The 101,978-nt window shown below is 35.0% G+C and overlaps 6 protein-coding genes, 1 long non-coding RNA gene and 3 pseudogenes across 14 annotated transcripts; 3 read left to right on the forward strand and 7 right to left on the reverse strand.

Moving 5' to 3' along the window:
• Positions 1-17,642: 17,642 nt before the first annotated feature.
• LOC120156513 (WRKY transcription factor 72A-like) lies at positions 17,643-20,620 on the reverse strand. Of its 2 annotated transcripts, none has more exons than XM_039167824.1 (5): positions 20,469-20,620; positions 20,020-20,088; positions 19,090-19,632; positions 18,877-18,990; positions 17,643-18,573 (listed from the first exon to the last, which is right to left on the reverse strand). In XM_039167824.1, exons 1-5 carry the CDS (start codon positions 20,568-20,570, stop codon positions 17,716-17,718), a joined length of 1,686 nt encoding a protein of 561 aa, XP_039023755.1. In that variant the 5' UTR covers positions 20,571-20,620; the 3' UTR covers positions 17,643-17,715. The 2 variants fall into 2 exon arrangements, with proteins under 2 accessions (XP_039023755.1, XP_039023756.1); XM_039167825.1 differs by having other exon boundaries at positions 19,090-19,629; positions 20,469-20,619.
• Positions 20,621-39,711: 19,091 nt separating this feature from the next.
• On the forward strand, positions 39,712-70,379 carry LOC120156510. 3 transcript variants are annotated; one of them, XM_039167820.1, is made up of 15 exons: positions 39,712-39,810; positions 39,903-39,964; positions 40,114-40,179; positions 40,244-40,323; positions 40,456-40,522; positions 40,907-41,008; positions 41,468-41,557; positions 41,950-42,024; positions 42,334-42,366; positions 42,652-42,728; positions 42,989-43,051; positions 43,340-43,403; positions 43,920-43,929; positions 65,566-65,573; positions 70,369-70,379. In XM_039167820.1, the coding sequence occupies exons 1-12, from the start codon at positions 39,756-39,758 to the stop codon at positions 43,344-43,346; spliced, it is 777 nt and encodes a 258-aa protein (XP_039023751.1). In that variant the 5' UTR covers positions 39,712-39,755; the 3' UTR covers positions 43,347-43,403; positions 43,920-43,929; positions 65,566-65,573; positions 70,369-70,379. The 3 variants fall into 3 exon arrangements, with proteins under 3 accessions (XP_039023751.1, XP_039023754.1, XP_039023752.1); XM_039167823.1 differs by having other exon boundaries at positions 40,244-40,319; positions 40,452-40,522; XM_039167821.1 differs by lacking the exons at positions 65,566-65,573; positions 70,369-70,379 and having other exon boundaries at positions 43,340-43,437; positions 43,817-44,148.
• LOC120156512 lies at positions 46,575-46,984 on the reverse strand. The gene is made up of 3 exons (XR_005519070.1): positions 46,949-46,984; positions 46,789-46,883; positions 46,575-46,658 (listed from the first exon to the last, which is right to left on the reverse strand). It is a non-coding gene; the product is annotated as an uncharacterized LOC120156512 (long non-coding RNA).
• Positions 48,728-52,000, forward strand: LOC120156520. Its single transcript, XM_039167830.1, has 8 exons — positions 48,728-48,968; positions 49,062-49,117; positions 49,417-49,579; positions 49,807-49,895; positions 50,230-50,362; positions 50,637-50,729; positions 51,047-51,149; positions 51,567-52,000. The coding sequence occupies exons 1-8, from the start codon at positions 48,798-48,800 to the stop codon at positions 51,998-52,000; spliced, it is 1,242 nt and encodes a 413-aa protein (XP_039023761.1). The 5' UTR covers positions 48,728-48,797.
• LOC120156509 (pectate lyase-like) lies at positions 52,206-55,078 on the reverse strand. Its single transcript, XM_039167819.1, has 4 exons — positions 55,030-55,078; positions 53,500-53,683; positions 52,756-53,416; positions 52,206-52,673 (listed from the first exon to the last, which is right to left on the reverse strand). The coding sequence occupies exons 1-4, from the start codon at positions 55,046-55,048 to the stop codon at positions 52,206-52,208; spliced, it is 1,332 nt and encodes a 443-aa protein (XP_039023750.1). The 5' UTR covers positions 55,049-55,078.
• Positions 65,716-67,169, reverse strand: LOC120156511 (annotated as a pseudogene).
• LOC120156507 lies at positions 67,970-72,222 on the reverse strand (annotated as a pseudogene).
• Positions 72,223-73,127: 905 nt separating this feature from the next.
• Positions 73,128-78,904, reverse strand: LOC120156506. Of its 5 annotated transcripts, none has more exons than XM_039167815.1 (12): positions 78,765-78,886; positions 78,254-78,333; positions 77,873-78,179; positions 77,281-77,358; positions 76,595-77,166; positions 75,477-76,088; positions 75,217-75,371; positions 74,638-74,822; positions 74,403-74,536; positions 73,980-74,305; positions 73,801-73,904; positions 73,128-73,488 (listed from the first exon to the last, which is right to left on the reverse strand). In XM_039167815.1, the coding sequence occupies exons 3-12, from the start codon at positions 78,156-78,158 to the stop codon at positions 73,418-73,420; spliced, it is 2,523 nt and encodes an 840-aa protein (XP_039023746.1). In that variant the 5' UTR covers positions 78,159-78,179; positions 78,254-78,333; positions 78,765-78,886; the 3' UTR covers positions 73,128-73,417. The 5 variants fall into 5 exon arrangements, with proteins under 5 accessions (XP_039023746.1, XP_039023748.1, XP_039023747.1 ...); XM_039167817.1 differs by having other exon boundaries at positions 78,266-78,355; positions 78,765-78,824; XM_039167816.1 differs by having other exon boundaries at positions 78,254-78,355; positions 78,765-78,824.
• Positions 78,905-81,761: 2,857 nt separating this feature from the next.
• LOC120156521 (aldehyde oxidase GLOX-like) lies at positions 81,762-83,502 on the forward strand. The gene has a single exon (XM_039167831.1). It carries the CDS (start codon positions 81,769-81,771, stop codon positions 83,500-83,502), a length of 1,734 nt encoding a protein of 577 aa, XP_039023762.1. The 5' UTR covers positions 81,762-81,768.
• A 247-nt stretch (positions 83,503-83,749) lies between these two features.
• On the reverse strand, positions 83,750-85,068 carry LOC120156522 (annotated as a pseudogene).
• Positions 85,069-101,978: the final 16,910 nt, after the last annotated feature.

Consider the following 101,978-nt stretch of genomic DNA (forward strand, 5'->3'; position numbering starts at 1 on the left):
GAACTGGAAAGAACTTGCCTCCAAATATGGTTTGAATCATAAGGTGACATATGCTGAAGTTGAAGAGGATATCAAAAGCGGATCTTACCGAGGGGATGAGCTGAAGGCCCGAGTTCTATTGTACCTTGTCGGGATATTTCTTTGTCCAACGGGTGATACGTCAACGAACAAGGACAATATGAAGCTCATTTGCGATGAAGGCTTGAAGGGTGAATTCAATTGGGCTGAATATGTTCATTCGAGATTGATTGAATCAATAATAACCTTTCAAAAGGGCAGCCAGAGATACCTCAAAGGGTGCATAGCAATCTTAGAGGTAATTGAGTTGAAGAATGTTTTTGTTTTTTTATATAAAATGATGGTATAGTTATTATATAAAATGATTAATTTTATTATAAATTCAGGTTGCACTGTTCGATTATTGGTCGGGCTGTGATAGTTTGCCGGCTTATGAAAGACACGGAGTGGCACGCATCCGTGCATGGGAGAAGGAAGAGGTGGTTAGAGTGATGGCGAAGTTGAAGGTGGATAGATCGAGGAAGCTAGAAATGGTAATAAATGAAATTAAATAATATTAAGAATATAATCAATGTCTTAATACAAATTTAATTTTGAAGGTTATTTTCAAGGACGTAGAGGAGGCAGAGGAAGAGATGGTTGGAGGGGTAGATTACGGTCAGGGGGATTACGGTCAGGGAAAACAGAGTAAATTCGACATTTTGTTGTCTGAATTGGCTTATATTAAAAAAATTGTTTTTGATATTCATAAAAGACAATCAAGAGTCGAAGAGACACATGAGAGGCATAAGATGGAAGTGGAAGGAAAGATAGATATATTGGTGAAAAAAGTTGAGGTGTTGAGTGGTGAAGTTAATCTGTTGACGGGTGTAAAAATTGATAGAGTTGTCAAGGAATTTGTGGAAATAAGGAGTGAATTTTTAGGGTTGAAGGAGGTGGTTCATAAAAACTTTGATGAAGGGCTGAAATTGAAGGGTGAAATAAAAGAGATGAAGAGCTATGTAGAGAAAAAATACGATGAACTGAGAAAATTTGAAGAAGAAAAGATGGAGGAAATGAGGAGAAAGGATGTCACTAACATCTATACACCGGAGAGTGTTATAGATGCAAATTTGGATTCGGAATGTCCTACACCCCAGAAGAATAAGCAGAAGGTAAGTTGAATAAAAGATAACTTAATTTGATTTTTATCATGTTGTTGTGACACAAATTTGTATGCAAAACTCTAGGTTGTAAAAGCGGATATTCCAATCGGAATTGAACCGGTCGAAGCTGCAATTTGTGATTATTTATGGAATAGTGGGTTAGAATCGGGGTAAGTCACTTATATTGCTTTGTGAGTGATATTTAAATATTTCATGAAAAGATATTAATCATGAAAAGATATTAATCCTAATGATTTATACAGATATACTGTAATCTTAATGGGAAATCAATACGCACAAGTATCCGACGTTGCAACGTTGAAGCCTATGGAATGGGTTGGTGGTATGGTATGTAGAAACCAATTAAAAGAAAAAACCTATTGAATATGTTCTGATTGTGTAATTAATTTTTTTAGGTTATTGATTTGCTCGCCTGGACAGTATGCTACGATTCTAAAAAGTCAGGCAGGATGATTGGTTACATTCCATACCACTTAGAGGTGAGTTAAATTAATAAATGTTGAAAAGTAATGTTATAGACGGTAAATTAATAATGATTGTCAAGTAATTGCAGTAACAGGCGTTGGACAACGGTCATGTTGAGGGTATTGCGAACTTTTGGGTTGCCATGTTGCCGAACTATTAGAAATTCACCAACTGTGAGAAGGTAAGACACCATACGAATAGGCATAAATGATGTTTTTGGATATATAATGTTGAATTTTGTCAAATTGTGTGTGAAATTTGTTGCAGATCATGATCACAATAAACTACAATAATTCACATTGGTATCTGTTGGTGTTGGATATGGTAAAACATGTTGGAACTGTATATGATAGTCTATTTAAATCTGAAACAGCTAAACAACGAGTGAATGATGCTAAGAGATTGGCATGTATGAAAGGAAATTATGTAAATTATAATGCATAATTTGTTTGGATCATAACTTCATATTTTTTAATGCAGATGAAAATATTAGATAGTTATAATGAGAAACACATTTGGGTAGAAGCATGTGGCTCTCTAGGAAAAGTCCCCTTGCAAAGATTCAAATTCGTGGAGCATAAGATAACCGAACAATTGAATGGATATGATTGCGGCATCTATGTGATGATGTGGATGGAATTGATCGATTCTAGCGGGGCTACTGGTGATTTTGTAAGTAGAATTAAAAATTAGTTTGTCGTTACATTATTAAAAGTCGTAGATTGAATGTTGTGGTTTACAATAATTAACGTACTGATAATTTGAATATAGGTTGTTGGAGAATGGGATCATATGCGAATATTAAACGATCTCGTATTCCACAATAAAAATCAACTAAGAGAGAAGATGACAAAAGCTGCCATGCTACAAAAGAATAACAAAAGGAAGCGATGATGTAAATGTAGGGTTAATTTTGTATAAGATATTTAATTTTGTATACGATTTATAATTTTGTATGTGAATGTAATTATGTATGAGATGAGAAAAGTTATCAATAGGTTGTTGTACATGTTACTTATACACAGTAGGAGTCTGTATTATTCCAAGTGTCACTAACATAATTGTTATCATGTACGGGACTGAATGGCCATTCCATATTTATGTATGTTCAATAACTACAAAATGAAATAACTTTAAAGTAATAGGTAAATTTACAATGTAGGTGGTAAAAATAGAAAATAAATGGTCAAAAATTAATAAACACAGATTTGATTCCAACATTTTGTCAAAGTATGGTTCCCAAACGTAATAGGTAAAATATATCGGTTTAATGAGAGTATGATAAACATATGTGTCGATACATTTATAAAAAGTATCGATCCCAAAAACATCAAGACCCGTAATTATAATATAATAGGTAAATTATGAATCTAACCGGTCTAAATACACCGGTTTATGAGAAAACAGGTGTACATAAAGTATCGACACTTATTTAATTTGTGTCGATACTTTATGTCCAGAATGATTTCCTTACCAAGTGCATGAAATGTGTCGATACATTTATAAAAAGTATCGATCCCAAAAACATCGAGACCCATAATTATAATGTAATAGGTAAATTATGAATCTAATTGGTCTAAATACACCAGTTTATGAGAAAACAGGTGTAAATAAAGTATCGACACTTATTTAATTGAGAAAATTACCTCAGTGACCAAAAGTGCCTTATAATATACGATTTTAACCAACTTTTTTTGGATTTGCCAAAATGACCAACTAAATCGCAATGCGATCGATAATTCGCAACGCGATCTCCGGTATCGCAAATAAGTTTCCAGATTCGCAACGCGAACATCGACTATCGTAACGCGAACTTCGACTATCGCAATTTTCCAAATTCGTTGCGATAGTCCAAGTTCGCATTGCGTTTTATTCCAAATTCGTGTTGCGATAGTCCAAGTTCGTTGCGATAGTCGAAGTTCGCGTTGCGATTTATTCCAAATTCGCGTTGCGATAGTCTAAGTTCGTTGCGATAGTCGAAGTTCGCGTTGCGATTTATTCCAAATTCGTTGCGATAGTCGAAGTTCGAGTTGCGATTTATTCCAAGTTCGTTGCGATAGTCGAAGTTCGCGTTGCGATTTATTCCAAATTAGTTGCGATAGTCCAAGTTCGCGTTGCGATTTATTCCAAGTTAGCGTTGCGATTTATTCCAAGTTCGTTGCGATAGTCCAAAATCGCAACGACTGGTGGTATTACATTTGTTTCTTAAGAATTTTCTCTAAAAAGATAGTATTCACGCGGACGTGTCGAAGACACGTATTACCACGACCACGACCACGACCACGACCCAACCCGATCCGATCCGAGACGGACGGCGGCGGCGGCGGCGGCGCGCGAGAGTCCCCCTTGTTCTCTATCACTCAACAAGGAAGTGGGAAAGCCAAGCCTTAAATACCATTCCTAATAGTGTTTCCAATACTATGTGAGATTGAGCATTACCAACACTTGTTCCCAATACTATGTGGGATTGAGCCTTAAATAGTGATATTATTTGTGAATTATAGTTAATGACTTTAGTATTTGTAAGAAAAGTATTTGTGATTCGTTTAGTTTTCATGTAATTCTAATTTATTTTCAATTGATTGTAATTGCACGATAACAATTTTTTTTATTCTCGCGAATGATGCAATTTTTTTGAATGTTTTGCTTAAAATTGCAATAATCGCGATTGATTGTAGATTGACTTTTAATTATGACATATTTAATCGTATAATACTAATGCAATTGGTTGCTAATTCAGTTGTTTTAAGGTGCATGATTGTTAATTGTTTCCTGAATAATCACATAGTATTGGAAATAAGTGTTGGTAATGCTCAATCCCACATAGTATTGGAAACACTATTGGGAATGATATTTAAGGCTTGGCTTTCCCACTTCCTTGTTGAGTGATAGAGAACAAGGGAGACTCTCGCGCGCCGCTGCCGCCGCCGTCCGTCTCGTCTCGGGTCAGGTCAGGTCGTGGTCGTGGTAAGACGTGTCTTCGACACGTCTGCTTTTTAGAGAAAATTCTTAAGAAATAAATGCAATACCACCAGTTGTTGCGATTTTGGACTATCGCAACGAATTTGGAATAAATCGCAACGCGAACTTCGACTATCGCAACGAACTTGGAATAAATCGCAACGCGAACTTCGACTATCGCAACGAACTTGGAATAAATCGCAACACAAACTTGGACTATCGCAATGCGAATATGTAAATCGCAATGCGATAGTCGAAGTTCGCGTTGTGAATCTGGAAACTGATTTGCGATACCGGAGATCGCGTTGCGAATTATCGATCGCATTGCGATTTAGTTGGTCATTTTGGCAAATCCAAAAAAAGTTGGTTAAAATCGTATATTATAAGGCATTTTTGGTCACTGAGGTTATTTTCTCTATTTAATTTGTGTCAATACTTTGTGTCCAGAATGATTTCCTTACCAAGTGCATGTAAATGTGTCAATACATTTATAAAAAGTATCGATCCCAAAAATATCAAGACCCATAATTACAATGTAATAGGTAAATTATGAATCTAACCGGTCTAAATACACCGGTTTATGAGAAAACAGGTGTACATAAAGTATCGACACTTATTTAATTTGTGTCGATACTTTGTGTCCAGAATGATTTCCTTACCAAGTGCATGGAAATGTGTCGATACATTTATAAAAAGTATCGATCCCAAAACAATCGAGACCCATAATTATAATGTAATAGGTAAATTATGAATCTAATCGGTCTAAATACACCGGTTTATGAGAAAACGGTGTACATAAAGTATCGACACTTGTTGAATTTGTGTCGATACTTTGTGTCCAGAATGATTTCCTTACCAAGTGCATGGAAATGTGTCGATATATTTAATAAAAGTATCGATCCCAAAAACATCGAGACCCATAATTATAATGTAATAGGTAAATTATGAATCTAACCGGTCTAAATACACCGATTTATGAGAAAACAGGTGTACATAAAGTATCAACACTTATTTAATTTGTGTCGATACTTTGTGTCCAGAATGATTTCCTTACCAAGTGCATGGAAATGTGTCGATACATTTATAACAAGTATTGATCCCAAAAACATCGAGACCCATAATTATAACGTAATAGGTAAATTATGAATCTAACCGGTCTAAATACACCGGTTTATGAGAAAACAGGTGTACATAAAGTATCGACACTCTTTTAATTTGTGTCGATACATTTATAAAAAATATCGATCCCAAAACAATGAAATTCATAATTTGAATGTAATAGGTCATTTTGCAATGTAACCGGTATAAATATACCTATTTAATTTGAAACAAGTCACCATAATGTATCGACACATTTTAAATTTGTGTCGATACATTTTTAAATTACTCGCATTTTTTTCATTCATTATTTATATGATACAAACTCCAAATTGAAAAACCCTAAACCTAAAGGTAGAAGAGAACTCATCGACTCCGACGAATACCAGCGTTCATAACAGTTACGATCAGATATTCAGGTAAATTTGTTGATATTTTGCCAAAAATTAGGGTTTGTTTGATTTGCAGATTGGTCACTTTTGTTTCCTCAATGTGTTTGTATTCCAATGTAACAACATCCACACCGAAAATGGCTCCAAAACGTAAGCGTCAGAATCGGGGCTCTTCTCAACCCATCTCTTCTCAATCCACCTCTTCTCAAACCAGCTCTTCTGAGGAAATCAGGTCATTCGACACTGAGAACTTTAGATCCGATGCGAAGAAAGAAAGATGGCAAAGGAGTTTTAAAGAAAGGAAGATTCGTCCCGAACATGTCATTGACCTGGGTTTCTTGTTCGATGGTAAAAATGATTTTAGTTTTAAATCCACATTTACATCATGGTGTTGGCTTGAATTCCTTGGTGTAGAACCAAAGTATTACCCCAACCTAGTTATAGTCTTCTATAACAATGCTACCTTCCAGTATGAGCCTATATATATCTCCGGAGACTATTGCTTTGGGTATAGATGTCGAGAATAAAGGGGATTCAGATGAAAATGATTTAGATACTACAATACAACTGGTTGATAGAAATAGCCCAATTCACCTAGATGTAGAGGCGAGAGTGTTTCACAAAATGCTGACTTGGTTTATTCAGCCTTATGGGGGTAAACATTCAACGATTCGAGATTGCGATTATTGGTGGATGGCAAAGTATAGATCCAAAACGGCTCCATACATTGCTAAACTGATGTTTAAAACATTTGTATATATGGTCACAAAGGGAGCATCAATTTCAACTTCACTACCATATGGATGTGTCATCACCCATCTGTTGAAAAAGGAAGAAGTTGATTTTTCGCTTGACTCCCCTGTTCGATTAACCCACAAGATTGACATGTTATTTATTAAAAAAACGGGATATGATTTTGTTGAAAAAGTCGTTTGGAAGCGTGTCAAGGATATCGGATTAGATCTAAAGAGGGAGGACAATGAAGACGACTAACCAATGGGAGACGGGGGAGGAGACGCAATGATGGAAGAAGCTGCAGAAGCTCCATAAGCTCAAGTTGGACATGATGTCACAATTATGACAGTGATAGAATACATGGTTAATTTTCGGGAGCATATTGATTCCCTTATGAGCGGAATGCGAGCTGATATTTCATCATTGCGCAATGAAGTCTCCATGTTGCGTGATGAATTACGTCAACGACATCAAATGAGTTAGGTAATTAATTATTTATGTTTCTAAACATTTACACGTTCTGAAATGTATTTTATTTTCTTTTAATAGATGTGGACAACCAAGCGGTCAATGAAGATGACGATAAAGATGAAGAAGAAGATGATGATGATGATGATGATGATGATGATCCAAACAAGTATATCGTGTCTGCAACGCTGCCTGCAAGAAAACTAGTAATTTTTTATGTCAATGGTGTCCTTGCTTACATCTCAAGACATCCAGAAGGTTTCAATTCTGTTAATTTGTATCCATTGTTTTAATATATAAGCGTACAACTTTAATCTCATTTTCTTCATGTTGCAGCTGTTATCCTCAGAAATGGATTATGTGAATTTATGCAATTTTGTACACAGAATTTTGTTGTTGCCATTTGGTCATCCAAGATGAGGTTAGAACTATTGAGCAATTCAAATTACTATAGCCAAAATCATTAATATACAATTAAATGTTAACATTCAAACTTGATTACAATCTCAGGCATAACATGGACCGTGTACTTGATAAACTACGTTTGTTCTCTGGCCACTTTCTATTCGTTTGGATAAGATGATTGTCATTACACTTTTCTAGCTTTAATTTGTCTAAGATTCCTACATATTTATGTTCGACTGTTTGTAAATAGAATCAAAGAAAGTGCAAAACAGCAGATAAGTTTACATACTGTAAAGATATCAATGATGTTTGGAATGAGTTTACTGATTTTCACGTCCTAAATACACTGTTGGTCGATGATTCACCGCGAAAAATGATTCATAATCCGGTAAGTTACAGTTATGCCATATTTTTCCAGTTAAACAGTTGTTAATAGAATGATTGATTAACAATTTATGTTTTTTATTAGATAAACAATTACATATGTCCACATTCTTTCGACGCTGCTTCCCATTCGGACGACGATGCTCTAAGTATGACACAAATTTATTCCTGATTATGCTCATTTAGTTTCTTGTTAGTAAAATTGCACCTGATTAGTTGATTATTGAAATTATTTATATATGTCCTTAGAAATTTGGAAAATTTGTTGAAGGCGCCTAATGTTCCGGACTTCATTAACGATAACCCTTTTCCATCGGATTAATTTTGTTGTAGGTACATTATTTGAACATTGTTATCCAGAAATTTGTTGTGTATGTATGTTATGGTTTGATTATATTGTGTGTATATTTTCATTCCATTCAAAAAAACTAAATCATATAACACAGTAACTGTGTCTTTTAATATGAATATTACATTATAACATGTGACTTATACAGTCTTAGCGAAACATACTTGATGTAGAAGCAAAATCGTGTTAGCGAAACATACTTGATGTAGAAGCAGCTGCAGATTTAAAATCTCAACGGTGATGCATTTGGTTCTCAAACAGTTAAAGCGTCGGAAACGTTTTGGACGTATGATCTGGATGGTATACGGGAAATGCAACAAAGGGAAACAAATAATTGAAGGGTATACGTGTATAAACTATCGATACTAGCTAAATTAACAATGTAAACGGTAAAATTCTGCTGGTGCAATGATAATAGGCGTACATGATAAGGGTCCCAAAAACATCGAGACCCATAATTATAATGTAATAGGTAAAATAACAATGTAACCGGTCTAAATATACCGGTTTATGAGAAAAGAGGTATACATAAAGTATCGACGCTTTATACATTTGTGTCGATACTTTTTGTCCATAATGTATTTTCCAACCAAAACAAGTTCACAAATAAGTATCGATACATTTATATCAAGTGTCGATCCCAAAAACATCGAAACCCATAACTATAATGTAATAGGTCACTTTATAATGTAACCGGTTTAAATTTACCACTTTTATGAGAAAATGGGTCTACAATATGTATCGACACTTTATTCATTAGTGTCTATACATGTTGTCCAGAATGTATTTCCAAACCAAGTGCACGAAAAAAGTGTTGATACATTTATAACAAGTGTCGATCCCAAAAACATCGAAACACATAATTATAATGTAATAGGTAACATAACAATGTAACCGGTCTAAATATACCTGTTATTAAAAAAGAAAGGTATACATAATGTATCGATAGTTTATACATTTGTGTTGACACTTTATGTCCATAATAAATTTTCCAAACAAGTTCACGAAAAAGTGTCGATACATTTATAACAAGTGTCGATCCCAAAAACATCGAAACACATAATTATAATGTAATAGGTAACATAACAATGTAACCGGTATAAATATACCGATTATTAAAAAAAAGGTATACATAATGTATCGATACTTTATGTCCATAATAAATTTTCCAAACAAGTTCACGAAAAAGTGTCGATACATTTATAACAAGTGTCGATCCCAAAAACATTGAAACCCGTAATTATAATGTAATAGGTAACATAACAATGTAACCGGTCTAAATATATCGGTTATTAAAAAAAGTATACATAATGCATCGATACTTTATACATTTGTGTCGACACTTTATGTCCATAATAAATTTTCCAAACAAGTTCACGAAAAAGTGTCGATACATTTAGAAAAAGTGTCGATCCTAAAAACATCGAAACCCGTAATTATAATGTAATAGGTCACTTTACAATGTAACCGGTTTAAATTTACCGGTTTTATGAGAAAATAGGTCTACATAATGTATCGACACTTTTAAAATTAGTGTCGATACTTTTTAAAATTACGCGTGTTTTTTTTCTTATATATACAAAACCCAAATCGAAAAACCCTAAAGGCAGAGAACTCTTCCACTCCGACGATGATGACCTTCAAATGGAGCCTCAGCGTATCAACATTGAAGAAAATCGAAAACGACCAGTAAGTATCAATGTATTCATGTAATTATTCTTGAAATTGTAATTGGATTCAAGTGTTTAAGATCTTTTAATTGATTACAAATTTCAAATCTGTACAGTCTGACTGAATGCAAAATAATAAAGAAAGCTCATAATCATTTTGACTGCATAGCCAATAAAACACCCTTTCAGGGTCCAAATGGTAAGCTATGAATTGGTAAGATAAGCTTTCTTTTAAGGGTTTAGGGACTGAATCCCTACAACGTAAGGAGTACATGATTGAACATTACATATAATAGTTGTATTCAGTTGTTGAAGAATTGTTTTTAATTTTATACGAATATAGTTGTAATGTTCAAACATGATTGAATGTTGTGGTTTATTTGCAATAAAAATAGGTTGTTGTACATGTTTCTTATACACAGTAGGAGTTATGTTGATACTTAGGATATATGGAGATCGTTGTCTGCATTATTCCAAATGTCTCTAACATCATGTGCGGGACTGAATGACCAGTCCATTCTGTCTTCAAAAAAATCAGTTGAAGTAGGCTGTGTGCTTGTATTCAAACCCAGCATGACTTGAGGACATGTTAGTTTGTTATGTCCCTCACCGTTGCAGAACCCACATCGCCTAATTTTCTTATCGACCTTGTTCTTTGTTACTTCTTTTCGCTTGCGTTGTTTTCGTTAAGGGTCGCGAACGTTGTTTAATACACTGTTCCGATTGACTGAATCATTCAAACCAAACGAGTTCTCAAATTCTTCTGTTAATCTTTTCATCTCATCTCTTGCGGTTTTGAAAGACGCGTCTGTCTTTGATGTAGCATAGCATAACATACTTGCTGTTGCACGTAGAGAAGCAAACCTTGCCATTTGCATTATTTCTGGAGGCAGATCAAATCAACAAAACTGGGTGTAGAAGCCTTCGCATCCTTAGTCCACCTACTTTGAATCAAAGACCCGGGCAAATATGTGTAATCCAAGTGCTTCAAAACGTGAAGTTGATGGCGACATGGAAGTCCAACTGTCTCGAATTTTTTGTATGAGTAATTTTGGGTTTCCGTACGAGAATCAAAACTAATTTCAAATGTCTTATTTTTTCTTTGTACTTTTTCAAATAAAAATATTGACATTCATCTGATAAGGACTGAATCTCTTTCTGAATCCGGTAGAATGTCTCCCGTTGAAGTTCTTCTTGGAACGCACGAAAAGATTCGCGCGTATAAATATCAGAAGCATGACTTTCAAATTCAACCAGTTTTGTGATCTAGAAGGGCTTCGTCTGGGAACTTAAGTAATCCGCTTTCAACTCGTTCAGACGCATTCTACTAATTTCATCTTCAATTACACGAACAACATCTAAATATGTCTTCTTGTGTTTTAGTGCAATTGCGAGTGAAGCATTCATAGACTCGCACCTTTGTGTTGAGCGAATATTAGCAAAGAAATGACCGGTTAGATATGCTTGTGCCTATAAGTGCCGAATATTTTCCTTCTCAATCACCCATGGATGTTTTTCGACGTTGAACTCTGAAACAACTTAACGTCATTGAATATCAAATTTGTTGGTTGTCCACCAGGAAACCATGCATTTTGAGAATGCTGCTGTAAATTTTGGGTCACCAATGTTAGCTTGTGCATTGCGAGAAAGATGCCAAGAACATAATATGTTCTTAGCATTAGGGATAACAGATTTGATAGCCCTCTGCATTGCCCTATCCCCATCGGTGACAACTGAAATAGGTGATTTGTTCATCATGGCTTCTAAAAAATTCTGTAGTACCCACTCGAAAGATTGGGATGTCTCGTCAGCGATTATGACAGTAGCAAACACAATTGTGTTATGGTGATGATTGACACCGACAATAGGCATAATTGGTCGACCATACAAATTATCTTTGTACGTTGTGTCGAACGTAATTACATCACCGAAGCATATGTAATTTGATCTCGATGTAGAATCCGACCAAATAAGATTATACAATGCCCATGATTCGTCTACCGAGTATGTCACAAAAAACCTGGGATCATCATGTTTCTTATAATCAAAGTAAGCAATAAGCGCATTCATATCGCCACCGACGATTTTCTTTTGCTTTGCCTCTTTGAAGTGCATTGTAGAGGTCTTTATGTGTAAATCCAACATTATGATAGCCCCTGCCTGCTGCGTTAAATAGTTCATTACTTGTGACGTGCCAACACCGACCTCTTTCAATGCTGTTGCCTCATCAATATCAGCCTTACTTACAACTCTATTAGAACGCATAAATGGTGTCATAGTAGGTATGCACAATGCATGATTATGTTTCTGATAAGACTTACTTATAACCCACTGATCGTTTGTATTTGTTGCTGTAACTACGATTCTAGCCTTGCATCCTGTTCTTGTGATTGGCGTATGAGCACGTTGACGATCAACGGTATTGACTTTTGATACTCGAAACCCTTCTTTGGAACAACAAAATTCTTGTGTCTTCACATTCCCTTCCATGTCAAGCCGTGTTGTTCCCCGACGTGCACTAAACCCATGTTCCCGTACGAATTCCTTGTAAAAGTACCAAGCTTGATCACGTAAAGAGAAGAGCTTACCAACCAATATGTCATATTCATCAACATTATGTACTTTATGGCATTCCTCGGTTGGCTTAACATTGTCTGCATCAGTATGATCCATGGCAAAAATTTTTGTTGTGCAATTTTAGTGGTCCCAACAGGAGTTGATGGAGATGTATGCAAGTAAAGGTTCATTGAACAACATGTTTCAGTGGTGCTTTCAATAGGATGTGGTATTGGTAGTGGTGGTAGTTGAAGTGTGGGTACAACATTAAATTTGAAGGACTTATTCAGGTATGTACAATAACTACAACATTCAATAACTTTAAAGTAATATGTAAAATTACAATGTAGGTGGTTAAAATATACTTTTTAATGACAAAATTAGTAAACACAAAGATTTGTTTCGATACATATGTAAACATATGTGTCGATACATTTTCCAAAAGTATCGACCCCAAAAACATTGAAACAAATAATTATAATGTAATAGGTAAATTAACAATGTAACCAGTATACATATATCGGTTAATTATAAAACAGGTCAACATAACTTATCGACACTATTATAATTTGTGTCGATACTTATTATCTAGAATGAATGGCCAAACGACAGGCACACATAAAGTGTCGATACATTTACAATGTAACCGGTAGAAATATACTAGGTTAATGACGAATAGGTCAACATAAAGTATCGACACTTTTTAAATTTGTGTCGATACACTTGTCCAGACGAGGAGTACGCATAAACTGTCGATACATTTATAAAAAGTATCGATCCCAATACAATGAAACCAATAATTATTAACAGGTTACAATGTAATCGGTAAAAATATACCGGTTAATTAGCAAATATGTCTACATTATGTATCGACACTCTTTAAATATGTGTCGATACGTTTTTTCCAAAATGAAAGCACAAACAGGTGCACGCATAAAGTGTCGATACATTTAAAATTGTATCGATCCCAAACACATCGAAACCGATAATTATAATGTAATAGGTCAATTTACAATGTAACCGGTTGAAATTTACCGGTTTTATGAGAAAATAGGTTAATATAAGCGCTACATATTACATTATATAAGCGCTACCTAATATATTATTGTACTTGATAATATTTCCGGTTAAATGTCTATTTTATTATATAAGCGCTACCTATTACATTATATAAGCGCTACCTAATATGTTATTGTGCTTGATAATATTTTTGATTAAATAATATAGCATAACCGGTCTAAATTTTAACCGTTCACTTCTTTAACTGGTCACGCGCATCAGAAGTACTGGGTCATGTTCGCCTAATAACAATTTATGGAACATTCGCTTATCCAGAACGAAGCTAGCTCTAATCAACCGGCGTGTGAGTCAAGCGATAAGCGCGTGGTTTTTTGGGTATGATTAGATGATATAGCAAGCTACGATTGGTTAAAATTAACTTACCCTATTCCCATAATTGGTTAGCATTTGAAAAATGAAGGTTAGATGGTCAAAAAGGCGGCTGCCGAATTCGGTGGTTGCATGAAATCTTATGCATTATCCTACAAATAATTATAATGTAATAGATCAATTGACAATGTAACCAGTATACATATACCTTTTAATTATAAACAAGTTAACATAAAGTATCGACACTGTTAGATTTTGTTTCGATACATTTATAACAAGTATCGATCCCAAAATCAAAGAGACCGATAATTATAATGTAATAGGTAAATTTCCAATGTAACCGGTAGAAATATACCGGATTCATGAGAGAATAGGTCAACATAAAGTATCGACACTTTTTTAATTTGGGTCGATACTTTTTTCCAAAATAAATGGCAAACGAGGTGTACGCATAAAGTGTCGATACATTTGTAAAAAGTTTCGATCCTCGAAACATCGAAATCGATAATTATTATGTAACAAGTAAATTTATAATGTAACCGGTTAAAATATATCGGTTAATTAGCAAATAGGTCTACATTATGTATCGATACTCTTTAAATATATGTCGATACTTTTTTCCAAAATAAAGCACAAACGAGTTGCACGCATAAAGTGTCGATACATTTAAAATTGTATCGATCCCGAAAACATCGAAACCGATATTTATAATGTAATAGGTCAATTTATAATGTAACCGGTTTAAATTTACCGGTTTTATGAGAAAATAGGTCAATATAAGAGCTACCTATTATATTATATAAGCGCTACCTAATTTGTTATTGTACTTGATAATATTTCCGGTTAAATGCCTATTTTATTATATAAACGCTACCTATTACATTATATAAGCGCTACCTAATATGTTATTGTGCTTGATAATATTTCTGGTTAAATGATATAACATAACCGATCTAAATTTTAACCGGTCACTTGTTTTACCGATCACGCCGTTTTTTAGGCGCCGCATAGCAGAATCCCCCATGATACTCATATTATCTCATCTTCTCTTGGTTTGAATCTCGATATTTACATTATAAATATAACACCTCTTCTTAATAAAAAAATTGGTTGCCTAAAAAAATGCATATTACTTTAGAATTTGGAAACCAATTAAATATGATATATTAAAAACAATTAATATCCATTTTTTTGTCATTTTTTATTGCAAAATACAAAAAAAATTATATATTTTTCCTTCTTTGGTTATTCATCTTTTTCGAATTGTTCATCTTCAATAAAATTATAAAGTGTTTCATCTCAGTTGAAGATAATTTTTTAAAAATATTTTTTTATTCAATAAATATTTATAATTTTATTTTAAATATTAAAATTTATTATGTGGGTTCATGAATTTTAATCTTAAAAAAAAAACACACATATACGCACGTGCACGCGCACAAACACACTCCTCTTATATCACTCCTCTTATGTCACCGGTTGTTGAGATTGAAAACGTTAATATTTCGTTTATAGAACGTGATCCCTAGTTATGTAAATCAATGTAGGAATATCCTGTTAATAAATGAAATTTGACTTGAGTGTAGGTTCTTATCAAATCTATTCCTCTAATTATCTATTTTCTCAAGACAACCATGATAGGCGTTATTAATGTTCTTGGTTTGCTCAAAAAATTTAAATGGTCCTCCAGAAAATATGTTGAGTTCCGCCACTGACTGTCATTGCACAAAATAGTGGACAACCGTATTCTCATGAATTATGTATTGAATTTAAGGTTAATGTTTTCTTGTAGGAACTTAGTGTAAAATAGGGATATGTGTCAATCCGTGACTGTATTTATGTGACAGAAACATGCAACTATCCGTCACCAAAATGAAGAAGATGCTTCTTAGAAAGTCCACTTCAAGTAAGAAATGTTTGAGCTTAAGGAGCTGGTGAAAAAATCATACTAAAAATGATATTTGTTAATTTGATGATATGTATTTTATTTGTTTTTACATCTCCCTTTTATAAATTGTTTTTAGTGTGTATATTTATTCATGAAACTATAAGCATGAATTAATGAATAATAATAAGTTGAGTTAAAAATGAAGAAGTCAATCACGAGGCTTAAATGACAGTTGAAAGAGGGTCGATTGACATGTAAGAAGGCTGAAATACATGTTAAATTTGTCCAAAAGACATCAAATGAGGAAATTCGAAAGCTTACGGAGGATCTAGAAAAAAACACTGAGGGAGAACGAGAAGTTCCACAGGAAAAAACATAAAGCAAGTGTACCATCCTCTAATTTTACTATTGATGCAACTATAAAAATTACCACCCAAATTTCTAGAGTTATTGTTAATGTTGCAAGCCCAAAATTACTAACATAAATGAAACAAGACTAAGAATGGAGTTTCAAAATAGAGGGACAAAAACATTTTAACGATGGTCTATTGTGAGACATGGGGGATATATGTGTTATATACTTAGATTGGAGACATTTTATACTTTGTTTTAAGCATGTCACATGATAGTTCATGAGGTATTTAATGCATTTTTGGATGATCATGATAAATTTAGGGACTAAAAGATTAAATAGTTGAAGATAAGATTGATTGAACATTGCTGTTGAAATTCAATACAACTTCTAGGTAAATATATAATTATCATTTAAGAGATATATCTTGGGAATATTCTAGATTAATATAGAAATAATTGATCTCTAGAAATATCCATAAAATAACTTAGATATCTGTATTATTTAATATTATATATAGAATTATCTATCAGAAAAATCTATATATTTGTAATGTTAAATAACAAAGATATTAACATGTCCAGAAATTTTTAATGCTATTCATGACACGACTTTAATGTGTTATAATCCTTGCATCTACATTGTTTTATCTTCTCTAATCATCGCAAAAGAAAATAACTTATGACATGATTTTAAACCCTTATTCTGCCATCCTCAATCAATTTAAATAAAATATATAATTATAGTTCACTATGGATTGATTAACATCAAATTTTTTTAAAAAATCATGTAATTTTGCACTCGGAAAACCAATACGTTCTATAATTAAGAATCATTCACACCTTAAAAATCTAACAGGGCCAAGAAAATCAAGTAAAAACTGCAAAACGTAAGCATAAATTTACAGAGATGATAACAAAAGAAAATGGTCGGGATATAAAATCTACTCCAAGTCCTAATAAGAAAACATACCAAGAAAGGATTTGAGATGATATACCTGCAGAAAAAGTGCACACCAAATTTGGGATTGGGATTCACTTTTCAGGCAAAGCAGTTTCTTTTCATGTGTTAAATCTGCGAGTCAATATTATTAACAAGTTTTCGGTTTATGCATGGGCAGTTGTTAATGCCATGTGTAGCCATTTAACAACATTGTATGCCACCTGTTGTTTTGAAATAGTCTGATAAGCGAGCATGCATGCCACGTGTTGCATGCATGTATTAAAAAAGGTTTTGCTTAGAATATTGAAAGGAATAAAGGGTACAAAACATCACCAACCTTAAATACAAAAAACCCAAAAGTCTATTACTTTCGTTCTATATAGCAAAGAATCTTTTACTTTACTGCAAAAAACATGGTAATTAATTGGAATCTGAGGGCTGGAAGTGAAAATGTTTTAACATACAATAGCTAGAGCATCACTTGATATGATCATTGCTATTATCTGCAGGAGGATCTGAAGCAGTCTTGGATACCGGGAATAGCAGTAAGCTTCCTTGCTTTTGTTGTTGCTGATGAGGATTATTCAAAGAAAGCGATGACTCAACCCGTTTCCCTTCTTTTCCATTAATATTGTCTCTTGGTAAACCACCTCCATTTCCAACAAAGGAAGTGAGAGCAGCTGCCAAGGCAGAACAAAAGCTTGGATTTGATGTAATCGCCTTGCTTGCAGCTGTTATTGTCTCTGATAAACCCTGGTTGGTCATTTGCATGTAAGGTGATTGCCTTCCAGGATAAGCCAATGTCCCAATGGCACTATTTGCATGGTTAGGGAATGCCCCCCCAAAGGTTAAGTGGCTAGTGTTCCTCCAAGATGCCTGTGGGTTGGAGAGTAGTTCTAAAGAAGAAGAAGAAGAAGAAGGCGAGGAGGAAAAGTTGAGACATGCTGATGAATATCTGGGTGCATTAGAAAATCTACTGAAATATGATGAGCTATTGGGTGGTGCAGTAGTAAGATCAAGGGTGATAGTTGGGTGAGAATTGCAAGTTGAGATCGAAGAGTTCAGGAAATTGTATTGATGATATGGGCTTGAGTTTTGGGAAAAGTTGAAGTTCAAAGCATGGAGGTGGTTAGCTGAAGAAGAAGACATGGAAGCAGAGGGTGCAGAAACTGAGGTCCCCAGGCCAGGTTGGGAGCTCGATGATTGAGACTGTAGCATGGAAGCTGCTGCTGAAGTGGTGGAAGCCATTGCTGTCGCATTTAGAGGTAGTGGATGGTTATGGTTCCCTTCATAGGTTGTGATTAAGATGGACGTGTCCTCGGCACATCTTTGTACCTGGTGTTTCATATTTGAAAATTAAAAACAAAACCCCTAATATATACACACATTGCAAATTAAGCAAAACATAGTTGATTGATTGATGTTAAGATTTCAAGCGCACATGATATTCCACATTTTAATCGTGGTCCTTTATGAAAGTGAAATTGCTTTTTATGTTGTCATGGTTCATGAACTGATGAACAGTGTCATAAATGATTTCTTTTTTCAATGGTAAAAATGATGACATTTGGAAATTATGATTAGTATGATCAATTATTTGGGTGTCAGATTTCAAATAAATCAGGCAATTGCTGTCACCTGTTTTCTCACTGGACAAGTGGGTGAAAGCGTGCAACGGTAGTATGCTCGAGGACATGGATTCCCTTTTGCTATTTTCTGCCCATATTTTCTCCATTGACATCCATCATTCATCTGCATGAATACAAAACCCTAGTTCATCAGCTCAATATATTATAACAATTTCACCATTATAGAAAAAAATGAATTAAAGCTTCGTACTATATACATTACCGTTGGCGTATCACATCTGGTTCTGACAGAAACCCTAGTTTTCTTCAACTGCATTGGCTCTGAAACTTCTTCTTCATCTCCACTTCTCATGGTCTTGAGAATTTTACTCGGTGGCCATACCTCAGTTGGTTCTTCTTCCTCCGGTTTCCCTAAGCTACTTTCAGAGCTTGGGTTATTGTTCTTCTCCGGCTCAGTTGAACTATCTTGCTCGAATTTGCATTCCAGACCAAGCTCTAGTCCATTATTATTATTATGTTTCCCGTCATCTTCTTTGTTGCTACACTTTTTCTCTTCTTTTTTCGGTGGATCACCCCGCCCCAGGCTAAGAGAGATAAGGTGCTGGTGTTCTTCGTTTTCTTCATGGCTGCTTGCAGCTGACATGGTGAAGGACTTGTTTGCTTCTTCTTTTTGAAGAACGTCATGGAAACGCGTTTGGAGGGACTGGTAATCCTTTACGATTTGGCATAGTAACAGTTTTAGCCTTTCGTTCTCTTCTTTAACCTCTCCCATCTTGGCTTTTGTTGATTCAATTTCATGGTTCTGGAAAAACAAAATCGATTCATCAATCTTAATTGGATTGTTCATTAAGTATCATAAATACATAATTTGAAATTATTTTCGTCAGAGACATATATCTGAATTATGTATTATGTTAAGAGAAAAGGAGGAACACCATCCACTACTCAAAGTCTACCACATGGCTTTGGGTTTTAATCATGTGATTAAACATATGTAAGCCAGAAAACCCATGGATGAACCTAGACACTAGCTGACACCATACGTGTGTGTGTATTTATATATATGAATTAATTAATGAATTTCAACGCTGCATGCAAGCTGAGTATATATATAATAGAATTCAGTAAAATAATGAATCCCGATGTAGTTGATTTTGATTAATTAATGAAGTTGTAGGTAGCTTCTTTTTACCTCTTTCATGGCGGTTGAAACATCCTTTTTGTTATCATCTTCTTGCTTCACATGCCTTCGATTTTCTTCCTACTCATGTACAAACAAATCCTATTACACTTCAAGAAAGAAAAAACAGAAAACCCAAAGCAAAATCTGGGTTTCTACTTTCAGTTCATCCTCAATTGAAGATTAGGTTCAAACTAAATATGAAAACCAAGAAACAAGACGAAGTTACCCCATACAAGATTTTCCCCTTGGTTCATTCAAAACATATTTTAGATTTTTTACTGAATAAAAAAAAAACTTATGAACATACACAGAAACTTGGAACTACCGGACATGTTAAATATTGCTTACAATTAAAACAGTATAATCCAGACCAGACATGTATATGGAACCCCAAAGGTTTTTTATTTGATAGGTTAACCGAATTTCAAACACACAGAGATATATAAAGACAAGATTACCTTGTTGATTACTACAAAATCATGATTCTCTTCTCCAGCGCTTCTAGACTTGATTGTCTTCTCTTCATCTCCAAGAACCGACTTTTCTGAATTGTTCTCCATTGTCCAACTGATGCTTTTCTCTAATTTTCAACCTTCAAATGTAAGAACATGGCATCTTATAAGGAGAGACACAGCTTTGCGCTCTAGATTTTGACTTGAAATAATAATAATAATTCAAACAATCTTTCTGTCTTTCAATTTGCTATTCATTGAGAAATGTCAAATATTCAGTTAACTCTATATTTTAATCTAATATCCTCCTAGAATTACGAGAACAGATTATATTTAAAATTGAGTTAAATTCTTTAATAATAATTAATATTAACTTTTACCAACAAAATTTGAAAATTTACTTGAATAACATCGAATTCTTATAAATTCCTAATATCTAATTGTCTCTCTCTTCTATTGTACAATCCAGGGAACTGGTGTTTTCCTTTGTCTGTTTCCATTTCTTTCTTACACAAATTTTCTAGATAAAACAAGGTAAGAAAGATTCGTTCAAGTTTCAACGTTTTTAGTGTAAAACCTTAAAAGCCATTGGTCATGACTGAAGATTCGTAGGATAATGCATCAGATGTCTTGCAACCACCGAATTCGGCAGCCGCCTTTTTGACCATCTAACCTTCATTTTTCAAAGGCTAACCAATTATGGGAATAGGGTAAGTTAATTTTAACCAATCGTAGCTTGCTATGTCATCTAATCATACCCAAAAAACCACGCGCTTATCGCTTGACTCACACGCCGGTTGATTAGCGCTAGCTTCGTTCTGGATAAGCAAATGTTCCATAAATTGTTATTAGGCGAACATGACCCAGGTACTTCTGTTATGTGGCGCCTAAAAAATGGCGTGATCGGTTAAAGAAGTGATCAGTTAAAATTTAGACTGGTTATGTTATATTATTTAATTAAAAATATTATCAAGCACAATAACATATTAGGTAGTGCTTATATAATATAATAGGTAGCGCTTATATAATAAAATAGACATTTAACCGGAAATATTATCAAGTACAATAACATATTAGGTAGCGCTTATATAATGTAATATGTAGCGCTTATATTGACCTATTTTCTCATAAAACCGGTAAATTTCAACCGGTTACATTGTAAATTGACCTATTACATTATAATTATCGGTTTCGATGTTTTTGAGATCGATACAATTTTAAATGTATCGACACTTTATGCGTGCACCTGTTTGTGCTTTCATTTTGGAAAAAACGTATCGACACATATTTAAAGAGTGTCGATACATAATGTAGACATATTTGCTAATTAACCGGTATATTTTTACCGGTTACATTGTAACCTGTTAATAATTATTGGTTTCATTGTATTGGGATCGATACTTTTTATAAATGTATCGACAGTTTATGCGTACTCCTCGTCTGGACAAGTGTATCGACACAAATTTAAAAAGTGTCGATACTTTATGTTGACCTATTCGTCATTAACCTAGTATATTTCTACCGGTTACATTGTAAATGTATCGACACTTTATGCGTGCCTGTCGTTTGGCCATTCATTCTAGATAATAAGTATCTACATAAATTATAATAGTGTTGATACGTTATGTTGACCTGTTTTATAATTAACCGATATATGTATACTGGTTACATTGTTAATTTACCTATTACATTATAATTATTTGTTTCAATGTTTTTGGGGTCGATACTTTTGGAAAATGTATCGACACATATGTTTACATATGTATCGAAACAAATCTTTGTGTTTACTAATTTTGTCATTAAAAAAGTATATTTTAACCACCTACATTGTAATTTTACATATTACTTTAAAGTTATTGAATGTTGTAGTTATTGTACGTACCTGAATATATCCTGCAAATTTAATGTTGTACCCACCCTTCAACTACCACTACCAATACCACATCCTATTGAAAGCACCAATGAAAACATGTTGTTCAATGAACCTTTACTTACATCTCCATCAACTCTTGTTGGGACCACTGAAATTGCACAACAAAATTTTTTCCATAGATCATACTGATGCAGACAATGTTAAGCCAACCGATGAATGCCATGAAGTACATAATGTTTAATGAATCTGACATATTGGTTGGTAAGCTCTTCTCTTCACGTGATCAAGCTTGGTACTTTTACAAGGGATTCGCACGGGAACATGGGTTTAGTGCACGTCGGGGAACAACACAGCTTGACATAGAAGGGAATGTAAAGATACAAGAATTTTGTTGTTCAAAAAAAGGGTTTCGAGAATCAAAAGTCAATACCGTTGATCGTCAACGTGCTCATACGCCAATCACAAGAACATGATGCAAGGCTAGAGTTATAATTACAACAACAAATACAAACGATCAGTGGGTTATAAGTAAGTCTTATCAGAAACATAATCATGCATTGTGCACACCTGCTATGACACCATTTATGCATTTTAATAGAGCTGTAAGTAAGGTTGATATCGATGAGGTAACAATATTAAAAGAGGTCGGTGTTGGCACGTCACAAGTAATGAACTATTTAACGCAGCAGGCAGGGGGCTATCATAATGTTGGATTTACACATAAAGACCTCTACAATGCACTTCAAAGAGGTAAAGCAAAGGAAATCGTCGATGGGGATGTGAATACACTTATTGTTTACTTTGATTATAAGAAACATGATGATCCCGGGTTTTTTGTGACATACTCGGTAGACGAATCAGGAGAGTTGCATAATTTTATTTGGTCGGATTCTACATCGAGATCAGATTACATATGCTTCGGTGATGTAATTGCGTTCGACACAACGTACAAAAATAATTTGTATGGTCGACCAATTATGCCTATTGTCGGTGTCAATCATCACTATAACACAATTGTGTTTGCTACTGCCATAATCACTGACGAGACGTCTCAATCTTTCGAGTGGGTGCTACATAATTTTTTAGAAGCCATGATGAACAAATTGCCTATTTCAGTTGTCACCAATGGGTATAGGGCAATGCAGAGGGCTATCAAATCTGTTATCCCTAATGCTAAGCACAGATTATGTTATTGGCATCTTTCTCGCGATGCACAAGCTAACATTGGTGACCCAAAACTTACAGCATCATTCTCAAAATGCATGGCTTCCAGGTGGACAACCGATGAATTTAATATTCAATGGCGTTCAGTTGTTTCAAAATTCAACGTCGAAAATCATCCATGGGTGATTGAGAAGGGAAATACTCAACACTTATGGGCACAAGCATATCTAACAGGTTATTTCTTTGCTAATATTCGCTCAACACAAAGATGCGAGTCTATAAATTCTTCACTCGCAATTGCACTGAAACACAAGAAGACTTATTTAGATGTTGTTCGTGCAATTGAAGATGGAATTAGTAGAATGCATCTGAACGAGTTGAAAGCGGATTACTTAAGTTCCCAGACAAAGCCCTTCCAGATCACAAAACTGGTTGAATTTGAAAGTCATGCTTATGAGATTTTTACGCGTGAATCTTTTCATGCGTTCCAAGAAGAACTTCAATGGGAGACATTGTACCAGATTCAAGAAGAGATTCAGTCCTTATCAGATGAATGTTAATATTTTTATTTGAAAAAGTACAAAGAAAAAATAGGACATTTGAAATTAGTTTTGATTCTCGTACGGAAACATTAAATTGCTCATGCAGAAAATTCAAGACCGTTGGACTTCCATGTCGCCATCAACTTTACGTTTTGAAGCACTTGGATTACACATATTTGCCCGGGTCTTTAATTCAAAGTAGGTGGACTAAGGATGCGAAGGCTTCTGCATTCAGTTTTGTTGATTTGAATGTGCCTCCAGAAATAATACAAATGGCAAGGTTTGCTTCTCTACGTGCAACGTCAAGTATGTTATGCTACGCTGCATCAAAGACATACGCGTCTTTTAAAACCGCAAGAGATGAGATGAAAAGACTAATAGAAGAATTTGAGAACTCGTTTGGTTTGAATGATCCAGTCAATCGGAGCAGTGTATTAAACAACGTTTGTGACCCTTAACGGAAACAACACAAGTGAAAAGAAGTAACAAAGAACAAAGTCAAGAAGGAAATTAGACGATGTGAGTTCTGCAACGGTGAGGGACATAACAAACTAACATGTCCTCAAGTCAAGCTGGGTTTGAATACAAGCACGCAGTCTAGTTCAACTGATTTTTTTGAAGACGGAATGGAATGGTTATTCAGTCCAACACATGATGTTAGAGACATTTGGAATAATGCAAAGAACGATCTCCATATATCATAAGTATCAACATGACTCCTACTATGTATAAGAAACATGTACAACAACCTATTGTTATTGCTAATTTTTCTCATCTCATACATAATTACATTCACATTCAAATTGTCAGTACGTTAAGTATTGTAAACCACAACATTCAATCTACGACTTTTAACAATTTAACCACAAACTTATTTTTAATTCAACTTACAAAATCACCAGTTTCCCCTCTAGAACCAATCGATTCCATCCGCCATCAACTTCAGATTATCCAGGTTAATCATGTTGACTGCATAGGCAATAAAACCTGGGGGTCCAAATGGTCAGCTAGGAATTGGTAAGGCAAGCTTTCTTTGGGGGTTTAGGGACTGAATCCCTCCAACGTAAGGAGTTCATGTTTGAAGATTACAACTATATTTGTATAAAATTAAAAACAATTCTTTAACAACTGAATACAACTATTTAATATAATGTTCAATCATGTACTCCTTACTTTGTAGGGATTCAGTCCCTAAACCCTCAAAAAAAGCTTGTCTTACCAATTCCTATCTTACCATTTGGACCCTGAAAGGGTGTTTTATTGGCTATGCAGTCAACATGATTATGAGTTTCCTTCATCATTTTGCATTCAGTCAGAATGTAGAGATTTGAAATTTGTAATCAATTAAAAGTTCTTAAAAACTTGAATCCAATTACCATTTCAAGAACAATTACATGAATACATTGATACTTACTGGTCACTTTCAATTTTCTTCAATGTTGATACACTGGGGCTCCCTCCATTTGAAGGTCATCACCGTCGGAGTGGAAGAGTTCTCTGCCTTTAGGGTTTTTCGATTTGAGTTTTGTATAAAAATAATGAAGGGAAAAAACACGCGTAATTTTAAAAAGTATCGACACGAATTTAAAAAGTGTCGACACATTATGTTGACCTATTTTCTATTTACACCAGTAAATTTCAACCGGTTACATTGTAAATTAACCTATTACATTATAATTTTTGGTCTCGATGTATTTGGGGTCGATACTTTTTATAAATGTATCGAAACTTTATGCGTGGACATCGGTTGGCATTAATTATGGACATAATTATCGACACAAATGTAAAAAGTATCGATACATTATGTAGACCTATTTACTCATAAAACTGGTAAATTTAAACCGGTTACATTGTAAAGTGACCTATTACATTATAATTTTCGGTATCTATGTATTTGGGGTCGATACTTTTATTAAATGTATCGACACTTTAAGCGTGTACATAATTTGGGAATTCATTATGGATAAAAAGTATCGACACAAATAAATAAAGTGTTGATACATTATTTAGACCTATTTTATCATAAAACCGGTAAATTTAAACCGGTTACATTGTAAATTTACCTATTACATTATAATTATGGGTTTCGATGTTTTTGGGATCGACACTTGTTATAAATGTATCAGAAACTTTGTTGTGCACTTGGTTTTTAAAATACACTCTGGACAATAAGTATCGACACTTGTTAGATTTGTGTCGATACTTTATGTATATTGTTTTCTCATAAACCGGTATATTTATACCAGTTACATTGTTAATTTACATATTACATTATAATGATGGGTTTCGATGTTTTTGGGATCGACACTTGTTATAAATGTATCGACACTTTGTTGTGCACTTGGTTTTTAAAATACACTCTGGACAAAAAGTATCGACACTTGTTTCATTTGTGTCGATACTTTATATATACATGTTTTCTCATAAATCGGTATATTTAGACCGGTTACATTGTTAATTTACCTATTATATTATAATTATGGGTTTCGATGTTTTTGAATCGACACTTATTATAAATGTATCGACACTTTGTTGTGCACTTGGTTTTTAAAATACAGGCTGGACAAAAAGTATCGACACTTATTGTATTTGTGTCGATACTTTATGTATACTTGTTTTCTCAAAAACCGGTATATTTAGGCCGGTTATATTATTATTTTACCTATTACATTATATCTATGTGTTTCAATGTTTTTAGTATCGACACTTGTTAGTGCACTTGGTTTATAAAATACACGCTGGACAAAAAGTATCGACACTTATTGTATTTGTGTCGATACTTTATGTATACATGTTTTCTCAAAAATCGGTACATTTAGGCCGGTTACATTGTTATTTTACCTATTACATTATATCTATGTATTTCGATGTTTTTAGTATCGACACTTATTATAAATGTATCGACACTTGTTATAAATGTATCGACACTTTTTTCGTGCACTTGGTTTGGAAATACATTATGGACAACATGTATCGACACGAATGAATAAAACAAATTCATTATGCACATTATCACTAGCGTTGATATTTGAAAAAGGTAAGTTGTTACCTTAGAAATAGAATTTGATGTTTTCTCCCGATGCATCCATTGAGTAAGTTGTTTTTTGGATGGATGGAATTTTGGTTTAGGGCTAATATTTATAATGGAGCCGAAATTTACATTTAAATTCAAACTCAAACTCAAATTGAAATTTAAATTCAAACTCTAATTATAAATGAAATAAAAATGAAATGTCATGTTAAATTGAACATGGAAATTGCATAATTGATTCATACTGTTCAATTAACATGTGTTATGAACCATAAAGCCGGTAAAAGACAATATTGATTCAGTACAAAGCTGAGTTATGAGTTGATGGGGTTGTCACACTTGTCACATGGAAGAGATAGATATACCCATCCGAATGGAATATTTACTGTATAAGTCACATGTTATAATGTAATATTCATATTAAAAGACACAGTTACTGTGTTATATGATTTAGTTTTTTTGAATGGAATGAAAATATACACACAATATAATCAAACCAAAATATACATACACAATAAATTTATAGATAACAATGTTCAAATAATGTACCTACAACGAAATTAATCCGATGGAAAATGGTTATTGCTAACGAAGGTCGGAACATTAGGCGCCTTCAACAAATTTTCCAAATACTCGCGTATTTTACCACCTTTTACTGATGACATAAATAAATAATTTCAATTATCAAACTAATCAAGTGTAATTTTACTAACAAGAAACTAAATTTTTTTTGATAAGGAAAAAGAAACTAAATGAGCATAATTAGGAATAAATTTGTGTCATACTTAGAGCATTGTCGTCCGAATGGAAGCAACGTCGAAAGAATGTGGACATATGTAATTGTTTATCTAATAAAAACATAAAATATTAATCAATCAATCTATGAACAACTGTTTAACTATGAAAATATGGCATGAATGTAACTTACCAGATTATGAATCATTTTTCACGGTGAATCATCGACCAACAGTGTATTTAGGGCGTTAAAATCAATAAACTCGTTCCAAACACCATTGAGATCTTTACAGTAGGTAAACTTATCTTCTGTTTTGCACTTACTTTGATCCTATTTACAAACAATCGAACATAAATATGTAGGAATCTTAGACAAATTAAAGTTAGCAAATTGTAATGACAATCATCTTACCCAAACGAATAGAAAGTGCTCAGAGAACAAACGTAGTTTATCAAGTACACGGTCCATGTTATGCCTGAGATTGTAATCAAGTTTAAATGTTAACATTTAATTGTATATTAACGATTTTGGCTATAGTAATTTGAATTGCTCAATAGTTCTAACCTCATCTTGGATGACCAAATGGCAACAACAAAATTCTGTAAACTAAATTGCATAAATTCATATAATCCATTTCTGAGGATAACATCTGCAACATGAAGAAAATGAGATTAAAGTTGTACGCTTATATGTTAAAATAATGATATAAATTAACAGAATTAAAACCTTCTGGATGTCTTGGGATGTAGGCAAGGACACCATTGACATAAAAAATTACTAGTTTTCTTGCAGGCGGCGTTGCAGACACGATATACTTGTTTGGATCATCATCTTCATCTTCATCGTCATCTTCATTGACCGCTTGATTGTCCACATCTGTTAAAAGAAAAGAAAATATATTTTAGAACGTGTAAATGTTTATAAACTTAAATAATTAATTACCTAACTCATTTGATTTCATTACGTAATTTGTCACGCAACATGGAGACTTCATTGCGCAATGATGAAATATCGGCTCGCATTCCGCTCACAAGGGAATCAATATGCTCCCGAAAATTGACCATGTATTCCATCACTGTTGTAATTGTGACATCATGTCCAACTTGAGCTTCTGGAGCTGCTGCAGCTTCTTCCATCATTGCGTCTCCCATTGGTTGGTCGTCTTTATTGTCCTCCCTCTCTAGATCTAATCCGACATCCTTGACATACTTCCAGCCGACTTTTTCAACAAAATTATATCTCGCTTTTTTAACAAATAACATGTCAATCTTGCGGGTTAATCGAACATGGGAGTCAAATGAAAAATCAACTTCTTTCTTATTCAACAGATGGGTGATGACACATCCATATGGTAATGAAGTTGAAATTGATGTTCCCTTTGTGACTATATATACAATTGTATTAAAAATCAGTTTAGCAATGTTTGGAGCCGTTTTGAGTTTGGATTTATACTTTTCTATCCACCAATAATCGTTGTCTCAAATCATTGAATGTTTTCCCCCACTAGGCCGAATAAACCAAGTCAGCATTTTGTGAAACACTCTCGACTCTAGATCTAGGTGAATTGGGCTATTTCTAGCAACTCGTTTAATTGTAGACCAATCTACATCATTTTCATCTGAATCCCCTTTATTCGCTACACATAAACCCTTCGTAATAGTTTCCGGAGATATATATATATATATCCTTCCCCATGACATAGGTATTAATTCCTATTATATTACTCTTATTAGGCTCATACATAAAGAAAGCATTGTTATAGAAAACTCTAACTAGGTTGGGGTAATATTTTGGTTCTACACCAAGGAATTCAAGCCAACCCCAAGATGTAAACGTGGATTTAAAACTAAAATCATATTTATCATCGAACAAGAAACCCAAGTCAATAAGACGTTCGGGACGAATCTTCCTTACTTTAAAACTTCTTTGCCATCTTTTTTTCTCCGCGTCGGATCTAAAGTTGTCAGTTTTGAACGACCTGATTTCCTTAGAAGGGGCGATTGTTTGAGAAGGAGGTTGTGGTTGAGAAGAGCTGGGTTGAGAAGAGCTTTGAGAAAGACCCCGCTTCTGACGCTGACGTTTTGGAGCCATTTTAGGTGTGGATGCTGTTACATTGGAACAAAAACACATTAAGAAAAAAAGACCAATCTGTAAATCAAACAAACCCTAATTTATGGCAAAATATCAACAAATCTACTTGAATATCTGATCGTAACAGTTATGAACGCTGATATTCGTCGGAGTCGATGAGTTCTCTTTTATATTTAGGTTTAGGGTTTTTTGATTTGGAGTTTGTATCATATTTATAATGAATAAAAAAACGAGTAATTTAAAAAGGTATCGACACAAGTTAATAACGTGTCGATACATTATGGTGACCTGTTTTCAAATTAAACCAGTATTTTTATACCTGTTACATTGTTAATTTACCTATTACATTATAATTATGGGTTTCGATGTTTTTGGGATCGACACTTGTTATAAATGTATCGAAACTTTGTTGTGCACTTGGTTTTTAAAATACACTCTGGACAAAAAGTATCGACACTTGTTGGATTTGTGTCGATACTTTATGTATAAATGTTTTCTCATAAACCGATATATTTAGACTGGTTACATTGTTAATTTACCTATTACATTATAATTATGGGTTTCGATGTTTTTGGGATCGACACTTCTTATAAATGTATCGACACTTTTTAGTGCACTTGGTTTTGAAATACATTCTGGACCAAAAGTATCGACACTTGTTTTATTTGTGTCGATACTTTTTGTACACATGTTTTCTAAAAAACCGGTATATTTAGACCAGTTAAATTGTTAATTTACCTATTACTTCATAATTATGGGTTTCGATATTTTTGGGATCGACAATTGTTATAAATGTATCGACACTTTTTCGTGCCCTTGGTTAAGAAATACATTCTGGACCAAAAGTATCGACACTTGTTTTAGTTGTGTCGATACTTTTTGTACACCTGTTTTCTCAAAAATGGTATATTTAGACCGGTTACATTGCTAATTTACCTATTACATTATAATTATAGGTTTCAATATTTTTGGGATCGACACTTCTTATAAATGTATCAACACTTTTTAGTGCACTTGGTTTTGAAATACATTCTGGACCAAAAGTATCGACACTTGTTTTATTTGTGTCGATACTTTTTGTACACCTGTTTTCCTCAAAAATCGGTATATTTAGACCGTTAAATTGTTAATTTACCTATTACATCATAATTATGGGTTTCGATGTTTCTGGGATCGACACTTGTTATAAGTGTATCGACAATTTTCCGTGCATTTGGTTCAGAAATACATTCTGGACCAAAAGTATCGACACTTGTTTTAGTTATGTCGATACTTTTTGTACACTTATTTTCTCAAAAACCGGTATATTTAGACCAGTTATATTGCTAATTTACCTATTACATTATAATTATGGGTTTCGATGTTTTTGGGATCACACTTCCTATAAATGTATCGATACTTTTTAGTGCACTTGGTTTTGAAATACATTCTATACCAAAAGTATCGACACTTGTTTTATTTGTGTTGATACTTTTTGTACACCTGTTTTCTCAAAAACCGATATATTTAGACCGGTTAAATTGTTAATTTACCTATTATATCATAATTATGGGTTTCGATGTTTTTGGAATCGACACTTGTTATAAATATATCGACACTTTTTAGTGCACTTGGTTTTGAAATACATTCTGGACCAAAAGTATCGACACTTGTTTTAGTTGTGTCGATATTTTTTGTACACTTATTTTCTTAAAAATCGGTATATTTAGACCGGTTACATTGTTAATTTACCTATTACATTATAATTATGGGTTTCGATGTTTTTGGGATCGACACTTCTTATAAATGTATCGACACATAAGTTTATCTATTCTCTTATTAAAACAATATATTTTACCTATTAAGTTTGGAACCATACTTGGACAAAATGTTAGAATCAAATCTTTGTGTTTATTAATTTTGTCATTATTATATTCTATTTTTGCCACCTACATTGTAAATTTACCTATAACTTTAAAGTTATTGCATTTTGTAGTTATTGAACATACCTAAATATGGAATGGTCATTCAGTCCTGCACATGATGACAATTATGTTTGTGACATTTGAAATAATGTAGACAACGATCTCCATATATCGTAACTATCAACATGACTCCTACTGTATATAAGAAACATGTACAAAAAAACATTTGGATAACTTTTCCCATCTCATACATAATTACATTCACATACAAAATTATAAATCGTATACAAAATTAAAAATCTTATACAAAATTAACCCTACATTTACATCATCCTTTCCTTTTGTTATTCTTGTGTAGCATGGCAGCTTTTTTCATCTTCGCTCTTAGTTGATTTTGATTGTGGCTTACGAGATCGTTTAATATTCACATATGATCCCATTATCTATCAACCTATATTCAAATTGTCAGTGCGTTAAGTATTGTAGACCACAACATTCAATCTACGACTTTTAACAATTTAACCGCAAACTAATTTTTAATTCTACTTACAAAATCACCAGTAGTCGATTCCATCCACATCATCATATAAATGCCGCAATCATGTCCATTCGATTGCTCGTTCATCTTATGCTCCGCGAATTTGAATCTTTGCAAGGGAAAATTTTCTAGAGATCCACATGCTTCTACCCAAATGCTTTTCTTATTATAGCTATATAATATTTTCATTTGCATTAAAAAATATGAAGTTATGATCCAAACAAATTATGCATTATAATTTACATAATTTCCTTTCATACATACCAATCTCTTAGCATCATTCACTCTCTGTTTAGCTGCTTTAGATGTAAACAGACTATCATATATAGTTGCAACACGGTCTACCATATCCAACACCAACATATACCAATGTGAATTATTGTGGTTTATTATGATCATGTTCTGCAACAAAATTCAACATTATATATCAAAAAACATCATTTATGGCTATTCGTATGTTGTCTTACCTTCTCACAGTTGGTGAATTTCACATAGTTATGCAACATGACACCTCAAAAACTCGCAATACCCTCAACATTACAGATGTTGTCCAATATCTGTTTCTGCAATTACGCGACAATAATTATTAATTTACCATCTATAACATTATTTTTCAACATTTATTAATTTAACTCACCGCTAAGTGGTATGGAATGTAGCCAATCATCCGACCTGGTTTTTTAGAATCGTAGCATACTGTCCAGGCGAGCAAATCAATAACCTAACAAAATTAATTACACAATCAGAATATATTCAATAGGTTTTAACTTTTAATCGATTTCTACTTACCATACCACCAACCCATTCACTAGGCTTCAACGTTACAACGTCGGATACACTAGCGTATTGATTTCCCATTGAGATTACAGAATATCTGTATGAATCATTAGGATTAATATATTGTCATGAAATATTTAAATATCTCTCACAAAGCAATATATTTAACTTACCCCGATTCTAACCCACTATTCCATAAATAATAAAAAATTGCAGCTTCGACCGGTTCAATTCCGCTTGGAATAACCGTTTTTTCAGCCTACAATTTTGCATAGAAATTTTTGTCACAACAACATGATAAAAATCAAATTAAGTTTTCTTTTATTCAACTTACCTTCTGCTTCTTCTTCTGGGGTGCAGGACATTCCGAATCCAAATTTGAATCTCTAACACTCTCCGATGTATAGATGTTAGTGACCTCCTTTCTCCCCATTTCCTCCATCTTTTCTTCTTCCTCCATATTCTATTCTTTAAATTTTTTCAGTTCATCATATTTTTGCTCTACATAGCTCTTTATCTCTTTTATTTCACCCTTCATTTTCCCCCTTCATCCAAGTTTTTCTCAACCACCTCCTTCACTCCCGTAAGTTCACTCCTCAATTCCACAACCTCCTTGACAACTACATCAATTTTTCCACCCGTCAACAGATTAAGTTCCCTCAACACCTCAACTTCATTCACCACTACATCTACTTTCCTTCCATTTCCCCTTATGTCTCTCTAGTGTCTCTTCTACTCTTGATTGTCTTTGATGAATATCAAAAAGGATTTTTTTAATATCAGCCAATTCAGACATCAAAATGTCGAATTTACTATGTTTTCCCTCACCGTAATCCCCCCGACCGTCATCCACCCCTCCAACCATCTTTTCTTCCTTCTCCACTGCCTCCGCTGCCTTCTCTGCCTCCTCTACCTCCTTGCCAATAACCTTCAAAATTAAATTTGTATTAAGACATTGATTATATTCTTAATATTATTTAATTACATTTATTACCATTTCTAGCTTCCTCGGTCTATCCAACTTCAACTTCGCCATAACTCTAACCACCTCTTCCTTCCCCATGCACGGATGCGTGCCACTCCGTTTCTTTCATAAGCCGACAAACTATCATAAGCCGACAAACTATCACAGCCCGACTAAAAATCGAACAGTGCAACCTGTACTTATAATAAAAGTTATCATTTTATATAATAACTATACTATCATTTTATATAAAAAATAAAATAAAAACATTCTTCAACTCAGTTACCTCTAAGATTGCTATGTACCCTTTGAGGTATCTCTGGCTGCCCTTTTGAAAGGTGATTATTGATTCAATCAATCTTGAATGGACATATTCAGCCCAATTGAATTCACCCTTCAAGCCTTCATCGCAAATGAGCTTCATATTGTCCTTGTTCGTTGATGTATCAACCTTTGGACAAAGAAATATCCCAACAATGTACAATAGAACTCGGGCCTTCAGGTCACCCCCCGTAAGATCCAATTTTGATATCCTCTTCAACTTCAACATATGTCATCTTCTGATTCAAACCATATTTGGAGGCAAGTGCTTTCCAGTTCTTACTCCTACAGATTTCTACAACACTTTTGCCTTTGTTTTATACCCCCAAGACGGCTGCAGCAGTCGATACCCCCAGAGGGAATGAATAATCACCATATTTAGCAATACATTATTTGACATCAAATTGCTCCATCAAGATCGATACAATTCCCTCCGAATTGGTCGATCCCCTACTCCTATCAACGATCTAAACCCATTTCCCTCAGCACATTCAACTGATCATTCTCTTTAAGGTGTTCAATTAATGAATTCACCTTTTTTATGTTGCACCTTGTCGACACTTCTTACATTTTTTAACAATATATAATGTTATTGTTCTTATATATCTTGTATCAACGTATTTACAAGTTTAATGAATACCTTCTTTTCATGTGCTTTCATCCGTTCTTTGTATTCTTTACTATCATTCCTTGACTGTGTGATGTAAAGTTCCTTTTCAGCATCACTCATCGAATTCCATTTCGACCTCACATCTTCTGTCACCTAATATTAAGCAACGTTTCTTAATCAATACATTAACACTAAATAATACTCAATGTCAATTTCATTTTACATATCGAACGCTGTGTGTGCCATTTTCTTTCATCCTTTTGCATTCGGCTATACTGTCAACATTTAAAATTTGTAATCAATTTAGAGTTCTTAAATACTTTAATCCAATTACCATTTCAACAATAATAAAAAAAGACATTGATACTTACTAGAAGTACATATATTCACCCTTTGGTTGCTTTCCACCCATTGACTTAATTTGTCCTTCATATATCAGTTTGCGCAAATCAAATCAAATACTACTTACATACACTTTATTCAATATACAAAAATCAATAGCCACTCTTTGTGGTAAAACGGTTGGTCTTCAAAAGAATTTGAATGACCACTACAACAAGTGTCGGCATATTTATACAACCTAAAATATCATTTTCTACCTATAATATCATTTTTTACCTATAATATCATTTTTTACATATAATATTAAATAAAAGTATCGATATCGGTCCCAAATGCTTCTTTACTTCGAAAACCCCAAACAACAACACATAAAAACCATATTTCCAATTATTGTAATAATAAAAAACTAGGGTTTCAACAACATACCTTTCGATTCGACTGCAACAACAAACAAACAAAACTTCACCGTAGAAACGCCTTCTGAAATGCAACAACAATTACGTTTCGATTTCAAAAACTCTATATATTTTCAGAGGAAATTTAGCTATGTCTTTATATTTACACGGATATGTTATTTATATTTAATCGATACAACTACCTAAGTGTCGATACTTTTATGTCAAGTGTGAAACTTTCAATAGGATATTTACTTATTTCTTTGAAAGTATCGATAATTTATTACACATACTTATTAAAGTATCGACACTTTCAACATATCCGGTAGCGTTTTACCAGTTTTGTCATTTTGAGACCAGTTTTTATCATATTTTACCTGTTATATTGTTATAGATCGATACATTTTTTTAAAGTATCGACACTATATAGGCGCTATAACTTCTTCTCTTTTAAATTCCAAAAATGTCGATACTTATATTAAAGTATCGACACTTTCAACATATCCGGTAGTTATTTACTTTTTGTCATTTTGAGACCGATTTTGTCATATTTTTAGCTGTTATATTGTTATGGATCGATACATTTTCATAAAGTGTCGACATTTTTTAGGCGCATAACTTCTTCTCTTTTAAATTCCAAAAGTGTCGATACTTATATTAAATTATCGACACTTTCAACATATCCGATATCTTTTTACCGGTTTTGTCATTTTTAGACCTTTTTTGTCATATTTTTACATGTTATATTGTTATAGATCGATACATTTTTTAAAAGTATTGACACTTTATAGGCGTTATAACTTCTTCTCTTTTAAATTCCAAAAGTGATGATAATTATATTAAAATATCGACACTTTCAACATATCTGATAGTTATTTATCTGTTTTGTCATTTTGAGACCGATTTTGTCATATTTTTAGCTGTTATATTGTTATGGATCGATACATTTTCATAAAGTGTCGACACTTTTTAGGCGCTATAACTTCTTTTCTTTTAAATTCAGAAAGGGTCGATACTTATATAAATTATCGACACTTTCAACATATCCGGTAGCGTTTTACCGTTTTTGTCATTTTGAGACCGGTTTTATCATATTTTTACCTGTTATATTGTTATGGATCGATACATTTTTTAAAGTAGCGTCACTTTATAGGCGCTATAACTTCTTCTCTTTTAAATTCAAAAGTGTCGATAATTATATTAAAGTATCGACACTTTCAACATATCCAGTAGTTATTTACCTGTTTTGTCATTTTGAGAGCGGTTTTGTCATAATTTTAGCTGTTATATTGTTATGGATCGATACATTTTCATAAAGTTTCGACACTTTTTAGGCGCTATAACTTCTTCTCTTTTAAATTCAGAAAGTGTCGATACTTATATTAAATTATCGACACTTTCAACATATCGGTAGCGTTTTACCGGTTTTGTCATTTTGAGACCGGTTTTATCATATTTTTACCTGTTATATTGTTATAGATCGATACATTTTTCATTTGTATCGACACAAACCGACGAGCTAAGTTTGCTGGTTGCCAAATTTTTTAATATTTCTTCATGATTTAGACCTACTACATTATTATTACTCAACATTTCCGATAGCGCTAAACCGAATTTGTTAAATATATTATAATGTATCCGGTAACGCCGTATATTAGTCGTATATTAGTCCGTCTTTCCTAAAACAATCCCTGACCCACTGAGATATATATGATTCAACTTTACTTTTTCTCATACTTTACTCATTGAACTTTAAAAGTTTTTAATTTCTTCACTAAACTTAATACATTGGGCTTTCTTAGTCCTCCGCCATTAGATAGTTAACTACATTAAAAAGAAAAAAAATTACCAAACAACGTCGTTTTACATCTATATAACGCCGTTAGTGAGAAAATGGTTTAGTGACAAAAAAAACCCAGTGTATTAAATTTAGTGAGAAAATTGAAAAGATTTAAAGTACAATGAATGAAATAAGAGAGAGAGTAAAATTTAGTTATGAAATTTGTAATTTACCAAAAAAATCATGATATTGATATTATATAAAATAAAATTTAAAGTCATGTAAGATTTTTTGATACGAAATTAAAATTGTATATGATAAATTTTTAATTTGATAATTTGATTAAGTAATCGAATGAACATTTAAGATTTAATTACTATCATATTCTAGGCGACTCAATTGTTTTTGTATGTCAATAAGGACCATTTCATTTCTGGAGCTTGAGTAATAAATTAATAACGGTTTTGAAAGCGATAATCAATCAAATAATAGGTATTAATATGACTAATTAGATTGATGACGGTCACAGAAAAAAAATTGTAAAACTAAACAAGTATTCTTTCCAACAGGATAAGATAGCCCTTTTTAGTCAATGGATACTTGAGGAGAATTTGTCTTTAATGAAAACTTTGATCTCATTAATTTTTATTTTTTAGCAGCCGTATAAATATTTCTTTTATACATAAAGTCATGGTCGGACCAACATTTGATTTTCTTTAAAAAAATGTCAATATCACGTAATTACTTAACAATATTTTCAAAGGTCTATAAATTTATGAATGAAGAAAATAAAATTTAAATCAAATAAAATATCAAACAACCCAAAAGGCTACGCTTTAGCACTTGGTAGAAATTCTTATTAATTTAAACCATGTTGTTATTATCATAAAAATGAAGTCAATGGATGCTGATTTAAGTGATTGGAAACTGTGAATTTTCTTTCTCTTTCCTACTGTAATTATATAAATGAATTATGGATCTTAAACCAAGTTGATTAACATATTGGAGCATTTCTCGCTGTCATCAATACCTTTATTTTCATATAATACAAGTTTTCAACCAATTCTTGATGCATAAACTTTATATAAATATACATATTTGGAGAACCCAACTAGGGATCCCCCCCCCCCCCGCGTAATATAAATAGAAAGGCTAAACTCGTTGCGTAGTATATGAAGTTCGATCAAAATTAAACTAATGTAATAGCTGTCGACCTAAATGGAAAAGGTAATAAAAGATTTTGATTCGTTAATCCGTCCGGTTTCCCGGTGAATTAATTAGAAAGATGGGCAAGACTTAAACCAGCAACAAATGAAAGCACATTGATTAATTATAGAAAGTTCAATTTCCGTAAAGATGGCATCATTTATTGGATTTGCTAATCTCGCTTACAAATTGAAAGCGAGAAGATGAAGAGTAATTTAAAGGGTGTGTCAGAGTCAAGGTGTTGCAGTCCATTGACTATAAAAGCGCAGCCCAAAAATCCTGGTCTTCTGGATGTTCTTTGACCCATGATATTTTGGGAATGCTTGGTTGGTGAAATAAAATTACAAAATATTTTTATTTTACTCGATTAGATTAAAATATAATTTTATTTTAATTTGTATTAGATGAATCCGGTTTATATTTCATTTAATAAATAAATGATTCGTTCAACTTCAATATAATTTTGGTAATCAAATCAAACCTTGATCCCTATTTGAACTTGGCTGAACTGAAACCACTCCATGAACCTCTCTCATAATACTATATGCACCATATGATATCCAATTTAGGCTCCATTTTTTGTGGTTGGACTGATGACTTGGTCTCGCTTCAATTATATATATAGTGCTAGGAATACGTATAAAAATAACATAGGCTTTGAACCTAAAATTTCGTAGAAGAAGAAGAAGAAGACAAGAAACAGCTTTATTAACTAAATTTTAGTAATGCTATTGTTTCATTCACAAATTTAAAATTATAGTCTTACCTAAAAAAACATCAATTACATTATTATTATTCGATTAGACAAAACTGGATAAATCCAACTCTTATTAGTATTATTAGAGCTCATGGTCGTGTATAGTTTGTTGGATTTGTTTTAGTCTAAGCTTTAAAAGCCCAGATCTTAACAAGGCCCAATACTGCATTATCTAACCCAAACGGCGCTGTTAGTCCTCACCTAATATCGGGAATAGATTGAAAAAAACAGCTCGATTTGGTAATCTTTCGGGAACACTGCCATGGCTATGCAAACCGGAGTAGGCTTTTCGAAGATCTTGATATTAGCCGGCGCAGGTACCGCTCCGACTCGCTTTCTTACTTCGATCATTCTTGTATTCTTACTGTTTTGATTTTCACTTTTTCCGTATCGTTAATTTTCTCTTCAGGTTACACCGGTACGATCCTCCTCAAAAACGGTAAATTGTCGGATATTCTGGGTGAATTGCAGGTTAGTCTTACTCGTTTTTGTTTATTTCGATTTTCCTTTCTCGCTGCCGTCATATTGAAATTTTGTCCTCTGAAATTTCATATGATTGACATCTTTATTCTTTGTCTATAAATTATAGCTTTTAGTTTTTTTTCGTGGTGGTTTCGCAGTCACTGGTGAAGGGACTGGAAAAATCTGGAGAGCAAGCTGATGATTCAGATGCCCTTCTGGCTCAGGTATATGATAAAATATAGTTTAACTCTTTTTGTTGTAATATTGAATTTTTGTATTAATTTATAGGTGCGTCGTTTGTCAACGGAGATCAGGCAATTGGCCTCAGCAAGGCAGATAACTGTTCTGAATGGGGATTCCGGCGGTATTTTCTTAATTATATTTGGTTGCTTAGATGCGTATATGTTTAATCAGTTTGTGGTTGTATTAGCAAGCTTAGACGAAGCATTTTCCAAGTGGATGTGATTTGTTTGTTTGCTTTTTGTTGATTTGGCAGGAAAGTTAACCCCTGTTATTATACCAGCTGCTACATTGGGGGCATTGGGCTATGGTTACATGTGGTGGAAGGTATGTCATGATTTAATTGATTACTGATATGGTCTCTGCTGTACAATGTAGAACTAACCATCTTTTTTGTACAAAATAAATCCCCCTGGTGCCTGCCCTGTTTGTCATGATTTAATTATTTTTGTGATACAGTTTCTTTTTTACTCTTTCGTTGCTATGTAGAATTAGTTGTGTTATACAAAATAAAGTCCCCCAATGTCTGCCTTGTCCCTTTTGATTTGTTTTTTTGCATCCACATCCATAATGTTTTTCAAGGAAAATAAAATAGATGCTTTTGCATTTTGATATTAACTTTTTCTAAGATTAGCTGTATTTATCTTCATTACTGATGCATGCTTTGTAATTTGACTAATTTGCTCGCTTCTTTACCCCCCTAATTACTAGGGCATTTCATTCTCTGATCTTTTCTGGGTCACTCGACGTAATATGGCGATGGCTGTGGAGAACTTAACGAAACATCTGGATTCCGTCTCAGATGCTCTCGCTGTAAGTTTATGCTCTCTCATTGCCTTTTCTTACCACAGTTTTGGATTTAATGCTTCACTGAAGCAGTTTTCTGCTAACCAAAATGTATTACTTGCCTTGAAGTTTATTTATTTCATTAAAAAGGATTTGACTGGAGTAAGTAATTGCAATCCGTGTAAATGGAAAATTGCCTTAACTAATTCCATATTTGGTGAGATCTAGTAGAGACCAAAAAACTTTGGGCATAGTTTCATAGATTTTCTAAAAGTAAAAAAAAATCATTTTTACTTACTCTTCCAGTGGTTCTTCTCTTTTGTGTATGTTCACTGAATTTATTATTTGTTCCAAATTTTCTCAAGGAATATGCAGCTTCCGGTGTGCATTGTCCTAATTAGTTTTGAAATCAGGTTTTGTATTAAAATGGCATGCTATGAAATATGCATAGAGCTTCTGACTGGTTTACAAATCCTATGTGAACAGGCTGCAAAGAAGCATTTGACACAACGTATTCAGAACCTGGATGATAAAATGGAAACACAAAAGGAAATCTCAAAGAGCATTCAAGCAAGTGTAAGTGCACATATTTTTTCATCTTTGAAGTCAGAGTAGCATTGGCTACGCCACCTTATTCAATAAAGCTCACTTTCCCCATCATCTGCCTCCCTTGTCTGTTCTTGGATTCTTATGTTTTTTAGTTCTAAGAAAGTAGTTAAAAGAGTTCAACAGGTTAATAAATTATACGTGATTGTTTCAAATGCTTCCAATTGTGGAGATTAATTTTTTATGATGTCAAAGATAATAAGTGCGTCCCAAAATTTTATTAGGTGTATGATGCTTTTTATCATTTTTTGGTTCTGATCTTTGGATTAATGTACTTGTTTTTCGGGTCATATATATAACACCAATAGATCAAGTGAATTAATGTGTTACATTCCCTAATGCTGCTCATATTTTTGGAACAGGTGGAAGATGCTAGTATGAATCTTTCTAACATTGAATATGACTTGGATGCACTGCAGAGAATGATTTCTGGTTTGGTGAGAACTCTTTTTCTTTTTTGCTTCTAGTAATTGTTGCACTTTTTAAATGGAGCTACAATGGTTTTGTCTCTTTCTCCTTTTCAATTTCAACACCTCTTCTGAAAATGTTGAACTTGTTATTTGTTAAAAAGTCAGGTGGTTCTTGTTGTAAGACAGAAGAGGAGCATTATCCTTTTCGCGTCTTTTATCTCCTCTTCTTGGTTAATCTCATACAGGCAGTGATGAGACTTCAAATTTTATCTATTCATGTACATGTATCTGATTTGTTTTGCTTATTCCCCCCCCCCCAAATTTGCCCTCTTGCAGGATGGCAAAATTGGTTCATTGGAATATAAGCAGGTAAATAGATTTTTACCTTTTTTGTATTTCACTTTTTTATTTCTCATTCAACATTTCTTGCACTTCACGATATGGAAGTCAAATATGTAATTATGGTAGGAACATGCACCTTGTGTAGTCGTAACTTTTATTTATATTTTTGAATATTTGAATTCAGTATTTCTGCTTTTTCCTGAAAAGGGATATGGTATTTAGTTTCTTATACTTTCCTTTTTCTTTTGTCTATGCATGTGTCTTTATTGGTTAATTAAACATGATTTACCTACGCAGTTTTTTGTGTGGTAGGATCTTGCCAATGCTGGTGTGTGGTACCTTTGTAATATGTTGGTGGCAAGAAAGCAAGCATGCCTGAAGCTCTGCAGGTTGGTACTAGTGGAAAGATGAATGTTTTCTTTTTATCTTTGTGTTTAGAATACGATGCCATTCAGTCCATAATTGATCCTATTTAAAAGGGAAAAATATGGGAAGGGGTGAAGCTTGTCATTGTTATTTCCATTTGGCTTTCCTTAACGGATAATTTCTTCTTTCAAAACCCAGTGCCAAATCCCTGTTTGTCTCTAAAAGATTATATGATGTGTTTCTGCACTAAAGTAATCTCTTCTGATTTTACATTTTCTTGTAGGAGCAACTTAAACTTTCTGGTAAATCTCGTGCTTTGCTTACATCAGGAACTCCGACTCCGAAGGTATCTTTCTGTATCTATAGAGTTCAAAAATCGCATTTTCTCTAGGAAAATGAACATGCACATGCACCGATGCATGTACTTAAATCTGTTGTGGTAAAAGGCTAAAGAAATATGTTCCGGTAAAATGAAGTGTGCACTGACGGAGGTATCAATATTTTTTGTATGTGGTAGCCTAAATTTCACGGATCTGTCCACAAATCTTGTGTTTATTGAGCTGTAAACTTTCATTTATTTAGTTTATTAATTGTAATGCCTATATATTAATAAACATTGACATGTTTATTTCAGGGTCTGAAAGATGTTGTAGATATTTTATCTGGAAGTAAGAAGGATTCAGGAAGCGATGCTATTGATAATTTTGACGAAGAGCCGAGAAGCCTGCAGAGGTTTGATTCATAATTTTTTTAAACCCTTACCCTATGTTTGAATAAATAAGGGAAAAGAAAAGTATCTTGCCCTTGTTTGAATATCTATATTTTATTATTATTCAAACAAATGCTCATGCATCATTTCCTTAATTTTTTTTAATAATTGTTTATCCAAACACGGTGTTAAGTTTTGTATAATCAGTTCATCTAAGTTTAACCTATTGAGCCAAATCCAGAACTTGTTTGTAGGGCAATGTTTTTATCTAAATCCGATCATGTCATAATGGCATTTTCAGTTTTAAGCCTTTGTTTTTAGTTGTAAGCTTCAATAAGGAAAATGATGCATGATGTGAAGCAACTATGGGACATTTGATGCATTTTGATTGATAATTTTCAGGAGCATTTCAGCTAGGTGTTGAAGCCGTCATCTTGCAGTGTGGCAATTGAGAGAAATTACATATGCCTATAAATAATGTAATCAAACGTCTTTCTGCAGACACTGAAAGTTGGGTAGAGTCTGGCGTGGGTAAAGACAGTTGATGCCTTGCCGTGTCTGAGAATATAAACCAAACTTTGGATGGGGAAAACTTAGTTTTTCAGTTTGCTTTTGCATTTTGATTGATTCCTATAGTTCACGTTACTTGTATTCATTGATTAAAATGTAGCTTACAGCATATATTTGTAAAAAATCAGGGACGTGCAATATATGGCCCAAACCGTTTACCATGACTTGCAAAGTAAGAAACAGCAAACCTCATACATGGTTGCTCATGGATGTTCCTGTCAAAATTGTTCATCATCATCAGAATGCTAGTCTGCAATGGACATATCCGATATTTACACAGTCCAGATTAACTTTGCACCATTTAAAGGCAGTAAAATTTAGGAAATAAACAGCAAACCTTTTAAAACTACTTGAATCGCTAGCATCAGTTTAAAACACAAGCCGGCTCTGAATATTTTGGAAAAATCATTAGGCAAACTAGAAATGTCATCTATGACAATTTTTTAACTACCTTCTTGGATTGGCATTATTCACACGACTTGTCTTATCCGGTTTGGTTGAATTCGCAAAGGCATTCCATCCTATAAGATACGGCAGAGGAAAACAACATTTTCAATCACCGATCATGTCCAAAGGTTTCATTCCAAACAGTTCTCATTCAAACATGTCGACCCTTATGAATTTATGTATGCTGCTGTGCTAGTCGGCATTTTTTGCCCAAGATAAAAGCGAAAAAAGAGAGAACCTAATCCCCGACATGGCATTTACTCTCGACCATAATTTTCTGATACATCCTAACACCATAGATAAAAAAAAAAGGCTAGAAAGATGAAAAAAAAGAGAGGTTTATCATACGCTGAATGCTGATTTGAGGACAGTGAACTCAGCTCGCGCGATAGGAATATAAATAGTTTTGTCCATGTTTAGACGTTTGTTTTGAACACCTTCAACAAAAGCCATTAGAAATGTTAGGCCTAAATCTGTCACAGATTGATTATAATCACACAAAGCATGACATGAAAAAGAGAAAAAATAGGGTGTTGGGGGTGTATAAATATGTGTCAAATCTTTGGTGATTTTGCTTAAAATTTATCTTGTCAAACCTAAAAACTTATACGACTGGTAATAATTTCGGTTAAAATCAAGAATGTTACATTGTGGTAGATTTTAACCTAAATTATTAAGTCTACTTTGAAACGTACACAATTGATAATAATTTCGGTAATAATCAAGAATATTTTGACGGTAACTTTTTAGGTTGCAACCATATAATTATATAGTTTACATGAGGAGCATGTCATATTTTTAGTTTCAACATAAAATGTTGCCAAATTACTTGAGTTACGCTCTTGATAAGTTTTTCGGTTACAACCGATTTATGCTGTTTTTTAGTCTTATATTAACCGATTGTATTTTAGACTCATACAAATCTTTACCAATAAATGAGTTCTGGTTAGAAGATCATAGTGTGTTTGATCCACCAACAGCATGAACACAAATTCCAGTAGCAGATCATTGGCATCATACTACAATGAGAAGACTCTATAACCAAACCAGACATCCTAGGGCTAGAGTTATAAATGCATCAAACCTAAAACTGAAAAGGATCTACAAGTAATGTATGGATGAATTTTAATTCCTGGAAAGGATTCAAGGGAAGTGAACATTACCAATGTTAAAAAAGTGACCAGACCCATGAGGGAGTGGCTCTACCTTCAAGACCTTCCTAGCCTTCACACAATGTCATTAGAATTCATCTCAATTAAAAGAAATAGTGCCTTTTCTGCTGAATATATTTCACTATAAATATAATCTAAACTAAATTTACTGCTGAGAAGTACAGGAAGTAACTCAATATTTACAGGCGTATCACTAACAGTTACCAATAACTATGGCTGTTGCTTCCTCCAACCAAAAAAGTATTTATTTTCACGATTAATAGAAATAACGAATTAGAAGCATTTCTAGGCTTCAACTTACTTAAGGCATTTGTCCACAGGACCTCAGACAAACATTGTATCCTGCGTGTAGAAACATTCCTCCCCCTATTGAAGAAAAATCTTCACACGGTAAAAAAAAATCTATTGCTTGCCTTATGGAATCATCCATCCTCAATAAACATCTACTTTTCATGTAGCACATGAACGTATGAGAAACCACAAAGCTGAAATGGGCCTGGAGATGCAAAATATTTAAGCAGTTGACAGGAATACTTCAATTACCAACTTTAGCATTCAATAGAGAGAGGGATGTTTGCGGCCTTGCGGGCAGATGGATGGGGGAACGGAGAGGATTTTACCTTTTCCTTTTAAAGGATCATGGAAAAATTCACATGATTCCTTTGTGCCAAGGCTAATCAGAGTTCCAAGTTCTGTAACTGATAATGAGAACACCTGGAGAGAAGCAAACCATCAATGGATGTATGATGTATATCATGTTTCTAGTATGTATTCGTCCTTCACCACAAAGATTCTACATTTGATTTATAGTAAACATCTGAATGATTATGTGGAGACCACACATGCAAATCTTTAAAGAGTTATAAACAAGATTTGGGAACAAAAAATTCCTTTGTTCCATCCTAATATCTAAAATGTTCAAGTTAATTTATCAAAAACATTAAACTGAAAGCTAATTTAGCCAAAGTTCACCTGCTTCCTGCCCCAAGTCTATACCAGCTGCAGGTGCAAACTGTAGCAGCACACATCCTTCCCTGGATATTTTAAAAGCCCGACTGTAAAGAAAAACATACAACGATATAAAACAAAGGAACGCCATCAAAACTTGCAGCATTTCCAACAACAACTACAGTTACAGAAATTTTAAAAATAAACTAAAAAGGAAAAACTTCGAATGAAACATACAGCTAAAGGCATAAAGTCAGGGGCCCTAGGCTCCACAGTAAGAGCAGCCTTCCCTTTGTAAATCGAATGACTCACATAGGACCTACGCGGCGACCCTGCTGTCAAATAAAACACTTTAAACACTAATAAAAAAGCTTAAAACACACTATTTTCTTTAAACATGAGGATGGCGGTGGCGAAGTAGACGAAGAGTTATATCTAAGTATTCAGATTGCCGACATTTGAGAAAAAAACTTGGAGATTTTGGAAGGGTATTGAATTTAAAGGCGTGGTTTTGAGTGGACTCGAGAGAAGAGAAACAAGGGAAAGCTTGGGGTTGGAAATGGCATTGAAGCTTAAAGTTTGCGCTGAGAGCGGAGGAGATGATAAGAATTGAAGTTGCAACATTTTCTTTTTTAATCTCGTCCCAGCTATGTTTTTAACTACTGTTTTTTTTTTAATTACTACAGCACTCATTTTACTCTACCATATTTTTATCTCTATTATAAAAATAAAATAATAATTTATCTTCAGTATTATTTTTACATTATCATCAACTTACTTTATTTATAATATTTAATTATTATAATATTAATTTTTTAAATATAAAATAAAATATATATTACGAAAATACATGTAATTTAGTATGTTTATTTATTTAATTTCAATATATTTTTATTTATCATGTAATTTAATCTAATTTAAAAAAAGTAAAGTAAATTAAATTAGTATGCTTGTTTATCTAATTTCAATGTATTTTTATTTATCTTGCAATTTAATCTACTTGAATTTAAATAAAAAATCAAAAAAATTACAAAGAAAATTAGTATGTTTATTTATCTAATTTCAATGTATTTTTATCTATATTACAATTTAATCTACTTGAATTTAAAAAAATCAAAAAATTACAAAAAAAAAATACTATCTCCACAATGAAGAGATATTCTCCAAAGTGAAGAGATGCCCTGAAGCTTTTAGATATTTCCCCCCAAATATCTCACAAAATATTTGGTGAAAGTACCACATAATTTCTTACTAAATAGGTAATTATATATTTTTTTACAAGAGAGTAACAGTTAGTTTTATTAAAATTAAAAAATATTTAAATTATAAATTAAATATATAATAAGAATATATTTTTTATAATTGTTAACACAAAAAATTAACTGCTAGATCATACAAAGAAAATATTTAAAACTTAACTAAATAAATTTGAATATAAGGTAAATATAAATAAATCTAATTGCATCAATAAACGAACCACAAAAGAGATTAAGCTAATGGAATACTACTGACAAACTATAAATCAGAATCGAATGACGTGAGAAAATTATCTACGAATAAATCGTATATCTAAATCTAATCCGAGGATCTAAAGCAGGAAGATTAACATGAAAAACAAATAAACGTATATTGATCAATTGTGACGATATCAAATTCAATACTGAAAAAAATATAAACGAAAATAATAGTCAAACAACTAAAAATATGTCAAAAAGTTAAAAATATGCCAAAAAGTAAAGAGAAATATGTTATAAAAAAATATGTCATAAAAGTAGATTTATTAAAAATTAAAAAAACAAGAGAGTAATAATATAATAAAAGAAAAAAAAATGAATACTAATAATTAATAACTAATATTAAAATTTATATCGTCGTTTATAAAAAAAAAAACCTGACGAGGACACAAAAATAAAAGAGGAAATTAGGGTCGAAAATCCTATTTTTAACATCGTAGTTTGATCATTGTACTAAAAAACAAATAAAATAATCCTATTGTTATTTTCAGAATTAAATAATTTTAATAAAAAACATTCGGCTTTTAACCTCTCAATTTGTTTTGAATTCATCTTGATCCCAACACAATTTTTTGTTTCATTCAAACGTCGGTCTTAGGCTTATCCAATGCAACAAACCAACTCTTTTTGCCAACCACAAACTCTTCTTCAACATCGCTTCCCTGTCCGAGAAGTCGTTTTAACTTACAGATTTCTTCATCGGCATTCTTACTCCCATTTTTACATATGTAAATGTCTTCACTTTGTCCCTTCTTTCCACCTCTCCTTCCTCAATGGAATTGGAGGCACAAAAGCTCACGCTTTTTGGTTATTCTCAAACCCAACACGAAGCTTTGCTTCAAACCTCGCGTGTTTTCATCTTCCTCCAATCATGATTCATTTCCGCTGCCTAGACAAACCCCAGTATGTTCTGTGTCTCTCTCTTAGCACACTCGTTGGATTTTTCCATTTTTAATGGGGGATTTTTTTTTTTTTTTTTGCTTTTGTGGGTGACAGTTGGGTTATGATCCTTCAGAGGAGCTATTTGGACTCTCGGCTGATCCAAAACCAAGGTTTTAGTGATCATGCTCTCGTGCTTTGAGTTACCTGTTTTGTTTCTTTGATTTGATAGTCATCTGTTGTGACTTTTGATGCTCAGAGAATCTTGATTTTGTATGTTATCAAGTCAATTGTAGCTTTACATGCACATGTGTATTCTGCTCTACGTAGTTCTTGGCATTTATCTGAATTACCATTGTTGTTAATCTTTTTTGTAATCTTTCATATTTATTTCCAACTCACCTGTCTATGTTGGATTCTATCAAGTTTTGCACAACTGACACCTCAAGTAATTTACTGAATTTGCTTTCAGCGATGCCGTTCCAGGAGTACCGAAACCGAGATCATGGTTTGGTCCAAATGGTCAGTACATCAGAGAGCTTCCTTGTCCAAGTTGTAGGGGGAGAGGTTATACTCCATGTACAGAGTGTGGTATTGAAAGATCAAGATCAGATTGTTCCCAATGTAATGGAAAGGTACAGTTTACAGGCTTTTTAATAATAGTATATCGACATAACCAAATAGAATAAAGCCATTGCATTCGCACTTGATATCTGCTCCTTCAATTAACATAGGAACATGACATGCTTTGAATGTTCTTGAGGAGGTGAGTTATTACAAGTAATTGGTGGTGTCCGTTCAGACAAGTAGAAGGAATTGCGTATATAGTCACTCATTACTTGGGGAATACTCGTAATGGCAGGGTATAATGACTTGCCGTCATTGCTTGGGAGATCGTGTGATATGGGAAGAGTCTATTGATGAGCAACCGTGGGAGAAAGCACGTTCAACGTAATCTCTTTATTCTACCTTCTCATTTACTTAAGAATCTGTTCCACATAAGTCATCTGGCTCTACTTCATCCCCATTGCCAAGGCAATTTCATATTGACATATTTTACCATTCCTTCGTCTAATCACTAATTCATATCCTCTTTGGTTTCTTTTTAGGGGTCAAATTCTAGAATAATGTCAAGTTCTTTACTTGATTGCAGTATAGATAACATCTGCTTGAGTTATTTGATAGTGCGCTGTAGGTTTTTGAAATTTTCTTGATCATCATTGTTACATCGGATATCTGAGTTTTTTACTCTGCTCTCTAATTCTCATTTTCCTCTATTGTCCAGGTCTCCACTTAGAGTAAAAGAAGACGATGAGGTAGACAATCTAGATTTGAATCTGGATGTGAAGAAAAAATCGAAGCGCGTTTACCAATCACCATCTCCTGAAGTTGGATTGAAGATAAGCCGATCACTAAAAGTTAGTCGGATGCTTGAATCTTGGCTTCTTTTTATACAAAACATTGTAGGCCTATGTTGTGTACCATTTATTCATTCATCTGTTATTAGATCATTTGATTTAAAATAAAAAAGTCACGTCCGGTGTCATCTGAGATGCTTATATAGACATAAAAAGTTGCATATTGCTTTCTATGGTATAGGTTTTACAAGATTCGTCTTGAATATATTTAAACTTGGAGAAAAATGTACATTTTCATGAATTTAATCTTCTTTGTTTAGTTGGATGATTGCAGAGTCTTAATGCCAAAACAGGACTATTTAGTAAAAGGATGAAGATCATCCACCGTGATCCCATGCTCCAAGCTCAAAGGGTGGCTGCCATTAAGGTTTGAATATAAAGCTTTTAAATTTGTGGCTTCAAGTTTACACATGTGTTTTCCACTTTGGTTAATAACAATGAATAGGGAAGGTATATAAGTTTCATGCGATTGCCAATTATTGCGACATTGAGTGCTTGGGGATTCCATGTTCTGCATTTAGAAGAGGACTTTTAGCGGTTTGAATGGAACTGACAATTAGCAATGAGTGTATAAGTTTCCGGTTGTATAAGCATATACAAAATCGTTGACGTGAATGCAACCTTGTCTATGCGCTTGCAACTTTACATGGAAGCAAAGTGCTTAGTATATTTTACGCAATGCAGAAAGCAAAAGGAACAGCTGCAGCAAGGAAGCGTGTTTCTGAAGCTTTGAAAGAGTTTTTTAGTGATCCAGAGAACCGCCGTAAGAGGAGCATTTCAATGAAAGGTTGCTCACATTTTCTGTTTCATATATTATGTGTTTGACTTGTAAATTATTGATATGGAGGAAAAGAGGGGATCTCCAGAGTCAACTCTTATCTCTGAATTCCACATCTGGAACTGTTTGTTTTTCACATTGTTGCAGATATTTTGTTTTTGGTATTATTGATGATTCCAAACAATGACCTGCAACATAATCAATGAAATAGGATTTTGGCAACCTTGTTTGTGATGGCATAGACATCAGCATTGGCGCTTTAACTCGAGAGCTTAGTACAAATATCTATTGTTGTTGCTGTTGCCTCTTACTTTAGATTGCAATAGGGAGCTTGTCTTATTGGTTAAGCAAACCATTGCAGTATGGACAGTGTTTTTTTAAGATTTTAGTATTAACGATATTATCTTCTTTCTCCTTGTGACGCAGGAGTCAAATTTTACTGCAGAAATTGTGGCCGTGAAGGGCATAGAAAACACTATTGCCCTGAAATTAGAGATAGTTCGATAGATAAGCGGTTCAACTGTAGAGTATGCGGGGAGAAGGGCCATAACAGAAGAACTTGCCCAAGGTCAAGGTTGAACAATCATGGAAACTCAGATAGGAGGAGTCACCGTTGCAAGATTTGTCGCAAAAGCGGTCATAACCGTCGTACATGTCCTCGAGTGATAGGAGTTAGGGATGTTTCGACCACTGCAAGTAGAATATACACTGCAGATTATGCCGAGAAAAGGGGCATAATGCGAGGACCTGTCCTACTAAAGACTCAAAACCTTCTAATTGTAATCTTCAATTATAAGAAGCCAGGGAGTAATTTTGCTGAAAACTCGATAGAAATGAGAAAAGTTTGGCTGGACGTTTGACTTTGAAGCTTATGTGAAGTCAAACACAGTATTATGTATCAGTATTATGTGAAGTCAAACACAATATAAATTAATAAAATGAAATTCCTTCTGCTGTTTACATAGCCACGTTAAAACTAGGGAATGTTCTAATTATCTGTTCATATCTCCTTTCAAAGATGGAGAACAAGAAAGATGGGTTGCATTTTCTATTAACCATTTCCTATTAGCACGGCTTCCCCGCTTTGCATCCAAGTGCTCCAGAATAAACAGTGAGTAAGGGCACCTGATGACCAGGCTGAAAAGGCATCATTTTATCGGCTCCGAATTTCTTGCCGGCATCTGGGTTTCCAGATGGAGTGAAAAAGGCAGCATTCAAAAATTCATCACCCTCTGATATCCAATCCCAACTCTTCCACACTGCCGGTGGGGCAGAAATCCTCGCGGTCACCTCCTTTGTTAACCTGTTAAATGTTGCTTTATATCGGTTGCCCTGGCTGATAATTGTAGGGTGACTGCTGCCGCCTATGGCATACATGAGCCAATGGGTATAGTCATTATTGACCACATGAGTAAAACCAAATCGGCACCTAGGCATCTTCTCTACCAATCCTTTACCGAAAATGTTCAAAGCAACAGTGATCTGCATCTTATGATCTAGGACAGATGTGTCACTTCCTCCAAACAACATCACCTGCATGCACCAAATATCAATTAATTTGTCACTTGACCATGTTCTAATTCTTTTATCTAACCGTAAAAAAAGTTCTACTTACATCACTGTGGTCGGTAAAATTGCAGTTGGAAATAGTAATGGCAGTGGAACCCTGAATAGCATCAATGATACCATCGGAACATCGATACATTGAAAGATGGTCTAGCCAAACGTTGCTTGCTCCGAAAAGAGAGATCCCATCACCATCGCTCTCTGTTCTCAATCCAAAGTGGCTTTCCGAATCCCTGATTATGCCGCCTTTGCCTGGTATAATATCGTGGATATGAAGGTTATGGATGATGATGTTCGTTGTATACTGGATAGTAATACCAGCCCCATAAGCAATATGCACCCTGGCTCCCCTACCATCGATGGTTTTGTCACCAGTTGAAATAATGAGCTCTTCTTTGAGCTTGATCATAATGGGGTGTGCGAAGGTGATCCAAAGAGGCCTCTCTTGGATCACAGCATGGCGTAGAGTTCCAGGTTTAGGATTAATAAGATCATCATCTGAAGGATCTGTGACCACGTAGAACTCTCCATCCTTTCCGCCTGTAGTACCACGGCCAAATCCAAGGGCGCAATCAACCAACCTCTTCCTATTTTCTGCCCACATTTGATTACATCGCCAGCATTGATCGATGGGGTTGGTTGCCATACAGGGCCCCCTCTTCAGCTTTTCCCTCAAATCCCGTCTTGTGCTATTAAACCCTATCAAAGTCCTTCATGCAATACAAGATTTAACACTTAAAAAATAAAGATATAGGATTATTTGAGAAACTAAACATTGGTTTTATATTGTTACCTAGCAGCATGCTCGTTGTAATGGTTGGTGACCTCCTCTGGGCGGGGGTTATAGGCCTTGTCAAGATTTTCTATGGCCTGCAACTCTCGTTCCCTCCAGTAATCATCATATTTTGCTATGTGAGCTAGCGGGCTTGGAATTATTGAGACAAAGGACAAAACAAACCCAAGTACGCTAAAATTATGATGAGAAAATAACCTCAGTGACAAAAAATGCCTTATAATATACGATTTTAACCAATTTTTTTTGGATTTGTCAAAATGACCAACTAAATCGCAATGCGATCGATAATTCGCAACGCGATCTCCGGTATCGCAAATTAGTATCGCATTGCGATTTACATATTCGCATTGCGATAGTCGAAGTTCGCGTTGCGATTTATTCCAAATTCGTTGCGATTTATTCCAAATTCGTTGCGATAGTCCAAGTTCGCGTTGCAATTTATTCCAAGTTCGTTGCGATAGTCGAAGTTCGCGTTGCGATTTATTCCAAATTCGTTGCGATACGATTTATTCCAAATTCGTTGCGATAGTCCAAAATCGCAACGACGGTATTGCATTTGTTTCTTAAGAATTTTCTCTAAAAAGATAGTATTCGCGCGGACGTGTCGAAGACACGTATTACCACGACCACGACCACGGGATGGCGGCGACGGCGCGCGAGAGTCCCCCTTGTTCTCTATCACTCAACAAGGAAGTGGGAAAGCCAAGCCTTAAATACCATTCCCAATAGTATTTCCAATACTATGCGAGATTGAGTATTACCAACACTTGTTCCCAATACTATGTGGGATTGAGCTTTAAATAGTGATATTATTTTTGAATGTTTTGCTTAAAATTGTAATAATCACGATTGATTGTAGATTGACTTTTAATTATGACATATTTAATCGTATAATACTAATGCAATTGGTTGCTGATTCAGTTGTTTTAAGGTGCATGATTGTTAATTGTTTCCTGAATAATCACATTGTATTGGAAACAAGTGTTGGTAATGCTCAATCCCACATAGTATTGGAAACACTATTGGGAATGGTATTTAAGGCTTGGCTTTCCCACTTTCTTGTTGAGTGATAGAGAACAAGGGGGACTCTCGTGCGCCGTCGCCGTCGCAGTCCGTCTCGTCTCGTCTCGGGTCGTGGTCGTGGTCCACGCGAATACTATCTTTTTAGAGAAAATTCTTAAGAAACAAATGCAATACCACCAGTCGTTGCGATTTTGGACTATCGCAACACGAATTTCGACTATCGCAACGAATTTGAAAAATCGCAACGCGAACTTGGACTATCGCAATGCGAACTTGGACTATCGCAATGCGAATATGTAAATCGCAATGCGATAGTCGGAGTTCGCATTGCGAATTTGGAAGTTTGCGTTGCGAATCTGGAAACTGATTTGCGATACCGGAGATCGCGTTGCAAATTATCGATCGCATTGCAATTTAGTTGGTCATTTTGACAAATCCAAAAAAGTTGATTAAAATCGTATATTATAAGGCATTTTTGGTCACTGAGTTTATTTTCTCAATTATTATTGCTACAAACAGCCATCTTCTTGTTGCCCGGTATTGAGAATGGTTTTAAGGTCCTAGTCTGGCAAAAAAAAGAAAAACGAATGTCTTGCTTGCAGACAGGACCCTTCCCAGAGACAAGACGAGCCAACAAGTTGAGCTCAAACTTGGTGTGCTTAGAAGAGCAGATGACGATGATATATAGCAGAGGGGTTGATTAAAAAATAGCAAGAGACGTTTTCTAAAACTTGGTTTCGAGTGTTTGTAGGAGCAACAAATTAGGGGAACCGCTGGGATTTTTGTTTTCCTGGAATTTGTTTTTCAACTTACCTGTTGATGCTAGATTCCATCTCAACCAATTTACTGAATTACCGATGTTGTTCAAGTTTTTTTGTCTTACATTTTTATTTCCAACTTACCTGTCAATGTTGGATTCTAATATCTTAAGAAATTAACTGGATTTGCTTTCAGCAATGCCCTTTCTTGGCCACCGAAGCCGAGATCCAAATGGTCAATACGCTGTCAGCTTCCTTGTCCAAGTCCTGTGCACCTTGTTTATGCCCACCTATACAAGATGAGTTTAAAATCTAATTATAAAATAATAACAATATTGAAAGGAAAAAAAAAACACGCGATATGAATATATACATATTTAATTAATTTGGTCTTACAGATAAAAATAAAAGTTGATAGTTATGGCATAATATCGTCTGGAACTCAAAATTATTTTTTATTTGAATATTCAATTTTTAAGGAACATTTGAAGTCCAAAGTATTCTTGCAATGTGCAACCTGAATATATGTGTATTTGACTGGGAGGAGGACCTGATGCGGGCTTCTACTTTGTTGAAGGGCAAGTTTTTAATCACTTGCAAGTTATAGTTAGACCATCTGCTAGGTGCCTATATTATTTTGTTAGACCATCTAGGTATCTAACGTTACAAACGTGACCACTTTAGGTGCCCGAGACGTAATGACTATTAGTTTTCTCCGTTAAGTGACACGTGTCAAAATATGATAATTTTGAAATTTATTTTTAAAAAATATTATATTTATAAAAAAATTAATTTCTTTTAAATTACAATACAAAGACAGTGAGGGATATTCTTGTTTGGAGTATATTCAGTGACGAAAACACGTGGGTGTGGAAGGGAACATGATCCACCCTAATTTTTATAGTTTAATTGTATTTTAAGCACTAACTTTTTTTAAAAAAAAAATCATTAAAATTAAGTCCGGACTCTCCTAAAGTTTTTTGGTTTAATTACTTTTTAGGACATGACAATTTTGAAATTAGTGAAATTAAGCCCCAATCCTCTTTTTTATGGTTTAATTACCTTTTAGAATCTTATTATTTTCAAAGATAAGCAACTTGGCTCCTCTCAGAATTTCATCCAAGTTTTCATTGAGTAGAACCAATTTTGTTTAAAATTTCCAAAGAGGCCTCTCTTGGATCACAGCATGACGTATAGTTCCGGGTTTAGGATCAATAAGATCATCATCTGAAGGATCTGTGACCACGTAATACCTTCCGTGCTTTCCACCTGTAACACCACCACGAGCAAATCCAAGGACGCAAGCAGCCAACCTCTTCATATGTCTTTCCCAGTTTCGATCACAACGCCAACAATGGTCGATGGGGTTGGTTGCCTGACAAGGCCCCTCTTCAGCTTTGCCCTCAAATCCCGTCTTGTGCAATTATTAAGCCCTATTAAGATCCTTCACGCGATAAAAGATTTAAAACTTTAAAAACAAAGATATATAAGATAATTTGAGATATTAAACATTGGTTTTATATTGTTACCTAGCAGCATGCTCTTTGTAATGGTTGGGGCCTCCTCTGGCGGGGGTAACTCGCAACTCGCGTTCCCTCCAATAATCATCATATTCTGCGATGTGAGCTATCAGGCTTGGAATTATTGCAAAAAAGGACAAAAAAAGCCAATTAAGCTAAAACTTTTATGCTGGAAACAGCCATCTTGTTGTTGGCCGGTCTTGGGAATGAAATTAAGGTCCTAGTCTAGTATAAAAATTATTGGTGCAGACAGGACCCTGTCCAGAGACAAGGCGAGCTAACAAATTTAGCTCAGGCTTGATGTGCTTAGAGGAGCAGATGACGATGATATATATAGTAGGAGGGATTGATGTAAAAAAAATAGCAAGAGACGTTTTCTAATACTTGGTTACGAGTGTTTATAGGGACAACGAAGTAGGGGAACCGCTGGGATTTTTGTTTTCCTGATAAAACAGTTGAGAGTTTCCTGCAATTTCTTTTTCAACTTAACTGTGGATTCAAGATTCCATCTCAAGCAATTTACCGAGTTACCCATGTTGTTAAAGCTTTTAGTCTTTCATTTACTTCCAACTTGCCTGTCAATGTTGGATTTTGATATCTTAAGTAAATAGCAGCTGAAAGCATTGCCCTTCCTGGCCACCGAAACCCAGATCATGATTTTGATCGCAGTGGTCAACAGCTTAGTTGTCAAGTATGAGGGAGGGGTTATATTTCAATTTCCATGTACAGAACGAACAAATATCCCGTGCACCTTTTTTGTGCCCTCCTCTAACGATATGTAAGCAAATCTGATTCTTTAAATCAAATGCCTCAACATACGGTAGAATCAAAATCTTTATGTTATTATAAAAAACTTGTTTTAGTGAGATGAGGTAGTAAATCCATTAAGGTTGGATGTTTGAATATTGACATTTGCGAATGAAACAAATTAAGTTGAGTATATCGTCCCAAAAATGAATTTCTGCAAAATTCGATCTATACTAATCAGTCAATAAATTAAATATAAATGATTAATTCAGAAAAAAATCTTTATGTTATTTATTTTGTTGGACCTGATTATTGTCATGAAATGAGGTCAGATTTAAAATACAAATCGTTTGCTCAGCCTCCAAGTTGGGCGAGGGTCACCCTAAGTTTTCGGTATCATATTTTCTTATCAACAGTTGTACAATTTAAACCTATTAATCCGTTTATTATATAATAATAATAATAATAATAATAATAATAATAATAATAATAATAATAATAATAATAATAATTTGGTATCAATTCTTTTTTTGTCGATTAGATACTCAAATTTTTTTTTATGATATTAGGTATTGAACTTTTTTAAAATTATATGGGTTTGTACTTCAATTTCGAACATATAATTTTTTAATTCGAGTAAAATATTAATCTTTTAATTAAATAACATTAACATTATAAGTATAGATCAATCAAAATTGAACCTATACTAACCAGCGAGGATTAGTTTAAGTGATAAAAAGCTTAATATTGCTTTAGCATATTTCAAGTTTGAGGTTGTATTTAGAAAATTCTCATTGGAAGACTCATCTACTAAAATTATGTGTGCGGTGCATCCTATTAGTACTTTATTTTTTAAATTCAATGAATTTGAATTTTAAAAGGAATTAAATACAGTATGAAAGGTTTAGGGTGATTGGAATTCAAAGAATTCGTTTTTTTCTTTCAAAAATTCAATTAAATTTCAATGGTTTAGGTGAAGCTTACCCAAACATAGACGTCCAGAAAATGATTTGAACTTTAAATTGATCTCATTTTATGATAATATAATATTTAATAAAATAAATATCATAAAAAATTAATTCTCACATATATCAAATCAAAGTACATGGTTTAAAGAGTTAGAATTGCACAGGTACTTTTTTTTTTGATTCTTATAGTACAAAACTCAAATATAATATGATCATGGCGAAGACCATTGTGCTTGGCGTTGGAGTTCCCTTAACTTTTCCAGTGTGTAATCTGCTTGTGATAAGCTAGTTGAGGACGGTTAGAATCCTATAGATCCAGCTTGAAAGATTATTTGGCCTTTGCCGATCCCTCAACGAATATATCTCTCTGGCTCGTATCCCGACAGTGTCTCATAACGAACCAGGAACGTTTTTGCAAGAGCATTTCCCCGTCTCCATCGTGCCCAATATACGTGGAGCTGCGAGTGAATCCCCCCTTCACACTCTACGTGATTGTACAACCATCCGAACCGATTGGCAGTCCATTCTTGATCCTTCTCGCTCTCATTCCTTCTTCCTCCGGGATCTCGACGATTGATTGGTCAGTAATCTCTGTTCTTCTACTGATGTTATTGATTTGAATGTGCCTTGGTCTTTTTTGTTTGGTTCTTTACTTTGGAAGGTCTAAAAAAGAAGAAATGACTTCATCTTTAATGGCTCATGTTCCTCCATGGAAGCGATCTTCAGCATTAGTTTAGCTGCGCTAAGCACTATACTGGTGAGAGCTTACCTTCTCCACGGTCCTCTCGGCAGAAATCGATGGCTATAACATGGTCTCCCCCTCATGGGGTGGTCTTGTATCAACACAGATGTCTCAGTTAATACAGTTTTGGCCTGGGAACAATAGGTGGAGTTCTCCGTTCGTCGGATGGTTCATGGCTGCTCGCCTTCCACAAGTTCGTTGGCTTTGCAACCCCCCTCCAAGCCGAATTATGGGGCATCTACTTCGGGATGCAACTCGCTTGATCCCAAGGCTTTGAATTAATTCAGATTCAATATGATGATGCCCAAGCAATTCATCTATTGAATGATTCAGTTGGCTCCTGTACCTCACCCATTGATCTGATCATCTCTAAGCTCCGTTAGCGAAATTCACATGGATCGGCCGCGAAGGCAACATAACCGTAAATGCAATGGCTAAACTCGCCGAAAATCCAGAGTTTCACCTAGTCACCTACCAAGATCCCCTCATGATGTTCTCGAGCTGCTATATAGGGACATATCCAGCCCTCACTACTAACGCTCTGTAGCTAACTAGTTCTAGGCTTTGCCTCCCTTTATAATTCAAAAAAATAAAAAATCGCATCTATGAAAATATCTTCACGTAAAATAATCTTATTATTTTAATAAATAGGTTTCAAAACTAGTATAAATAATATTTAAAACTAAATATTGCAGTGAAAAAGTCTACACACAACAATCCACTTGAAGATATACTCGGCAAATACAAAATTTTCTAAAATTTATCGTCTCCAATTATTTGTCTCTAAAGATGTCTTAGATTATAAGACTATTCTCTCTGAGAAATTTTGATTATCTCTGAGAAATTTTGAAGCATGATCTTAATGAGGATCATAACACACACAAAGCTTAAGTTGACAATGTAATTTTTAGACTCGGTTCAAATGTTACGATCAAATCTAATCAGTCATAAATCATATTATAGACAAATCTTTCATATTTTAAACAAATTTTAAACCAATAATATTAATTATATATATAACATATTGTATAAAAATTCATCGAGTAAAGTCCATATTAATATACATATAAGTATACTAATGCAGTAACCGTATATAAACATATCGAATACAAAATAAAAGTAATACATATATACAAAGATAGTAGTAAAAATCCATGTCACCAAAATATAATAAAAATGACATATAGAAATATACAATGATACAAAAGTGAGGAATGATCGATCCTCCTTATATCAAATCTGCTAGTCTATTGTATGTTAATATTTGAAAATGGTAGAACTAAGTATGAGCTTAAAAGCTCAGTCAGCTCCTTAGTGTGTATAAAAAACGTACAAATATCAAATATTTCAATAAAATTTATTTAGAAAATGTTTAAAAAATATGACTACCATCCCATCTGAACACTAGAATGTGTACATTCTCCTATACCACACACTCACCTGCATATCTGGTATGGACCTTCTACATATATCATAAGGACTTGCGGTAAGGATTTACCTTGAACACAAAATAGAGGAGTCTACAGAAAGGTCTTACAAGTCATAAACAAAACCTAAAATACTTCCTCCTAGGGGTGTTCGCGGTCGGTTTGGATCGATTTTTGGCTAAAAATTCATCCGATCCGAAAGTATAAATGTTTGCGGTTTGGATCGGTTTGGATGTTTCTAAAAAAAATCCGATCCGATCCAATTAAATGCGGTTTGATTCGGTTGGATTTGTGCGGTTCGATTTCTAAAAATTCTTCCCTGCCAGTTCTTGTTATTACAATACCAATACTGATGCATAAAATTAAATATAAAAGGATTGAGAAGAGAAAAGGAACAGTGTTTTGAAAACTGGACCGGACCGGTCGGTTCAACCGGGAACCGCTGCCTGGTCCGATTCATTCTACACCGGTTAAACCGTTATTAGTGAACCGGAAGGAACCGCTGAACCGGCTGTGAACTGCTCGAACCGGACCGGACCGTGAACCGGTTGAAAACGGGTTCGTTTTTTTTTTCAAAAAAAAAATTAAATCAAACGATATTGTTTGTTAAACGAGCCAAGTCGAACTCGAGTATTGCTGAGCTCGACTCGAACTCGAAAACTTTAAAAGTAAGCTCAACTCAACTCAAAAACTCACGAGCTAAAAATTATCAAGTTCAACTCGAACTCGAAATATAATATTGAAACATGAACTCAAAAAGTCTCGAACTCAAAAAAAAATAGAAGCTCAATTGAAGCATGAAATTCAAGCTTGATTGAAGCGAAATAATAGTTCGCTCTGTGCTCACCAAAAGGCTCCATGATTTTGAATGTCAAATTACCTCTATTATTTATAGAAGTCAGTTGTGATGCTCTTCTATGTTTTTTAGTCATGTGGGATTGTTTTGTTTTCATATTTTTACTCTTTAGACTTTTGTGATGCTTTTCTATGTTTCTTAGTCATGTGGGATTTAAAAAAAATTAAATCAAACGACATCGTTTGTTATGATTTTTTTAGCCCCAAAATTATTTTTTGATTATAGTTATATAATTATATTTATTATTTAATATGTTTTATCTTAAATATTATGTTATAGTTGATTTGAATCATTTTGTTTCACTTGATTTTATGGTTTTTAACTTATATATGTTATAACTTGCTTTGAATATGACTTGTGATATAAAAACTTTTTTTATTAAATGTTTTTTTATATTTTATTTATTTTTTTAAATAATTAATTAATTATGACGTCGTCCGATTCTTCTTACCGGTCTGACCGGTTCAACCGATTGAACCAATGAACCGATAGTACGGCCGGTTCGTTGACCGATCCAGTTCTGAAAACCATGAAAATGAACGTTCATTCCTTTATTTGGGTGATTTTCATGCATCTCGTCTTGCAACTTAAGATTATTTTTGTACAAGATCATTGGAGAGCTTGGATGAAATTGTTGATATATTCTTCTTGAAGATCTCTTTTGGAAAGTGTTTGCTTCAGCTTCGCACGGTTTGCCCTCAACATCTTAGCTGTTTCATACCCTTGTCCATCACCAACTTGATGGCTTCACTCAATGATTCCTTTTGGATTTGCCTTTTTTACCTCTCTCTACTTCAACACCAATCTTGAGTTCATTCACCATCCACCTTGTATTCGGAATTTGATCTAAAATTTCAGGAGTCAACACGATCTGACTGTCACTGAGCAGAAATTCCCACATTGATCCATTCCCACAGTGGTTTACGAAACACCCAATGTTTGTATTATCAAGAAATCAAAAGGAAAAAAATTTAAAAACTAGAGCCCAACCGGATTCAAACAGGTGACCTCTTGAATTGCAGTCAAATGATCTACCACTGAGCTATGAACAAAATTTGTTACAAGCTTGTAAATTAAATATTACATTTTATTGGTTCAGTTCGGTTTGGATCGGTTTTCAAATTTCCAAACCGGAACCGAACCGATCGATTTTAAAAAAAAAATCAAACACACTAAATCGATTTGTTTTTTTTCGGTTATCAGTTTTTTAAATCAATTTTCGATTATTTTTTTGGATCGGATTGGACAACACCCGTACTTCCTCCAACAATAATAATCCCATGACAATAATAATATGCATGTGTTTAAAAGAAAAATAATAATTTAATTTATTAAAATATAAAAATATATTTGATGATCCAAAAGCATGTTCGCAAATCATATAAATAACGACAACTGGAGATCATGCCATTAAAATGCATATTAGAGATTTTAGAATAATTCGTATAAATAAATCAAAACGGTAATGTCAATCAGGATTACACTTGTATCATTTTGAGAGGTTTGACAAAATAGTCTATTGATGGGTCTGTCTATCACGGTCAACAATACTACTAGATTAGGTAACCCTTTGAGTGTGAGAATCGTGCAGATTTGCTGAACGGAAAGCACCGGATCTAGTTGACACACGATCACTCAAAACACGAGCAGCTAATCTAATTCATCACGGTAAACGATGAAGAGGAGTTTTCACCAGGGCCGAAACATTTTTCTTTTCATCCCATCATGCTGATAACGATCACATTAGCACAAACATCAATTGACTAAGAGAAGGACGAGGAACACAATGATCGCCGCGGTGAAACAATTGGAATGAGATGATAAAATTGTTAAAGAGAGGAAATGTAAAAATGGAAAGAGTGAGAAAACTTATGGTCTGGTGAAATTATGAGAGATGAAAGATCTTTAGAAAAATCCTTTCTACTAGATCCAAGTCGATTTAAGCTCTGTTTTGAAAATCGGATCGGATCGGTCGGTTCAATCGGGAATCGTTGTTTAGTCCGATTCAATTTAAACTGGTTGAACCGCTATTAGTGAACCGGTCAGAACCGTTGAACCATTCGAACTGGACTGGCTGAAAACCGGAGAAAACCGGGAAAAACCGGGATTTTTGTTTTTTTTTAATTAAACCAAACAACGTCGTTTGTTAAACGAGCCAAGTCGAACTCGAGTATTGCTGAGCTCGACTCGAACTTGAAAACTTTAAAAGTAAGCTCAACTCAACTCAAACTCACAAGCTAAAAATTATCAAGTTCAACTCAAACTCGAAATATAATATTGAAACTTGAACTCAAAAAGGCTTGAACTCAAAAAAAAATTAGAAGCTCGATTGAAGCCTAAAATTCGAGCTTGATTGAAGTGAAAGAATAGTTTACTCAATGCTCACCAAAAGGCTCCATGATTTTGAATGACAAATTACCTCTATTATTTATAGAAGTTAGTTGTGATGCGCTTCTATGTTTCCTTAGCAATGTGAGATTGTTTTATTCTCATATTTTTACTCTTTAGACTTTTGGGATGCTCTTCTATGTTTCTTAGCCATGTGGAATTATTTTTAAAAAAAAAATTAAACCAAACAATATCATTTTGTTATGATTTTTTTAACCCCAAATTTATTTTTTAATTATAGTTATATAATTATATTTATTATTTAATATGTTTTACCTTAAATATTATGTTGAAGTTAATTTGAATCATTTTGTTTCACTTGATTTTATGGTTTTTAACTTATATATGTCATGACTTGCTTTGAATATGACTTGTGATATAAAAAATTATTTTTTATTAAATATTTTTGAGATTTTTATTTAAATTTTTAAATAATTATGACGTCGTCCGGTTCTTCCGACCAATCAGACCGATTAGATCGATTAAATCAATGAACCGGTAGTATGACCGATTCGTTAACCGGTCTGGTTCTGAAAACCATGGATTTAAGCCTTGAGGACGAATTAAAATAAATTCGGGATATTTTAGAAATTAAAAGTGCCTCTTTTATTTGATTGAAAGGGAAGAGAACAAGGGCAAGACCCAAAAGAGTCATTGCCAAATTACATCAAAATCTCTTAATTGCAGAACCGAGAGGGCCTCCACCGGTGGTTGTGAAAAAGTTTGAAGACCACGAGGAACATTCCACGCAAGTTTAGCTAATTTATCAGCACACCATTACATTCTCGAGGTGTATAACGAAAAGCTTTTGGCAAGACGGATACATGGACGAGGCTCCCCATGATCCCGAATCTCTATCACACAGCAAGAACTGCTTTATTGTCCGTTTCACCGATGATTCGGCGAATATTCATGTCCCAAGCAAGACACCTTCCTTTATAGACTCCCCAAAGCTCCGCATCAAGTACTGAACAAACGCCGATAGCCTTAGTGAAACCGAGAATCCATTCCCCAAATGATCACATCACGAATGACTCCACCACAAGTTAAACCCGACTGTAAACATATAGTAAAGGCTTTCCTTTGCCTGCCATAGATCATGAATTCAAACCCCTTGAACTCCAATTATGCTTTTCCTTCTTTTTGTCATTATTAAATTATCTAAGAAAGAAAAAGACCTTTAAGTCCTTGAATTCTCTCTGTCATGAATTCAGTTCAAAATTTTAATTATTAAATTAGTCCAAAAATTTTAGTTCTTCAATTAGGGTGTGACAGATAGAGCTGGCAATGAAAAAAAAAATTACCTTAAGATGTTCAAATTTTAAATACTTTGATGGAATGATACATGTTTGTTAATATATAAAATGAGAATCGATAGCTTTGGCTCATGAATAGACCGAGAGCTGCTAATAGATTAACGTAATCCTTGTTTTACTAGTCTACTCTCTTAGAAGCATGGTCTTATTAGATTTTGGTTTTGGTGTTTTTCTGTAGTTTTCATTTTGTTTTAGCATCTTGTCCATGCGAGTTTGAGCTTTGCGTGTCTCTAGTTTGACCTGTTTTGATGAGGTGCTCCATCTTTGTCAAGTAGAGCAAACAAAAAATCCATTTTTTTTACATTAAGAAGATAGGAGTGTTGAGAGTGATAGGTAGAACAAGGTTCATATATATATGGAAAAAGGCATTCAACTATTACACCATGTTTATGTACCTTCAATGTTTAATCATGTGAGTTTGATTTTCAACTTCACCTTTGACATGATCAGTTTTTGTTGGTTAACTTTGATGAATAAATATTCAAGAAAGTGAAACAATTTAGCAAGGTTTGCCGGGGGTGCAATCAAGTGATCCAGCAAACTTTGTGAGAAAGGGCGCCTTTTCACCAGGCTGGTAAGGAAGCATTTTGTTGCCTCCGAATTTCTTGCTGGCATTTGGATCTCCAGACGGAATGAAAAAGGCACCATTCACAAATGCGTCACCTTCCGAAACCAGTCCCAGCTCTTCCACACTGACGGTGGTGATTTTTCCCTCTTGGTCACCTCCATCGTTGTCCTTGTTCGCCATACATGGACCAATGTGTGTAGTCATTGTTCACACATGGATAAAACCAAATCGGCACCTAGGCATTCTCTCTACCAATCCTTTACCGAAGTGGTTCAAAGCAACAGTGATCTGCATCTTCTCATCTTCGCCATAGCTGTCACTTGCTCCAAACAAATCACCTGCATGCACCAAAATCTCTATTCATTTGTTCCAAATTTTCAGCCTAACAGTAGTTTTTTAAAAAAAGTTTTAATTACATCATTGTGGTCGGTAAATGGCAGTTGGAAATGGTAATGGCAGTAGAAGCCTGAATAGCATCGATGAGTCCATCGCTACAACTGTACATGGAAAGAGGTCGAGCCAAACGTTGTTGCTCCAAAAATAGAGATGCCATCACCATCGCTCTCTGTTCTTAATCCAAGGTGGTTTTCACTATCCTTGATCATGCCACCATGGGTGCTCACAATATCGTGGATATGAATGTTATGGACAATAATGTTCCTCACATACTGGATCGTTAGACCAGCCCCAAAAGCAATATGCACATTGGCTCCCCTACCATCGATGGTTTTGTTGTTGGTCATAATGAGTTCCTCTTTGAGCTTGACGACCATGGAATGTGAGAAGGTGATCCAAAGAGGCCTGATTTGAATCACGGCATGACGTAGAGTTCCAGGTTTAGGATCAAGAACATCATCTGATTCATCGGTGACCACGTAAAACTCTCCGTCCTTTCCACCGGTAGTACCAAGGGCAAATCCAAGGACGCAATCAGCCAACCTCTTCCTATTTTTCTCCCAGTTTGGATCACAGCGCCAACATTGGTCGATGGGGTTGGTTGCCTCGCAAGGACCATGCTTCTTTTGTCCCCTCAAATCCCGTCTTGTGCTATTAAGCTCCATCAAGATCCTTCATAGGATACAAGATTTAACACGTTAAAAACAAAGATGTAATAAATATTAATTTGAGATTAGTTTTACCTGGCAGCATGCTCGTTGTAATGGTTCGTGACTTCCTCTGGATGGGGATGATATGCCTTGTCCAGATTTTGTTTGGCTTGCATTTCGCGTTCCCTCCAATAATCATCATATTCTGCAATGTGAGCTTCCAGGCTCGAAATTATTACAACAAATGAGAAGAAAAGTAACCTAAAACTACTACTATTGCTGGAAACACCCATCTTCTTGTATCCAAGTCTATCAAACAATTTCTTGATTGTAGACTGGACCTCGGCCAGATACCCAGTTTAGCCCAAGCCTGGTATGCTTCGGATGAGCAAATCATAATATGTATATATACTTCTGGGATTCATCAAAATTAGCAACACACGTTACCATAACTTGGCTACGAGTGTTTCCAGGCAACAAACTAGGTGAATCGCTGGGCTTTCTTTTTTAGTATAAAACAGTTTACAGTTTCCTGAAATTTTGAATGCATATTCATGTTAAGTACGGAAGCTTATTAAGTAAAAACCCTTATATCACGGTAGGAATCACAAATGATTTTATTTATTTTTTATCATCGACCGAGTTTGTATCGTGTGAACTTATGAAATCATTTATACAAATATATATATATATATATATATATATATATATATATATATATATATATATATATATATATTTTAAATTGTTATATTCACCCGCGATGACATCTAATTATTACAGCAAATGTGATTTACCTTTGAAGGTCCTCTTTACAGGGAATAGACCATCTTCACAAAGACCATGGGAATTCCGGGAAACTCTAGCCGAAGGCTGCTGCTCGATAAATGAAGAGTTTTAATTGGCTTGTTAGCTTCTGAGTTGTGTGCTAGATGGCCTTTTGGAGCTCCCTGTTAGTTTAAATTAGAGATTCGAAGAGCCTAGGCAGTTTGTACATGGAATACTTGTTGTAAATATTTCCGTTAAAGCAACAGGCAACAGGCAACTCAACTCTTTCAGCCAAGCAGATGCTACCATGAAACAAGCACTTATTTACATCAGGGAAAGGAGAAAAAGAATATCTTTCAATATTTTCCAAATAGATTAAAGCAACAGACGATTTAACAAGTCATTTTGCTCCGTAAGCCTTACTTGCCCCGACTGTTCTGCTTGGAAGCCAACATCCTAAAACATGATATTACAGCAAACATGTTCCTCTGTTGGTTTTTACATCGTCTAGGAAGAAATGGTTTGACAGAACACAACTATGCCGACGGAAAAAGGAATAAATTGATGAAAAGAGGTTGAGGAAGATAATTTAACTAGTCAACATTATGGTTTACCAATGGGTTTCGGGGATTGATAGGGATGCTGATGGTGATAAGGAGAAGCATGGGGACCATTTGGAATGGAAAGACTCCTGTGCCCATTCCTTGAAAGTGATCCAGCTGGATTTCGGATACCATTTCTAGGAATTGGATTGGATCCGACTCGTTCCGCTTGCATTGTCTGAAAATAATGATGAGCTTGCCATGTCCTTGAGATTTGGTAGAGGCTTCAACGACTCCACCACTTCACTCATCAGGGGTCTAGCTTTTGGATCACGGCTTAGACAGTGAACAGCCAGCTGTGCAGCTTTCTGAGCACCTTTAATCGAAAAGTGACCTTCAAGCCTAGGATCAATCAATCTATAGAATCTTCTTCTCACCTAGATGAGGTCGAGCCCATTCCACAAGATTATGCTCTCCGTTAGGTCGGTTTTTGTCCATGGATCTTCTACCAGTCAACATTTCAAGTAAAACCACACCAAAGCTGTACACGTCACTTCTTGAGGTAAGATGTCCTGAGATAGAATTAATGTTCATTTGAATTACACCCAACGAGGAGAACCAAAATAAAGTGTTCCTTGCATCTCCAAACTAGGAGAGCAGCAGGTAAAAAAAAGATGCATTACGATAAATTTATAAAGGAGAAGAAATTTGAGTTCATCAAGAAAGTAATTGCAAAGCACACAATAAACGGTGAAAAGGTTTCTGACAAGCCAAGTAATCCGGCTATTTTTTATTCTTCTGAAAAGCATCTTAAATAATCAACTGACGTCATAAACTCAAGCTGCCTCCACTCCTGTTAAATGAATACTGATTCAATGGGATGGAAATGTCAACAGGCCGTGATTCCATCTAAAGAGCATGCAAGGGCATTCTACAAGCACTTACCCAGCAAAATAGTTTGGTGTTCATCAGCCAAGGTGCAATACCATAAGAAGTTTCTATGTCTAACAAAGTTTCCAATTTTCTTTAATTGCCTATTTCAAGTAGGTAAGGCTTCGAATAACAATTACACGTGGAACCTCTAAACTTTTTACCATTGCATTTGACTGTGGCCCCTAAACAATTGGGCGAGATATAAAGAATTCAATAACAATTAGAGATTAAAGAACCATGCTGAAGGAGGAAGAGGAGCTAAACTACAGAGTCTGGCATGCGCCGAAGTGTGTCATGTTCTTCATAGAAAAGCACGAAAACATGCTTCAAAGATTGGAACATTCATTCATCATAAGTAAAAGAAATTGTAAAAATTAAAAGATATCTGCCCAAAAGAACAATTAGATCATTGTCCATTCTTTTATAACTTCCATTTTTAGACATATTTGCATATAAAATCCCGCTCATACACAATAAAGAGAAATATTGAATGATGCTTAAAAAATATAAAATCATAAAGCAGACAAATAAAGTTAAAGCTACCTTGCACATCTTTTAACTGTCAAGTATAAAGTTGGAAGAGCATGCAAAACAGGGAAGGGAAGGGTAAAGTGGCAAATTTAAACAAGCATTCCCTTTCTATTAAAGCTTACCGGTCATTACGTATTCAGGGGCTGCATAGCCATATGTTCCCATCACACGGGTTGATACATGGGTTTTGTCTCCCTCCGGACCATCTTTAGCGAGCCCAAAATCAGAAAGCTTTGCATTATAGTCCTGCAATGCATATTATTAGCTGTAAACCATTCCATAATAATAGTTCTTGTTTTATTTGTATCATTAAACAGAAACTTTTTTTGAGGTAAAGTTTTTGGCACATACTGCATCTAGTAGGATATTAGAGGTTTTGAAATCGCGGTATATCACGGGTCTTTCTGCCTCTTCATGGAGAAATGCAAGACCTTTTGCAGCACCTAGTGCAATTTTCATCCTTATGGACCACGGAAGAGGCAAGGATCCTATATAAGCAACTAGCTGAGTTACAATGTTAATTGGAAACATAAAACCTCCCATCACAGCACATAGCTATAAGAAACATGTAGAATATCAAGAGAGAAGTAATACCAGTTCAGTCTAAAAGGTCAGCATTTTCTAAAGTGGACTGTAAATACATTATTTTTGGAATTCAATCTAAAAAGCAGCCATATGTCAGAGATAGATGATAGTTGTTGTAAGTTGTAACTTCTAACTCAGCTTTACATAGTTTTGAATGAACATTTATTATGCCTCAAAAATAAATATTCTTAAGTGAAAAATCATTCATAGACAAAATAGCAGCTACATACTTCTGAAGAGGTGGTTCTCCAAGCTTCCACGAGGCATAAACTCATACGCTAACAGTCTCTGATCATCTTCAATACAATAACCAATAAGTTTAACCAGATTAGGATGGATGAGATCCCCAAGATAATTCACTTCAGCCTGACAAATTGATGATCCAAGAATCAAAAAAAGATTACTTAGAAGAAACAAAAAGAAAAAGTGAGGCACTAATATGAATGAGTAAAAGACAAAAAGCTGAGTAAATGTGCAAACCAGCCATTCTTTATGACCCTGGATGCCATCATGGTTGAGTGTTTTAACAGCAACAGTAAGCCCAGTGCCTGGTTTTACTGGAGCAGTTCCATTTTCTTCGATCCACCCCTTGAAAACACAACCAAAACCACCTTCACCAAGAAGACTCTCAGGTCTGAAGTTTCTTGTTGCCAACTTTAGATCATTAAATGTGAACTTCCGTAACCTAGATGCAACTTTAATCTCATCCTCAAGTTTGGAAGTAGATGAACTACTTTCTGCATTGCTAGTGGTTGTAGATGAGACAACTGGAGCTCCTGGTTGATCTTTACAGGTATCATAGGCTGATTTGCTATCTGTTCATCAATGCACAGATTTAACATGTCACAAGATAAAAATCATATAAGGCTCTAAGAGGAAAAACATAATGTAGGTTAGTTGCCAAAGCGTGGCTTTTAGTATACAAGATTGTAAAGCATCTTTGAGTTTCTCCATGTATCTAAAACTAGATTTTTCTCAGCAATGCCATACTTCATCTATAACCTTCTCAGGAAAAAAAAAAGAGAAAAAAAAAAGACGCAGCTACCACAATAGATTTTTTCTTCATATAAGCATTGATTTGCTACTACATCATGCATGAAGTTCAGCAAACCACCTAATTTACAGTGGAGTTCTTCAGTCAACAAATTAAATCTGTGTGTCCAGATTTCAAGATTGCTCATGAGAACAAGGGTTCAAAATGATCCAGGGCAGCAATTTCCCCAATCTCATAATATTTAAGCACCTCCAGGTTGGGGTTACACTATCATTGGATTAAGTATTCCAAAGTACAAATTTATGATTTTCTAAAGATAGTTAACTAGTTAAAATCTACTAATTGACGCCAATCATAACTAGAGAAAAACCCACTGCTTGAATTGTTAGACCTTAAGATGGATGCAGCATTTTATAAGCTGCACCAAGCTAAATTAGCTTCCCTATTATCATCTCCAAGCTACTTACAAACTGGCATCACAGCATTCAAATCAATAAATGATCATATCATTTCATCCAGAAAAATATGCCAAAAGTAACACTATTCAAAGAGACAAAAGGTAACTCAAAAAAGAAAAGAGCGGGTTGTACAATATAGTAGCAGAGCATAAGAAAAGGGATAACATCCAGCAAGAAGAAGAAGAAATCACCATAGTTGGTACTGGTCCCACTAACAGAAGTATCGACTTTGGATCTTGAAGAAATGCAGCTTCCAATTAATCTGAAACTAGGCCAACACCCTGTTTCTTCTACAGCAGCTTCATCATCAAGATCTTCTTTTTCACTGTGTTTCTTCTTCTTCTTCCTTCCCTTTGATTTGCACGTATCCCAAGACTTCACCTTTCCTTCCTCAAAACCTAATCCCATCTTCCCTCTTCTAACCCTAACAATTTCTCATATCATAAAAAAAAACCCACCAACGCTGATGGAGCAAACAGTTAAAAGCTGAATACCTAAAAACCCCAAATTCAAAAAATAAAAGGCTGGAAAATCTAAAACAAGAAAAACCCAGTGGAGGAGAGAACGAGACAAAAATTTTCAGTAGGAAAAAGAAAGATATATTTATAAAGTATAATGTTTATGGAATTTGGAAATGGTGAAGGGAAACAAGTTTTTACTTTGTTTTTCCATTTTGGATATGGAATTAATAAAACTCACTTGAAAGCAAGAAATGTAATGCACTCTCCTGATTGGATTTAGAATTTTGTGCAAGAACAAGAACTTGCAGTTCCCTAAGCTTACCTATTCTTTCCTCCACTGTTTTTTTTTAATTTTATTTATTATTTTTCCAATCTATTTTAAATCCAATCAAATTATTTATAATTATGATATTATGTGAAACAGCGTATAAATCAATACTTTAAAATTGTTTGACATTTTATGAATGAACGAATAACAAAGAGACTTTGGTCATCCATTCGATTGAAGCAATAAACTTTGTTACTAATTTCGACCTTTAAATATTATAAATAAAACCAGATCTAAACTTGCATATTTTAAAATTGAGAAAGAGGAGGGGTAGAGAAAGAAAAAGTGTGGGACCAACGCCGATAGTGACGTGTCCGCCTACCTTAGGCCTACATTGAAAATTCATTCATGCTTCTCTTTCTCTCTCCTCTCTTTGTTTTGTTTTGATCCGTTTTCACTTGGTATTTTATTAGATAAATTACAATTTCATTACTCAAACTGTCCAATTGACAAAGTGTCAACTATACATCCTTGAGGAGCTTATTTTTAACTATAGTTATTAAAGATATATATACATGTACTATAAAAAAAATAAACGGGAGAAAAATGACGTCTCAAATAAGTTGTAGCAGTCGAATGTATGAGGATTACAAATTCACAATTTTCAAAGTGTAACAACGGGGTTGTCTTTGAATCCTAACAACTTCTCTGTGGCCTATCATCTGCAAAAGCACTCAGGTCAGGTCTCACTCATTTCTTTCCAACAAATACAGTTTTCAAACCTTTAGCTTCATCTACAATACAAAGAACATTTGTTCCCATCAATGGGGGTATTATAACAAACGCCATTCTCAACATTGCAGTTTACAAGAAAACACTGGTGGCTGTATTTTTCAGATGAATCCGCAAACACCTGTGTGTACCAATGATTCTGCAAAATTGGAATGACGCTACGAGATCCTTGTTGGAAGCTATAAATAACAAGATGAAGAGAGAAATACAAGTTGCAACCCATCCTAAATAATCCCTGTGGAGACACTAGAAGTCGCGTTTATCATCAATGAGTGCTCAGGGATGTATGTAAGACCTGTTACACCAAAAATGGGTTCATAAACAAAATCTCGATATTTGGATATGCCTTAGGCCTCACATATCCAGAAGAAAAGTCGCATGCTCCACTGAATAAAGAACTAGACACATAAAAGGCGTGCAATTTTGTCCCTCTCAGCATAGGTTTTCGTTTCATGTCAAACGCAGATACATGACATAATATTAATACATGGCTAGCTATCCAATCATAAATAGATCTCATAAAAAGAAGCATTAACCACACTTCTAACATAATCCAATTTCACGGGCAAGGAAAATAATAGAACGAGAAAATTGAACAAATGTATACCTTTCTCCTTAACATAAATCTGTAAAGTGTCGAGAGTGATTATGCCATCAGTCAATGGAAGTAGCTCAAGCTTAATGGTTGCCGTAGATCGAGCAGGAACACATCTGAAGCACTTGATGTCAGTATTACCATTTGTATATTCAGAATTCAGAACAATATTACAGAAGTTGATGAATTACCCTAGTGGTACTCGACTCTGCAGCCAGAGATGAGTACATCCCAAACCAGAAGTTGGAATGAAATCAGCAATCTGAGTTAACTGCTCATTGGAAGAAGTAAACCTAGCCCTAGCGTTACTAGCGTTACCATTCTCTTTCTGATTATCAGAAGCATCCCTCTGACAACCTACTTTCCCCGCAAGCTCAGAAAAGCCAACAAATGGGCTCCTTGGTGCTGTCGGAGAATTCAAGGATACTACAGATGGAGGTGAGGTAAATGATGTTGGAGCAAAAACTGTCATAGTCAGATCTTCGGGAGACAAATTTGAAGCCTGGAGAGTTAAAACCTGACAATCATACGGGTTAATGAGAACTGTCAAAGTTAGATAAATGGACAAGTGTGCAAGCAAAAAGATAGAGAGTGACGAGCAAATTGTATAAAACCTGAACTGGAAGCTGAGTAACTCCTTCATTAGGTCCAGAATGTTGTCCTGACATTTCAGATGCAACTGAGATCAAAAGATCCCTAGGAATCCGTGGTCTCCAACTTGTTGGCTGCTTGAAAAACAATCTTGATTCTACACATAGAATAAAAAAAAATTGATATCTTAATAGATAGAACATGTAGTGAACACAAAATTTACAAGATCACACTATAAACCAAGAGAAATGTACATACCTGTGTAGTTGCAATGACATGATACCATAACTGCATATTGGTTAACAACTGAATCACTCCCTTTTCTACTTGAAGTCTGGGAAGGGGGTTGCAAACAAGAAAATTTAGATTTTTCTCCGTAAGTCTTGACATCCTTCCAGACGGAAGACAGTGATTTTAAAATAAAAGAGTGCTCTTCACCCCTCCTGCAACAAAACCATCAATAATAAAGTCATGAGAATAGACAACCCTTCCCACTTCCCAGCACCATGAGATGGCAGATAAAAATCACAATCTTTAATTCAAACACAATTTAAGATATAAGATAAATATATGGACACCAAAGGCCGTCCTCATCAGGCAAGGGGGGTTGTTAATTTACTGTTCAATATTCCACAACAAATAGGCTTTCTAGCTCATCAAAAAAGTACTAGCGAAACTGTGCCACGTATTCTAAGCAACCATGTCTGGAACTCTGGACACAGCAGCAAAAGATTAATATTTTTCTTTTTCCGGGGTAGATATCTAACCATCGTGCTAAAATACTAAACATCAAAGAGCCATTAGAAAAAAATTGAAGGGGCCAAGAGTGAAAACAACCTCAGTGCAAGGTTTGGCAAACTATGGTCATCTCCAGCTTCAATACATGAAATTGGTAGGGACACAGGTGGTCCAACTTTAGAAGCCACTTCCAAAACAACTGATACAGCATCTATGTATACGACAATATCTGGTATGTTTTCTGGAGAGACATTCTGAAATATAACTTCAATGGTGAATATTAGAACCATGTGATGAAGTCCGCAAGAGTGAAAATGAAGTGTTTACTTTTATCAAGAATAGTGAACACTAAAGTTTACCTTTATCTGAACACAAAGAAGGTCGTCTGTATTGCAGTTGGTAGCATAAGAATGGATCTCAATAGGTTGAATTATTTGAAGTTTCCTCCTCCATCTTCTTCCTGGGATACGGATCCCTTCTAATCCACAATGAACAGAATATCTTTCTCGCTCTAGTGACACACCTCGAAAAGATAAAAGCTCTTCAGTCCCTGTGTTTTTACCCTTTAAATTCTTCTGAGAAGAGGAATGATCCACCTCATTAAGGTCAAATGATGGTTTAGAACTTTGGGCTTTAACAGGTCCCGAAGGAGGTGTAACATTTTGAGGAAGTGCTGACACGGAGTAACTTCTAAAACTACTAAAAGAAAAGAGCTGAGAGGACCTCTGAGATGTGCTACCGATTCCAGAAGCAGGTCCTAAAGGTGGAAGGGATGATGTATAAGGTGCAGGAAGAGTGTTATCCAGAGGAAGCAACCATTTCAACAGTTCTCCACATGGGTCTTGCTTTGCATACACTAAGTTGTCCCGATTCTCAGAAGAAACGTTTCTGACGCAATATTTCTCAAACTGAAGAATCTCAATCACAGGATCTCTAAGAAAATCAACACCAACATTCACTTTTAAAAGAACCTGCATCCTTCCAAACAGAGAAATAGAATGACAATCAGTACTCTGAATCAATAAGTAACCCAGCAAGGAGATAAATATAAGCAAAGCTAAAATATCAATTAAAACAAATGAATACGAAAAATAAAAAAGGAGGGGGACATATAAGAGCTTCTGCAATCAATTGCAGAATATTTGTCCCTGAAAACTGTTTAAAATCTTTATCAGCTTTTTGAAAAATCCTAGATACATGAATGAGCCAATGGCCAGGTTGCAATGTATAGCCTACTTAAAACACAATCTCATCACATTTAATCTACATGAGAGGTGGCGTCTTTTAGGTTGGTCAACAGGAACCCTCATAAGCAAGCCTCTCTTGGTAGGCATTTACATGAAATCAAGTTACAAAGAAATGGCACCCCAACCTCGTCAGCTAACAAAATTAAGCACAAAAACATCTCCACCATTTTTCCAAAGTCAAAGGAAATAGGAATACAAAATAATTAACAATATAGTTCTGTGATGCTTACCACTATATCTCCATTGGAAAGAGAGCAACACTTAATAGCATCTCTAGCTACTCCACCAGAAACATTGGCATCGAAACTTCCTCTATCAATTACTGCATTTTGTGTAGATATGTTATTGGAAGTGTTTTTGGTTTCATTTGCAATTGATTGTTGGCTATCCATCTCAGACAATTCAGAAGCTGTCCTAGAAGCACCTTTTTTTGACCAGAGAGGCTCACCAGACTCTGCAATCCTGACAAAGAAATGAGAGTTCTTAAACCTTTTCAACCGTGTTTCAGTCTGTCTTATGTGGTCTTCCATCCTAAGAAATGATTCACTAGCAGAGACATCCTTTGCAGGATCAATCTTATCTTTCTCCAAGTTGTCACCATTCTGATCCATTACTGCACCAGTAAGACTCACATCTCCTCCTTCGGGCACTGGATTTGTCTCGCCCTCCATGTTTCCAATTTGTTTACGAGCAGCCTTTCTCTTGCCATTTTTACTCATCACTGCAGCAACTTTAAATGGGGTAATAATTTCTGTTTCCTGATTACATGCTGATAAGCATGCTAGAACATGAACTTGTTCACCTGAAAAAGATAACAGGATTAAGTTTCAATTTACAAACACATATCTAGTATATGATAACAAATCAACATTATGCTGAATCTGAAAGAAGTGAGAAGATTGAAAGAGACAGATACCAGGAAAAACAAAAGAACGATCCAGGGAACGTAATGAACGTATGTCCGGTGCATGGTTCCAATCATCAGGAAGATCCTCTACAAACACAATATCAAAATCAGGCATAAAAGAAAGAAATATCTCATAAACTGTGAATTAATTCATGAAATAGATCAACAAAACCAAAATATGAACTTCAGGAAGATATAATTGGTAAACAAACCATGTCAAGAAATTCTAATCAAGTCGAAATATATCTAACATAATTCCAGCAAAACTGGTCATTTAACTTCTACATTTCAGTAACCAGGACATTTACCTTTCCAGACACTCTAGTTTCCAGAAATATTAAATCAGAGATAAAAACAAGCATCAGGCCATTGCCCTTCTATAGAACCTTAATTATTTGTATTCAAAAGCAAATTGGTCCAACAAATACTATGGGGTAATACACTCAAAACAAGTACTTCTTTACAATTTGAACATTTTCAAAGGAGAAAGGAAAGGGAGAAAAAAAGAAATAAATGAGCAAAAGCAAATCATTGAAGCCATAAGTAGAGACCGATAAACTACGAGAATCACCAAGTAGTGTTTAGATTAATATGCACTTACTATATGGAATAGTGATCCATCCATCTTCTTCAGAAACATCAATGTGATTCTCCGGGACAGAAGATTTCTTATCACTCCCAACTCCAGCATTCTCACCTACATACCTATCGGTTTGTGAATCATGGTTTTCAACTGTAGGGTACTCTGGAAATTGATCTTCAGCTATAAGCCCGTCCAAAGATGTCACGGAATTAGAAACAGAAATAGACTCTGACACCTCTTCTGATACAGGAGGAGGTGGTTCTGGCGTTGCCTGTTGATTGGACCGCGGCAGAAGAAAGTTCATTGTTTCCACCAAAATCAGCTTCTGCAAAATAAAATTCGAAAGATACTTTACAACTAGAATACTGAAAGCACAACTTGAAACAGAGACAACACTACCAAAACATGTACTTTTCAGGCTTGTTTCTCATTCCAAATCAATCATGTTTCAAACTCGGCTCGATTTCTCTCAAACAAAACTCAAGGGTAAATGTAAGAAAGCTTTATGAATAAAACTACTCTGCAAACATTCCCCTTTCCAACAGTAACCTTAACTAGATCATTTTTCTTTCCACTAACCGAACGTTGCCCTTAAGTCTATGAATTACATTGAATTTCAGTTCACAATAAAGTTGAAGTAAAATAAAAGGAAAATAAATAATTCTAACAAAGTAAAATCACTAAATAAATCTTTTATACTGGATTAAGCAGGGAACAATCTAAAATTCCTTATTTACTTATCACGAAAATTTATAAGCAAGCAATTCCAGAGTAGGAAAATTTTCAATTTTAAAAAAAGGAAGAAGAAAATCAAAATACAAAAATATGAATAGAAATTTTGCTTTCGATCAGACATGGAAAAGGAATGAGAAAATTTGATGATTGGAAAAGGAAATCGTAAATGGTTTACCTGATCGGAGATCAAATGCTGTGGAGGGTTTTCTGTTTTATTTTAGTTGTTGTCTCCAGTGCCTGGGATATGGGAGATTCAATTTGCTAACGACACTTATTATTAACTTGATCGGTTCTTCGATCTGGTTCTACGCCGTCTGATTACTTTCATCGGGCGTTTCAATCTGAGTTACTTCGGCCCGAGTTAGATTGGTACGAGGATAGGCCCTCAGCATTTAGCCCAATCCACTTTAGTAGTTTACTTCAGCCCACCCCTACTCAAATAATTGCCTTCATCCCTTTTCTTCAATCTTTGTTAAATAAAATTTAAGGATAATTGATAATGATGATGATGATAATAATGGTTTGTTTTTATTTTCAAGTTATAAAGTAATAATTAAATGATGTATACAAAGAATATTTTTTTGGTAAAAAAATGAAAACTAAAACTAAATCAACTAATTAAACTTTTGATATCATCGTTCCCCTAACATTGTTGCTTTGTAAATATACCAAGGGTAAATCATGCAAATGGTCTCCTAACTATAGATATTATTTTGTTGAGTTCATCGGTTATCGAAAGATATACAATAGTCACATAACTATTCATTATATTACAAAACTATCATTTTCTATTAAAAATTGATGACAGTCAAAACTAAATGTTAATATACTGACTAAAATATAATAAAATTTATCTTATAATCTCAAAAAATTATTATATCTAAGTCACCATATTAACGTCCAACTCATAGAACCATTAATTTTTTAAAGGAAAAGAACGAATTTTGAACATAAAAAATAGTTAGAATATTATTTTTATAATTTTTAATAGTCGAGGAATTTAATAAAATTAAATCATATAATCAGATATCATTTATGTACTCTATCCATATATTAAACTAGGGGTGTTCGCGGTCGGTTTGGATCGGTTTTTGGCTAAAAATTCATCCGATCCGAAAGTATAATTGTTTGCGGTTTGGATCGGTTTGGATGTTTCTAAAAAAATACGATCTGATCCAATCCAATTAAGTACGGTTTGATTCAGTTTGGATTTGTTCGGGTTTTGGATTCTAATTTTTCAAAATAATTCAAAGCAACAACACTGTCTAAGGGGGTCAAACAGTTTCAACATTTCACATCCTAAGCTAACATCGATCGAATAAACACCGTTGATGAACATAAAAGGAACAATATCAGCTCCCAACCATAATATTAGGCAACTCATCAAAATTGCTAAATCCATCAAATTTCAATTCAATTCTCAACTAATCTACATGGATCAGCAAAACAAACAATGGTAGAGTATAAACAAGACCGATGATGGAAATCATATCATCCCAACACAAATGGTTCAGGATTTATCTTAACTGCCTTGCTTTCCAAAATCTCCACATGTTTCAATGACGTGACCAGCGCTAAATTAGATCTTCTGTTCCCAGTATCCACTTCTCCCTCCAATGCACCATCATCAGGCTCCTTCCTATGCAATTAAATTAGATCATTTCTATGGAACATAATTAAATATGCATAAAAGGTTCCCTTCTATGCAATTAGGCATTCCAGTACTGTAAACATTCACCAACACCTGAAAACACATATCATAACATTCAATGTAATGAAACAAAAATCAGACTTTAAAACCCCCGTGGTAAACCATTTGTGTACGGGATTTAGCATTTCCGGAAGGTAGCCACCGATTCAATCAATGAAACGTTTCTTCTAGTTTCATTAAAAAAAATAAGTCTATCAGATTAATTAGTAAATAATTTTGTTATGAAGCAAATTTTCAGTTATTCTTATTCAAGAATAAGATCAATTGCGCTGAAATATGAATCAATTGAATTTCATCTTCACAGATAATCATACTTCTAATTTACTTCAACATCTCGTTAATCCCAAACCCAGAAGGATTTGAAAACAAAGAATTGCATAGCATTTCAGCCATATTAACAAGAAGAAAATTCATATTAAGAAACAAATATAACCGACGTTGCTCCACTTTCAGATAAAACCCACCACTATTTCAGCACAAATAAAAAAAGGGTAATCGAAAGTACCAAAATTAAATCCAAATTCTAACGAATTGCCAAAAAAATCGATTAAAATATGAATAGGTGAAGAAAGAAATAGCATTTAATTGAACAAAGAGAATATGATATACCTGAAAGCCAAGACCCAACAAAGAAGAAAAAGATTCGAGCACCGTTGCTGAAAAGAAGAGAGAGAGAGAGAGAGAAAAGAGGAAGCGAAACAGTAGCGTGTAAGAGAGAAGAAGATATGCGATGGAGCGAAGAGGCGGAGTAAATTGGGAAAAGTGGGCTAGGTTTCAGTTTTTGGCCTAAACATCAAACGATGTCGTTCTGCTAGATAACCAACTATCGGTTCGATTCGGTTTAGATCGGTTCCGGGCGTCCAAACCGAAACCGAATCGATCTGTTTTTTTTTTAAATAAACACACTAAATCGTTTCGGTTTTTTTATCGATTTTTTAGATCGATTTTCGATTTTTTTTTGTTCGGATTGAATCTGAACACCCCTATATTAAACTATTTGGTGGTTCTTTTAAGATCATTAATGATCGTATGTTAAGTTTGCAAAATGATTCGTATATTTGTTGTCTTTTCAGAAGATGTGTTAAATTTCCTTCACCTTCCCTGCATGCATCAAGCGTTCGCAATCCTTAATTAACGTATGTATTGGATGTTCTTGCGTATACTACTTTAACATTTAATGCATAAACCACCCATCTTGGGTCTAATGGATAAAATATTTTCTATAAAATAATATATTTATGAAAATTAAATTTATAAATTATTTAAACATATTTAGCCTAAAAGGCAAGTTCAAAATCATTTTCAAACAATCCACCCTCTCTTTATATTTATATATAATAACATTCAATTTCATCAAATTTAATTCTAATAAATTAAGCACTAATTCTTATAACTAATACATATATGATATCATAAATTACCAAATGTGTAAATCCTCTACCGTCTACACTAATTGCATGCTAATTCCATGTTTAAAAATCATATCCTCTATCCTCTTCTTGCAGCTCATCAAGAAGCACAAATGTCGTCCAAGAAGCAATCTTTTTTCATTATCTTCGTCTCTTTGTTCTTCCTTTTCTCATTCCTGGAGCTAAATAAAGCTAACCCATCAGTTTTCGTCACTCCATCTCCACCTTCGTCCATAGTATCAGGGGGTTACTGGAAGCTCCTACAATCAAGCATAGGTATCTCCGCCATGCACGTCCAACTCCTACCAAACAACAAAGTTATCATCTTTGACCGAACCGACTTCGGCCCTTCCAATCTCTCTTTACCCTACGGCACCTACTGTCCTGGAAGCGACTGCACCGCTCACTCCGTCCTCTACGACGTCGATTCCAATACTCTCCTTCCTCTCCGCCTGGTAACCGACACTTTTTGTTCCTCCGGTTCCCTGGACCACGATGGCACCCTCGTCCAAACAGGTGGGTTCGCCCAAGGTGATCACTTGATCCGCACCTTCACCCCATGCGACTCTTATGATGATTGCAACTGGAACGAACTCAACCAAACTCGTCTCGTCGATCGTCGATGGTATGCTACTAACCAAGTTTTACCGGACGGGAGAATCATCATTCTTGGTGGTAGAAGGGTTTTCACCTACGAGTTTTACCCTAAAGATGACTTCCTTAACAATAACAAAAGCACTTACCTTCAATTCTTGGTGGAAACTCGGGACCCTGATGAGAACAATCTTTACCCTTTCTTGCATTTGTTACCAGATGGAAATCTATTTATTTTCGCCAACAAAAAGTCAATCTTGTTTGATTATAGAAAAAGCATTGTTCTAAAACAGTTCCCTCTAATTCCTGGAGATGATAAGAGAAATTATCCTAGTACCGGCTCTTCCATCTTGCTTCCATTGAGGTTGTCTTCAACGGGCCCACCTGTGGTGGAGGTGCTCGTGTGTGGAGGTGCACCGGCCGGGGCGTTCTTGAAGGCGGATAAGATGAAGGTTTACGTAGAAGCATCGAGGACATGTGGCAGGTTGAGAGTGAACGACCCAGAGCCGCAATGGCTCATGGAGTTCATGCCCATGCCACGTGTAATGCCAGACATGGTACTGTTGCCTACTGGTGATGTAATCATTATCAATGGCGCGGCAAACGGGACTGCAGGTTGGGAAGATGCAGTAAACCCGGTTCTCAACCCGGTTCTTTACTCGGTGAACGAGGAACCTGATCGGAGATTCACTGTTTTGTCCCCGTCAAAGATACCAAGATTGTACCATTCCGTCGCAATGCTTCTCCCAGTAGGCAGTATATTAGTGGGGGGTAGCAATCCGCATACTAGCTACGTATATACAGGATTATACCCAACCGAGCTGAGCTTGGAGGCTTACAACCCCTACTACTTGGATCTGAAATTCAACTCGATAAGGCCATCCATTATATCGGTGGAGTCGTCGGGGAGTTCCGTATTATACGGGCAGAGATTCGGGATTGCCTTTTCGCTGTCGCTTTACAAGCAGGGGGAGGCGTTTGCGGCGTTGATTTCGCCTCCGTTTACGACTCACTCGTTCGGGATGAACCAAAGGATGGTAGCTTTGAAAACGGCGAGCGTGGTTCAATTGACGATGTTCGAGTACAAGCTGCAGGTGTACGGACCCATCAATGCCAACGTGGCACCTCCTGGTTATTATATGTTGTTTGTGGTCCACTCTGGTATTCCTAGTCACGCCGTTTGGGTAAAGGTAACGTGATCTATACTTGGGCTAACTTTGCTTTTGTAAAAAGGTTAATAATACTCTCGGTGAAAACTACAAAGCATCTCAAGCTTGAATTTTTATCCTTAAAAAATTAAATCTCTTATTTTTCATTCAAAAATTATAGTTCAAACGTTAAAATTTTAAATTTTTATTTTCTTTTCTTTTAAAATCAATGCAGTTATCAATTTAAATTTTTTAAATACATTAAACCTCAAACATTTAACAAACACAGATCAAACAAAGAAGAAAGCAAATGGAAAGCTCAACCGTATACAGATACTGTAGCCAAGGATTTTGAGACCCCAGATTTACTGGCTTATTGCCAGTACCCGATAAGCACCGAGTCTGGCTGTTTATACATTTAAAGGAATTCTTTCTGTCCCAAAATGTGACATTTAACTTTGGTCGAAACCGATTTACTTGCTAGCTCCTGCCGATCTGTATTGGTAACGCATGGCCCAGAAAAGGTAATGCAAGAAATTCAATGCGCTAAGCACACACATAAGCCAGTAGAACCTGTCCAGATGATAGCGATTTATTGTATGAGCTGAGAGCCATGGCGAGTGCCCTGAGTTATCTGTCACACTATTTACTATCGATACAATTACAGAGCTTAAATAATACCCCATTGCCAAGGAAGCCCAGGAAAGTGATGTAGCCAATGATCTCATGCTTGAGGGTGCCTCGGTGAAGAAAAACTCTAGTAACCCTGCCAAGGTGAAAAGATCAGCTGACCCTAGGAACAAATACTGCAATGCAATCCAGAAAAATGTAATAGGTAACGGAGCGGGTGAATCAAGTAGCCCTGAGTCAGTTGCCACTCTTTTTCGCTTAATTTCAACAAGTGCTGCCACTGCCATGGATATTATGGAGAGAAATAACCAATCCCGATTCTTCGCAAATGAGTGATGCCCATCTCGGTTTTCGAGACTCTTCGAGCAAATGGGATAATCAAGTGGTCGTAAACTGGGGCTAGGATCATGATGAACACCACAGGAAAAACCGGTAGTGAAGCTGGTGGAATTTTCATTGAACCAAGCTTAGTGTCCATGGTAGAAGCTTGTTCAACTGAAAATGTGGAGAGCTGAGCTAGGCAGCAGTTGAGAACAATGGTGCAAGCAAATATGGGAAGGATTTTTAGCACAATCTTGACTTGTTCTACTTGTGTCACTGAGCATTCGAGTGCGGGGTGAGCTGGCTTATTCACCACTGCTCTATTTAGGAATTTAAGGCTTTGTGTTGGGATTTGCTCTGCCTCCTTACTTTGTTTAGCATTTTCTTCCACTTCCTTGCTTTGGTGCCAAGGGCTTACGGAGAGGTTGACAATGGCATTGCTTGAATTTCTGCTCATGCAACTGTTGAGCATAGCAGCAACCAAAACCTGTTCGAGTAAATAAAACCCATGCTTATCCTTTTAAGAAAGCAATCAAGTTAGACTATTGAAGTGAAATCGTTGCAGAAAACAAAATTTACCTTGCAAATGGTTGTAAGTGGGCTGCCAGAGGGTATTTTGTTCCTATAAAACGTTGAGCCAAAGAGGAAGATTGGGATTTGAAGATACTATTTTTTTTATCCATTTTATTATCATTATTATTAAATATTATTATTATCATTATTAATATTATTATTAGTATTATTATTATTATTTTTATTATTATTATTATTATTATTATTATTATTATTATTATTATTAAATATATTAAATACAAACCAATTACAATTAAACCGGCTCAGTTACAAACCAACTGAAACCGGTCCAAATCCAACCGGAAACCCTAAATATTTGGGTTTCCAGTTAGGGTTTCCTAACCCTAATCATCCTCAGCCGCCTCATCACAGCCGTTGGATCTGGCACGATCCAACGGTCCACATGGCTCCAGAGAGGAACCCTAGGGCCACGCGGCGCCGCTCCAGCTTCCACGCGGCTGCCGACAGCCCTCGCCGCCTCCGCCGCTGCCACGCCTCCATCGAAGCCTCCAGAAGACCCAGATGGCCACCCACGTTGCTACTCTAGCAGTGAGTCACCACTGGTAGTCCGGTGACTCACCGAAGGGTAGTCTATTACCCAGTCCGATGACCGCACCGGTGGTGGCTATAAAAGCCACCACCCACCTGAAAAAGAAAAAAAAAAGAAAAAGAGACAGAGACAGAGACAGAGAGACAGAAACAGAACCGGGAAAAAAAAAAACAGAGAAAAGGAAAAAAAACAAACTATACCAACGATCTCAGCAGCAAAGAACCAGAAGAAAAAAAAAAAAGAAAGAAAAAGGAAGAAGAGACTTACCGAGGAAGCGTTGACCACCGGATCTCGTCAGAACCTTCGAAACATCGAAGGTATTATTTTAGATTTGCTCCGTTTGGGAGCAGTTTAACGGAAAAAAACGTCGGAACCGTCATTAGGACGGTCCGATCTACATTTAGATAAAAGAAAAAATTTTCCGGCCACCGAAGACGGTGGCCGGCGGCGGTGGTTGACGGCGGATGAACGCCGGCTAACGGCTGCCGGCCGACTGAACCTCTCTCAGTCTAGAGAGAAGACAGAGAGTTCTTCTCTCTGTTTGAGAGAAAGAAAGAAAAAAAAAAGAAGAAATGAAATGGCTGGCCCTTCGGGCCAGCCGATTTGGACTTTTATAGTCCTTCCCGAACGACGTCGTTTCGGGAAGGACTATGCGCGTGATTATGGAAAAGTTAAATCCCTTCCGCAGTCCTTCGTACTTGTAAACTTTACATTTTAGTCACTAAATTAAATTTATAATATTTTTAATTCAGTCTTCGAATTTTAATTTCTTTTATTTTAGTCCTTCATATTAAAATAATATATTTAGGATAAATTACAGATTTAATCCCTTAATTTTAATAAATAATTTTTTAGTCCCTAGTTCATACTTTTAATTTATTTTATTATAAAATTTGAATTTTAGATAAGTTTATTTTGGTCATTAAATTATTAAATAAAAAAAAATATATTTAAACCCTATAAATTCAATTAATTAGTAATTAGTAATTAGTAATTAGTTTTATTTTTATAATTTAGTTATTAATTTTATATGTCTTTATTTATTTTATTGTTTTTAAATATATTGTTTAATAGAATTATTATTTTATTATATTGTTAAATATTTGATTTATATTCATAAATATATGTAATAAATATTAACTTTTAAATATTTATTTTTAATATAGAAGAAAAGGACAGTCTTAATACAACTGGATGTCCTATTCTGATGTTTTAAAATTAAACAATATTATTTAAATTAATATTTATCAATATCAAAGAAAAGAGCTGTCTTAAGGCACCTAGAAGTTCTTTTCAGATATTTTTAAATAAATAAATATTTTTTTACAATTTTAAAATTATAAGATTATAAATTAAATATATTTTTGAATTGTTAAATTTTTAATAATAGAGACAATTTATAATTAAAAAAGTACTAATTTTGGGCGTTGTAGGGGTGCTAATCCTTCCCTAAATGTAACCGACCACGAATCCCTTTTTATTATTAAAAAGAATGAATTTTTGGTTATAAAACGCAGATCAGTTCGATTTTTTTAATTGATGTTTTCTTAAAACTCTTTTAAAAAATAATTTTTAGGTATTCGACCTACCTAATCCAAAAAGGCCGATGGCGACTCACAAATTATTTTCAAAATTATTTATTAATATTAATTTCCCCGCCAAATTTTAATATTTCGTGCCCGGACGAAAACCGGTTACGACAGCTTGGCGACTCTGCTGGGGACCCTGGTCAAACTTTTAAAAATCGATTATAATTTGTCTCTATTAATTAAAAATTAAAAATTCATATATTTAATTTTAATTCTTTCTTTTCAAATTTTTTATTTATTTATTTTATAATATTTATATGTTTTATTTTATTTGCAAGTATTTTATTTCAGTATTTATTTTTATGTCAAAAGTTTAACATTTCTCCTCACACATAACACTTGCATTGCATAACATAAAGCTCTATAATTGAGTTGTCCCTTTTAAGTGGAAGTGAAAGCGACGTCTTCATGAGAATTTATTCTCCGTGTCAGACCTAGCAAGTAACTTTCGGGGTTCATATGCTCTATGTCTTCGTGAGAATTTATTCTCCGTGTCAGGCATAGAGAAATGTATCCCCTCGAATTGAACTCAATCCACTTTAGTCTGTAATGGACTAGGATTGAGGGTTAGCAACCCAAGGGGGCACTAACAAGGACAATTCGGGTACCTTTACTCCTAGATCTGAAACCCTGCATATAAAAAAACCTTAGAAACTCTTCCAATCCGAAGTCATGCTGAAATTTTGTCCAAAATAGGTGTACACACAGGAGAAATGAATTCTGTCTTTCCTGTTAATCTATTTATTGTTTAAATTACATGTTTATTTAAATTATTTAAATTTAGAAAAGCATGTTTAAATTAAATAAATGTTATTATTGAATTTTTTATGTAAACTAATTTATTTTCTTTTTTGTGTGTTCTTTATTTTTCTGTTTGCATTGCATCATACAGGATAAAAGACATTGATCCTTGTGTTAATTGTCTCATTGGAAAGCCTTCATCTATGGATAAAAAGTGTTCAAATCAAATAATTCTGAACTCAGAAGTAAGACAGTGGGCTGAGGATTTACAAAGACAAGAAGGAGATAGTCTGCAGGATGATTATGTATCTGACTTGGCCAGTTATGCTTCAGTTTCACTAAAAAGAAATGATATGCAAGATTTGCGAAGCATTTGGGAAAGTTGGGATTCAAACAAAAAATTGCAGTTTTATCAGACTTACGGAGACATCCCATATCTGCTCTATGTAGAAGTTGATGATGAATTACTCCGAGCCCTAGTTCAATTCTGGAATCCCGGGTACAATTGCTTCACTTTCAATAAGGAGGACTTGGTCCCTACTATTGAAGAATATACAACTTTACTACATCTCGAAGGTGCTTTGGAGAATCGAATTTATTCAAAGTCAATTAAAACTCAACCCTTTCGAGTTAAATTAGCAAAGATTGCCGGGGTACGAGAAGAATGGGTAGCATCCCGTACAAAACAAAAAGGCGAAAGCGAAGGCATTGCTTGGACCAACATCAAAGAACTTATTCAGAGTCATCCAGATATTAAAGTACGATTCGATTTATTTGCTCTGGGTATATATGGTATGGTCGTTTTCCCAAAAGCATTGGGATATGTTGAAGCTGCAGTGGTAGATTTGTTTGAACAACTGCCAAAGAAGATTAACCCTGTTTCTGCCATCCTAGCAGAGACCTTCAGATCGTTAAATGCTTGCAGAAGGCTAGGAGGTGGACGATTCTCAGGGTGTACCCAGTTGTTATATGTGTGGATCCGTAGTCATTTCTGGAGGACGGAAAAGGTTTCATACCGACGCTTCAATACGGATTACTCACCATTAAAAGAATTTCTAGAGCAGGAATGGCCGAAAGAAATTAAGAAAGATATGTGGATTAATGCCTTTCGAAATCTGCAAAGCAATGACGTTGTTTGGCGCGCCCCGTGGCAAATACAAAGGGAATTCATTTACAGATGTGGGGATTACAACTGGATAATGCTGCTCGGATTATGGGGAGGAATTGGATATGCACCACTTCTGGTTATAAGACAGTATGAAGGTCGTCAATTTGTACCTGTCACTGCTGGACTACAGTCATCTGAGTTTGCATTCCACAGCAAAAATTATAAAAGAAACATCATGGAAGCCGTTACAGCTTGGAAAACAACTTTTTGTATCCGAGCTAAAGCAGCAAAAGAAATGCTAACTCCTGATTATGAAGAATGGAGATTTGTCAGGAAAAATGAAAATATTCCTCTACCAGATCAAAATGAGGATATTCCTATGGAAGATCACATTAAGGTGGTTCCATCAGAGATTGAAATCCTGAGAGCTGAGTTTGAAGCAGAAAGAGAAGGTTGGTTGAAAGAGTTAGATCAAATGAGACAAGATAAAGCTATGTTGGGGGTTGACATTGATTTTCATTCATCACAATATGCAATGTTGAGAAAAGATAAAGAAAAAGGTGAGGATGAGTACAGAGCCTTACAGAAAGATTACCAAGAGTTATACAAATCCCGAAAAGCATCAGGACCCAGCCAATCGACGGTACAGATGACCAGAGAATTGAACATTGAGAAAAGACGAGTTGAAGATCTGAAAGGAAAGAATAATCGTCTACTCAAAAGCCTGGAAAAAGGAAAGCAAAAAATGGAAGATTTCGAGGTTGACAGAAGAGAGCGAATTATAAAACACAAGGCTGAACACCGTGAGATCATGAATGAAATGCAAAGAGAAAGAGATCGAGCCAAAGATTTAGAAAAGATGAAGAATGACATCTTTGTTAAATTTGAAAGTGAGAAAAGTATCATGTTCAAGGGATTTGAATCTGAAATGAACCAGTTGATTGCTGAGCTTGAAGTCAGAGGCCAAAAGATGGAAGAATCCTATGTTGAAAAGGAAAGATGGGAGCTGGAAAGGAAAAATTTCAACACCAGACTTGAGGTAGAGCAGGAGGTGGCTAGCAATTGGATGCAAAGATGCAGAAACAAAGATGTTCAAATCCAGAAGCTTAATCAAAGAACGCAAGAAGCACGAACAAAACTTGAAGAGGATCTGGATCAGTCTAGAAACAAAAATTCAGAGTTTAATACTTACATTTTACAACTTGAAGAATCATTGTTTCAAGAAAAGGTTCGTCTAGGACCTAATGATCTCAAGGAAAGTAATGAGGAAAATGCTTCACTACGAAGACGCATTAGAGATCTTGAAAAAATTCTGCACAATTGCCAAGTCAGAATCACTGAGTTAGAGCAAACTCTTGAAGGAACAACTGAACGATGGCAAAAGTCAACTGAGTTCTATGTCGAAAGAAGTGAAGAAAGAAGCAATATGGTGTTCGAGGCCATGGTTCAAATGAGCGAGGTTGCCAGATATGTTGGGGAATTAGCTGTTGAAGCCAAAATAATTGAGCATCAAGTTGATCCAGTTTCTAGATGTGGAAAGAAGGTGTCATGGTTAATGAAAGAAATTATAGAGCTTAATAGGAAAGCTACGCCTTATCTGTAGTTATGAACTATTATAAAGAAACTTTTGTATACCGATGAAAGTTGTTCTATGACAGTTAACTTTTTGGGATCAATGTTTTTACATACATGCATTTTGCATACATTCATCATTCATTTCACAATTTTCGCTATGAATTATTATTTACTAAGTTAAAATTCATTAATTAAAATTTGAAAAAATAATATTAAGAGATTTTTCAATCGCAGTTACTCTGGCCAAAAGAGAAATACTACATCACTACGGTACTAGACAAGCTACTAAGAGAATTATGGAGGATAAAATACAGCGTATTGAGGAACAACATCATAAAGAACAAGAAGAAATGAGAATGAAGTTGGAAAAAATTGAAGCCAGCATTGCAAATTCACAAGACAGTATGATGAAGAAGATAGAGGACATGTTTAAAAGGCAGGCTATCAGTGGAAAAATGCATGAAAATCCTGTATCTTTTGACCAAGAACCCATATATCCTCTAGGTTTTCCACCAGAATCAATTTATCACTCTGGTACTACCCCTATACAAATCAATGCTCGTACATCTGCATTACAAGAAGTCAAATCACATGAAGATCACAAGTGGATCCTGCATCTTCAAGCAAAAATCCACTTATATCAGATGTGAAAATAGGGGATCTTAATACTGATCAGTTGATCCCAGATTTAAATGAGCTGAATGAGAAACAAAAAGTAAATGAAGAGCTGACCAGACAAATCAAGAGCTTAGAAGAACGAATGAAATCTGTGGAAATAACTGAATCATTCTATGGATTTGATGCTAGCGAGTTGAGTTTAGTTCCAGACCTAATCCTCCCTATCAAGTTCAAAGCTCCCGAATTTGATAAATATAACGGTACTACATGCCCTTCATCCCACATTACTATGTTTTGTCGAAGAATGGCAGGATATGTGAAAGACGAGAAATTGTTAATTCACTGCTTCCAGGATAGTTTGACAGGACCGGCTTTAAAATGGTATACTCAATTGACCAAAGCCAACATTAGATCCTGGAAAGATTTGGCTAAAGCATTTTTAGAGCAGTACCGCCATGTGACAGACATGGTCCCTGATAGATGGACTCTACAGAATTTGGAGAAAAAGAATAATGAAACATTCAGACAGTATGCCCAGAGATGGCGTGACACTGCGGCCCAAGTTCAACCACCTTTGTCAGAAAAAGAGGCCACAGTGATGTTTGTTCATACATTGAAGGCTCCTTATTTAAACCATTTAATGGGGAATGCAACAAGAAATTTTGCAGATTTGGTCATTTCTGGAGAATTAATTGAAAATGTCTTGAAAAGTGGCAAGATTGAATCAAATGATGGGTCTAGTTCCAAAAGACCTACATACCGGAAAAAGGAGAATGAGGTCAACAATGCCAATTCTTATAGCAAAGATTCATCGAAAAGTGTTACAATAACCCAGCCAAGGGTTAAGAAAGAGGAAACAAACACTAATCGAACAGAGTCCAGAGGATCTCGAAAGGAAAATGAAAGGTTGTCTTTTACACCTTTACCAGTACCATATGCAGAGGTCTATGATTCGCTGTTAAAAGCAGATGTTATAAGGCCCTATCCTTTGGTTCCCATGCAACCACCATTCCCTCCTTGGTATGATACAAAGGCACAATGTGTTTACCATGAAGGAATTACAGGACATTCTATTGAAAACTGTCTAGCATTCAAAAGGGTGGTTCAAAATTTGATCAATACTGGGAAGTTGGAATTTAATACACCATCCGCATCAAGTCATCCATTGCCAAATCATGGAGATAAAAACGTGAATGCAATTAATGAAGAGAACAGAAAGAAAGCAAAGACTGACATTTCTGAAATTAAATCTCCATTTGTTTGGATATTCCAACAGCTCTCTTTAGCCGGTATAATTCCACAACAATTCAGGCCAAAGCAGAATGAAGGCAAGAATTATTGTGAATATCATCAGGAGAAAGGGCATAAAATTCAACTATGTCCTGAGTTTATAAACTTGGTGCAAAAATTGATGAACAACAGAGAAATAGAATTCTTTGAAGAAGAACCCGGGAAAAAAGAAGATGATGTTTGTTCATCAGAGGATTCTAAGCCGAGTCAAAGAATAAATGATCCTGTGATCATTAATGTGAAATCATCTACGGCGATTCCTGCACCAATAAGGCCAAAAGTAGTTATCACCACTCCTCTACCATTTCCATACAAAGATACCCGCAAGGTACCTTGGAATTATGCTACCAATGTTTCAATGGTAAGAGGATCTGTTTCTCTAGAAAAAACAGAAGAGAAAAAACAGAGTTTGAGTACAACATCAACATCTGAAGCAGTGAGCGAAGTCGGTTTCTTTACGAGAAGTGGGAGATGTTACTCTCCCGAAACATCTAATGCTTCAGAACAAGTGAAAGCAAAAGGAAAAGCCATGGCAGTATCTCAGAAGGTATTTGAGGATGAATCCCTTCCAGCATTCAATGAACCTGTGACAGAAAAGCAAGCTCAAGAATTTTTGAAGTTCTTGAAACATAGTGAGTATAGTGTGGTTGAACAACTACACAAACAACAAGCAAGAATTTCTATTCTTGATCTTTTGATGAATTCAGAAGCGCATAGGAATGCTTTGATGAAAATCCTCAATCAGACATTTATCCCCGAAGATATCCCTCAATAAACTTGACAGAATTGTGGGACTATAGCCGCCGACAATTATATAACCTTCACAGATGATGAAATACCAGAAGGCGGAATGGGGTCAGTAAGAGCTTTGAACATCACGACACACTGTCATGGTCATGTATTGCCAGGAGTATTGATTGACAATGGATCTGCTCTCAATTTGATGCCTCTAGTTACACTTCAAAGAATGCCTCTGGATCAATCACACATGAAGTTATCAGAATGTGGTACGAGCATTGATGGTACTCAAAAAGAAGTGCTTGGGAAAATGGAAATACCGTTGTTAATGGCCCAGTCGTGTACAATATTGATTTGTGGTGATGGACATCCACCCCACATATAATTGTCTCTTAGGGAGGCCATGGATTCACTCAGCAGGAGCCGTTCCTTCTTCATTACATCAGAAATTGAAATTTGTTGTTGATGGACAACTAATATGCGTTAATGCTGAAGAAGAAATCATTGCGTCTATAACAAGCAATGTTCCATATATCGACACCAATGATGAAGCTCTTGAATGCTCTTTTCGAGCTCTTGAATTTGTAAATACAACCTTTGTTGCAGAAGGAAGGAAAATTCCATATCCCAGATTGTCTGATTGCACCAAGATGACAGTACAACAAACTTTAGGCATCGGAGCTAAAACTGGGAGAGGTCTAGGAAAGAATCTTCAAGGGATTTCAGTTCCTGTCAGTATAAAAATGAAAAAAGACCGTTTGGTCTGGGGTTTAAGCCCAATCTTCAGCAAAAGAACAAAGAGATGAAAAGAAGATGTGAAGACAGAAAGGCAAAATTGAAAGGAGGAGAAATCCTTTGGAAACACATGTCTTTCCCACAGTTGAAGACACATTTAGATCAGGGGGAACAATTAATGGGAACAGCAGCTTGTTGAAGCCTTTAAAGAAGAAAAGTTGACGAAAGATCAAGACATAGTTGAAGAAGCTATGAATGGATTATTTATCAACATGATCATGAATGACAACAAGACTGGCAAGTACTTGGATAGGATTCGACCATGTCTTCCTGGAGAAACACTCACCAATGGACCGTGAAGATCTTCCTATAGTTTTAATATTAATGCAGAGTAATATTCAGAACTAATCTTTATGTTTAGCTCAAAAATATGGAAAACTTTTTGTTATTTGTAAAGGAAATTATGTTAAATATAAGAAATTTTCTTAAAATTTCATTATGGCAATCATTCTTTACATTTTCTTACATTTTACATTTATTTATTTCATAAATTTACTATATTCTTTCGGACATGTTCCGACTTAAATTTGCAGGTGTCACCGTGTTAATAGCATGTTTATTCCTAGATTTAATCCAGTGATAAATTTAGAGCAGCCTATATGTCTGGAAGAAATCAATGGTTGTGAAAATGAACTAGAATGTGACGTTCCTACTGAATTATTAAGATTGGTAGAAAAAGAGGACAAACAAATTCTACCACACAAAGAAGAGGTTGAGACTGTGAATTTGGGAACAGATGAAGACAGAAAAGAGGTGAAAATTGGTACCACTCTGACAGTCCAGATAAAACAAGAATTGATAAATCTCCTTCAAGAGTTCAAAGATATATTTGCCTGGTCCTATCAAGATATGCCTGGTTTGAGCACAGATATAGTGATACACAAGCTTCCAATCAATCCAGAATATAAACCGGTCCAACAAAAGCTCAGAAGAATGAGGCCAGAAATGTTGTTGCAAATCAAAGAAGAAGTGATGAAACAAATCAATGCAGGTTTCCTACAGGCAGTTAAATACCCAGAATGGGTAGCCAACATTGTTCCCGTACCAAAGAAAAATGGAAAAGTTCGAATGTGCGTGGATTATAGAGATCTCAACAAAGCTAGTCCGAAAGATAGCTTTCCATTACCCCACATAGACACATTGGTGGACAATACTGCAGGGCATGCATGGTTTTCATTTATGGATGGATTTTCAGGATATAATCAGATAAAAATGAATCCTGAAGACATGGAAAAAACAACATTTATAACCATGTGGGGCACATTCTGTTATAAAGTGATGCCATTTGGGTTGAAAAATGCAGGGGCAACATCAAAGAGCTATGGTAACTTTGTTTCATGACATGATGCACAAAGAGATTGAAGTATGTAGATGACATGATTGCCAAATCCAGAACGGAAGAAGAACATATTCAAAATCTGAGGAAGCTTTTCCAGAGATTGAGGAAGTATCAATTAAAGCTTAACCCGCTAAATGCACTTTTGGGGTAACTTCTGGAAAACTTTTGGGATTTGTGGTCAGCAAAAAAGGAATCGAGATTGATCCAGATAAAGTAAAAGCAATTCAAGATCTTCCACCACCCAATACAAAAAAAGAAGTTCGAGGCTTTTTGGGAAGATTAAATTATATCTCGGTTCATTCTCAATTACTGACAAATGTGATCCAGTGTTCAAATTACTTCGAAGAACAACCCTGAAGTCTGGAATGAAGAATGTCAAGAAACTTTGGATATTATTAAGAAATTCTATCCAATGCCCCAATTTTAGTATCACCAATGCCTGATAGACCATTATTCTCTACTTGACGGTTTCGAAAATTCGATGGGATGTGTACTAGGACAGCATGATGAATCAGGAAGGAAAGAAAAAGCTATTTATTATCTGAGCAAGAAATTTACTGATTGTGAAATTCGATATCCACCAATACAAAAATTATGTTGTGCCTTGGTGTGGGCTACTCGAAGACTCAGACAATATGTTATACCATACTACTTGGTTGATATCCAAAACTTGATCCTTTAAAGTTCTTAATGGAATCACCAGCTTTGACAGGCAGAATGGCTAGATGGCAGATGTTATTATCTGAGTTTGACATTATATATGTCAACCAAAAGCAATAAAAGGAAGTGTAATAGCTGATTTCTGGCCAGTCGTGTATCAATGATTATCAGCCTTTGAACTTAATTTTCCCGATGAAGATTTGTTGTACATATCCATGAATGAAGAAGTCAGAACAAATGATGAATTTGCAACTTGGAAGCTTTATTTTGACGGAGCATCTAATGCTTTGGGACGAGGAATCGGGGCAGTGTTGATTTCTCCAGAAAATGTTTATTATCCCTTTACAAGTAGACTGGAGTTCTTTTGCACCAATAACATGGCAGAATATGAAGCTTGTGTCATGGGATTGAAAGCAGCTATAGAAAGAAAAATCAAATTTCTCAAGATATATGGAGATTCATCGTTAGTGGTGTATCAATTGCGAGGAGAGTGGGAAACAAAAGATCCCAAATTGTTGGAATACCGAAATTTTACCCTCGAATTAGTGAAAGAATTTGAGAAAGTTACATTCAATTATCTCCCTCGAGAAGAAAATCAAATGGCAGATGCTTTGGCTACATTAGCTGCTATGTTTCAGACAACTCAGAAGGTTGATATGATGCCAATCAAAATGCAAGTATATGAAATTCCTGCACATTGTTATAGTGTGGAAGAAGAGGTAGATGGTAAACCATGGTATCATGATATCCTGCAATATATCAAAAATCAAAGTTATCCACCAAATGCATCAGAAATTGATAAAAGAACCTTGAGAAGAATGGCTGCTGGATATTTTCTTGATGGAGAGATTATGTATAGAAGAAGCAGTGATCAAATGCTGTTGAGATGTTTAAATACCAGCGAAGCTCGAAACGTCATTGAAGAAGTACACAGTGGATATGTGGAACACATGCAAATGGTCTTTCCATGGCCAGAAAAATAATGAGATATGGATACTATTGGGCTACTATGTACACAGATTGCATTGATTACGCAAGGAAATGTCATAAATGCCAGATATATGCAGACAAGATTCATGTACCCCCATCTCCTTTACATGTAATGACAGCACCCTGGCCATTTCTATGTGGGGAATAGATGTCATTGGGTAATCACACCAAAAGCATCAAATGGACATTGCTTCATCCTTGTGGCAATTGATTATTTTACCAAATGGGTTGAAGCTGCTTCATACACCAATATTAAGAGGTCCACAGTCTGCAAATTCATAAAGAAGAGATAGTTTGCCGGTATGGCCTACCAAAAGGATCATTACAGATAATGCTCTGAACCTGAACACAAATGATGACCGAACTTTGTGCACAGTTTAAGATCAAACATGCAAATTCAGTGGCATACGTCCAAAGATGAATGGGGCAGTTGAAGCAGCAAATAAGAACATCAAGAGAATCATTACAAAGACTACTGAAACTACAAAGATTGGCACGAGAAGTACCTTTTGCTCTATATGCATACCGAACTACTGTTCGAACATCTACTGGGCAACGCCTTTTCTTTAGTCTACGGGATGGAAGCAGTCTTACAATTGAAGTTGAGATTCCATCGCTCCGAATATTGAGAGAAATAAAATTGGGAATCTGAATGGATCCAAGCTAGAGTTGATCAATTGAACCTTATTGAGGAGAAAAGATTGAAAGCTATTTGCCATGGACAGATGTATCAGAAACGGATGATGAAGTCTCATGACAAAAAAGTACATCCAAGAGAATTCCAAGAGTGATCTAGTATAAAAAAGATCTTGCCTATATAAAGATTTCCGTGGGAAAATGGATGCCTAATTGGGAAGGGCCATACGTTGTGAAAAAGGCCTTTTCCGGAGGAGCGTTGATCTTGGCAGAAATGGATGGAAAAATTCTGAGAAATCCAATAAACTCGGATTCTGTCAAGAATATTATGCTTAAAGAGAAAAGAAAAGAAAAAAAAAAAAAAGAAAAGTGAAAAAGGGTCAAGGTGAAACCCGCAAAGGGCATCTTGTAACCAAAGGAAGGATTTGAGTTGAAAACCTGAAAAGGCGGCTCAAAGGCAGGTTGATATTAGGCATCCGGCAATTGAATTCTCTTAAGATTTTGGTAGTTTGGAAGAAACTTCACATCTACAAGCATTTTGACAACATTTGAGATCTTCCAGACAAAAGCTTACATCATTACTCTAAATTGTGTCAATGTGATTAATTTAGAATACTTATGCTTGTAATTTGTTGAGACATTTGAATTTTTATCATATTATGATTGCCAGAACTTTGAATACAATCCTATCTATTTCAAGTTCAATTTATTTGAGATTCAATTTATTTTTGAAATTCAATTTATTTTTTATTAACATAATTTTGAAATAAATTAAAGATTTCTGAATATCACTTTATGTTAATACTTTTAAATACATGGAATACAAGTAGGCAAATCATCACTAGCTTAAAGTCATGAACATCAAGATTGTTACAAGTGCTACCGACAACGAGGTCGATCCGCCAAATCTACTCATCAATTGTTCCAACCGATCACCATTCAGTTCTTGCACATCTGTTTTCAAAACACATAGAAGATGATCTTTGCATTACTGATTCCAGCAAAAAGAAACAAGACATTGATCACTAGGAAACATGTTTCCAGATCCTTGTGTATGGTTGATAAGGAACCTAGAAGCATTTCCCATCAGGTTCAAGTGGAGTAACTTTATTCCTTCCAACCCATACAAGATTCCATTTTCAGCACTCATCAAGAACATACTTCTGGACACTCGAAGGTGACTCATTGTCATAGGCTTCAGAAGCCTTACAGACCCTTTCTGTCCATTCGGCACTTCCTGAACATGTTTATAAACATTCAACCTTTATATGTGCTCAATAGCATCTTCTGGAAGTGTTCTTTGAGTTATCTGATCTGGTTAGACAGAACATAGCATCTTCTGGAAGTGTTCTTTGAGTTATCTGATATGGTAGAAGAAAAATAGCATCTTCTGGAAGTTTTCTTTGAATTATCTGATCTGGTTGGACAGAAATAGCATCTTCTGGAAGTGTTCTTTGAGTTTTTGATCTGGTTAGACAGAACATAGCATCTTCTGGAAGTGTTCTTTGAGTTATCTGATCTGGTTAGACAGAACATAGCATCTTCTGGAAGTGTTCTTTGAGTTACTGATCTGGTTAGACAGAACATAGCATCTTCTGGAAGTGTCTTTGAGTTATCTGATCTGGTTAGACAGAACATAGCATCTTCTGGAAGTGTTTCTTTGAGTTATCTGATCTGGTTAGACAGAACATAGCATCTTCTGGAAGTGTTCTTTGAGTTATCTGATCTGGTTAGAAGAACATAACATCTTCTGGAAGTGTTCTTTGAGTTATCTGATCTGGTTAGACAGAACATAGCATCTTCTGGAAGTGTTCTTTGAGTTATCTGATCTGGTTGAAGAACATAGCATCTTCTGGAAGTTTTCTTTGAGTTATCTGATCTGATTGGGATAATCAAGCATTGAATTTAGAAAATAAATTTGCCAATAGCATCTTCTGGAAGTGTTCTTTGAGTTATTGATCCGAAGTGCATCAGCAGCTTAGTCATTTGAGCAGCACGTATAAAATTTATCAATTATAATTGATGAATCTGGACCACATTTCTACATGGTATTGAAGTAACCGCACTCGAGAATCCATTCTTGTCAGTATAACAGTTATTTTCTTCATCAGAATTCAAGATTCTTGGTATTAAAAGAACTATCGATATCTGTGAAGTCATCTTTGAAAGGCCATTCATAATCAGATGAGCTGTTATCAGAATCAACATGTTGCCTCAATGCAAGTTTTCAAGAGCTTATACAATTGAGTTTTATTCTCAAGAAATTTTTGTGACATTATATCTACCTCTACATTTGTCAAAGAGGATAGATTCTCTGATTTGAAGAAGAAAGATTTATTGGGTTTTTACAATTGAAGAAATACTCAATTCACCAATCTGAAATCAATAATAACATTCATGCATCATATTTTAGGTGTTTACAAAAATAGATGCATTTTCATTCATTTTATTCTTGTTGAATTTTTAACAGGAATTTCAAAGATTTTAGCAAAGATTTCAAATCCACTTGATGGATCATCATTACCAGATAAGTTCATGAGAAGAACTCATCTGAAAAAAGAAGAAAGTTCATAATGAGAAGAACTTGTTCAACTTTTTGTTTAAATTCATCATTTGATGGATCAACAGTTCCAGAGAAGGTTCATAATGAGAAGAACTCATCTGAGAAGGAAGAAGAAGTTCATAATGAGAAGAATTTGTTCAACCTTTTACTTGAATCCGTCATTTGATGGATCAGCTTTTCCAGAGAAAGTTCATAATGAGAAGAACTCATCTGAAGAAGAAGAAGAAGTTCATAATGAGAAGAACTTGTTCAACTTTTTGTTTAAATTCATCATTTGATGGATCAACATTTCCAGAGGAAGAGTTCATAATGAGAAGAACTCGTCATCTGAAGAGGAAGACGAAGTTCATAATGAGAGAACGTGTTCAACCTTTTGCTTGAATTCATCACTTGATGGATCATTCTTTTCCAGAGGAAGAGTTCATAATGAGAAGAACTCGTCATCTGAAGAAGGAAGAAAAAGTTCATAATGAGAAGCTCATCAAAAGCTATTCAACCTTTTGAATGACTCTATCACAAAAAGGAGGTCATCATCATCCCCAGCAGAAAGTTCATATAAGAAGAGCTTATTTGGAGAAAAGAAGAATTTATTCAATATCTCCATAATTGATCAAAGTAAAGTCAAATGGATAAAAAATTTATTATCTTTTCATCTTTGCCCTATTCTTGTTAACACAAGAATGAGCAAAGAGGGGCAGCTGAAGATACTATTTTTTTATCCATTTTATTCATTATTATTAATATATTATTATCATTATTAATATTATTATTAGTATTATTATTTTTATTATTATTATATTATTATTATTAAATATATTAAATACAAACCAATTACAATTAAACCGGCTCAGTACAAACCACTGAAACCGGTCCAAATCCAACCGGAAACCCTAAATATTTGGGTTTCCAGTTAGGGTTTCCTAACCTAATCATCCTCAGCCGCCTCATCACACCGTTGGATCTGGCACGATCCAACGGTCCACATGGCTCCAGAGAGGAACCCTAGGGTTTGATACCCTAGGGCCACGCGGCGCCGCTCCAGCTTCGCGGCTGCCGACAGCCCTCACCGCCTCCGCGCTGCCACGCCTCCATCGAAGCCTCCAGAAGACCCAGATGGCCACCCACGTTGCTACTCTAGCAGTGAGTCACCACTGGTAGTCCGTGACTCACCGAAGGGTAGTCTATTACCCAGTCCGATGACCGCACCGGTGGTGGCTATAAAAGCCACCACCCACTGAAAAAGAAAAAAAAAAAAAGAAAAAGAGACAGAGATCGAGAGAGACAGAACAGAACCGGGAAAAAAAAAAAAACAGAGAAAAGGAAAAAAAACAAACTATACCAACGATCTCAGCAGCAAAGAACCAGAAGAAAAAAAAAAAAAAAAAAAAAAAAAAAAGAAAGAGACTACCGAGAAGCGTTGACCACCGGATCTCGTCAGAACCTTCGAAACATCGAAGGTATTATTTTAGATTTGCTCCGTTTGGGAGCAGTAACGGAAAAAAAAACCGTCGGAACCGTATTAGGACGGTCCGATCTACATTTAGATAAAAGAAAAAAATTTCCGGCCACCGAAGACGGTGGCCGGCGGCGGTGGTGACGGCGGATGAACGCCGGCTAACGGCTGCCGGCCGACTGACCTCTCTCAGTCTAGAGAGAAGACAGAGAGTTCTTCTCTCTGTTTGAGAGAAAGAAAGAAAAAAAAAAAGAAGAAATGAAATGGCTGGCCCTTCGGGCCAGCCGATTTGGACTTTTATAGTCCTTCCCGAACGACGTCGTTTCGGGAAGGACTATGCGCGTGATTATGGAAAGTT

The sequence above is a fragment of the Hibiscus syriacus genome, unplaced genomic scaffold, assembly GCF_006381635.1.
Source record: "Hibiscus syriacus cultivar Baekdansim isolate YM2019G1 unplaced genomic scaffold, ASM638163v2 tig00111221_pilon, whole genome shotgun sequence".
Taxonomy (NCBI): domain Eukaryota; kingdom Viridiplantae; phylum Streptophyta; class Magnoliopsida; order Malvales; family Malvaceae; genus Hibiscus; species Hibiscus syriacus.

What these genes read in the sequence shown, in the direction of transcription:
- LOC120156513 (XM_039167824.1), bottom strand. Translation starts at nt 20,570, where the DNA reads ATGGAGAACAATTCAGAAAAGTCGGTTCTTGGAGATGAAGAGAAGACA. An exon ending in ATTTTGTAGTAATCAACAAG is followed by an intron (nt 20,089 to 20,468) that starts GTAATCTTGTCT and finishes GTACATGAGTAG; the next exon opens with GAAGAAAATCGAAGGCATGT. An exon ending in TTTCAACCGCCATGAAAGAG is followed by an intron (nt 19,633 to 20,019) that starts GTAAAAAGAAGC and finishes ATTTTGTTTTTC; the next exon opens with CAGAACCATGAAATTGAATC.
- LOC120156510 (XM_039167820.1), top strand. Translation starts at nt 39,756, where the DNA reads ATGGCTATGCAAACCGGAGTAGGCTTTTCGAAGATCTTGATATTAGCC. An exon ending in ATATTCTGGGTGAATTGCAG is followed by an intron (nt 39,965 to 40,113) that starts GTTAGTCTTACT and finishes GTGGTTTCGCAG; the next exon opens with TCACTGGTGAAGGGACTGGA. An exon ending in GTTCATTGGAATATAAGCAG is followed by an intron (nt 42,367 to 42,651) that starts GTAAATAGATTT and finishes TTTGTGTGGTAG; the next exon opens with GATCTTGCCAATGCTGGTGT.
- LOC120156520 (XM_039167830.1), top strand. Translation starts at nt 48,798, where the DNA reads ATGTCTTCACTTTGTCCCTTCTTTCCACCTCTCCTTCCTCAATGGAAT. An exon ending in CGCTGCCTAGACAAACCCCA is followed by an intron (nt 48,969 to 49,061) that starts GTATGTTCTGTG and finishes TGTGGGTGACAG; the next exon opens with TTGGGTTATGATCCTTCAGA. An exon ending in AGATAAGCCGATCACTAAAA is followed by an intron (nt 50,363 to 50,636) that starts GTTAGTCGGATG and finishes GGATGATTGCAG; the next exon opens with AGTCTTAATGCCAAAACAGG.
- LOC120156509 (XM_039167819.1), bottom strand. An exon ending in TACAACGAGCATGCTGCTAG is followed by an intron (nt 53,417 to 53,499) that starts GTAACAATATAA and finishes TATTGCATGAAG; the next exon opens with GACTTTGATAGGGTTTAATA. An exon ending in ATTTTACCGACCACAGTGAT is followed by an intron (nt 52,674 to 52,755) that starts GTAAGTAGAACT and finishes TGGTGCATGCAG; the next exon opens with GTGATGTTGTTTGGAGGAAG.
- LOC120156506 (XM_039167814.1), bottom strand. Translation starts at nt 78,158, where the DNA reads ATGAACTTTCTTCTGCCGCGGTCCAATCAACAGGCAACGCCAGAACCA. An exon ending in TTTCCAATGGAGATATAGTG is followed by an intron (nt 76,089 to 76,594) that starts GTAAGCATCACA and finishes GGAAGGATGCAG; the next exon opens with GTTCTTTTAAAAGTGAATGT. An exon ending in TTACTCAGCTTCCAGTTCAG is followed by an intron (nt 74,306 to 74,402) that starts GTTTTATACAAT and finishes TATGATTGTCAG; the next exon opens with GTTTTAACTCTCCAGGCTTC.
- LOC120156521 (XM_039167831.1), top strand. Translation starts at nt 81,769, where the DNA reads ATGTTTAAAAATCATATCCTCTATCCTCTTCTTGCAGCTCATCAAGAA.